The following is a 120,547-nucleotide window of genomic DNA, read 5'->3' as shown; positions in this document are numbered from 1 at the left end:
ATGTGTTTGTCTAAGAGAAGGGAAATGCTTTCTTCATCTTTCTGAAATAGATAATGGAGTGACCATTAGCTTTTCTGTCTGCTGAAAACAGCATTTTGTAACTATAGCTACTTCAGAAATTAGTCTTCCTTTTAAGAGGAAAATCATGCTGTTCTCTTCGTACTGACCATTCAACTCAATAAAATGCAAGTTTGGAATTGAAAATGTAGCATTGGCACTCAAGATTGACTAAATTTGAATAAAAGGTTCATCAGGTCAAAACATGGGATATGGAAGAGGGACTTAGAGAATTGTTAGAAGCCGCTGTCTATTTACAATATGATATTACTTGGACAACGATGAAAGTCAGGTGAAACGCAGTTTGTTATGAAAACTATACTCATCAAATTTTATGACTACCTTTAGATGAGACGCCTAATATTCTTTTCAAATTGTTAGTTTCCTTTCCATCTTATTCATAAAATTCCAGTAGACAACATGTCAGTGTCAAATATGTCACTTGAAACTCTGTATTGAATGAGCGCAGTTTAGAAACTAGCTCTTATTTACCAGTGATGTAGAATGGGCTCCTATTTTCAGTTTATTTTTAGAAAAATATTAAGGACAATTTCAGGCTGTTGCAAGGAAACCACCTGGAGAAGTTTTCCTCAAAAGTATTCAATTTTTTAGACACCTCCAGAGAAGACTGTAATATTTAAAGTTATATGCAGTGAAAATTGTCTCATTATTATTTAATTAAGGGTGATTTAGAGTAAAAGAGAGACTTTTCCTACAGAGGACTAAGCAACTCATGGAAGACATGAGAATTTAAAAATCTATTAGAAATAAGCAGCTCCTCATATGCAGCAAAAAATATCTACTAGTATCTGTGGGAAGAAACTGAGTAATTTAAACTATTCCAAAGCATTATGTAATGGTATAAAATATAGACAGCAATATTTATATTGATCCTGATGGATACTTGAAGGCAAATGAACGTTTGAAAGGTCAGTAATTTTACTTCTGCCAAATTAGACGCTAGTAATTTGCATAAGAAAGTCAGATATCAGTGTGAAATCCCCCAGTCACATGTAAATTTAATCACCCCATACCTCTAACACGGATCTTATGTCATTCGGCATGAAAAAAAAGTAGCAAAAGCGCATAATCCCATAAAGCACACTGAACTAGAAGACACACAAGAAGACACTACATGGCAAATATCTATTTTATGAGATTTATAAATACCATGAAAACATATTTTACTCTGACAGCAAATTTTCAGGTTCTGTTTGCCACTGATTACATGATTTTATGAATGAAGATAAACTCTCCTTTTCTAGTGCACTTCAGAAATACCTGTTGGGATTTATACAGACTGCAATCTAAGAGGAGGTTTTAAATTTGTTTTATTATTTAAACAAAAATTGACTCAACTAGTTTCCAAGTGAACTTTGATGTATGATTTTAACTTTAAAAAGAGAAGGACACCTTAGTGTATTTTTACAGAAATGATATTTTCAATTTCTGTCTTCTAAAAACATCACTTGGTATACATAACATGAGGCTTCCAGGCTCATTCAATCAAAGGCAGTCACGCCACTAAAATTAATGGCTATGGGATCAGAACTTAGTTAGGTTTTCCTAGAGTATTTAAAATTTAAAGAGAAGCTTAAGAGGCTTCCACAATTCTAATATAATAGTAATAAATAATAACCACTAAATGGATCTGTCCAACATGAAGAAGGAGATCCGGCAACAGTAACATAACTCAAACTAAGGTTAAAGGAGTATTTCTCATGAAATCAACTGACATCCTCTAAAGACACATGAAGAGCACAAAGTGACACAAAGCGACATCCTACTCCTCAGCAGCTCCTCAGGGTTTTATAAGCATTTCAGCAGAAATCCCTGGGGGTTTTCAGTCCTATTCATCTACAATTGAAGCACCATAAAGCTGCCCTGATCCACAATTTTTCCATTGCCGTAATCTCCTTCACTGTCCTTTTTTATGAAGGTGGGGAAAACAACTGATGCAAAACGATACACCAGCACCTATTGGAATTTGTGCTGCAAACTTCACTGTCCTTCAAGGAAACAGGACACATACAGTGACTATTGTGTGGACTTTCCTCAGTCCACAAACCCTAGGAAATTAAAGGATTCAACACATACAGCCTAGGGGTTAGCAGGATATGAAAGCTCCCCAGTAACGTTCTACTCCACTGCAAAATTACAGGCATGCTTCACTGCCTTTTGCACCCTAGGGCAGAGGAGAGAATGTAAAGTCCAAAACTACCTTTGCTCTCCTGTTGCTGTTATTGTAAAGACACACATGATATGGTCTGTAGATTTCTGGCCAGCATGAAGATCATATGTTGTCAGGCCTACAAAGAAAGAAAGATTTCTTTAGGTCGCCTTAAATGGAAAAGCAATTTTACTGTTGAAGTACGAGTCCATTAGGATGATAGTCTATAGGGCTACTTTCATACCCCTAGTTACAATATAGATCTGTTCAGCTGGTATTAAGGGTTCTATTTCATTTATCTCCCTTCTAATCTTGATCACATGATTACATTTTATGACACAGAAAACATACAAATGGGGTACTTCTACCCCATAACCATCCTAGCATCTCTATAAAGTGCTAACATTTTGATGCAGTTGTTTGCTTTGTTTTGCTATGAATTTATGGTTTTCAAACAGCCTACTTTCATTAGAAAGCATGTGCTTTACTTTTATGTTTGTAGGCTGACTCACTGTGTATTAAACCAAAACTGATTGTATCAATCAGATTATTTGAGCCAATGAGTTTGTAAGACATTATGGAGCAACAGCAGTATAGAAGGTTTTCTTATGTAACAACAAAAAAAAAAAAAAAAAAAAAAGAAATAATAAGCTGTTTTTAAAATCACATCTATTTAGAATCTTTTAGTTAGTTCAGACATACTTTTAGATGGAATAGTATTTGTATCACCTCAGGTACAACACGGAATAAAAATATCCTGTGTTTTGCCTGTAATTCTTTTTACCAACACAAACCACTCTTTTAAGTAACTATTTTAATCTAAAGGCTCTTCAGTCTGCCAAGTGAGGAAAAGGAATAGCACTTCATACTCGCCTTCTAGTAATCCTGATGGAATATAAATGTTGATTTATTAAAGTAAATGCCACTTACCAAATAGCCACAAATTACTAGATATCCCAGAGTGACTGCTACACTGGTTTAAATGCTTCAAAATGCTATTACAATTTTTTACAAACTAAATGTCATACTCACAAAACATAGTAACTTCTCACAAAGCACAGCACTTTTCACAAAGCATAGTAATTTAACTAGAGTAGCTCTCCTTTCTCACAAACGCAGTAAGGCATGCCGAAGTGTAACTAATTCTCACACAGTTTTATTAATTACATCAAAAGAATGTGATTTGACCTCATAACTGTGGTCATTTTAAGAAGAGAGAGACAACTGCTGTGAAAGTGCACATCTTACGCACTCCCAGCTTTTCTTGTTCCATTAAAGAGCTTCTGTGTCCCTCTTGGGACCCAAGTGGCAGCAGATACAAACAGCACAAACCAGCAGGAGTAAGCAAAGACCAGGTGCTCCAGCTTATTGCAGCTGTAGCGCATGTGGAGGGTGGGGGAAAGCCATTGCTTTTGCTCACCAGCTCTGAAATAACTATCTACCTGGAGATGCTCCATTTCTCTCTCGCAATGCATTGTTAAAAGCAGATCTTGTCAGATGTTATGCTCTCTCACAGTTAAACAACTAGGAAGGCTCTTTCTGGAATAGCCATGGCCTAAAGCACTTCCATGGTTAGACGCACAATCCAGAATATAGGACATTTAATCAAAGATGTTCACGGCAGAAGGAAATACATGAATGTAAATGTTTCCTAGCAAGCGGCTGAAGAGAATAAGAAGCCATACTTTAATCACGGTATCACTGTGCTAATACAACAATATAACAGGGGAAAACACACACCTTACACTCTATCAGTTGCAAAAAATACAGATTAATAGTGAGATAACTAAAGGTAGAGATAAATAATGATAGAATTAACATCATCCACTTTGACTGGACATTTCTGATAACACATTGTTCCCTGTCTGTACTGTCTTCTCTCTATCCTTCCTTTCCTTCTGTGCTTTCTGTGTGCCCTGCCTGCTTAGGCTGAAGCCCCTCAGGAAAGGGGCTTTCCACCTATCAGTGCCCACCCAGCTCCCGGGACAAAGGGATTCAGCTCTGGTTTGTCCTTGTGTATTACCAAAACAGATATATGCAAGGAATCTGTAAAAATGTGTACTTTACATACAACCACGATAGCTTCCTAATATTAGGCAAATCATGACATCACCATGTGCTATTGTTCAAATCAAATGTAATAGCTGGCATCCAAAGACATCTACTGGTACAACTGCCCACAAATATGTCCTTAAAGTCACTTCTTTCTTTAAGCTGCTTCTGACACGCGCCACAACAGTATTTTATGTAGTACCTGCTTGCACCCAAAGGGTACATTTTAATGAGCCTCATTACAGGGAGGGAGAAAGCAAACATCCAAATTCTGAATCTGGCTGATCACCTCCCTGCCTGTGCCACCAGCCCCAGCATTTGCCAGTGCATTAAGCAAAACTGCACGAGTATGAAATTGCAACGAGCCCAGAATCAAATGCTTACTAAAACTGCACTGCTGACCTTTTAAAATGGCAATACAGAATTGCTCTGACTAAAGAAACTGTAAGGGGACAATAAAATTGCATTAGAACTTTTTCAATCTATGCTCACAGTTAGCCGCATATCTCGTCTACTAAATAAACACCAAGTGAGATAATGTGATGCCAGTCAGCAGAGGTAGAACAACATAATACAGTAAAAGAAGACATAGGGATGTCGTTCAAGACATTTAAGAGTTTTGCCTTCTGAAATTCAGACTTTGAACAAAAATTGATGCACAATTATGCACTCAGTTCCTCTGGTCAAACACAATCATTTCATGTGAAAACCAAGCACTGCCAACATAAATGTCCAGCTGAAGTCACAGAGCCAGATTCTCAGAGGCGAGATATCTCCTTCAGTTAATAAAGTAGCGAGAGAAAAGACTAGAAAGCCACTAAATGTCCCTATTAAGAATGGCTGTGACATACAGGGTAGTGGTATTGGTATGGAGCTAATACAGCTGACACTGCAGTGTCTAACACAACATTACCTCAGTTCCCCACTGCTCTAAAAGTGGCCCGCTCAGAAACGAACAACATGTAACTGTTTTCCACTCCATTCTCCTAAATATTAGCAACCGCTGTGGTTCTTAGGAATTCAGCTCTAAAACAGCTATTTATGCAGGTAGGAGGTGTGGACACCTGGCTGGACCACGCAGATAGGGCAACCACGCTTGCAGAGCCATACAGATAACTGCAGACAGATCTCACGCAGCCCTCAGCACTGGAAAATCAAGATATTTCTTGTGTTATATTCTCATTTCCATGTGTGCATGTATGCCTGTAATAACCCACAAATCCCTCTGTTCAGATGAATTGTTAGTAACATGTTAAAGAGAAATATTCATTTGTGTCTGTAAAGTCCCAGTAATTTTGACCAAGTTTAGCACAGGTGCCAATTTAGGGCTGAATATAAACTAATGAGACATAAAAATGCCCCCTTGGTAATTCTTTTACAATGCAGCAGGGGGCCATTTCTTCTCTGCCAACTCCTCTTATTAAATGTCCATCAATGGGAAATTTGGAATATCTTTTATGAGTGTTTCTTTAGGAAAACGGCTGAAACCTCTGACTGCCTCACTTCAAAACTCTTGCTAATACCACGGTTCATATAACTTAGTTCTTCAAAATCATCTTTTCCAATTTGGGTTTCAGATTTTTTTTCCTGCACTTCCTGAAGCATGTTACACACTTGTTTTTAAAATCTTTAGGAATATCGAATAATTTGTTCTCCTGCTCAGTGCCTACTGAGTTTTTGGGGAACAGCAGGATTTCTTTAATGCTTCTTATTGAATTTCCCTACTTTCTCATTTAAGTGTAGAAAAGCAACTTCTATTCCGCACGCCTCTTAGCAGATTGTAGTAAAAGAGGAGAGAAGGGGGGGGGGGGAACACTAAAGCTCTGACAGATGGTACCCAGCGTTTGACTCATGCTGGGCTCAGCAGGACCTATAGTTTAGCAGGTTAGGACTGTCAAAAAGACTGTGCTTATCAAGTGAATAACAAAGTGTGGACTGCCACGCTGTTTCCTATAGAAAACTTGTATTTTACTTGTAATACTCAGCTATCTTGCTGGTGCTTCCGAAACTTTAGAGGAGCAGATGTATGCTTTTCTATTTAAGAAACAACTTGGAAGCTGACATCCCAGGAGCAGCCGGCAGCACAGTAGGCCTGACTCTAGGAAGTTGTGCCCCTGTGCTAGTGTCAGTGCCGCGGTTTGGGGACCTCAGAGGGGATTTGAGAGCAAGGAGAGAGAGAACTCTTCCTCTCCATTCGCCTTCTTTTGCAGTCAGTGAAAAATTAATCTCTTCGATTACTGCCCCAGTCAGAGGATTGCTTTAGCAATGTAACTGTGGTAAACGGTGAGCAAAGGCAGAAAGGTCTGGACATAAAGCAGCATTTACCAGGCTTTTCTTTTTAAGTAATTTCTAAGCTCACATCAGGCAGTATCTATATCAGTATAGAAGTATCTAAAGTGACTACAACTGTTAGTCAGCAGATCTGAAAGCTATACTGAAGTCTGGAGAATACAAATAAAAAGTTAACAGCTTGTACTCATGTTTACTGGTAAGTCTGGACTTTTAATTTTGGGGGTGGGGGAAGCTTGCTGGTAAACGTAGTGTTACTGTGGATATGTGGCAGGCACTGCTATTAATTACAGCGATAGCACTATAAATATTCTTAATGCTTTCTTCCCGAAAATAATGTCAATTCATTTGTTAAACAAGAACATTGTTTTAGTCATAAAGTAAACTGGTACCAAGAGTTAGCAGCTGCTGCTCAACAGTTATAATTAATGAGATATTAATTATACAGAAAAATACAATCATTTCATTGCCAACGCTCAAGCTTTTGTCATTGCCTTGTTTGCTTTCTATTCAGCTATGAAAAATGAAATGAATTAACTTTGGTGTTTATCAGAGTATTATTAATTCAATGTGGATTCATTACTATGCCTGTAATCAAAGTTGTTTTATAAAAGACTTAAAACTAGTTTGGTACTGAACAAGGAAGGAGAAGGAATCAGCCCTGGTTTACAGCGAAACAGAGTCACAGGCATGGAAAGCAGTGTGACCACACGAAGATTATTAATTTTGGTTACTTTGCTGCTAGATAACCCACAGCAGAATAAGTGTGCCATCAAAAGTCCTCATATTATAATTGCTTATTAATTAATATCACATTGATCATAAAGCTAAATCACAAGTAATGTGGTGCTTCTGAAAAATATAGTTCAGGGCTTTTTGTATGAGACAGTCCATGTTTCAGAATGTTTTTACCTGGTTTGTATATTGAAAAACTTGCTTTAAGTAAGGCAATGAGATGATTTCTTTTGCTCCTCTTTCAACCTTCATTGTAAAGCAAAAATTCTGGTCTCAAATGTGGCTAATGTATTTAAGTGTGGATTTATATAAGGCCCCCTGCCTCAAAAAATGGAAGGGGGAACAGGCTGGGTGTACAACCTGTTGCTTTTATTCCTACCTTATCTCACCTCAGTTCAGATTCCATTCTTCAATTCGAATGTCTGATAACATATTATGTAGAGATCACAACGGGAAAATTATTTTCCAAAAATTCAGTTTGTTTCAGTTGTCATGCAGCTCAGTCACGAGCCCAAGTGAAGGAAGTCATTAAGCAACACATTTCTGAAACATATGTAAAAACATCAGCCGTGTTCTCAGCCATCACTTCAGGGCACATATGATGCATCTATCCTTGCAGGAGCTGCAATTCCCATCCCCTTATTCAGCACAAACCCAAGGACCTACACAGCCATCTCAGGGAACAGGCAATTTTCCTCCTGTTATCTGGGCTCAATACAGCCAGGCGTTGAACTCCCCACTGCTCCCTACAAAATCTCCTCCAGGAGCTGACTGAAAATCACTTAGGCTGTGTCAAATTGCTTTGTGCTCTGCATAGCACAGGAGTCCTGGCCCAGGAGCTGTCTTCCTGCCTTCTCCCCATTCCAAAGCAGGTCCCAGAGAGGGACTTTGCCAGAGAGTTAGGGCTCAGGGCAGTGACACACTGTCCAGCCCAGTGGTTATCTACCAAATTTACCACTGAGTTTAATCCTGTGGATGTATATATGAGTTAGTGATGAGTGATTCTTGTTGCCATGAGGTGTTCACCAAAAAGACTGAGCCACCTACATACAAATCAGTGTTTGTGTCAAGGATGTGAAACAGAGAGAAGACAAGTAGAGACAGTTTCGTGGACAGATACAAGAGGGAACCTGAATTAAATCTACAAATAAAGCGGGAGTAGTATTGGGGGCTTTATCTACACACAAATGCCCAAATTTCCCTGAAAATATCCATCACAGGCTGAAAGATCAGTGTTTCAATAAAGAGCCACAAACACTATCAGTCTTAGAAAAAGCACAGACATATTTACACTTGCATTTCAGTAAATGAAGTACTGTTTTCAGCCAGGTATTTATATGCTGTATTCACTTTCTTCTGGTGACACGGTTCAGTCACCCATAGCCTCTAATTCTTCACTGCTATGTATCTGTTAAATCCTTGGGAAGTGCTCAGCTGCTAGCCACGGAAACTTTGTCCACACTCTCTCCACATGTGCCTGGGATACAGCTAAGGAACAGGGCCCAGGAGTATATAAACTACAAGATAGGTATGTGCTTTCTAAGGCAGAGAGCAGATGGGCTGGCCTACGAACACCTACTACTTCCAGACCTTTGAGAAAAACATATCTATAAAATGTGACATTAAATGAATTCCACAAATGAAGGTCTTGAATACTTTCACTGTTCTCCAGATACCAAAAATAAACCAAAAAAAATTAATTATTAACCATGTTCCTAGGGGCTTGAACCTGCCCACTGGGTTGATAGTTAATGTCATTAAACCCAGGACAGTTTCCTCTATGAGCTTGCGAAGCTTGATTCATACCTAGTTTAAAGAACACTCTACAAAATAGGTTGTCTGCTATTACGCAGGACCTTTTTCAAAAGAGACTTCACACTGCCAACGCCATACAATAATTCCAGAACGTCTCAAAAAAAGGAGTCAGATTTAATCCCCACTCGCTCTTTTCAAAGAGATGAACACAAGCCTTTTATTACAACCTTCACAGAATGTCAGTTATACATTACTTTTATTTATACCTTCATCAAAGTAAACATGCAAATAGCTTGTATAAATTTTATCAAACAGACAGGAGAGGGAGCTCTCTCTTCATCCCACTAGGTTATGAATGGATTTTGCTGAATTTATCAAAATCTAACCACATTTTTATTCTACATCACATTACTTCTTGTCATTCTTTTGTCCCGGGATTGTCTCCTCTTAACACACAAGACTATAACGTGAAATGTTCCTGTGTACCACAAAAAAAATTTTTTTGATTAATAACTACATTTTAAAGGCATTTTTGATTTTGCTGTAGGGAAAAATGAGGATGTAATTCCTATATACAAACTTCTGCTTCCCCACTTACTGATACACACGCAAATGCATGTTCTGCATGCATTTCTGGACTATAAGTACAGTTCTATCCTTTCCAACTTAAAATACCAAGCAGGTTATTTTTTCATTATCACCGTCCTTAATGTGTTGACAGATAATTTCATATTTATCTTGAGATCTATCAGAACAACCAATGAATTCTGGTAGATCCAAGTGCATTTTTAATATAAATCACCGAAATATCAAATTCAAAAGAAATACATACAGACAAACAAACCAGAGCTAAAACAAACTCAAGAAAAAAAAAAAAAGGCACAATAATCTTAATGTCTGCATATTCTCACTGTGTTTATTAGAAATCTCCTCCTATATGGTCTTAATTCACATCCCAAAACCAAAATTTTGACGGCAGAAATGCTTGCATTCGCATCTGGATATAATGCTAAAATCAAACTGTAAGTTACATCTGTCTCGTAAAGGCTATATAATAAGATTTACTTAATCCATTTGAAAGAAAAAAAATGTTTTTGTCCCCCAATTTGTTGCAACATCTGAAAGTTCATGAGGTTACGACCCCTCTTTAAGAAAGCATCTTCTACCACCTGCAAATACCCTAGGAAAGCAGTTTGAAACAATAAAACACGTGCTAGTTAACCGTTACCAGGGAAACAGTTATGCTTCAGCAATGGGAGGTTTCAGCCCCACAGTGGCTTTGTCTAAAGAAGACACGGCCCAGCTGTTACCAAATAACCATTGTTGTAGATCATCGGGAAATAACAGACAGCGCACAAGCAAAGCCCTATGGAAGTTCTTATTTTCCTCACTGCCAGAGGTACATCTGAGTAAAATGACAAAAGAACAAGCATTTTACCACATTAACCAATATATAATAATAGTAAAAATACCAAAACCTACATCAATAGTGACTTGTCATTAAATGCATACAAATCTATTCTCTTTCACATTTTTAGGATGATGCTTTTTCTAATGCAATAACCTTAAGTCACTAGGTAGCAAATACTAATGTTATTAATTAACTATAACATCAGAAAGTTTGAGAACCTGGAGATGGAGTTCTTCTTTGTGCTTACAAGTGAACCAGCATACAAAGCCAATCTTTTTTTCCTTACATCAATGGAATACAAAGGGATGCAGCAACAGATTGGTCTCCTGGCTCATTACAGTTTTTTTCAGAGGTGCACAATACTTAATTTCATTGTCCTGAAAGACAGCATCACAGTTTTCAGTCCAAATTTTCATTTCCCTTTAAAATGGAATTTGGCTGACCATACCCATTAGTTTGTAGAATAGACCAAATCATTTAACAGAGGTGTTTTGCAGGTTTTGTCAGTTGAGTTTTATCTGATTGCATGTTTTAAACAGGCAGAATCAAATTCTAGATCCCAGGCAGTCTGTGCAGAGCTGCCAATAACAGAAACAACGTTTCATTCTGGTATTTAGGAGAGATTTTCCCACTTATATATTTATTCATTCACTTACTCTACAAAAAATATTACTGACTATATTAAAAGTTGCTGTGCTGAAAGGAACCAGAGAGGAGGTACAAAGCATCTCCATTAATTGTGCAAAGCCTCCCCAGCAGCTGTCAGGAGGGGCGGCACACGTGCAGGGACAGAATGGATAGGACACGCTAACTAATAGGCTGAACGCAAAAAATAAACACACAGAAGTCACAGTGAAACTGAGATGTTCCATAACCTCAATTGCTTTCTACAAAATACAAGCTGATTTCTCTGATACTGAAGGGTGTGGTGTGGGGAAAACGTGGCTCTGAGCATTCATTTCCACTTTCCTAGTGCTTCACTAGCATTATAAAAAAATATGAGAATGTAATGTTCTCTCAAAGAACCTTTTCAACCTCTCCTGATAATCTGCTTAGCAAGGACACAAGCTGTTTTTCATTTGTTTATACTGTAAAAGCAGTCACTGTGAATCACATCTGATGGAGACATTTTCACATGGACTTTTCAAGAATTTGGTACAAAACAGCCTTTCACTTGTAAAAGACAAAGGGAAATAAATAGTGGTCTTTAGTCGCCTTCTAAAGCACATTAAAGACTTTTTCATAGCAAGACACCAAAGATCTGTTCCTCACCCTTCAAATTCTTTGGATCACTTAGCATTGGCAAAAACAAATCCCTTAAAATAAAAGCTCTGCACCAGAACTGAGTAAATTAATCTGAGGGGTTTATAGCTTCCTTTCCTGCTTACAAAAAGAGTATTAAAGTAGGCTATAGTAGGTGGTTTTTTATTCTTTTTTTTATTTCTTGTGCTTAATGTTTGGAATTAACATAAGTGTTAGAAACTATGCACTCCACGATTAATCTCCCCTCATTTGTTTGTGCTTTTTCATTTTTTAAAAACCCGCACAGTACAAGTCTATTCATAATCTGTACCTCAAACAATGCCCAATTTAAATGTAAAAATGCACTACAAGATGTAACAAGCGAGCGAGTCATAAATGAGGCAAGAATTACATCGACTGAAGGGGAGAGAAGAGTAGTACCAAAGGACCTCCATGTGGCTGCAGCAATCACAAGGGCAGTGATGATGACAGGAGGAAACTAAAAATTTCCTCTCCTTTCTTTCCCAACACAAGCAACTAGCAAAAAAAAAAAAAAAAAAAAAAAGACAGAGAGAAAGGGTTACAGAAAAGAAATCACTGCCACTTGATTAGAAATAGAATGTATGTTGAGAAGGAAAGAGGGAAATTACAGTTCCTCTTGTAGGCACCAAAAAAAATATAGTAGAGTCAGGAGCGAGAAGTACTCGTTTACAGAAATTTAGAAGAAAGGTGGTCTTCTCAGTTTCAGCCAAATCAAGTGCCAGGTGGTTGTGAGATATTTGAAATGCAACCTTTGGAAAACAGGGATCCACGCAGACTGTGAACATAGAGTATGTCAGAACCAAACAATATTTTAATTATTATCAATACAGTTATCGACCCTTCTTGAAAACTTCCAAGGAGTTACATCTGGTCTTTCAGCAACAGAACTTCCTCAACATCTTATTTGAAATTTGGCTAAAAATATTACATGGACTAGCAGAGAGAAAATATTTCTCTCTCTTCTTCAACCTGGAAAAAGTCGCAGACTGGGAAATCTCTGCAGGCAAATGTGATGTCTTTATAGCAATCTCACAATTACCTGTAGAGATTCTACAATCTGGCATCTTCATACACAGTAATTATAAGTTATACAGTTCTTCATCTTCTGCACCTCTGCTGAGTTGAGCTGAATTCAATCCAAATTGCCTAAATAGCAAGTAGCTGACTGTAAGATTTTCTTCTTAATAATTTTCATGAGCCAAAAGTTGAAACTAAAAGCATAAATACTACATAAATTAACCCACTGGACACTGGAAAACTACTGTTAACATCATATCCTAAAGGGATTAAGTTGTTATATTTCAGCTATAAGGCTTAATATTGCATTAATAGGCTACACATACTGTTAACTGAACCTGAATCACTGTTGGGTTTTCATGGGTGGTTCATGCAGTGCTGGATGAGTTCAGAATTTTTAAAATCATGAGGCATTGAAGAACTATTTGGTTGATGAATGTTCTAAAATCAAGCTTTGGACACAGCAGCAGCAAGAATAAGTCATTTTGAAAGAAATCTCTTTTTCAGATAAGAGAATATCTAGCGATGCAGGCCTTTATGAATGGAAAAAGTAACTTTTTTTCTCACTTAAAATGTTCCTAGAATTATCTGGTATTTGGGAATTTTTAGCTCATGTTAATTGAATGACATTCAACAGATTCATCGTTGGATAAATATTTATTAGGGCTCAGAAAGGCAGCAATTCTCAAGAGGAGATGAACAGAAGTTCTTGAAACATCAAATCGTTGATTCTGCTCAGAAATGCATTCCTGAAAGCTTATTTGTGCACAGAAATAATCCTATGCCATACTTACATATGACTTTATCGTCGTCACCATTCTCAGAAACTATATTCCATGAACTACACAGAAATAGAATAGCATGGGCATGCAGTTTTAACAGGACAATACAGATGATGTAAATGAAACCCATGAGAAGCTGACTGCACACATACCCTCTCTGTGCTTAATGTAACATTGGACTGAATGGGCCCAGTTCACCTCTCAGTGACTGCAGCAGAATTTGTGCCTGCAAACTCCAGAAGATAGACCTCTGGAAAATTAATTCCACCTGAACAAGACATATATAAAGTGGATAGAAGAACAACTTGGCCAGAAAGGACATCAGTGATGGTGCTGAGCTGTTCATGTAAGAAGACAGGGGCAAGCAGGATGACAATTTTTATCTGGGTTGCAAGTCAGATAAAGATTATGATCTTCTCAGTTAATGCTGTGCTAGAGGAGTCTTATACCATACTAGTCACTTTGAAGACACATCATATCCACTTGCAGTCCTGCTGAGAAGTGAAATATCAACCTGGACTGTAAAGATGTCACTTATGTTTCACCTCAGCTACCGTGGACATTAGCAGAAGCCAAACTGCCTTTCTCTGGTCTTGCTGCTTTGCTACTAGCTCCAGGGGAAGGAAGCAGCAGAGAACATATTGGTGTTTTCAAGTGCAGGGGTGCTATTACAGGAGAAAGGCACATACAGCAAATATTGTCTCAGTAAGAAGACAGGCATGAGCAATGACATCTAGGGAGGGAATGGTTCAAGCTCTCATTGCAAAACTCCACAAAATCCAGCAGCTGTGCTCCACCCCTTACTGAAAAGGATCAGTTCAATGGTTTTTAATTCCAAAGTGATTTCCTCTTTTCATTACTCCATTTTCCTTCTCTTCTGTTCTATCTGTTTACAAGAGAGAGATACTTAGTCTGCCCAAACGTAGCTTTGCTACGTTTCTTTCCAGTTCCCAGCACTTCCCAGCAAACCAGTATCCTTCCACTAGAGTGGTTTACCTTTATTCTAGAATTGAATTTGCATAAAGACTGAAGTAAAGGTGTGAGTTTAATCTATTCTTCTCAAACAAGTGTTAATTGACAAATGATGAGGGCAAGCATGTGCAACTACCAAGATTATGGCTGATAATTGTGCATGCAGACATAACTGGCACGTCAGCATCTGCAAATAAAAATTGTGGTGATAGCCTAGAATAAATTAAAACAATGGCAAAGCCCCATTTGTTTCAATTTCATTATTGTTTCAACACAAGCCTTAAATATTAGTTCTGGGACTGGAGGAGGAATTGCAATTGGAACCAACACATTTTCCTCAATCAGATCTTTATAAATTATCCTTACTTTTTATTAAAGCCAACTTGTTCTTCTTTACTGTGTCTTCATGTAGTCTTTTAATAAGCCATAAATTTGCTGTGCAATAAAAACATCAGTTACCTTTATGATTTTTAAAAAAATAACCTGACTATTCCACTCTAATATTTTAAATCCATCTTCAGTTATTCAGGCAGCCCAAGCCCTGCAGATGTATCAATATGGTGCCGTACCTTTCAAAAAAATGATGTTGATGAACAATATACAACCTGCCCATCCATTTAGATTCATAAAGAAATGCACTACAGAGAAGCTATGCTGGCAAATCAAGCCCTGAGAAAGAAATCTAAGCTTCATTTCAAGAACTGACTCAAATTGATACTAGAATCACTCTAGGCTAATCTGAAATTTTACTCCCTTTATTATTTTTTACATGATTTTTTTGGTCACTCTTCTGATTAAGAGGCTCTTTTGGTTCATCTTGTACATTTTAAGTTGCTGACATCATTCTAAATACTTCTTATTTTGTCATGCTGCCAGAATTACCTATGTTCTCAGTCCTTTGTCTTCCGAATGTTGCCATTGTACTAACTAAAATATCAAGCATGAAAAACAAAAGCAAATTTTTCTGCAAGTTTCAAGATCTTATCATAAAACTGGAGTGATCATGCCAATACCAATAATGTGCACTTAATATTTTCTCAATAAAATCTGGGCCCCAGTGAAATCAATACAAGTTTTTGCATTATTCTGTGAAGGATTCCTCCAGAAACCTTTCGTCCTTACTCTAATGACCTATTTCCATTTATTAGCAAATATTTTTAAACAAGACATAAAAATTTGTCACCCAGCACTAAAGCTAGGGAGCTTTAGATGGCTTTGAACCCATCATATTGGAATAGTGGAAAATTAAACAGCACATGCTAAAAACATCCCTTTTTACAAAAAGAAAGAAAGAATATTCTTAAACACTTGTCACCAGTGAGAATAACATGCAAACTGGCAACATAACTCTTCTGCAGCTGCACCAAGTTAACACTGCGATGGTTGCCACAAACTACTACAGATCACTTTTCCTGTAGAGCTCCCCAGGTTTCAAATACTGACCTAAGACTACCTATTATTTATTGATTTTTTTTAAAAAAATATCAGATTCTTCACTTATAGAACCATGTAGAACTGGAGCACCACGTACTATTTATCCAACTCTGAATGTAAGCAAAACCTATATTATGTCTCAACTTTCCATTGCAAAGTTCATTTCACTACAAATTAGAAAAAGAAAAATATTGAGGCTTGATTGTTTGATCTTTGAGCTCAAAGTTCTAAACTCTCTTTTAATCGCTCTTATACTCATCTCATAATCTTTTTAAATCCATATAAAAAAAACAAAGGAAAAAGAAAAAAGCTATGTCAAAACATCATCAATATTGAAGGGTCAAGCAATGAAAAGGTACAAAACACAGGAATTAAGGTTGTCTGTGTGCAATTACTCTGTCCCTTTTGTGCCTTTGCAGTGTGAGATAGATTTTAAATTGTAGAATTACATATGTTAAAGCAAGATTAACATTCATTTACCATAAGTTTCTATGCACCATAAAGAAGTGAAAGGTAGTCCAAACCTTTCAGAAACTTGGAATGCATTCTCACTTACAGAGAAGCAAGGAAGCAGAAAATGGAAAATGGATGTTTACCCTTGGAAAGACATCTAACCTATGCAGGTACCTTCTGTATGTTATATTAACATATAACTATTTACACTATGTTGTAGCAATGCTTGCCTGAATTCCGATCTAGAAATGGTCTCCTTCTGCTCCTTTGGAGCCTTTCCTTCCACAGAAGTTCTACAAACATACGTTTGGATGCCTAAATGGTTTAAATGAAAAAAATAGCAATCTAACAGCCATCTTCCACCCACCACTGTTCAACTATGGTTTCAGTGCCACGTCAAAACTGCATTAGTATGATAGCTAGCACTGCATACAGGGATAGCGGCAAGGAAAAGGTGTAGGTGAAAAATGACAAAGCAAGAAGAGGAGTTACAAGAATTTACCCCACATAGTTTTAACATTTTCGTCACCAATGGAAAACAGTTCAAGTACCACAAAAGAAAGACAAAGAAATCTCAGTTTTTCAGTAGTGTTGAGTAGCCTGCCATACAAGAATCAACAGAAAAGATATGCCTTCTGGTTCCTGTGCCTTCTCCTTTGGCTACAAGTTTTCCTCCACTTTCACAGATACAGAACAGATGAGAAAGTCTGGTCATGTCCATATTCGTCTCGAGCTTTGTTTGGGACTTTCTGTATCACCTGATGCCTTCTTTTGTCCAGCAAATACTGTTGAACTGGCTGAGCAAACACAATCAGACCACCTGCCAAGGCTGCCTCTGGTTTGTTCCGGTAGAAAGCTGTTTTTTTCGGAGGATTTTCTGAGTCGCTCCCCTGCCAGTATACTCCAAGGCTGCCCTAGGCACAGGATTTCTCCCAGAGAAAAATCAACAGCTTTACATCAGCGACTGCACTGGCTGCATTCTGTGGACCTCTCGGTTTTAGTATGCAAGCTGAGGGAAGCAGCAGAACCTTGTAAAAAAATATCTGATCCAAATACACACCCTATTACTTGTTGGCGGGCTCACCCAGTGTAAAGATTTCACCAAGAATTGTCTGCAGCCCTGCAATCTGCCCCTTTGTCAGCTGGAGGCTTCCTGCCTCTCAGTCACACTGCAGAGGAGCAGCTCCAGAGAACTCCATGGAGCAGACATGGTGTGAGCACTGTTGCTGTTTCACCTGGTCTGCAGCCCTTCTACTGCAGAGTGCAGTGCAGCCGTCAGCAACACACCAGGGCTTGGGTGATGCTACTTTTCTTTAAGATACCATGAGCACAATATTGCCCATACAACCTGTGAGGGAAAATGCAGTTCCCTCTCCTTGCTACAGTATTCTGCTGTTGCAGCAAATTATGATGAAAGCTAAAGTGAATTATCTTGCTTACTGTCTTTCGTGCCTAGTCAGCTCTAGGAAACAAGCTTGTATTTTACTTCACCCTTCAGAAAACAGCTTTTCTTCAGAACAATCTCTCAATATCTACTTTTCTTCTTATAATTTCATCAAATGTCCCCAGTACATCCAACTTTTTATTCTTGTCTGTTCTTGTGTGCAGTTCTGGCACCTTATTTCTAAACATATGAGATTTACTGACAGAACTTTGTAATGACCAAATACAAAAGCAGGATTTGGTTACAGTTCCCTGCTCAGATGTGCTACCCTTGCTTGAAAGCACTGATCAGCAAAGTTACAGGAGCATAAAAGGAGGTAAGTGTAAGGAGCTGAAGAAACACGCACATCATTTTTAGATGCTTTACATAATTGTTTTTTGTTCAGCAAAAAAAACCAGAAAGTTCCCTTGAATTTATATTTTATTGTATTCCCTTGTTATACAAGAGAAGCCAAATAAGTAGAGGCTGAACCAGAAAGAACAAGTCTGTTTTATCAGTCTACATGCAGATTTGGGCATGCCAAAGACCACGGAATAAACTAGGTCTCAGTTCACCAAACGGAGTTGCTTAACAATGCTCCTCTTAGAGAAGATGCAGAGAGACCCTAAATGTTTTAATGACAGATCTTCACGGTACCAGGTGTTGTCTGTGGAATTATGCCATTTTTTTTCTGTGTAGGACATTCAGGGAAGAAACTTAGCTGACATGAATCCACTTGCAGGCCTAACCTGGATGGCTGTGAATTGGCTTAATCTCAGCTGGCAACTGTGAGCAGTTAAAAACTCTCTCACAGTGGTATCTGGGATTATGCTAAACACAGCAATTTCTTTGCTCTAATGGATTAGTAGACCTGCATGGCACCTAAATTACAGAAGCAAGAGATACAGTTGCACTACACAAAATCCAAACACACTGTGCCCACAAGATTAATGTCACGGTTTATCCAAACTATTAAGTACACTGAACTCCAGGCCTTGCTTTGGTAATTCCTACCCTTCCCAGCTTTCCTGTTGCAGCATCCTGCAATAGCAGAATAATCTCTGTGTTAACTGGACATCATACCTCACTTCAACCCCACTGAAACTGTTACTTGTAAAAATGCTTTCTGAAAGCATTGTTCTAGCACTGAACAGTAGAGCAGGTGAGGGCTTTTTTGTGTTTAATTGTTCACATCTGAGTTATTTAAGATAAAGTTATTTAACATAAAGTTCATCCCTGTCTCGTCACAAGCTCAAAGATGAGTGTTCCACCATAATCACCAGCTACACTGAATTTTCCATTACCCAAAATGATTGCAATCAATTTTTCCCATGCTTATGACCTTGATAATGTCCCAAATCAAACCAGTCAGGATTCTTGCCACTTTTTTAAAGCTGAAGTTCACATGCTGAAGAGGAATAAATTATTACCTACCATTTCAAGAAACATAGCTGTAATGTCCATATTTATGGTACTAAGCATTAATGCAATGTTTGGTAAGTAAGGTGTACAATCTACCTTTATGTAGTTCTCATTTAGTTTTTATTTACCCTTAAAATGTAAGTTAAACTAAAAATACCATCATAAATTAGTACATTAAAACAATATCTTCCATCTCTAATTCAACCACATTAATTTAAGAAATTATCACAGTTTCATGATAGAGCCATCACTGACTCTGGTTGGATATCAAAAATCATTAGAGCTAGGTAGCTACCAAGTAATCAAACACAAAAACTGAATACATGCTGAAGCATATATCCAGTATTGTGGAAAGCAAAAACCCACCTTGCCACTCAAATGCCTTCACAGGTAATTTTCCTAAGCTGTCAGCCAAATATGCCGGTTCCTTAGCCATAATTATAATATTATTGTTCACATCTGCAGTGCTGTAATTTCATTACTTACAGCCCAATCCAAAGATGGCAAAATCTATGCAAGATTCCCATTAACATTTGATAGCTTTAGATGAGCCTACAGATACCCAGCAGAAAGGAATATTATACATAGCTGAAGCACATAAAATAGGTACATTTATTTCACCACAATTATGTGGCTGAAAGCTCCAGATGGTAAATCCTTAGAGATATCTTCCTAAGTTTTATTTACATGTGAGATTCCAGGGACCATCTGTAGTCTGCCAGAAACTACTCATGTCACATTAAAGATCAAAGGAACCTGATAAAAGATGGCTCACACTGATGTATAGAAGTTGGTGCTCAGCAAAAAAAAAAAAAAAAAAAGGTATGACAAGTCACTTTTAGTCCTGCAAAATTTAAGAAAATCATTCTGAGAGAGAGTGCATTATCTGAAATAGCCCTGGTGAAATGATGCTATTTCTACCTCATAAACAGCTAACAAATGTGTCTCTGATATTTATATGGTCTTAGCTATCACTCTCATTAGTCATCAGATGTCACCTGACATGTTTTGTTTTCCCCCAGAAAATGTTCTTTATATTCCCCTATTTACTTCAGCATTTTTCTTCCACGCTCAAAGTTCAAGTTAATGGAAATATCTAGATCACTGTGGAACAGAGATTGCAGAATATTTTAATTGACAGATCTAGTAGACTGCATGACATTTGTGACACTGAAGCAATAACAAAATGAGTTACCAGCTTATATATGGCTTGCAAAGAATGTTGTAGAAAGATCAACATGTTTCTCAGTCATATACCTGCACCTAGAGCCGCTGAGAGACACTCTTAACAGCTGACATGAACAGATTGTAATGTAAAGATTCATTTCAGGTTCATTTTGCTGAGTCTTACAAATAATGTATTTGGAGGTATTAGAAAAAAAATACAAAACATTCACTAGCTAAACATAGGCTTTGGTCAAATGTTTGAATACTGTTCAATCAGGCCTAATTTTCAGCCTTGAAACTCAAGAGACATTGATTTTCATTTAAAAAAAAAACAATTAAATACATCTTATAAATAATCTATGGTGTGACTAAGTGTGAAACCCACTCTGAGCTGGGCAGAGTAGGAAGACTTTGCAGATTAGAGACACAGGGACAATGCTGATATATCAGCCTCTGGTGAGGACCTAGTGTGGCATAATACAGGGAGCTTTAATATGAATATCTTCATCAGTGCATAGTGGCTGAAACAGTGCTTTGCCCAGGCCATGCACAGCTTTCCTCCTCCAGCTCACCTCAGTAACACAAGTGAGCACTGAACCTCAGTTTGCTGGTTAGACATAGTCAGGGCAGCTCTGTGGAAGATTAATTATTTAATTAATTATATTACTTTTTCTGGATTCTTTTTAGGGCTATACCAGAACTACAAAACCTATCTCAAAAATCAACTGCATTCTTTCAAACAGAAGTGGTTGAAAGAATAAATCTTAATGTTTGAGGTCTGTGATGACCATATTCTGCTTATGTTGTGTGTATTACTTACTCTCAGCACAGGAAGATCTACCGCAAATGGACAGAGATACCTGGTACGTGCTTATCCAGTGGAAATAGAGAGGTTAGATACCAAGACACAGGTCTGAAACTAAATTATTCCTTTCAAATGTAGTCTTTTTCTAGATCCAGAAAATGTGTGAGAAATAGGATTGTAACATTAGGTCTGTAGTTCTTATTGCCCAAAAGCTGCATACAGAAAGACCATACACACAAGGTCATAGTTTCTTATTTGCAAAGTCACCCTGCTGTGAGCCTACATAATTTCCCACAGTTTTGAGAAGCAGACATTTGCTGACTAATCAGTGTTAAACTAGTCAACAAACAAACAACAGTTTTTAGTAAAGCAAAACCTGTACAAGAGGTACAAGAGTTCTCTAGCAGTGCTACCTTCAGTGACTCTTGGTAATATTTATTCTTAGTAATTATTAGATTAAAAAAAAAGGTATAAACTGCCTAAAAAAAACAGAGCAGTGCAATTAAGCAATTTTCTTTTCCTCCTAATACACTGGCCTTGTTAAGCCTCAACATTTGAAGTTTAATTTTTTTTTGGAAAGGACATTAAATGTGGACACTGCAATTGAAAAAATTAGGACGTAACCCAAACCACTGCAGAGTTTTTGATGTCGCAGATACTGCATCAGGAACTGATTGGATAATAATGAGTCACCATCAGTTCCTAATGCATTGCCTTCAGCATCTAAACAAGCATCTATGAGTCTCTAACATGAATAGCTGCAAAATTGTAATGTTTATATATTTGCTAACTGTCCACCCATCAAACTTGACAGCTCTCTCATAACAAAAGGCAGTATTACCTTAGAGGGAAATCTAAAGGTACTAGTGCTGTTCAGTGGGACACCTCACTCCCTCCCAGATTAGAGCAGTGGAATTAGAACCTGATTGGCTTGAAGGAAAAGAGAACTGTTCTTGTCTGAGGTGGTTACCTCAACAATGTATTTCTCTTCATAGAGGGTTTGCAAGACATACCTAAAACACAGAGATGGTGATAATGACAATGATCACTTATATTGTATCACATTTCAATGTACTGCAAAATTACTTACAGTCTGTCTTGTATCATTACAATATATACACATAAAATAGGCATACTGGTTTATATGTATGTATGTATCTATGAGACCAAGGAGAGAGAGGATCTTTTCTTTGCTGATGAAATAGAAGCCACACAGAACTGGAACACAGTGAAGGACAGCATATAGTCTTAATGCACAAGAACTCACGCAGGAACTGGATGAAGCCTATCAAATTTTAATAGCATGTGACATCTGGGTAAGTAGAACGCCACTTATAAAATATTAATTTGATGGATCTTTGCATCTCTCTGGGTTCTTGCATTTCCAGAAGTTATTTCAGCCTTGATTTAGACCTCACCAGAGGAACATAGCCCTTACCAGCACAATTTCTATTGATAGCATGATTTCTCAGAAGAGCATTGGCTCAGAGCAAAGCATCTGGACTCTCCAGGACATCTGTGGATATGCTGGAGGTCTCACATCTCTATTCCAATCATATCTCACCCCAAAGAACTTGTGATCATCAATCTACAGCTGAAAACTGAAGCAGGAAGATGTATAGCAGGATATCAAAAGTAGCAGTGAACTTCCTTGTATTAATTACACACAAAGATAGCCTAGCAAATCTTACCTGCACTCTGACAGAAAGAACATCACCTCCTCCACAGCTCTTTGAGAGCAAAGTGGATGGCTAAGAATGTAATTATGATATAACAGAGTCAACTGACACGGTTTTACTCATTATTCTTATTCAGACCTGAAGCTTAAGACCTTAAAATACAACCTCCTGGCTGTCTCCTCATGAGTTCTACCCATTTCTTCTACAAAGAGATTAGTCTGGCCACAAACTTTGAATAAGAACAGAAATCTGGAACTAATCTTCATCCCACAAATTGTAGGCATTTCTTTCAAAGGTGTGTTTCATTATGTTACATTGTTAGGAAGCAAAATGCATATTCAAATCCTAAATCCAGAATCCATGTCCACAGACATGAGAAGTGCTGACACAGGCCCACAGGTTAAATCCTCACAGTGAACCATTCCACAGAGAAGGAAATTTGCATAGCACAAAAGCAGTCTAAAGGCACCACCGTACATGCAGAGACATGGAGCACCTTCTAAAAGGCAGGAAACATGGCTTGTGGCAAGAGTAATTTTAGAAGTAAGACAAGAAGCCTGAGTAAGCAGATGTTGTCTGCAAGGTCAGAAAGGTAAGTGCCGGTTTCACAACGCTGCAGTTTATGTAGTGACACAGAACTTATTCCAGACCCTCTGGGGAATCAGCACCACCTGTGTTGATTTCTCTGTTGATCAGATTAAACCATGACCTACAATCTCCTCCCTTCAAGCCAATCCCAGACTCCTGCACATGGAGATCCATGTTGTCTCCATCTGGCACTAAGGTTCTGAGGGAACAGTCCAAAGGAAATCAAAGTCATTTCTTAGCCCTTTTTTTTTTTCCTTCCTGGGAAAAGAATTTAAGCCTCCCACCATTTAGAAACGCTGGCTTTTCACTTACTTTTTCCCTATTTGCTATCTTTTTCAGAACACTTGCATTCAACGGGAAATACACCAAACAATTTTATCTATTACTTCATTTATTTTGACCTTTTCTAGTGCCAGAAATGTATTCAGCACGTTGTGTACGAGTGAATAACATAGTTCCACAGGCCAAACATACACAAAATGTGAGGAATAATGGCTGCAGAAAGGAGCTAGCAATAAAAAAATTAAATAATTAATAATAAGAGTTAATAGTTATATATGTATGAAGTATTTTACATGAGGGAGGAGAGGAAGAGAGAGAAGGAGAGGGAGAAGGAAAAGTGAGAAAAGAAGGAAAAGGGGGCCCATTCAGTACATTCATCGATTTCACGAGCTCACACCTGTTTCTGCAGGAGATACACTAAGCTGGCCAGCTGGCAATGTGTGGACAAGGGAGCAGAAGTGATCCTACATCACACAAACACGCAGAATTTCATGGCAGATGCTGGTCTAGGTGCGGTGGCAAGTTTAGCCAGTTTCCTTCATGACCATACACCAAAGAGCAAAGATTTATTTGAAAAGTTTAAAAGGATTGAGCTTTCTGCAATTCGCACTGCCTGGTGCCAGTCACGCTCTGATCTCAGAGCATACTGTTACAATCCTCTCTTCTCAAAGCCCAAGACTCTCATTTAGACAGAGGCTGTGCCAGCCCTAACCAGTAAGAGTACATCCCTCTCAGAAATCATTACAGCTGTAAAGCACACAGGTAGTCTTCTTAGTTTTACAGGAGCCATCTTACTTTTCTTTGGTCAGTCTTTAAAAAAAGCTTTTTTTTTTAAAACAAGCCTTAATTTTAAGTTTTGCTAAATGCCAATGCACTTGATGAACTTAACAACTTTGTGGTCATATACCTACAGAGGAGGGAATGAGGGAGAGAGAGAAAGAGAGAACAAGCTTTTACAACAACAGCTGCAAAAATTCTTACTCCTTTTAGGTTTCATTTTAATTTACTAGACATCAATGTGACCATATCCCTTGACGGTTGTTCTGAGGTGCTCTGAAACCCAGTGCTTTTTGGTCTCTTTGATGTACCAAGTTTCCTGTGCAGTGCAACGCACAGTTACCTCTACTCTGGACTTCCCAGTACAGGGGCTGTGGGAATGGCAGATCTGGGCCTTTGCTTTGGACCAATTAATCACCAAGGAATCAGCACAGTATTATAGGTATCATCAGATCCCTATCAGCCTAAACAGAAATGCTTTGAGAGAGTAAATGGGTGGCAGGACCAAAGGGAGCTTATGTCATTGAATTCACACTGTAATCTACTTGTAGATTGTTTAGGCCTCCCATCTCTCATCCTCTTCTTCTCTTCCTGTTTCTAGGAAAGAAACTAGCCTCCACCCTGCTAATGATTCCTTAGGGGAAGCAGCGTCAAGAGGCAACACTTGCTGCAGCAGAGAAAAGCCACGGCTGCTGCTGCTGTCGTGGCGCACAGCATCAGACTAAGAGCATCTGCAGCCTACCGACATCAACTCATCTAAGTGGGTGAGGAAGAAAGCCTTCCCCCATGGGACCTCAGCTGGTTCAGGGAGGGAGGGGAACAGTTTTCAGTGAAAACAATCCACTGAGCTTCCCAGAACCCCAATAATGTCTGCATTCTCCAGAGAGGATTTGCAGAACGACAGGAACAAACACAAACAGAAAGATGCATAGCTGGAAATATCATTTGAACATGATGTTTCACAGTGAAAACCAAGGGCAGAGGGTTCATAAAGCTCTTGCTTCGCATACCCACCAGCAGGCAGCAATGGGTTCCTCTTGCTTTGCTTATTCATAACTTTTTTGCCTCCCTTCTCCCTGGTGCACACTTACAGCCAGCTTCTCAGCTCCCTCATCAAAGCCACTGTAAACAGGTAAAGAGGTCAACAGGGACAATTTACTCTTTCTCCACTGTTTTTTCTCTCCCCTTTCACACTTCTATCCCAGTTCAGCTACTGCCTAATCAGCCTGCAGTGACAGCCACAAAAATGTGGCATTAACTATACTTCTCCTCACTTACCTTTTTCTCACTGCCAGGAGAGTACCCAGTAATTCTCGCCCAGGGAAACCTTTTTCATCTCAGAAAGAAAGCAACGTTTCCATTACTTGCTCTTGTTTCCTGATCCAGCCTTTGCCAGAGGACAGTGTGCAAATGCGATGTTCCACCAGGTTTGTCAACCATGGAGCACCACATTCATTTATGACAGGCATGATCTGGGAGAAAAATGAAGAGGGAAGAAGGAGGAAGCATTTGATAAGCTAGTAATTAAATACTAACATGTTCAATCTCTCACTCCGCTCTCACTGCTTTTGAAGACAATAAAATCCACAGTGGTATTTCTTAGGAATCTCTATACACACAAAAAAATAACTGAGGCAGGCATTCCCTACAATAAAAATTATAATAAATGTGTCAGACCAAATCCATCTGATTCATCTGGCAGTAACAAAAACAAGGTGCAAGAACAAGGTAGTACTTTCCCAAATGCTCTTCCAGACTCCAAGAATTTGTGACTCATGCACTCCCTGAAACATACGTTCCCGTGCATTTAGTACCCCTAACAAATTTATTTTTCATGAACCTGTCTTGTATCCCTTCGAACCCACCTTATCTGCAGCATCCATACTACCTAAGGCAAGGAGTTTCACAGTTTAACTACACATAGTAATGAAGAAACACTTCTTTTTGTAACTCTGCTCAGTAGAGCTTCCTTCAAACTTTACCTTGTGTGAAAACCTGCTACCTGAGTATACATATGGGAAACAGCATTTGTTTGTAAAAAAATGTGTGCAAATTTGACCACACTATTCCACAATTCCTGCTGGAAAAGGGAGAAAGAACTATGGGGAAAAAAAAGAAAACATGGGGGCAAAAAAAAGCCTAAGCAATGAGGAAAGAAAAGAAGGTGACTGTCTGTGGTAAAACAGGTCATTGTATCAATAAAAGAGAATCTGTAATCCCTACTTGAAGGACACAAAGAAGTCTTCTAGAGGAGTTTACACATCTTTTGAATATCTGCCCAAGAATCTTAGCAAGTAGAAAGATGTTTTAAATGACAGGCCCCCCTCTCTCCTGACTGCATACTTGGAGAATTTTAGATGATTATTTGTTCCATCAGGCTCATTAAATAAGTTACACCCAATAAATGTGCTCCAGAGATACCCATTTCAGACAGTAGGGCATAAGTAACTAGCACGGAGGTCTATGGTCTCTCCAGTTTTGATTAATCCCCTTCCCACTTGGACCATCTCTCAGAACAGACAGAGAAGGCGCACAAAGCTGTCCACCCTTCTAGATGACTCCACAGTCCTGATGGAGCAACAGCTTGGGGCACACACTGCAGTTAGCCACCCACACACATAGGTTAATGCACTTTTTGATGATTCATAAGCCCAGATCTAACAGCAGAATCAAGCCTTTTGTTCATTATTTTGGAATGAAACATCAACTAACATTTTTTACAGATGACTGTCAAGGCAAAATCCTGGACTGAGGAGTCCTGCTTATCTAAAACAATTTTCAGCTACGCCCTTTAAGGCAAAGCCATGTCTATTAAAAGAAATAAAGAAAATCCCAAAATCATAATCCTGGAACATACAGCTGTTTAGTGTAATCCATGCAGTCCATTATGTCTAGATTTTGCAGGGCTCCTCTGCATGATAAATGCTATTACTGTGCTACATAATCCCTACTCACTGTGGACTAGTTAAGGATGGATTTGTATAGTCTTAACTGCAAATTCTTCTGCTTTTGGGTGTTCTTGCTGAGTCTTTAATAAGATAGCTTTGAAGTTAAATTACTCTCTTAACAGTTGCAACCATTGCATTTGAGACACATACAAGATGAGTAATAAGCTTGTAAAGCAGGAATTAACTTTAATCAACAGGAAAATTTTATCCATCGATAGCTTTGACAGAATTAACTTCAGTATCATGCAAATCAAGTCTAACTTTCAAGTTACTGGAGATCTTGCTCCTTCCAGCTAATTCTAATCACTAATTATTAAAAACAGGAAGAGTGGCGGGGAGAGGGGTGTTGGAGTGTTAAGGGAAAGAGGGTCAAGAAGAATCACAACGGGCAGTTAATTTTACTGCTAATATTAATAATCAATAAAACATGTGCAGCGCAGCCACCCAAAAGATGACTGCCCACATTTTGAAGGAAGAGTTACATCAGAAGATGGCCACAGACGAATATATTGGCACGCAGCTCAACTAATGTAATGCACAGAGCTCAAATGAAGGAGACTATGGACACTGAAAAACTGCTCTGACATAAAGATATATTGCCACATTCCCTTTTGTAGGCAAAGGGGAAAGATTAACAACCTATGTGTCAGCTAACAGAGGACAGATCTTTATGAGGGAAGCATTTCCAGAATATTTTAGATGATCGATCATTTTCTTTGACCTCCCCACAATACTGTGATACCCTCAGAGCTACACTGCTCATATTTGCAAAAAGAACACAAAGGAAGACACTAAAAATGCAGATCCAATTAGCAATCTCCTCTTTTATCTTTATTGTTGTTTTCCTGATGACATAGACACAATTTTAGATAATAATGTACACAGAAAAATGTGTGGATGTGGATGTAAGAAACTGCAACAGCCTGTTTGCACAGTTGGCAATGTGAAGTGTAAACACATCGTGGCATACACTTCACACAGCCAATAAATACAAAACTGTACATTTAGATTCCAGTTCCGCAAACGCGTTTTCTCAGGCACCCACCTATGTTCAGAAAGCATCACTTGCACAGTAAGTACATATTAGTAAACAGCATTTTTTTTCTCTACAGCATTTAGTAAGATAGAAGAAATAAATTTTTATAACATAGGAAATGATTTTTTCTTGGGCACAGCCAGTGCTGACAGATAGAGACCTATCACAGCATTTTTTTTTAAGAAGCAGGTTCAGGAATGTTATTCTATGACGCAAAAGGGATGGTCACTGGCTTAAAAGCCTTGGCCTCTAGAAGTCTTTTTTCAGATATAAATAATAACCCATTTTGATCAATTTTTCTTACTCGGTCTATAACCTTCTTTTCCTGACATTTCCAATCTATTCTGGCAGCCATATTATTTCTACATATTTAACATGTCTCACTGGTTCACATCCATTTATATTATATATGAACACTTACACAAATAAAAAAATAAAAAGCATTACAGTTGCAAAGTCCAGACTCCAAATGTTATGAAGTGGCATAACATTCAACTTGCACATTTTTACACACCCACAAAAAATTTGTTTCTACCTCTTAATAGTGTCTACAGACTATGAAGGGAAAAGTCATCAAGACTACATAGGATCTTTTGATCCAGACTCATTGTAATACAATGTACGCTACCCATAAGAAAAGTTCAGCATCTTCATATTTCATTTGCTAGAGAATCTTCAAATGTCATATATGACAAGAAATCTGGAGTGTTACTTCTTTAGAAGTACTACAATTGATATGGTACTTTTAATTCTGTGAAACAAACCACTAGGGTAAGACACATTTTTACACAATTTATTCTAACTTTATAAAATTAAAAATCTGCCATCTGAACACAGCATGTATGGTCTCTCACCAGAGGAAAACTTCTTGACAAAAGCTAGAAACTTTTGTTATCTAAATCTTTCTGTAGAAAACTCACAGAATTAATATTCTCATTAATTGATAACTTGATTTTCATATTTCTAATCTTTCACATCAAGACATTACAGAGAGGTTTCCAAGCTTGCCAGTTGAGATGCAGAATTTATTATCTCCATGAATCATTAATTTTAGGCCCCTATAAAAGTACAAGGTCATTTAATAATGCGAATGATTATAGCCCATCCCTGAAGTCTGAGCACCGTGAAAGTAGCATCACCTCTGCTATATCAACAGGGACAGTCTCAAAAATATTCTGCCCAGAGGCTACCAGGTTTACAAGCTCTGCTGAGAAACCATCAGCACTGCAAGTTCTCCATGTCCTGTTTATGCACTGAGCTGGCTGAGACCGCAACCACCAAAAACTCCAGCTGTTTGTGCCAAAGTTCTTTATGTAGATGCACAATTGGAACTTGTAAATTATATGTAAAAATAGCTAAGGCTCATGAAACTCCAAAATATTAGTAGTTTGACCAGTGTGGCCAGCAGGGTAGTAATTTCTGTGAATCCAGTATCTGGGGTTCTTGGAATTTACCAGCCCTGCTGGCAAAGCAGTCACATCTTGTAACTTTCATTGGGGCAGGAATGAGGTTCAAGGAACTTACAAGCTCCCCAGGGCAGCTGGAAGAAGTTGCAAATTCAGTTAGACAGATACCTAGTGTTCGTGGAAATTTGCCAAGCCTTTTCAGAAAAACAAATCACAGCTCATGACGTTCATAGTTTTGTCACTGTTGGAACTAACAGTAAGGTCCACTGCAGAGGTTATGCTCCCCACTGAATGCCTTAACAAGAATGTGTCTTTGCTGGGAATCTAAGTTATATTCCTGGCTGTGTATCTACAGGACAATATGAACTGCCCTAGAGATACAACGGCTGCAGCTTCTACTATATGCCTGAAGGATACCGTAAATGTTGTTCTCATGCAAATTAACCTCCACAGTCTATATCAAGTATCTCACACAAAATAAAACAGGCACCAGAGGAGCCAGCAACTACTTCAAGTTCCAGCCACGGTGCAGTTCCGGAAGGATTAATGAAAGGTGAAGGTGAAGATGTTCCTAAGCACAAAGTAGTAGTTTGCTTCTCTGAAGACTGCTATTCGGAGATAGCCCAAACTATCTTCCTGACTGTCATCAATGAGAAGCACTGAACTGCAAAACCACAGGGGGAACATTGATCCTTTGAGAGGCAAGTGGGTAAGAGTGATGGGACAAATGAGAAAAGCAAGGAAAACAACACCTACTCCTGGATCTGCTGCATTGTGAGATGGGGAACAAAATATCTCACATGAAGGGACAGATGTAACAAGATATTATCAAACTATTACTTCACTGTTGCTTCAAATAAAGCACACACACTAGCTTCAGATATTATGTGCTTTGGCCTAACCTTGTGCCTGCAGAAGTCTGAGAAGTTTAAAAGACTCAGGCTGCTATTATAAGAACATTATATGTGTATCAGTGCGGTGTGTATGAATTCATGGATATTCTACTATCTGAGCATTGCCACAGAGTCTAACTAGTTATCCCTGGAAGTTTCCATCTCCTGTCTGCCTCCAAGTGTCTATGAAATCACTAAGCAGCTTCTGTGGAGCATCGGCATCTCTCCACATCAAAAATCAGTGTTAGATACTACAATTCAGGAGGGGAGAGGCCACTGAAATCAGTCAACATCAGCCCTCCTAGGAAAAGAAGATTCTGCCTCATTTACAGCACCTCAGAAGGCCAGGATTTTCTGGAGAGATGTCTTGGGACTCTGTGGCCTCCAACACTGCCCTCTGACTTCCCAGTTATGCAGCTACATCAGGCTCACATCAAAAGGAAATCCTTCTAGTAAATCCCAGAGATAACCTGGAGAACCACTATCTTTAGTAATTCTGGTTCACACTGTGTGGGAAGGGGAAGCCCCATTCAGATGCCTATTCTTTCAGCTTACTCCAAACCTGCTTTGTGCAGTTTAGCACAGAGAAGCCTCTACAGAACCCACAGAGACAGATATAAAGCAGACACTACCAGAAACACCTTTACACAGCTGCATGCATTTTCCCTCTATGTCTCCATGTGTGCATGTGTTTTTCAGCACATGTAGATGTGTGTCCACAGGTTGGCCCTTACTTCCTGGACTTCTGCACCCAGAGAAATTGATTTTTGCCTTCTAAGAAGCATTGCATTCATCAAGTGGAAAACAAAAGAGGCTGTAGGAAACATGAATAGGAGGGAGATGTACCCAATAAGCCTGGATAAAGGAAAACCTGATTCACCACCACTCTTTAGACTCTGCTTATAACACTGACTTCCCTGAGCAGAAGTCTTCCCTCTCATTTTAATCTTTTTAAGCATCTGCACAGGCAGTAAACATTGATTAAAACTGTTTGCAATCAATATTATCTTTACTTTTCCTTTTATCTACACTGATATTAGTACGCACAAAGAAACTTCTCAACAAGAGCCTTCTCTTCTGTGCCCTATTCTTCCATCATGCACATATCCACTGCCATCTCAAAAAAAATACACTCGAGTAACGCAGCCACTCCTAAACTCCCTTGTGCTCTACTCTCTGTGAATCCGAAACAGTCTGTTAGTCCCAGAATATGAACCTTAAGACAAACCGCTGCATTTAGGATTCCTAGTCTTTCCAACTTTCAGATTTTTTTCCTGAATTCATCTTATCCAACTTTCTGCTGAACCAAACTGAAACCACAATTTGCACAGAACATGAAAATACAGCAGCAGCTTCAGAAAATACCATACCGGGACAGAAAAGTTGAATCCTCACTAAACAGTCTAGCTCTTCTTAACATCACATGGAAAAACACTTCTGTAGTCATTACAGAAACTCACAAGATTTCCAAATAACTGTTACATAGAGAGTTAGTTAAGTGCTTGACAAAGCAACAAATGAAGCCTCACAAAGGACATGCTTGTAACTAACAGCTTGCTACATCACTTACATAACTTACTGATTCTTTTCTTTTTCATGCAATTTTAAAGAAGTAAATTGACTTAAGGGAGGTAGTTATTACCACAGTTTAAACAAGTAAAATTAGTTTAATTGCATATATTATAATATGCTGGCACTCTCCATAAAGACATTATCTTCCTTTTTAAGGTGAGTCTGTTCAGAGGATTCATAATTTTGGGTCATTTAATCCATGAAAATTCCTTTCTTCATGAACCAGAGCAGAAGACTATGCAAACTAGAAGCGGATTAATGCAGCATTCAGGAAAGAGATCTTTCATCCAGCAGAGAATAATCTTAGACAAACACATCAATTTCAACTACTCCAGACTAGGGCAAGTTCAGCTATGAAACTACATCCCAGTTTCACAGATGACTTCTCTTACCAAGATGAGCTGAAGCAAATGTCCAAATCCAAACTTTTGGACTACACTGAAAATTTTTGGAACAAGCTCTGGAGATAAAGTCTGTGGGCATAAAGTCCTCTGTACATTGTATGGCATGAGAACTGTGAAAGTCCACCTCCCTAGAGGGCACTATGCTCTATGTCTAATATTTCATCTCCACCACAGCTGGCCTGACATCTGAACTGTAAATACAGAATCCCTTCAAAAATAATTGCACATTTTTGTTTGCCTTCCAATAAATATTGTTCTTTTTAATCACCCTGAGCACCGGAGACAAACGCACCTCATGTTGCCACTTTGCCACTAGAGGGCAGCTCTATATTTCTAGATCTTTTTCATATCTCAAAGAGGAATTATTTCATTGCATTCCTAAACAATGCATCCACAATGCATAACTTGAGCCTAAGAATCCTACAAAATCTTTCTTTGCTTTAAAGCAAAATACAGTGGTTACCATCTAATTCACTGCTTTATCATGCATTTATCTTTGAGAGGTATGCAGAATCCCTGTAAACAAACTGCAGAAGGAACTATGCTAAATTGACTTTCTAATGAAGAGCACCATTGAGGGAACATCTCTATTTTGCCAGGGTGCTGTTTGTTTCCATGGTGCATTCCTGATCTCATAGGCTTAGGGTATTTTCTGCTGCTTCTAAGTCCATCTGCTTTAAACAGTAACAATAATAATTTATCGAAAACCATGTTTTTAAAGGTCAGCATTCTTTTAATGTGCATGTTGACGTAAAACCACAAATCTATGTTAAGCAATTTTCACCAGAAAAGAACTGGCTGGTTCAACTTTCTTCGTTGTTTTCCTTTTTTTTTCTCCCTGCTATCAAGTACCCTATCATCTGCATAAATCTCCACCAAAGTTAGACCATGCCATCAAAGCAACATTTGCATTTAGATTTGCTTGTTTGTACGTTCTCCCTTTAAGGCTCACCATCAGGCAATAAATATTTGCTGTCTTGATCACAGGAGCTGTGCTACACACAGAGCATGGTCCCACTTACCCCATCCTCAGCAGCCTTCCTTACACAAGCTTTGGGGGATGGCAGTCTCCACAGTAACTTCATATGCAGCCTGAAGTCAAGTCCAACTCAATGGGGCTCTAGCCATAGATCTGCTTGGACATAAACCTAAAGCATCCTTCAAATAAGCCATCTCATCATTTTTTTTAAATGACTAAACAGACAGTGCATCATGTTACCACATCTCTTGTTCTCTTTAACTGAGAAGTTCTCCTAATTTTTGCCCTTTATTTCCCAGAAAACTCAGCCAGGAGCTGCAAGGATTACTGAGGCCTCAAAGCCAGCCGTTAGTATTATACCACCATAATCAACAGACTCGTGGACTGAATTTCCGGCCTCCTCTGGTAACTAGTTCCTCTTTGGACCCCATACACAACACACCTCACACAGCCACATGGCACTTGGTGCAAAGGAAAAGGGACATTTTTCTGGGACTACTGTATTAAATTACTATGAGAATACTCCACTAATAATAATATTAATATGTTGCACAAGTTACTTTTCCCATTAGAAGCCCTACAAATCAAGCCCTACAATAGAATACTTCTACTGGATACCTTCCAACTAGGAATGGAAAATCACACTGATACAAAAGTTTATTTTAAAAGACACCAGAGGGGTCACTTCCAGATTAGGCCAGGCTGAACTCTCTTCACATTTTGTGAAACTCTTCAGGAGATTTGTTGGGGCATTCCACAGTTCTCTGGGAAAAAAAAAAAAAAAAGAATCAAACATACTGTACAGAGCTTGAACACTTCTGTTTAGAAAATACCAACCTACAATAACAAATCTTTTTGCTATTCACAAGAGAATCATTGAGTATTGCAAAACTTGACAATTACTGATTCATGACAGATTTACGAAAAACATCAGCTTAAGTAATCAGGTCAGGGCACTGCTGTTGACCACAGTGTTGGCAAAAGAAACAATTTCTTTCCTCATATCTTTCATCAAAGTTTAACATTTCACAGTATTTAGTTTGTAGCACTTCATTGGTCCAGACCAGTAAACAACTGATAGCTTGTGAACTAGAAGTTAAATTGTGAGCAAACATGTCTAGTATGATCTCATAATTCACTTACACCGTTCATGTATTTAATTTGCTAATAAAATTACTGAGGATCCCTAATAGTTGTAAAATAATCTATTATTGATGTTAATAAATTCACAAGATGATGAATCCCTTAGACAGCCTCTCAGAAAAGGTATGCTATATCACATATTGTCAACTGGGAACAGAGATTTAATTCAGATCTCAAGGCAGAGAAAAAAACAAACCTACTTTTTTTTGTGAAGGAAATGTTATGTTTGATCTGCATTTCCTCCTGGAAAATGAAGGGGGGAAAGTCAAGATTTTTTTTTTTTCTCTAATAAAGATTACTGCGGATAAATCCACTCCACCTTCTTCCATGCCTCCGTATTCTTTGTCTGACACTGGGGAATCATTCTGAAAAGGCAGCAGTGCAGTGAAAGAAGACCTTCTGACTCCAAAGGGGGCATTGTAATAGCTCCTGTTTACCTTCCTACAGTGCACACTTAAAAAAAAAAAAAATCCTTCCTAAAACTGAGAAAATGTTAATCCATTCCAAGCAATTATTTGTTCTGCTGTAGAGAAGGTATTATCCCAACCTGTTCACCCACCTATGCTAAATGTGACTTACACAACAAAGTGTGTTTTAGCCAACTTTCAAACATCGCAGCTTGCTACACTTCAGGCCTACATCACGTTTCCTGCATTACAGAAGGCTTCCACTATATAATGACAGCTATGTTGGACATAAAACCTGAAGTTAATTGGATAAAGTGTGTCAAGAATTTGGAGTCATTCCACCTGAAGTACCTTGTGCCTTGTGCCACAGCCATAAGCTGAGATTTTCTATATATAAACAGGTTTGTTCTAAAAGGCATGTTACGTGACTGCTAACTTTGAATTGTTATTAGCTCTACAGGAATGTTGTAAAACCACTCAACCCCCTACCTGGAGAGAAACAAAATTATCTACCCTCTCATAAAATTTTCTGCCAATTAAAGAAGAAAGGAAAATCTTTGGTGGAAGGCAGCAAGCTACAGGAAGAAGAGCTGGTAAGACTGTTTCACAGCCTTCTCCTTATAAGTGTCATTAGAAAGTTTTCATCCATTCACAGGAATATTTCATATATTTTTTAAAAAAAAATCTCATTTTCATATAGTTCTACTCATTAAATTTAGGTGGTGTCATCACAAAACCACCATTAAAACAGACAGAATTAACTCTTATCTTTGCAGACTTTCTATGTGAACAGACTATATTAGGGACAAAGAACTCCCTTCGTTATAAGATGTGTCTTTGTAGATGAGATGGGGACACGGTGCCAAAGCAGTCTTGAGTACTTGGATGATGACAGTCAAGAGTTCAGAGTTCATTGCCTTCTACTTTGAACTCCCTACATGCAAGTTAATACACACACACACTCACACATACCAGTTACATTCTATTTCCATGCAGGGGGAGTGCTGATTCTGAATTAATACTAAGTTCAGTAATTATTACAGTTTCCTGAAAACAATCTTAAGCAATGACTCCACTGAATGACATCTCAGTCCAGAAGTCACTTTTTTTTTCTCTTTTTGCTTTTGTCTAATCTTCTTTTAAATCAACATAATAAAGGGAAGTGAAGAACAGCATTAGAAAAATGAGGAAAGGTCTTTCTTAATAATTGCAGTGCCACAGTCCTAAGGCCAAAGTAATCATCTCCATCATTTTCATGCAGCAGAAATTTATCAGCAACTACAAAAGCTGTCCCCAAGGCCATTGTGCAGTTACTCACAAAAATGTAACAGGGTCCTAACCTATTGCAGTCAGACCACACAAGTTTCAACGCATCTCCAGTGCAAGGGAGAGAAAGAACCTGACCCTTGTTCCTAAAGCAACAAATGCCAAGCAAGCTATTTTACAGTCACTCAATCAAATAATCTACTTGAACAGGCTTAATTCATTCATTTTCAAGATTACAAGAGTCTTAGTGCCCACCACTTACTCAGAGATAACAGTCAGAAGCTCCAGCAACATTTAGAGATTTGCAGATTAAACGCCTTCCTGCAAGATTTAGACATTCGAGGTACTTAATAACTGAGACAGATAATTAATAACTCAGCTACAATTTGCTGACAAAATGTTAAACCAAGAGCTTTGCTTTGATTTCAGAAAAGCACAGGAAAGCTTAGCCAATTATGCTTTTTCTGCTCTAATGTTTTCTTGCAAAGTTTGAATTTACATGATAAAAGTCTGTTCTCTCTTGGAGATATACATCTGAGAAATGACTGATGAACACGAGCATAAATGACAAAGGCCTAAAATTCTGACACATTCTCATTATTGCTTCTAGAAGTGAAAAATTTCTGCAACCACAGTTCATAGTTTAAGGTGCTGTCAAACATTATAGTGAGAAAGGCAAGATTTTTCCAATAGGAAGGGAGCTGAAAAGCAAAAGAAAAAAATTCTATGTAAAAAGAGATAAAATATAATAAAGAAGAAGTCTGGAGATAAATATCGAGTAGGATCCAGGTAAATACATTCAGCTTCTTTTTACTGATGTAAGTGATTTTTCCACATGCTTCCTCCTCTTTTTGCTACTGTTTTATAAATGCACAGAAAGACACAAGGACAGATCAGCGCTCCAACTCTTAACACTGCACAAAGTGTCCAGTGCTTCTCTTAAATCATGCACCTATCCTTTATCTTATGGACACTGTGTTCACATTCAGCAAACCACTTTAACCAGCTTCAAGAAGCCTCCTGCAGGAAACAGGAGTACAGCGTACAGAACACTCCCTGGCTAACACAGGAAATGGCAGAAATGTCAGAACAAATCCACACGCGGGAACCTCTTTGAGTGTGTTCCATGCAGTCACCTGACAGTCCTGGGAGCTACCAGCCTGCCTCAGAGCCAGGGGGCAATACTCTGGGCCTCATTCTGCAGCCTCCAAAGAGGGACACTTTAATATCTTAATCTCTAGAACTGTATTTATGACCTGCAGCTGTGGTGCCAAAGAGGCCCACAGCCCGGTACACACTGCAGCTATTGTTGGCTAAACAGCTCTGAGGTTTCTTGAGTGACATTAGCAAGTTAACCGAATTACACTGGGCTGCTCTGGATGGGAGTGGAGAGAGTATTTGTTTGTCTTTGTATCAACGAGTTTATTTTGAGCCTTTATCACTTTTGGTGTTAGCAGTCTTCTGAATTAGAATAGCCCTTAAAGCACAGTAAGGTGTGAATGAGTAGGAAATAATTTCTCAGGACTTTGGGCTTCCAGAGAATGAGAACTTGAACTGATTAATAAAAAAGGAATTTCTGTGCTAGACGTAATTTTAAATTAGTATATACTGTAAATTATGCGCTAGTTTATTACACAGACAAATTGTTTGGTATTGTTCTGCAGCCACTTAAAAGGGATACCTCAATGATTTAGCAGTGGTGTTCCCTCTGTCTCACCCCCAGAACTGAGTTCTTCCCTGATGTGGTTAAACTCCAGCACAGCATATTTTGGGAGCATGCAGGGATATGGACTATTTTGTGCCAGCTTTTAGTTGTATCATCTTCCAGCCTTTTCCAGAATTTGTATGCCTTTCAACCGCATGTATCTGCAAAGAGAGGCAAGAGGATAACCCCTTTAATCCCACAAAAAGGAAAATCCCCACTGCTATTTTTCCTCTGTTTCCTGTATGACAGCATACAGACTAGCACTAAGTAAGTTTAATATTCTAGGGATTTAAAAAGCCCTGGCATACATTCTTTAGTATTAACATGCATATATTCACCAGAAAAGTTGTGTCTCCATACAATAATTAACAGGTTAAATGGGCAGGTTGTTTGCCAAGTTCACCCCCACACCATATAAATAAAAAATGCTGCTACTTTTCCAGTATTAATAACTTTCTCTCTAAAGGGAAAGAAAAGCAAACTCAGAGACTTAGGAAGATGCTTATGAAACCAAATTATCATTTAACCTATCTACTGCTCCTGATGTTTACGAATTCTGAAAAGCAGAACAGTCATTAGCAAGAGCTCTGCCCCTCAAATCTATTCTTCTAAGGTCCTCTTCCGCTGCAGCACTTCTAAGATGTCTCATTTTTGTTATGCTGAAAGATGACACTATCACACTCCTCGGTACAAGAGGTTCTTCAGAAAGCATTAGGTTAAGGGTTTCAAATATGGATGCCAGTATTGAAGGTGTTTAGCAATTTCTGAAAATCAGGACTAGTCTATGTCCTCTTGACTGAGCACCAAAAAGTTGAATTATTCAAAATAATTCGAAAAAATCTGGAGCTATACACAATATTGGAACACTGAAAAAAAATAAAAATTGGGCATACTAACAGCTTGAATAGCCTGCTGAAGTTGACCTGCTAATTTGAAATCCATGCTAGTCATACACACATATTCTATTCCAACCAGCTCACATTTACCTTTCTCAGAAATGAAAAAGACTATAGGACAAAAAAGAGACATCTGCTGCTCAGAGGAATAGGAAATGGATTTCCTGCAGGGAGGGAAGATAAAGAGAAGACACACAAGTTTTTACTCATCCACACTTGTTTTTCTCTCTGAAACAGGGACGTAGAAGTCGATGAAGTTCTGCCTGATTCTACTTTCAGTTGAGTCAATGGCAAGTTGCCCACCGCAGGCCCTGTCATTGCTGCCTGAAGTCAGACTCACAGATAAGCATCCAAATTCCACGGACTTTGAAAGGGATTTTGGTATCTAAGACAATTAACTGTCTTTGGAAATCCTAGACACATAAGAGAATGCATTCACCAAGCTTCCCTGTGCAAGCATCAAATACTTCTTCATTTCACAGAGAGAGAGTGTACCAAGAAACAGCTTAAATTATTTGCACAAAGCTTCACAAGAAGCCAAAACTAGAGAAGAAAACTGTCTCTAACATATTCTGGATAATACTGTATTTGAATTCTGGCATTTCTATTTTGCCTCTTAGCCAAAGCAAGGAACTGCACTGACACAGTTTAATCAGAAGAAAAGAGTATATTCCAGTTAGCATTTTCAATGCCAGGTAGGCTGTCTGTTCCTCAGATGGGTTATGGGTCTATGAAAAGGTTTTAGACAATTCTCATTTTAATCAAACTGGTTGAAATCTAGTGCATTATCAGACTTAAACTCCCGTAGGCAGCAGCACTGGTTTTCCAGAAAATGGGAAGAAGGAATCACAACACCAGTTTTACAAAAGCCACTATCTACAGTTCTGCACATTTCCTAGTCTTCTGTTTCTCTTATCTGGCATGACAAAAAGGAAAATAGAAGAGAAAGGAAATCACTGGTAGAGAGACCAATGGAAAAGAGCTGCTACACAGAAGAAAATAGTTGAAATAGTTAGAAATACCCATACAGGCAAAAGATAAGAAAACTGATCAAATTCCATATAAAACAGCTTAGGAAAACAAAATCTTCACAGCAGTAGTGGTGCAATTAGGGTTAAGGCCCAAATCTGTTATACTTGAAATTCTTACCACATTAAATAGTCATTATCTGTACAGTTAACCCATAAAACCAGACATTCTGGGATTATGAGTAAACATTTGTTAAGTTAGACTTCAAAGCTATGCCCTTGAAAATTCTGAGAAAGCACCTATAAACCTCATTCTCTCATTTTTCAAAGGGAAGCCCAAAATTAGCAGCACATCTAAGCATGACCATTGGGAGTGGTGAACAGTCATGAAAAACACCAGTTATGTAAGACACAAAAAATGATGAACCACACATGGAAAGTAAAATGGACCCATCCTTCCCCCACACTATCACATCCCCATTACATGTTTGTTTTCAGCTGTGTCAGAAAAATACCAACACTTCTGAAGCTCTTCAATTTTCTAATTTATTATGGCTGTACAACTGCACCAATGAAAAAGACGGGCAGCCTCTGGGGAGACATCTTTCTCAATCGCTCACTCTCTCGAACTGACGTTCTCTTTCACTGTCCAAGGACTCTGATGAGAATACATCTACCACATCCCCTGGCCATCCAAATTTCCACCAGAGTTTACAGAAACACACAAAATGTAAGATCGTATCCCTAGGAATTGTAGAAGAAAATCAAATTGCATGCTTGATAAATCACATGCAAACCACATGCTTGATCTTTAGTAAAAGTTAAAATAGAAAATGGCAACAACGTTATACTTTAATATCCTCATTGCATTATTAGATATTTAGAAATTTAGTCTAAGCCAAAGGCCTCAGTACAACGAAACTCATACAAGAACACTCTTATAGGAGATAATTTTAGCAAAATAAAGGCTGAATTCTAGGCTACCAGATTTTCTAACTATCATTGGTTTTTTCTCACCAAATTGCAAGGGTGACAGGGCAGGAGTTTTCTCTAATTATGTGTTTGTGTCATCTGTCATGTACGTACTCTACTGTAATACAAAGAAGCAAACAATAATAGCAAACAGAAATAGTAATAGCAATAAATAAACATTTAACTTTAATGAGAGGCTTAAGAAGAAAGAGTGAATGTCTTCTCTGCCCTTTGCTACTGACACTGTGGTCCTCATTTTTTTTTTTATTTCAACATCTGTGATCAGAAACTGCTGTGGCACATTTTTACCTCTCATGTCAGCTTTCTATGAAAAGTGAGAGCAATTTGCTAACCCAGTTCTTCTTTCAAATTTGATTTACATTAAAGTAACACCTTGTACCACATGCAATATGCTCACAATACCTCCCTTGAAGATAAATAAACTTCTAAAATCTTACCTCAAACACAAGTTCAACATTTGTCATATTTAATCAGCAATAAAGTCAGACAACTAATTCTTCACAATTTATCCTTCACCAACACTATGTCATTTCCAAGTTGAAACGAGGAAAAAATTTTGACATTTGCAGGCAGTGTGGCAGAAAGGCAGCCTGTCATGTTATCAAAATAATTTACGTTCTAAAATTCCTGTGAGTCCAACATGAAAATAACATATCCCCCATTCCAACTCTTAGTTTAGACAACTCCAGTGTTACTTGATGTGACATGCTCAGAAAAAGAAATCATCTTAAATTGACACTGATAGTCCCCACAGCTGATGAATACAAGTTGCTTAAATTCGCTGTGTACTTGATTTTGTGTTCTAGTGAGTTAAGTTTGAAACAGGAAAGGGAGGTCAGATCTGGGAGTAGAATAGATTAAACTGCAATTTTGTTTTCCTCATTTTCAGGCTAGCCTCTAGTATCCATCTCAGCCTGCTCTAAATTATGTCCAGCTGTCTATTGCCCCCAGGGACAATTCTAGCAGCCAGAATTAGCTGGAGTGCAGTGACATTCTGACCACACACAGTCTGCCTTCAACCTACCTATCCTTGGGTTTTTGAGGACAATGGGGGGTGGCAACAAGTCCTGCCAGGAGGAAAATATGTGAACGGTTAAGTCATAAACACATTTGAGTTAAAAAAATGTATGACAACTGTGGTTTCTAAAGAAAGTAAAAAACTGAGATGTGACACAGAGTTCACTAAAGCAGTACGGAATAGAGTGTACCATTTTCAGAAGAAGCCAAAAGCAAATAATTAGGGGCCAATCTCACAGGGCTGCTTTGATAGGAAGCAGTGTCAGCAACAGTTGCAAGGAGCTGGCCTCAGCAATGCCATGTTGAACGGCCAGCAAGAAAGAATGGATGGTTTGACTACTTCTTACATGATGTCTTCAGACATTTCAGATATGTAAGTTGTTCTACTGCTGAGCAGCTCAGTTACATACCTCACACATGCCTCAAAATTTCCAAGGATCTGAATCCTGCCGTCCCACATTAGGCAAATTTCCAGTTGCCTCTGTGGGAAATATCTGAACTACAAAATCATGAACTGAGTCTACTACCTCCCTTTAAAGTACTGAGAACTATCTTTGGCAGAATATGGTATTTCAGCAAATCTATAGCACTATGATTGTCTGGCATTCATACATCCTCCAAAATGACGTTTCTGCCATTCTCTGCTTCGCTTTTTCTAGAGTGCAAACAACCAACTGCAGTTCTGTGATGCAGGCAAAGTTTCCCTAGGTGGTAGATAAAGACAAAATTTACTTCAGTTTTTACTTAATCCAGAATCTGACAAGTGAAATTCAGTTGTCTTTGCATGACATATGTGACAATGCCTTCAAAGCACACTAAGTGGTGTTGCCAGTAGAGATAAGTAATTGATGTTACTGTTTTGCATTCATTAGATTATTAGAATTGTCTGTAGTGCTCTCTGCAAGCATGAAACAGTAGAATTTCAAAACATATTAGGTGGCGCATAACAAGTATGAATACACTTTACACTAACAGGAGTCAATAACTTAGTGCCAATATAACACTTCAAAGTTCTATTTTTAAATTTAAAAAATGACATATGAGCTTTAAGGGAATATTTTTTGGAGTGGGAAAGTAGGTGTCAAAAGATAGCTTGTTAAATAGACGAGCATATGAAAGTACATGCCAAATGTCTTAATAATCTAGTCAGCCACAATTTGCTCCCTTTGACTGTTGTGGCATACTTTAATTACCATGTGTTTTGTGGGCTGAAAGTCCTACAGTTTTTGGAGTCCCACATACCTGTAAGAACAGAAACTGCAGTGAGAGAATAAAAATCCTTTATTTCCTCATAACTACCATTAAAAAAAAAAAAAAACCAAATAATATAATGTTACAACTAGAAGTATTCTGAAACTATCCAACTTGGTGCTTTCTAAAACGGGTAAGAAAAGAAGCAAATCTGTCTCAGAGACAAAATTCATATGCAATGTATGGCAATGCAAAAAAAGAAATTATATTTTACATAAGAGAAAACATAATTTAATGTTAAGAATTTAAGGGATTAGATAGGAAAGCTATTCTCTAGGCCAGCAATGCCAGAGCTCTGCAACCTAGTATGACTTTTTTTCAGATTTGAAGTTCTCCAGGCCCTTCATGGTCAACATTAAGAAGGTACAAATGTGTTTTTTCAAATTAAGGATCTAGCATCCAACTTAAATAGAGTATAGCTGCCCTAGTATGGCACAGTGCCCCCGGAAGCAAAGCTGGAGACCTAAATAAAGGTCCAGCTTATCCCCCTGTACAGAGTTCCCTGGTATGTTTTCCTCACGATAACTATGACGCTGAGAGAGCTTCTAAACCTCTGTAATGCATGCTCATATTCCCTTCAGTCCAGTAACTTTCCCACTGGGTAGGGAAGTAATGGTATTTTATATACAGAAGAAACTCCTTAAAATCAACTGAACTTACATAGTGTTTAAAGGAACAGGCACTCCCTAATGAAGGACTCCTTGACATTTTTATTTACCAAATTCAGAATGGACAGGAAAACACATCAGCCTTCCTATTTTAAATTTCAAATAGCTTGCCTAGCTAGATAAATACTCCATACTATTCCTGGCAAAGTCACAATACATATTAAATTAGAAAAAAATATGTATTTATACCCAGGCTTTCAAAAACATGCTCCAAGGAGCAAGCTGCGCATCCAGAGTGCATGAGCTCATCAAAAGCTCAGGTAGCAGATGGTGTATCTCATTCATCGTGGACTGAGGCAGACACCACATTTCAGTGGTTCTGGGAATACAGCCCTACGTGATACCATGGGGCAAACCATATCATATAACACACTACATACAGTAGGGTTACTACAGCCCCACTATGATCTATGTAAGGTATATTAGCAATTACAGCACCATCCCTCTCCTACCCATCACTGGCTCACAGAATCATTAAGGCTGGAAAAGACTTCTAAGATCATCAGGTCCAACTGTCAGCCCTACACTACCGTGCCTACTAAACCATGTCCCAAAGTGCCACACCTATGTGTTTTTTGCACACCTTCAGGGATGGCGACTCCATCACTTCCCTGGGCAGCCCATTCCAGTGCTTCACTACTCTTTCGGTAAAGACATTTTTCCTAATATTCAATCCACTTCGTTATCTGCCAGGCCTCAAAGCCTGCCTGGTGTGACCTGCAACAGACCCTGACCTGATGGCTGCCCCGTGCTTTCATGGACACACCAACTGAGACGTTGCTGGCTGCCCTCACTGGGGCACCCAACTACAGCCATGCCGGGCTTTTGCAGGGTTTGGCAGCCTTCCCCAGACAGCTCCCCTGGGCAGGGATGGTGGGAGGGACTCCCAGCTGTTCCCCGCAGCACACTTTTGGCCACAGCTCCCTCAGAATCATAGAATCATAAAATCACCAGGCTGGAAAAGACTTTCGAGATCAAGCCCAACCATACCTGTCCACTACTAAATCACACCCCTAAGAATTTCACCTACCCATCTTTTAAATACCTCCAGGGATAGGGATTCAACCACTTCCCTGGGCAGCTGTTCCAGTGCCTGAGAACCCTTTTGGTGAAAAATTTTTCCTAATGTCTAATCTGAATCTCCTCTGGTGCAACTTGAGGCCATTCCCTCTCGTCCTATCACCTACCACTTGGGAGAAGAAACCAGCACCCACCTCAGTACAATGTCCTTTCAGGAAGCTGTAGACAGTGATAAGCTCTCCCCTCTAGGCTAAACAACCCCAGTTCCCTCAGCCACTCCTCATAACATAGAATCATAGAATCACAGAATTGTTTGGGTTGGAAGAGACTTAAAGATTATCTAGTTCCAGCCTCCCTGCTATGGGCAGGGACATCCCACTTAACACTTGTTCTCCAGCCCCTTCACCAGCTTCATTGCTCTTCTCTGGACACACTCCAGGACCTCAATGTCCTTCTTAGAATCGTAGAGTCATAGAATCACCAGGTTGGAAAAGACCTCCTGGATTGAGTCCAACCATTCCCATCTGCCACTAAACCATGTTCCTGGGCACCTCATCCACCCATCTTTTAAACACCTCCAGGGAAGGTGACTCAACCCCCTCCCTGGGCAGCCTCTGCCAGTGCCCGATAACCCTTTCTGTGAAAAATTTTTTTCTGATATCCAGTCTGAACCTCCCCTGGCGCAGCTTGAGGCCATTCCCCCTTGTCCTGTCCTCTGTCACTTGGGAGAAGAGGCCACTTCCTCCTCTCTACAGCCTCCTTTCAGGCAGTTGCAAAGAACAATAAGGTCTCCCCTCAGACTCCTCAAGGCTAAACACCTCCAGCTCCCTCAACTGCTCCTTGTACGACTTGTTCTCCAGCCCCTTCACCAGCTTCGTTGCTCTTCTCTGGACACGCTCCAGAACCTCAACATCCTCCTTGGAGTGAGGGGCCCAGAACTGAACACAGTATTCGAGGTGTGGTCTCACCAGTGCCGAGTACAGAGGGAGAATAACCTCCCTGGACCTGCTGGTCACACCGTTTCCGATACAGGCCAAGATGCCATTGGCCTCCTTGGCCCCCTGGGCACACTGCTGGCTCATGTTCAGCTGGTTGTCGACCAACACCCCAGCTCCTTCTCCTCTGTGCAGCTTTCCCAACTCTTCCCAAGCCTGTAGCAGGGTTGCTGCATCCCAAGCGCAGGACCCAGCCCTTGGTTTTGCTGAGCCTCGCCCCGTCGGTCTCTGCCCGTGGCTCCCGGCTCTTCGGCTCCCTCGGCAGCGCCTCCCTGCCCTCAGGACGCCGCCTCCCTCCCTACCAGACCCGACACGGGGCTTCGCACCTGCCCCGCCTCGGGGCGCGCCCCGCCCCGCCGGGCGCCGCGGGGCCGCTAGGGGGCGTGCGGGGGCTCCGGCAGCGCCGCCGCCGCTCTCCAACTAAACGAGAGGGGGTGAAGGAGAGGGAGCGGAGAGACGGACAGACGCGCGGACAGACCCGCAGGTAGGAGCGGGCAGAGCGCGGGGCGGCTGCGGGCGCGCTGCCTCTCGTGAGCGGGCTCTGCCAGCCCAGCAGGTGCCCGGCGCTGCCTTCGCCCCCGGCTCTTTTTCCCCTCGCCTTTGCTTTGACCGAAAAATCGCTTTGCCACCCCAAACCGTGCCGGTGCGGGGCGGTCACACCGCCTGCCCCGCGCCGCTGCCAGCCCGGGGTGGGGAGGGGGGGCATTAAGCGCTATGTTCTTGTAAACTCCATCTCCTCCTCCTTCTTTTTTTCCACCCTCAGCTGGATAAAACACAACCGGGCTGGAAGCGCAGCCAAGCCTCTCTTCTTGCAGGAGCGAAGGGGCTCTTCACCCAGGTAGGGGCTGGCAGCCGGGCAGGACCCGCTCCAGAGGAGCCGCTGCCTCCTCCAGCCCTAAAATTATCCCCACTTTGTTTGTTTTCTCTTTCTTTTCAAGGTTCGCGATGTTGACAGCTATGTTCTTGGCTCCCCTCGTTCTTATTACAGTACATTCGCAGGAAACTGAGGAAACCATAACGTACACGGTAAGGTTTAATGGAGCTGGGGATAATTGCTGCTTTGCAGGGATTCTTTTCTAAATGACACTTAAGAAAAACCAAATTTTTTGCCAACGTATAGTATGCAATGCAAAGTTCTTTGAGTTCAAATGTTAACCATAAAATAGGCTGTTGGTGCACTGAAGCTGTGTTTTCAAGTTGAAATGGACAGGATTGAGCAAAATAGGCTACAACTGCCTGTTCTGAAAAGCGTTTCTATGTCCTGAGCTTGATGATCTGGACATAAATTATGAGGTTTTAATATTTTTAATCCATTCTCATAAAGACGGGGTCCCCGTGACCTTCATTTGAAATATATGGGATTTGACAGATAATTAGGTCAAACATTCTTATCTGCTTCCTTTTGGATATTTCAAGCTGTTTTTAACAAAATGTAAGTACTTAGAAGTTCAGTGCGCTTAATGAACCACCTTAGTCTTGGAGTGATCGCAGGACCGTTTGTTTCTGAGGTGGTTTTGAGCAGGCTTGATAAAATGGTACAAGAGTACTGGAAGTGGGAGCTGCTTGTAGCCAAGAAATAAGGCAAGAGGTTTAAAGGTCTTTTAGTAAGGCTTTTTGTTTTTTTATTCTGCTGGTGTTCCGTGTTTGGCTTGCATAATGCATGTCATGGAAGGAGTGGCAATTACATCGGCATGGGCTGGGGAAAAACCTGCATTTTTGCATCTGATTACAGTTGTAATTCCTGCAACTTGCTTCATCTGGGTGGACCTCTGAACATGTGTACAGACATCAGCGCAATGCCACACAAGCAGAAAATTCTGCACACATGCAAAAAGTCAGAGAACCCCAGCCAAAGACTGAGACTGTGTTGTATACCAGTAATCCCAGTGAAGTCAGTGGGATAGCTCAAGCAAGTAAATATTGCAGAGTTAGACCTTATCATAGAAAGCAGGGCTCAAAGAAGCCTCAAGTGAGCATCAGGAAGCCAGTCATTATAAACTTTTAACACTAGGCATTCAAAACACAGCTTTGAAGGTTGGGAGTACTTCTATTTAGAGGTTTCTATGATTTTTAAGTCTATATATAAAGGGAAACCAAAGATATAAGTACCTTTTGAAAATCCACATTAGCATATTGATCTCACCTTCGTCCTTTTCTGCATTTATTACATGTTCTTTTTAATAAAATTAAGTAGCATTTTCTGATAAGCCTATATAGTTCTGTTTATACCAATGGGAAATTTCTAGCATGCATATATGCTTGGGGTTTTATGCTTATTTTCAAAGAGGTCTTAGAAGTTAGGTGTTTCAATGATCATTAGACTTTAATCGTGTGAAACTAAATAAAATAACTTAGTTTTTGGAAATCTTATGCTTAGGCTGCTACTGTTTCTCATGTATATATTGTGTTCATTTGGGGCCAAATCCTTATCTACTGTAGAAGTCCCTTCAGTGGCAGTAATAGATGGACTTGGCTCCTTAGAGCTAAATAGACAGTACTTTTGTTGTGCATTAACAGGAACTGGGTGATTCAGTAAATGCATGAATTAGCTGTTTTCCTTTGAGTTCGGGTTTTCATAGCTACAGTGACTCTGATGTTGTCAACTCAGCATGTAGTCATTCCTTTAGAGATTGAGAATTGTAAAACAATTTGCTGTCCACTTACCCCTTTGGAAGGAAAAACCTCCAAAGTCACAATTTGCTGTTACATTTGGCAGATCACAAGTGTCACCTGCAAATGAAGAAAATGTTTTCAATCCTAATGTCGAGTCTATGTCCATTAGTAACAAGTTCCTCAAAATAATTTGAGGATGGTACATGGAACAAGTGGATCTTGGAGTTGGAAGGTCAAATTTGTCACTGCAACAAACGAGTTGCAACAAGATTTATCTTGCTTGACTGTGACTAATTACTTTAGCCCGCTTGCTTCTTTCTTTCTGTAGAGTCATTAAAGTAATATCCTAAGCGGCATAGCATGCCTATGCACCTATATAGTACAACTAAGTTGATTCACTGACGTTTTAAATATGTCTGCTGCAGTTGGTAGCATTGCGAGTCTTTGCTAATCAGGTTCTGTAACTGACACCCGTGATAAAAATTACTACCCTCCAGACAGTGTAATGGTTTTGGGCAGAGGAAATGAAGATGCCTGCCTAACTGCAGGGCCAAATGTTTAAAATCCTTCCTGAACTTATTAGCCTGCGTTGATATGAGTAGTTGCTGAGTACAGTCTTGTTTGAATTTTGCGAAGTCTTATTTATATAAGTAGCCCTGCTGTTATAAACTCTTAACTGTTTATTGATTGACTCAATATAAATTGTTCTTCCTAGTCTGTAGTTCCTGGAGTCATGTGATTAAAAAGCATGTGAATGAATTTCAAGCTGTCACGGGATCCTTTCCCATTGCTAGAGAACTAATGGGAGAGAGGATGAAGTACAGGGCCACAGAAGCCCATTAGTCCTTCTGGAAAACCGGCCCAAGGAATCAAAGATGTTCACCTGTTGACAGGCAGTGAACAAGAACAGAAGTCAGAAAAACTTGCTGCTTTTTCATAAGAAGAATTGATACTGCTCCCGCACAGCAGTGCTGTACCAAAAGCCATTTTTCTAGCTTACCAGAGATTGCTAACATTGCATTTCCCTTTGTGTCAAACTTTTAATTCATTCAAATGTGCTTGATCATTCCTTCAACATAAAGAATACCAAGCAGCCTAATTTTACTTTTTTTTTTTCTCTGTAGCAATGCACAGATGGGTATGAATGGGATCCTCTTAGGCAACGGTGCAAAGGTACAGTAAATAATTTTCAAAGACAGACTTGCCATTGGCATTCTTTTAAGTATTTCATTACACACCCCTGTTTTGGACAAGGAGGTGTGCTTGCACGTGTCATTGTGTTATTTGTATTAATGGCTGTTACAGACGTTTCAACTGTTAAAAGCATGACTTGTGTTGTTGCTAACCACAGATATTGATGAATGTGAAATAGTCCCAGATGCATGTAAAGGTGGGATGAAATGTGTTAACCACTATGGAGGATACCTCTGTCTACCTAGAACAGCACAAATTATTGTAAATGAGCAAGAAGAAGCAGCAGCTGAATCCACTAATGGTCGAAACAACGTCATTCGACGGACTCCGGCTGATCCTCAACGTGCCCCTCCAAACCCAACTCATCAAATTCAGTGTGCAGCTGGGTATGAGCAAAGTGATCACAATGTGTGCCAAGGTAAGCAAGCGGCTGTATGTTTTGCTTTCAATATAATTGGAATGTATGTGATAACAAGTCCAATTCCTGGAAAATGACAGCCTATGACTCTTGCATTTAATAGCATCTATTCTTATGCTGAAACTGGACCCATACACATTTCCTTAAGATATGTAAATAAAATACATGCATGTTGTGGTTGTTCAAGGCAATGGAACTTGCAGTTTGTTGCAGCCTTGCAGTCTGTTCCATCTATTTCCAGCTAACAAGTAGATTCAGTCCTGTTGTCTGTAGATCTGAAAAAAAACCCTTAGTGCAAGTAAGCAACTTTAGTCAAACATTTTGTATTGTATTAAGTATGCCTAGGAGAGGCAGTGCTTTGAAAAAAGCGAGACATAGAAAGTCATATTATGGACAATTTCTGAAGACTTGCAAATCTGTATGTATTTTTCAGTAAGAGAACACTGAGTGGAACAAAAAAACAACCACTGTATGAATTTTGCTTAGACCAGGTTGTAATGCAGAAGTATACAGTGGTTTTATTAAGTATGAAGAATATTTGTCAAAGCAGTAGGAACCAAACATCTGAACAGCTTGTGCTCTTCTGCTCTCTGTGGAAGTAGTTCTACGCAGACCCTGCCAGCTTACTTCCAGTCATAGCCTACAGTCTCTGAAACTATGGCAATGAAGAGCTTTCATCTAAGTGTACATATACCACACGCAGTGCCAAAATTCTCAGGGCATTAGCAGTCTTTATTGTATGCATTCAGGAACCAGACTCACAAGCACTACTGTAAACTAAGACTGTTTCATTTATTATTTTATATAAATAGTTTACTCTTATACTTGCTGAAGTAACAAATGTTTTGTCCACTGTTTTGTTTTTGTTTCGTACAAAATATATTCTACTTATTGTCCATAAACTTGGTTTTGTAGCACGTTAGTAGGATACCCATGCAAAAAGAGGCCAAAACTTGACCCCGTGGTTCATCTTTTCCACTTTGTGGCTCATGGCAGTATAATCATATAAAATAGTACTTGAGTGACTATAATCAGGGCAGGCTGTAATATACAGTGGTAGTTCCTTTCTTCCTAGTCTTCATGTATACAGAACATTATTTATCACTAGTAAGTAAATTCCCTGTCATTCTGAAGCACAGTAATCATCATGGAGGCTGGATAAGTTATTTTTGTAGGCAAAGCCTCAGAGTTGCATTTCTGGCTTATCTGCTAGTGTTCAACATTTCTGTCACTCTAATTCAAGAATGTCAAGTAAAGAACCTACCACAGAAGGTCAGTACCGTGATCCCCTTAACCCTGAGCATCCACTGAGGGTTATCAAGAGAAAATCAAGCCAAGGACAGCAAATGACTGTTTTTTTTTCCTTCAGTTTAACTTGGCAAAGTATTAGCAGAACCAGGAACCAAATACCAGACTCCCTTGTTTGATCCAGCACCCCTCCTTCAGGTGATGTTGCTTTACTGTAGCTAGCGCTCATCTTCACTGGTGAATTGCAGTGACCTGCTTCAACTTCAGCATGTAACATTTTTGTTCAGTTAAAAAATGCAAGTAATGCTAGAAAATTTTCAGATGTGAACATTACTTTTGCTACAATGGCTTTAGGTGTATAAATCGGGGATAGCATAGGAAAGTTTAACAGCGTGTAGTACCAATACCTTATATTCGAAATAAAGATTGAGAGTTAGGGTTAACTTAGAGCCTGACAGCTGGTTGAGATTTTTGTTTTGTCAAGGAGAAGATTGGTGGTGATACATTACTATTATTTAACTCCATGCTCTGGCTTCCCAAAACTTGCAACTAACTATTTAGATTCAATTTGCAAATCTTTGGTTAATTTATAACAACAACCAACTGTTGTTACAGTACTAGAACTTTTTAACTAGCAGACACACAAATTATGGTGAAATCTTAGGCTTGACTGGTTCAGAGTTTTGCTACTAATTTCCTCATGCCAAAATTTCAATCTAAATGCAGAAAGCATCAAAATATTAGTGTTTAAAAGCTGAAATGTATTGTACATTGAATGAGTTCCAGCTGGAAAAAGTTAGCGGACAGTGTGCTTGAAAGAAAGGATAAAAGACTTTTAGAGCATTTAAAGCATGCACTCAACTTCATGATCTTCATGCTTTTCATTGCTGAATATATCTTATAAAAGATAATCTTGATCAGCAATGGTCCCACTGTGTATTTATTTAATTATGGTTAAAAGACTCTGCTATGATAACTGCTTGAGGCTTCTAGGGAGTGTAACTTACACATATAGTCACACTTAAGCTTGTTTTATTGTTTAGTAAATCAAATATGAAGTCCAGCTCCTTCTAATTGTTTGCAGATGTATGACATTTTCCTTCCAGTCCAGCAGCACTAAGTATTTTATTACCCATGCGAAAGTGTGGAGACCTCTGTTTAAAACAATAACATGCTCAGAGGAGCTGTATTACTGACATAATACCAGAGTACCAGAGTACCAGAGGACCTTCTGTTTTAATACACATGTCCACTCCCTTTTTAAACACTGAGTAGTGAAGGATAATGAACCAAACACACTCATATTGGTTTCTGCTTGGAATAAACATGTATAAATGACACTAGCCCTGTTGGACTTAAGAGGTTTCAGTGATGCAGGGAGCTTCATCGTTAGGTAAAGCACGATGCAGCATGGCCAGATCCTGTTTCTATTGACAGGAATGAGAAACAATTTGAGAGGTGTACAATTCTCTGCACTACTTAATCTACCAAAATATGGCTGTTTGCCTGCGTGAAAGATACTTAATGCTACCTTCTCTTCTGACTTGAGGAGAACAAGTGACACACTACGATATTTCAGTGTTGAGAGTCTTCTGTCTGCAATGCGTGCTGTTATTTATTAGAGACCACACAGCACATGAATAGCACAGGTGGCAGGTTGATAGCAAAGGATGCTGCCTTGCAGAAGACAGCTCCATGAAAATGACTGTAGTTTCTGATGATATATATCATTTTTGTAACTACTAGTGATCAGAAACAGGTTCTTTTATAATTATGTTAATATTAGAAGTGCAGGTAGCAAAAATTCCTCTTAAGATACTGTAGGGGAGCAGTAAGTGCCTGGAACCCTAAAAATCGATGAAAAGATTGGGGGAGGTTATTGTGGAGGAAGATCTGTTGTGTAGAATGTGTACAGAGCACTGAGTTTTGTGCTTCACCTTAAACTCAAAATTTAAGATACAGTTAAAGTGGTTTATGACCTTATCTAATCCCCCCCTTTCCCAATCTCTGTATAGTCAGTTCACACTTCACTGACACTTCTAAATTTGCCTTTAACTCAAAGCACTGCTGAATTTGCCACTAAGGTAGATTCTGGTGTGTGGCACCTGCCAGCACTTTCAGGAGGCCACTTGGATGTTCTGAGCTGTCATTATGAGAGTATCAGTCAAACAGGGAAAAGCAAAATACAGGGTGGGAAATATTTTAAATTACTTAGTTAGCTAATATTCGTAGACACTTTTTTCCTGATAAAAAACAAACAGCTGCACTCTGTTGCCTGCGTACAACACTGAATTGTATTTCTTCTGTCTTGTTAGGCTTTCTCTGATTTGCGTCTGCTCCTATTGCAGTCAAAAGAAAATCACCCAATTAATTCAATTTTGTCAAATCTAGTCTGCAAGAAACTGCTAGCTTTTTCTAGAATGTTAATGACACTTGAGTGAAAGAAAAGACCAAGCAAAGCTACCAACTAAACTGTAAACTTCAGAAAGGGAAAGAACCTTTTTTTTCCTTGCCTTCCTATCACACTGGCAATACAAGCAATAAAGTAAGCAAACTATTCTGCTCCTCAGCTAGATTAGCTTCCTCTGTTTCTCCAGTCTCTTTATAACCTTTTGTGCTACTGTGACCATAAAATACAGGGGAGAGGCAGATTGTAATAGAAGATATCAATGCTTTCTTATATGGAAAAGAGAGACACTGCCTCGACCTGGTGGACTTCGGTTGCTTTTTTTCTTCTCTGGGTGGGGGAAGGAAAGGAATGAACTTGTTTTCTGTGCTGTCATTATTTTTCCCTTGTAAAATCATTTTAGAGGTGTCTTCATTGGTAGAGGTTAAGGACTTTTTTGTCAAGTTTTCCAGTACTTTTCAAAGTAACTTACCATATACAATCTAGGTTATTATCTCAAAAAGTTAACTTAGTGTAAATAAGTCAAATGAGACTAAATTTTGCATCTCTAGATTCCTCTTTTTTTATTTTATTTTTTTACTTTTTTTTATTTTTGAAGGAGGAAGGGACATAGGGGAGCAGTTCCTGATGGTTTGTTTTCCATACAGAAATCCATTTATATTTTATGTATATGTGATTATAACAGGAATGTGCAACTAGCATATAAAGGACATAAAATCTGGATAAGTGCAGGTGCACTTATACAGCCCTTTGCAGAACTGGTTTGGGTTGGAGAATCTGGGTGTGCCTCTGGCAGGGTGCTCTTCATTGACATTTTGGCTGGGGTGCAGACAGCACTTCTGAAATGCACCTCCTAATGAGCTCCACTTAACGGGCTTTGATTTGCCTCACTGAGCACTCTTGGAACATGCAAACCAGATCCTGTTCAGATGAAACTAAACCTGAAATGCACTAGAGGAGTGCTGCTAATATGCCGTAACCACTAACAAGCATGCAGGTTCCAGGACCAGACTAGGGAGAGACCAGCGACCCTCAGAAATGCAGGTACTGAACTCTGGAGCCTTTGCACCAACTCTGATCTGCTGCTGTGGGTCCACACTATTTGCTAGTATAGACATTACCTAACATACACCTGTAATAATTTCCTACGCTAGCCCCAGAAATGTTTTGGAGAGCCTTTTGTAAAATATTGCACCATCCCAAGTTTTCAGACTTGTATTTAAGTAGTACTTTAAAAAATGCTTTCAGGACCACTTTTAAAATAATCTGGGTTGTGACAAGTTTAGTTGCAGAGCTGTTCCTCTCAACAACCCAAGTCCTGTTTAGTTTGAGAATAGGGCAAGGAGAGTGGCTGTAGTAGGAAAAAAAAAAAAGGGTCTCGTTGTCTGTTTTAGGATGCCATTAGCTTATCAAAGTGCTTACTCAAGCACTGTTTATATGTACATATGTTTGCTGCAGTACTTCAGCAAGTGGAGAACACTCATTGCCAGCAGAAGGCACCCTAAGAGACTGACCTGGTTATGCATGCCATCTGAATGCTAATTACTTGCAAAAGCTGTAGGAATTTTGCAGGTCTAAGCGAATCCAAAGAAGGATACAAGCTGACATTTTCACAGCTCTTTGTGCTGAATGTTCATAGATGCCAATTAATTTCTTGTACATTTGGGTACATCATGCAGAGATCATCTTTCATCAGCCCATCCTGAACCAGTTGTTCAAGCTGTTAATCTGTGAAACTGCTGTGTTTTGCTGCAGAGAGCCCTTTCTGGAGCATCTCTTTAATAGCCTTGAGGGACCAGAGGGGAGGTTGCAAAAAAACCATCTTGTTTTGAGGGCCTGAGGGCCTGTTTTGGGGCATTTTCAAAATTTGGCCACTCTGAATCATCTTCCCATCTGTGCTATTTGCACAGCTGTGAGTGTCATGTCAAGACCTTGGATAGATATTCCCTGTTCTGTCTGACCATTTTACTGTGAACATCCATCACAAGTATAAATACTAGCAGCTGCTTCACTTCCCTTAGTGACTTACTGCTTTTCCATTATTCTGACCCCTGCAGGAATACACTCTGTACATTGCAGCTAAAGATTCATACCATATGCTAATCGCACTAAGTGGCCTAGATTCAGGCAGACTTCCGAAAGTTGTATTTACCTTAACTTCTTGAATTGTGATTATGTGGGCAAGCACTAGAAATCACGTTTAAGTAAACTTATTAGCAGTTCTCATGGCTTCTTACTCAAAAAAAATGGTATCGTACAGTAGTCATCTCGACTGTCATAGTAGCGGGTTTGATTTGTTGATTGTAAAGCCTGTTTGCTTAGTAGCTCTGAGGAGGCTAATGTTTTGACAGACAAAACACAGCAAATGTATTCAGAAGGCACATGGCCCGAAGAAAGTTTAAACCTCCAGACATCTGTCCTCCTTCAGAATTTCGCTAAGCTGGAGGTCCTTTTCGTAATGTAACCAGGAATAACACCAGATAGCAAAGGGGAAGAACATGCTTATATCTAATCCTGACTGGACATCCCAGCATACTTGGCACCTCATTAAAAGGCACAGAGTATTTATTTATCTCTTCAAGGAATTCCCTGTATCTGTTGCAAATGCTTGGACACAAGCATTCTAGAAGTCAGTAAACCCTACAAGGAATGATAGCTGTCATCTGTTGCATTCAGTAGCATCAGATAGCATAAAAGATGATTTGTGAGAGTACAGGCTGGCTTTTGTTCCCTGTTTCAATACCTGCTGTGAGTGAATTATGGTGTACAGCATTGCAGTGATACAGAAAGTTTCTATAGCAGTAACAGCAGTGTGAAATAATTTTATGGTGATACCATTGCCACTCTGTGAATAGATTCTTTCTTCCATACTTCCATGAAAGAATTATGGTGATGTTATCAATATGTTTGATTTGAGCAGGTCTGCAGTTATTTCATCCCAGACGCCTGCATTATAGTTTTTAGCCAACTGAGAAAAGGCTCTGTATGTTCCTCCTTTCTCTAGTTCTTTGCTCAGGGTAATTCTCTCTCAATCAACACTTTTTTTCTCAGTTTTCAAACCTCATTTCTGCTTCAAATTAATTAGTATATATTGGAAATATAGTGCTGGTTGACAGCCGACTGAACATGAGCCAGCAGTGTGCCCAGGTGGCCATGAAGGCCAATGGCATCTTGGCTTGTATCAGAAATGGGGTCACCAGCAGGTCCAGGGAGGTTATTCTCCCTCTGTACTTGGCACTGGTGAGACCGCACCTCGAATACTGTGTTCAGTTCTGGACCCCTCACCACAAGAAGGATGTTGAGGCTCTGGAGCGTGTCCAGAGAAGAGCAACGAAGCTGGTGAAGGGGCTGGAGAACAAGTCTTACGAGGAGCGGCTGAGAGAGCTGGGGTTGTTTAGCCTGGAGAAGAGGAGGCTGAGGGGAGACCTTATTACTCTCTACAACTACCTGAAAGGAGGTTGTGGAGAGGAGGGAGCTGGCCTCTTCTCCCAAGTGACAGGGGACAGGACAAGAGGGAATGGCCTGAATTTCCATCAGGGGAGGTTCAGGTTGGATATCAGAAAAAAATTCTTCACAGAAAGAGTCATTGGGCACTGGAACAGGCTGCCCAGGGAGGTGGTCGAGTCGCCTTCCCTGGAGGTGTTTAAGGAACGGGTGGATGAAGTGCTGAGGGACATGGTTTAGGGAGTGTTAGGAAAGGTTGGACTCGATGATCCAATGGGTCCTTTCCAACCTTGTGATTCTGTGAAATTCTCTTATCTGTGTTTTATTTTCATTTTTGAAGTTTGGGTTTCCAATTCGCCATTTCTAACCCCGGAACATTTCTAAAGGATATCAGCATTACAGATGCAGTTTTTAAAGGTCCAAGACATCTCTTGAGCACCCCCGATGGCAGGATACTAATTTAGTGAACTGGAAAACTAGTTCAAAAGCTGAAGTTTTAAATTGTTATTTTCCTTATTTTCTTCTCTTTCCAAGTGTTATTTTTTTTCATTTGTTTTTCATGCTGGAAAAGGAAGATGATAACTACTCTTTCTCTCTGCCTTTCTGTGTGTGCCAAAATAGTCCAACAGGGGGAACATAGCTTCCTGCAAACACAGAATTGGTTCGTTTGATTCTTCACTGTACCCCCTAGTGATGCCTATTTTCCCTTGTGTATCCTTTACTAAGAAAGAATACCTGCTGCACTATAGCCAAGCAAACCAGTCTCCACCATTACTTGAGTTAGTTCAGTATGTTCTTTAGGCTTGCTTTTTTGCCATTTTCCTATTGTCAAGCACAGCGAGAACATAGCACCATAGGAACCCATGCTAGTGACATGTTTTTTGTCTGGGGGAAGCCACAATAAGAGAGCAATATTCAAATTCACCTTACCAGGTTACATCTTGAACATTCTGTGTATTTTGTGGTGTAGTCACCTATTCTCGTACAGCACTTTGTCATGGCAACCCCTGCAGCTTGTCTATGTGTTAACTAAGTAAGAACTTTTTATTTTTGTTTGTGAGTTTCATATAAGTTGAGCTTGGCCATCTCCTTTCATTATGCTGAAAGAATATTTATTCTTGTTTTCTCTTTATGATGCTTTTTGAGCTATTTTTTTCTGGACTATCCTCATTTATGCATGTTTTGTAATAGTCCATACAAGATATAAGCATCCTTTCAGCTGAAGGGTTCTTATCAAAAGGAAGTTTGCCATCCTACCTGTCATAATGTTCCATTTCTTCTGTTGACAAGACTGAAGGATCTGAACTTGGCTAGGAAGATCTCTTCTCTCTGTATGTGACAAGAATATATGGAATAGATAATCAGCCATATAAAGTTCATGGACAAAAAACAGTTCACAAAGATTATATCTGTTTTCATCTTTAATTTGCTAAGTTTTTATCTCATAGCAGCCAGAAAGTAATAGTTTTGCCATAATTCAAAAACTTAACCTGAACAAACATGTTAAATACACAAGAATCCTCCTTGTTCCTTCTTTCATTTACATTTTAACTTTACTAAAAATATAACAGGGATCTGCAAATTACAGAGCTATAAGATATTTCAGCATACAGGTAGCTATTATAAAATACCTTTTATGCTTAGTCATATTCATGTTTTATTTGTTGATCTGAAATCATGCTAAAAGTTGGTTCTGTTGTAAGTATAGCGGAGAAATTTCTAATCGTTGTTATGTATAATTATACAGTAAAACCTGTAGCTTTGTGGCTGAAAAAAAGTTACTAAGAAAACATATGTTACACATGTTTTTGTAAGCTACAGTGCTAATAAAAAGTTCATGAGGCCCAGAAATGAATTAGACCTTTTCTGGCTTAATGTATCCCTTGGGTATTTTTAGAACTGATATGCTGCAGACTCTTATCTGTTCCTGAATACCGTAATACATAATTTTACCTCACTGAAAAATGTCCTGGAACTATTCCGCAGTTAGAAGGTGGGGATAAATGTTGTTTTGGAAGGGGTGGGTTTGTTTGTTTGTTTGTGTTTTTTCACGTGCTTTCGTATTTTCATTTCTTACTGTCAACACACTGTTTTTCAGGAGGTGGGAAAAATGGTACTTGTTTGGTCAAGGACAGTGGTGGTGATGACAGAAGCAAGTGAAATTCTTACAAAGGGTAGAAAGGGATTCCGTGAATGAAGGTGTATCTCCTGCAAGGAGATCACAGAATCACTAGGTTGGAAAAGACCTCCTGGATCATTGAGTCAAACCGTTCCTATCAACCACTAAACCATGCCCCCGAGTATCTCATCCACCCATCTTTTAAACACCTCCAGGGATGGGGACGCAACCACCTCCCTGGGCAGCCTCTGCCAGTGCCCAATGACCCCTTCCATGAAAAAATTTTTCTGATGTCCAGTCTGAACCTCCCCTAGCAGAGCTTGAGGCCACTCCCTCTCGTCCTGTCCCCTGTCACTTGGGAGAAAAGACCAGCTGCCTCCTCTCTACAACCTCCTTTCAGGTAGTTGTAGAGAGTAATAAGGTCTCCCCTCAGCTTCCTCTTCTCAAGGCTAAAGAGCCCCAGTTCCCTCAGCCGCTCCTCCTAAGACTTGTTCTCCAGCCCCTTCACCAGCTTTGTTGCTCTTCTCTAGACACAATCCAGAGCCTCAACAGCCTTCTTGGAGTGAGGGGCCCAGAACTGAACACTGTATTCAAGGTGTGGTCTCACCAGTGCCGAGTACAGAGGGAGAATAACCTCCCTGGACCTGCTGGCCATGCTGTTTCTGATACAAGCCAAAATGCCATTGGCCTTCTTGGCCCCCTGGGCACACTGCTGGCTCATGTTCAGTGGCTGTCAACCAACACCCCCAGGTCCTTCTCCGTGCAGCTTTCCAGCCACTCTTCTCCTGGTCTGTAGTGCTGCACAGGGTTGTTGTGCCTCAAGTGCAGGACCCAGCATTTGGCCTTGTTAAACCTCATGCCATTGGTCTTTTACTTATATCTTTAGATGTTTACTTTGGGAAGCTCTGAAGTTCTGTTTATTAGCTCCTATATGGAGAAAAAAAAATCCTGCCTTTGAACATATCTCAGCATTACTTTAAGCCTATTTAAGTAACTTCTGAAAAGGAGAAGACGTGGCTGAGCTTTCTTTTACAATCTGGATTTAATCTGAAATAAATTTCTAATCTAATGCATTACCCAGTATGATGTGATATAAGCAAATCTGACGTTGCACTTTGGCATCTTTAGTCCATGCCTAAACAGATGTTCCATGTAGCTCCCTGAGTACAAACAGAACTTGTTCAAGGATTATATGCATGTGCCTGCATGGGTGGGATTTCTGTTAACAGGTAACTGGTCTTAATCTCTCCTTCAAACATCAATAGATAGTGAAAGCAACACAGAATGCAGTGATTTTAAAGTTTCAAGCCTAAATGGCTCCGGGAATGGGTTTTGTTCATCAACACCAGTAGAATCTTCAGCATAAGTTTTCAAAGTAGTTGGTCACTGTCTGCCCATGAATCTTTTCTTTCAAAAAGATGGTCTTTATAAAGGAGAACTGGCCTGCTGGCCTCTGAGTAAATAATCATCTCATCTGTTTTGATACTATTGACACCTGAATTCCACTACAAGCTATAACTTGCACCAAAAGAAAAACTTTGATAAGTCAGGTTGTTGTGTAAAAATGGTGTTTATATGAAGATTCAGAAGTTTGCTTTTCAATGATTAAAATTCATGAGTTAAAGGAAATCGGGGGGAAAAAATTACATCTCAAAGCATGAAAAATGATGCCAGAAAGAGTAATACTGATAATCAATTACTACATATTCCTTAGCATTAACAATTTAAAAAGAAATCCTTTTCAATATTATAAGAGCTGCCTGTTCTAATAGAAGTAGTTAAAACTGGAAAATGTAAAGACTTTTGACAGGTAACAATTTTCTGTATGGTTTTAAAGAGATTGCCAGTAAGCTAACATTTAATAACAGACTTGCACAGAGGAAAGGAATAAAACATGGCAAAGTGAGCAGAGATTTAAGTGTGATTTTAACTGCCTTGACGTAGCTTATAAAAGTGTCTTGATCAGAAAGATGGAAAAAGCAATCTCTTCCGTGTCTGGAGAATTTTGAGTGTCTGGGCTGCGTTAGAAAAGAGCTGGAATTAAATACATGTTTAGAAGCAATTTGGAGAAGGTTCATCTAAGTAGGTAAAGGTAGCTTCATTTCAAGAAATAGACATCTTTGTCAAGTGTCTTAAAAGTAGTTACTGAGTTCTATGTCAATTTTGAAACCATTTGTCTTGCACCTGCGTCACCAGATCTTAGTTTTACTTTTATATTTTGTAGTATTTACAGCACTTCGTCAGTAGAGATGAACTTGTTCTCAAGGGACTTTCTTATCAGAGGTTTTCAGATATCTTGATAAAGGTGAACCAGACAAAACAATGTATTGCCTGTCGCACTTAAGGCTAGTTAAAAGCAGTAATATTTCAATAGACAGTGATTCAATTACTGCATAGTCAGATCAGAAATAAGCAATGCTTTGGAGCATCTGCTGATCTGCCCCTAGAGGCTGTGGAAGATATCTTACTTTATTCCTCCCAGAAGTTATGATTAAACTGGGAAAGTCTACAGAATCCAGAAGTCATTCCCATTTCCCAGGGGTAAAGAAAAAACACATATTATCTGAATTCACCTTGCTTGTATTTACTCTGCATCTAGCTCTTCCTTAATCTTATCTGGCTTACTTTGAAGGATCAAGACAGATTTTCTTTCCAGCTCACTGCTTGTATGTTACTTGAGTAGAAAAGAAGTTTAGGATGGTTGCAAGACCCTAATATATTGCCAACACTTCTAGGCCCAGTATTGTTTTACCTAGTGCAGAAAGCACTGTAAAATCAGATAAAAATGATAGGCCTGAGTCAACAACATTGTACTAGTTGAGCATGTCTTGGGCTGCTGGGTGTTGCAGAATCATAGAAGAGCTTCATTTGGAAAAGGCCTTTAAGATCATAGAGTCCAACTATCGTTCCAGCCCTGCTAAGTCCACCACTAGACCATGTCCCCAGGTGCAACATCTACTCATCTTTTAAACACCTCCAGGGAGAATGACTCAACCACTTACTTGGGTAGCCTATTCCAATGCCTGACAACCCTTTCAGTAAAGAAATTCCTTCTAATATCCAACCTAAATCTCCCCTGGCACATCTTGAGGCCATTTCTCCTTGTCCTGTCAGAAAAGACCAATCCCCAGCTTGCTACAACCTCCTTTTAGGTAGTTGTGGAAGGCAATAAGGTCTCCCCTCCCTTCTTTTCTCCAGACCAGACAACTCCAGCTCCCTTAACCACTCCTCGTAAGGCTTGTGTTCTAAACCCTCCACCAGCTTTGTTGCCCTTCTCTGGACACATTCCAGCATCCTGATGTTCTTTTTGTAGTGAAGGGCCCAAAAATGAACACAGTATTTGAGATGCAGCCTCACCAGCGCCAAGTACAGGGAAAGGATCACTTCCCTAGTCCTGCTGGCCACACTGTTCCTGATGCAGGCCATGATGCCCTTGGCCCTCTTGGCCACCTAGGTACACTGCTGGCTCATATTCAGCTGACTAACAATCAACAGGATGGCACTTGGCTTTGTTGAACTTCATGCAGTTGGCCTCAGCCCATTGATCCAGCCTGTCCAGGTCCCTCTGTAGAGCCTGTCTACCCTCAAGTAGATCAACGTTCCTACCCAATTTTGTATCACCTGAAAACTTACTGAGGGTGCACTCAGTTCTCTCATCCAAGTAATTGATAAAGATATTAAACAGAACTGGCCCCAGCATTGAGCCCTGGGGAATGCTGCTTGAGACTAGCTGCCAGCTGGATTTAAGTCCATTCACCACAACCCTTTGTGCCCAGCCAGCCAGCCAGCCAGTGTTTCACCCAGTGAAGCATATGGACTGGGTATGAAGGGTATCCAGTCCAAGCGATGAGCCACCAGTGTCTCTGGGAGAATGCTATGGGAGCAGTGTCAAAGGCCTTACTAAAGTCCAGGTAGACAATGTCCACGGCCTTTCCGTCGTCCACTAGCTGTGTCACCTGGTCATAGAAGGAGATCAGGTTAGTCAACCAAGACCTGCCCTTCCTGAACCCATGCTGACTGGGCCAGATCTCCTGGTTGTCCTGCATGTGCCACGAGATGGCATTCAAGATGATCTGCTCCATAACCTTCCCTGGCACCAAGGTGAGACTGACAGGTCTGTAGTTCCCTGGGTCTTCCTTCCAGCCTTTCTTGTAGATGAGTGTCACGTTCACAAGCCTCCAGTCAACTGGGACCTCCCTGGTTAGCCAGGACTACTGATAAATGATGGAAGTGGCTTGGCGAGCACTTCCGCCACCTCCCTCAGGGCCTTTGGGTGGATCTCATTTGGTCTCACACACTTGTGTATATCTACATTATGTGGCAGGTCACTACCCATCTCCTCATGGATTATAGGGGCTTCATTGTGCTTCCCATCCGTGTCTTCCCACTCAGGAGTCTGTGTACCCAGAATAACGTTTTTTTTACTACAGACTGAAGCAAAGAAAGTATTAAGTACCTCATCCTTTTCCGTATCCCTGGTCACTATGTTTCCCCTCACATCCAGTAAAGGATGGAGATTCTCCTGACTCTCAGAAGCAGCATAGCAATACAGCTCAAATGAGCCAGAGTTACAACCATCTTCCTGATATAGTTTGTCTACTGCAAAACTTGGGTGCAGGAGAAAACCAGCCATGTTTCTTATTGTAAACACTGGCCATTATTTAAATAATCAAGAAAATATATTCATAAGTTTTAATCTGTAATTACACATGTTAAAAGTTCTGATTTTGGGGAAGGGGCTGCATTTCTGTGTGTGTTCCAAGACAAAGTATTGCTCTATCAGAAACTGTGGCTCTTTATGCCTATAAAAGGGGAAAATCCCCATTTCTAGAAGATATTTTTACAAAAAGGTTGCTTCGTTATGTATTTGAATCAAAACATTGTCTCCATTATGATTACACTCAAATTGGAGTATTCACCGTTAAGAGAATCTCTTCCTTACTATGTATGCAGATTTATAAGGCTCCAGGCACCTTTGAAATAAATCGAAAGCACAGCCATGTAATAAAGCCAAAAACAGAAACTAGCCAAGGAGATCCACCCAGCAACACCCTCGAACACCCTCAGCCTCTTCCCCTAAGCACAGCTTTAGAGCACTAGTCTTGATCTTGTCTCCACTTTCTCCACCCAGATGAAAGCTTCCTGGGGGATTCCCCAGCTAGCAGAGAAGCCGGAGCTACACGAGTGGCTGTTCCTAATGCAGAAACTTGCTTGATTTTCTTACATTTCTAGCAGCTTTTAATAAGTGTGGCTGCTTGCAATACTGCTCATCCCATTTGAGGGGGAATATTGCAAAGTAGAAGCAGCTCGCAGGAGGAGACAACAACAGTTAGGGGATGAGGAGAGATATTAACAACTGAGAAAAGAGATAAGCATGACAAAACCATACAGAAGTTATGAAGGGGTTGGAGAAAGCAGAGTTGCAACTGCCATTTCCCACTTTAAGAAGCAACAATTCAAAACTTCATTTATGATGCTGAAAGGTGGTATAGTCAGAGGACTGCTGAAAAGGAAATGCTTCCTGAACTCGCTGCTATAGGATATGAGTGAGACCAACAATTCAAGAATATATATAAACAAAGGTCTGAACATTTTATTCAGTGAGCCCAGAAGTTAAAAAAAGAGCAACTTTGAAAGGGATAAACAAACCTAATTTATATGTTTAAGACCATCTGTAATTATTAAAGAATGTCAAGATAAGGATAATTGTTGGAATGTAGATGGGTGATATCTGTACCCCTCAGAGGTATCTCATGCTGCCCAATTTGAAAAATCACACCGTTTTACATTTTCCATCTTTCTGTGTTTGGTGACTACTACTTGTGGATTAAGTGTAAAGCCTGTTCCTCAAAGCTTTGATTAATCAGTCTGGTGGACATTGCATGTTCAGTATCTTAATTCCCTGCCATGTAAGCTGCAGAAGGTTGAAACTTTTCTTTAGAGAGCGCAAACCAGTATAGTTTTGTTAAAAATTAAAACTATTGGGAAATTCAGTCTCTGGAATTCTGACTGAGCGATGTATAAATAATCTGGTCTGATTGTTAGCTGTCAAGTGCAAATAAAACATTTCTGTATTGAAAAGGAATCAGGTATTAATATCAGAACATTTTCATCACAGGAATCACAGTTGGTTATTGTGGGGAAAGCATGCAATACTGAAATTAAGTGACATCATTTTGTACTGCCACAGCTTTCAGGGGCCTTGCTTAGGCTCCATTCTTCTGGACAACATATGTATGTAGAAGGAAATCTGTCTTGCTCTGAACAGCTTAGCAGCACATGCACTTGCATATCTTAACAAGAACACACTTCACACAACACGATTGCTGTGTTTAGCCTTGCATTTGGGACAAAAGCAGCAGCAGCTTATATCATTCTTTGCATTTGGTTTTGTGTTTTAGTATCTGTCATGTCCAACCTAGCCAAAAACTGGCCTCAGCAAATGCTGGCTCATAGATGCTGTGGGAGCCCCGGGGGCTCCATACACATGCCTCATCTGTGACCAAACAGGGGCTAAGGGGCCATTTCACAGCGTCTTGTCCTCAGGGTGGAGTCACACTCCTATGACAGCTATGATCAGTAGGCTGAAAGCAAAATATTAAAGAGACCAAAGGGACCAACTGGGATTTTCTCAGACTGAATGGCCACTCAGGGTGTTCAGCCAGAAAGAACGATCCTATGTGTCTAAAAATATAAAAAATAGCAAAAAGGTGACACAAAAATGGGGTTTTTTTCGATTTGGCTGTAACATTCCAAGCAGGATAGCCACGGGATCTGCCTGGATCTGCTTGAGACCGTCTTTGCAGAACACCGCAGAAGCTCATGCAACTTACCAGCTAACACGCACTCCAGCTTTATGGCATAAAGTTGCAGAACCGTCTCTGTCCCACACATCCAGATTCAAGAAAGCATTACTGTCCCACTGGGATGCAATTGGGATGGGCTGGGTAGACAACAGCCCTTAAAAACTGGAATGATAATATGCAGGTTTTTCCATCCCTATCATTTGTCCTTAATTTGAAAAATTAAATGCTTATGTCCCATCATTAACTATTCTTAGCACTAATTTCACAATTTGGCCCAGTGATGACCAAATGGCTTCCTTACAGGGTTTTGGGGTTTTTTTTCCCTCACATTTCACAGCTGTCCTGAATTGATTTAGCTTGATGCTTAGGTTGCATAAAAAAAATATTTTGTGACTCAGCCTCCATAAATGTTTTAATCTGAAACCTCACTTGACTCAATTACTGCCTGAAAAACAGTGTCTGTAAAAAGTCAGAAGAAAGAAAGGTAGTACAATTCTCCATTCTGGTTAGTAGCCTAGCGTATATGTACAGAATCATAGAGGGATTCAGGTGAGAAGGGACTGAGGGAGGTCTTTAGTCCAACATCCTGCTGAAAGCAGGGTCACCTCTGAGATCAGCCCAGGTTCATCAGACATGCAGGCCAGGGAGATTTATCTAGTCAGGTCTTGAAAACCACTATGGATGGAGAGCATGCAACCTTTCTGGGCAACCTGTTCCACTTCTTGGCTGTTTTAAAGGTTGAAAAGTGGTGGGTTTTTTTAATAGCCAGTCAGAACCACTCCATTCAATTCACCCTAGATTGGTAGACAAGAGAGGTGTGCTGAAGATGCAGCCTTCTCTTTTTTTTCCCCCCCTCCCTTTATGTTTCATTATACTTCCAGATGGTTTGCTTTGGTCCCTCAATTTTACTTATCAAACTGTTTAGAATTACTTATTATTTCATTTGGCTGTAGCACAGAGAGAGTGCTGGTCACCTGTGAATGTTTCCTTCTGAAAGGCACTGTATGCACAGATGCAGTGAAAAAGCTCACTTGAAAAAAGCTCACAGAAAAACTTCTGTCTTCATACTTTTAAAGGTTTGTCTTGCATTCCTTTTTTTTTCTTCAACAGCATTAAAAAATACACTCTTCTTGGGTTTTATCTACCACTAGATCTATTTCATACTGTACTTTTACTGAAATTTTTATAAAGTTGTGCTGTATTATTGTATTATTATGCATTAGGGGAAAAAAATGGTTTGTTTTTTTACAAAAGGTGAAGGTGAGGAAGAGCTTACCACTTAAGGAAAGGGAAAGTAACAAACTTCTGGGGGAGTCCCGAGTTTGAGTGAAAACAGGTTTGTGGGAAGCAGAATAGCTGGTGAGAAGCTTAATGTCATTCCCAGCTTCCCATGGCCCAACTCTTGCCACAAGTGAATCTGCAACTTTTTCTGTTTGAATTTGTAAAAAAAAAAAAAAAGGAATATTGATGTGTATACACAAACCAGGAAAAAAAGGTATTTTCACTGATCAGTGTGTATGCTACCTAAGAAGCAAAGTTCTGAATGAGTGGGAAGATTTATTCGTAGCTGGTGCCTACCAAACTTCTTAAAATACTGAAAGCATATCAAGACTGATTCTAATAAACAAAACCATTGTTTATACTTTGGAGTGTCCTATTAAGACACAGTTAGTTGTGTTCCAGCATTTAAAGCACATGCTTGGATCCCAACAATTTCACTGACATCTTTGCACATGCCTAAATTTACGCAATTACTTAATGCTGTCCTGAATAGGAATGCTGTCCTGAATTAGTCCTTCACCTTGTTGCTAGGAACTTTTACTTCAAAAACCCTCGCTAAAAGACTTGCCAGAGCAAGCCTGCAATACCAAGCACAGCCCAAGCCTATTCACTGGTGGGTAGGAAATGCTTGAAAGTATAGGAGGAAGTAGCCTTGATCTGAAGGAACAGTGTTTACTCAGCTTGTAGTTACATTGCTGGGACATAGTTTACACATAATTCTGCTGAGTATCCCAGCTCGTCTTGCATTTAGCAGTGCTGTTCCTTTTAGATACTCTTCACGTCATTTTTGTGTCTATTTAATTATTCTCTCTTCCTCTTTGCTTTACTTCAACTGGCAACAAATGCCAAAAACTGACTGAAAACAGCAGTTCACACTGTGATCCTGGATAAATTACTATACAATTAGCAACATTGCAGTGTGAGTTTCAAAATGTTAATGAAATAAAGCTGCTCCTTTAGGAAACTAGATACTTTACAGTTTATGATTTATGGTGACTCTAAATAGGATTCTGAACAGTTTACAGTGCCAGATGAAAAAATGTCATCACTTTTACTAACTAGATGCTTCATGCCACTTCTACTTTGCCTTGACTAAAATAACCATCTCCTCAGTATCCTCTGTGTAAAATCTTATCCTTTCTAGAAGTTGAATTGTTGTGAAGCAAAATTCAGTCTAGAAGCAAAATTGTTGTGATCTGGAAATCAGATACTTTTTCTTCATTAAGAGGAGCAGAATGATGCAGTGGACATGACTAGTTTGGGACAGAATGACACGTAGCTGTATGTTTACTGAGAGTTCTTTCCATAAACTTCTCAGATTCATTTTCTGGCTCAAGAAGTTTTGCTCTCTACTACTGGACATTTTGGGTGAGCACACGTACATGTAATAAGTATGAAGCCTTATGGGGTAAATAAAAATTACTGCACAAATAAGTAATAATAAATCAAGTCCAAGGGGTTTAGGTCAATGTGCAGAATTAACCTATTTACTGAACATTCTGTAGATAAGAGATCATTGTTCTTTGTTTTGAAAAGATTTCTGGTTTGAATATGAGTTCAGCCATTACTTATCTGTTATGCTTTGCTTCCTTTTTATTTTCCTTTCATTGAAAATGAGACCTAATTTCTTAAAAGTCATTTGGACTTGATCCTAAAACACACTGAACACTTCCCAGTCCTTTGGAAAATAATAGGATACAAGAACTTGCATGACTTAGTTTTTATTTCTCTGATGTGTTTTTGAAAGTTTGAAATGAGTTCAGAAGGTCCTATCTTATTATTTGAGGCACTGTATGTTTTTTCTTTCATATTGATCTTTTTGCCTGTCCATGAAATCCCTGAAGCACACTAACAGTCTTTTAGATCCTAAATAAGTTTAGGTACAGATGTATCTCCAGAGGATGTTCAACTAACTGCTAGAAACCAATCTTGTCATGTGCAGGATTTGCACATTAATTGGTAGCATCTAATTAATTGAAATCAGCCTTTAAGTAAATGGAGTTGGTTAGGTGTTATATACAAAACTTTTCAAGCTACTGGAGCTGACATGTTTATAGTCTTTCAAAAGACTTGCACTACCCTTCAGTAGTCCCTGTCTGGAAATCTTGTATTTCGCAAAAGGTTTAAGATATCTTTACAGGCCACAAATATCATTACCTACCAGGCTGGTTCTTGCTATCTTCCACTCTCTCCTTTCTCAGATTGTGGGTTGCCTGAAAGTGACCCTCTTTCAGGTCAGAGTTTGAGTATCAGCAGAACAGAAGAATCCTTATCCATGGCGAGGTAAGCTAGCAGCACAGAGAAATACAAGTACTATGTTAGACCTTTTAAGTTTACAGAATCAATTTCCAATTGATTAGCCTGGGAGAAGGCTTAATGTCACAAATAGGGGTCTGGGTTATTCAAGCTAACAAAAGTAGAATAAATAATAATAGGATTGCTAAAATTATCAAAAACCTTATTTTAAAACATTTCAGCTTCAGAATTTTAAGCAATTCTCCCCTTTATCCTACTAGTAAGGAATTAATGCACTTACAGATGTTTACTTTTCCTCCACTATAAATACTCACTAATACTTAGGTACTTATCTACTTCCTTTTAATTCTGTTCTTTGCTTTTGGCATTAATTACTTTGATATAATTAGTCTCCCTGGATTCATCTTCTGTCAGTTCATCTGTTGCCTCATTAGTTGTTGGAAGACAGCACTTTTGGGAAGAAGGAGCCACTAGTTGGATGTTTTTTGCCATCCAGTAAAAAGAAAAGAGCATGGCATGGACTTTCCCCCTGAAGTGCACAGCTGCAAAGCTGAACGGACAATCAGTCATATGGGAATTAAATCCATCTGGAAGGCATTTGAGGCAGCAAGACATCTATGAAAACCTTGAGTGTGACTGACAGCTTTTTCCAATAGCTTTGATGGAAGTCTAAATTGAGAAATCTCTTTTCCCATCTTGCAAGAAGTTATGAGCAAAATTTATTTTGACCAACCGATATTGGCCTGTGTGCAAGAGCATATGAGGCCCTTATGTTCCCCTGTAGGCTTGTGCTCATTAGTTAACCTCTGCAGTGGTCCTGGAAAGGCTAGATTAGATTTTAATCAAACATTTCTGACTGTCTTAGAGCTAGAGACAACCAGGCAATGCAACAGTTATGCTAAGCAATGTACTGATAGTATCCTGGGCATCGCTCAGAAATGCCAAGATGCAGACAGGCTACATACCCTTGGCAATTAGCTCATACACTCACTTTGCAAGAAAATCAAAATCTGGCACCACATGCTTTTTAAAGAGGGAATGGAATACACTGAAAACTGAGCAAAATGCTTCCTGAAAAAAAAGATCCATGATAAGGAAGGGCCTCAATTGTACCTTTTCAGGAAGGATAGCTATAGCTTCCTGCTCATCTTTCTCCAAGAGCCAGGAACCGAATGTCTCATGCCACAAAGTCTTAAATTTGTCCAGTGAATCCATCAGGGCCTATTCCTTCCCATCCCCATGTCAGCCACAAAGCTGATTCCTATTTATTCCTGCAGGTCTCTGGAGGCAAAAAGGCTGGTATGGAAGGGTGTCTGTACTAACAATTGTTCCTCAGCAGATCTCCTCCAACATTCATACATAGGCTCAGTGCTGCTGGTGCTTTTCAATGCCTGCCAGTGACCCAGAGCTGAAAGAGTTGCCTGATACTAAGCAATTCCTAGTATCAGTGTACCCCTTGAGGACTGAAATGGTTTATTTCTCTGTGTCCTTGGCTATACTGACTATTTAATGTAAAGATTTTCTGGGGAATACCCACACTTTATCACAACCACAAATAGTTTCAAAATTAACAGTTTCCTGTAATTTGCCTGTAAACTACTCTTTCAGGAATTTCATCAACTTGCACAGAGTAGAAGGAGTTATCAGAGGAACTTCTTGTCCTTTCATGGCCATCTTTCAAAAGCTGATTTTCTTAGCAAACTGTGTTTTGACAAAATGTGTTTCTCTCCTAGTGCTCACTTACCTGTGTTCTGCACAATTTAAGATCATCTTGAGACTTGCACAAGGCTGTATCTATTTTAGATTGTTTTTATTGGCAACTAATGTATACTATCATGCACTCACGTGAACAAAATTACAGAGCCCAGACAACTTTTGTACAGAGTTCCTTTGGGCACAGCTTCTGTGGGTTTCATTTGGCAGAAGTGATATCAAGCAGAAGTCTTTCCCTCAGTGTCTGATGTAAACTAAAATACACCTTATAAATAGAAAATACAGGCACTGAGAGCAGTGCCTTTGGGCAAACAGCCACCTTTGGGCTATGGGAAAAATTCAGTTAGATATGATTCATAAATATAATGAATAGGGTGCCATAAACTCACTTTGCTCTTCACAAACAAAGGCACATTCTGTGCCTTGAAAAATTAGAAGGGCAGAACGCAGAGGAATAGGAAAAAAAAGAAGTAGAAAGTAAAAGGGAAAGATTTAGGAGGGAGAAAGGAAAATGGGGGCCTGAGTTGTCAGAGTGGAAAGTATAATTTTGAAGACCATCAAACAATGCATGGATTAAAACAGGGGGCTTTGTTAGGCACTGAATCACTCAGCCTGTCACTTCTGAGGAGCTCCAGCTTTAATTTTGCAAAATTCGAAGTGCAGTACATTTCAAAAAGAAGTTAGTTTGTTCCTTTAAGCTCTAGTTTAGTTGAAGGCTCCTATTGATTACAGCTGGAGCTGGATCAAGCTTGAGCTGACTGTGTTCTCCTGGCAGACTCATTTGTAAATACCTTTCATCTCATCCAGCAGTGATAATGATGTGCTTAGATGATGTGGCAGCAATTATTTATCTGCTCTGTTAGGTTTTCTACTTTATGCTAGCCAAGTACCCTAAAGTCAGACCATAGAAAGGGATGCTTACATTTTCATTAGATCGTAACAATTTTTTCAGAAGGAATTGTAACAGCTCTGTTGCAGTGTAAGTCGTCGTTTCTTCACTCTCACTGACAACTTTAGAAGCAAAGGGCTTTCTTCCACCATATTTTGCAAGTTTAAACATGTTACGAATAACCTTGTTATCTGATAGCACACCCCAAAGGAAAATCCCTCAAAACTTCCATTTTCCCAGGTTTATGAGCATCCTGTCTACTAACCAAAGACAAAGCAGCAAACAGGAGCAGTGTAGGCCTTGGTTACTCTGAATAGATTTGCACACTTGCTTAATACCATGTAAATACTGGAAAATAAAGCATGGATCTTGTCAAACCTAAGAACTTAGCAAATATGGAGCATTAGAAACAGAACTAATAGCAAATAGAGCTGAAGTATCTACTGCCAAGTCAGTGAGAGATCCCACGTCCTGCCTGGCAATCACTCTAAATACATCCTTTCTCCCACTTCATGTGACCTTTTCAGGTCAGCAATGTTGTGTGTTAGTTTAATATTTTAAAACTGGAACTTTATTGGTATTTGGCCTACATTTTTCTATTTATTTTCTAAACAAATGATAGCCACTCCCTTCTCAAACTAACCTTTTAAGCTTCGCCAGAAGTCTGTGAAGATCACAAGGTTTAGGAAAAAAAAAAAAAAGAAAAAAAATCACATGCTCAGGCAAACAAAAGCAGGTTCCCGCATTTCACTATTCAACAGCCCTTCAAGCAGACTTCAGGAGTAGTCTAGTTACTCTAGGAAACACTGCTGAGATCTCGTTTTCAGTGAAAAGTGCCAGGATTATGGTAGCACAGCATCTATTCTGAGGCAAACCCATGTAACTTCCCAGCCAAAGACCAGGGGGAAAAAAAAAGAGAGAAAAGCTGTCCCAGTTGCTACTTCTACTTGATTACTTAAAGGCGGCTGGGAAGTCAGATCCTTAGCCTCAGAGCAAAGTTGATCACAATTTTAAGGCAAAGTAATTTTGGAAGCAAAACTAGCCCTCTCTTCCCAAGGAAACTTCTGGTTTTTAAAATGTTAGTTTTTATTTATTACTGGCTCATTGAAAGAACAAAGTATTTCTTTGGTGTCTTTTTTCTTCTTCGTTCCCGAACACAGAAAAAAAATGTGGCTAAACCCCAGAAAAATCTTAGTTCGGGGCCAAAAATAATAATAATTTTCAGTTTTAAGATTTTTTTTGTCAGGTTTTTGAAAGAACAACAAATACTTCCCAAGCACCACTCCAACTTACAATCTTCAGTAGACTGCACACGCTCAAGTTATTTCAGTCACCCTTCTCGTCCATCCCTGCTCTGCCCACAACCCACCATAATGTCCCTTGGGCCCCTGTCTTGTTCTCAGCATGTCCCAGGCACCTGCAACCACAGCAGGACACATTTTCCTGCACCGCACAGGATGCACTCAACCACCTCAGCGATTGCTGTTTAGGCATCCTTTTAACAACTCCAATTATAGTCTGGATCAGAAAACCAGCAGCAAAATAAACATTGGCAGGTACTTACCAGCCCTCTGGTCAAAAAGTGAGCATCAAAACACCTTGGTGATCTAACCAGATCACACTGCTAATAAACACTATTTCTGTAAATGAAAAGCAGCTACATTAGTAGGGCTGTTACGTGCGTGCCTTGCATTTTTCCCCATTCTTTTCTTTAGCCTCCACTTACTTAGTCACCTCTATTATGATACATCTTTTTAACTTTGATGTTCATTTTTCTTTCTTCATAAATATTCATACTGCCTTTTTTTTTTTTTTCCTTCTACCTTCAAAGAATAGATTTCTTTTTCTCTGGTGCCTCTCTTTTGATCATGCCTGGCTTCATCTCTTGCATCTTTTCTCTTTCAAATAAAGAATTTTTAAAACTTCATTTTAAGCTCTCTTCATGTTAAGAATTACACGGAAAATTGGATTTTCCACTTAAGTTAAAATGGAGAGCCAGCCAACATGAATTCTTAAGGCAAGAAAGTCAAACAAGAATTTACAAGATACTGTTCCTGATGGTTTTGTTAGCTCAGTACCATATAACACAGCTTGTATGTAGCATGGTCAGACTGATATTGCCACAGGAATCTTGACTTCTGCACATCCATTTCACTTAACTTTATTTGAACTGTGCAACCTGAACATTGTGTTTTTCTATCCCAGCTCTTCCAGTCCCCTCCCATCCCTAGAGTATATTTTGGACCAAATCAACTGATGTATCTTTTTTAAGTACTATTTCCATAATTTGCTTTTATTCTTCTATCATTCAAAAATTGTTGAAGGCATGAAAGTGAATTTCTTTTAACTATTTCATTTTTTTATTTCACAAGAAGGTAAAATATAGATCTGTGCCCACCAATTATACTTTGAAAATAAATAAGTTTTAGATACATTTCTCTAAAACAAGGCATTTGTGGGTATGTACAGCAGTACGCTAAAAGTATCACATAACCACGTAGGAAAAATTCATAACTAAATAATGCCTTCAAAGGCATTTCTGAAGTTGGAACAGCATCAGGAATCTGCTTATTTACGTAGGGAGCTGTGGAGATTGCAGCATGTTGGTACTGCCAACAGATAGGATGATTAGTGCTAAAAACAATATCATCATTTAGATAAGCCTTCTCTTTCTGATAGTTGCTATTGAACTCGATTTGACCTTAAATACTCTCAGCTTGGGAACTACAGTTATAATTCCTAAAAAAGCTCATTCAGCCTGCAAAGCCTGAAGGAGAATAGGATTTTATTGATAAAATTGGTCCCTATATCAAGTATTTTAAGTCCCTTGTTTTATGTCTTAAGTCCCTTACATCTTCAGGTTCTTTGTTTCTTAAGTTAGCAAAGTGTGCACTGATGAGTTACACATTCACTAACCACAACAGCAAAATCAGGCTTTGTATTTCAGTCTAGGGTTGGAGATCACATAGTTTATGCTCAGTGGATCGGTTTGCTTGCTATGTTAATTAGAATTTGTTCAGTTGATAACTGGATGCCTTTGTTGTCAGAAAGACATGCAGATGATGGTAGTGCCACACAGACAGACCAGGTTTTCACCAGACTGCATCCCCCATTGCACTACCTTTGCCAGCAACTCCCACAGGGAGATGCCTCCCTCACCATAAGGAGACATTGTGGTTTCTCACAAGAGGAATGGTTTGATTAGGAACAACTGAAACAGTTGAAGACATGCCAATACACGGGAAAAGCAAGGTTTTTTTGCAGGAACCATTTTTTGTGTTTTTGCAGAATAAAAGTTGATTTTTAAAGTGTGCTCTGAAACACGCTTCTTGGGTAGAATTTTGCCTTTTCCGTTGCAGAGACTCATCAGCTGCCAGTGTAAGTGCTGTGAAAAGGCTTGCAAAGATTCAATGAGGGACTCTTCAACTTCCTAATTAAAAACCACAATAAGCTTTTCAGGTCTTTATTTCCCTAATATAACAGGTTGTAGCAGTAATAGTTTGTTCAGTCAAGCCTAGCTAAAGGAAAATGCTTAGGACGTTTCCAAGGAGAGAAATAAACAAAATGGAAATGAATAGGGAACTTGGAACTTTTAAGTGTATGTAATTAAGAAAAAATACATCCTTCAGATAATTCTGGAAACTATTAGGAGATATTCATAATTCATAACCAGTTGTTTGGTTTTCTTTCAAGCAAGGGGGCAGCTTTACATCAAACACTGACTAGCTTTTCCATTAACTTAAATAAACAAACCAGTATGCTTCAAGTTAAGTGAACATCTTTTTCTTTTTTTTTTTTTCCCCTTCATTTTTAATAACTGGGTGAATTAGAAATAAGAACAAGACATTTACTTTCAAATAGGAAATTAGTTTGCATGCTATTTCTTCATGTTAAAAATACTTTGGAACACTCACAAAAACAATGTTAAGCTGAATTTATGGAAACGTTCCATATCAGTTTTGAAGATGATATGCCAGATGTCGGGGAGAACTCTTTCATCTGCAATAATGGAATAGTTTAATCCACCCTTGTTGTTTTTGAGCATAGTCCAAGTGTATTGGTCATCATGGGTGGGTGATCCTCACTTAGGCAGGCATGAACCAAAAAGCACAAGTTGTTAGACCTCTAGTATAAAGTCACAAGAAAGCAACAGCAGGAAATACTCTACTGAAAGTAAAAATAAGCTATTGAAATGTAAATCAAAAAGTTTACCATTATGACAACTCACATTTTGAAGCACTCTGAGACTTGCGGATCTATTGCACTGAATTGTTGGACTATAACTTGAAAGCAAGTGTGGCTGCATTTATGGCCACAGAAATATTATAGCAGAAATAAAGCCAAATTGTAAATGAATATAAATCAATCAAAAACATGTTATCTTTTTGATGAGCAGGAGGACTAATAGTTAACGCTGTGGTCTTCTGTTGGGGAAAAAAATACTCTTCCCTTTGAGAAACTTTAAACACAAAGACATATTAGCATCCCTGTTCCTGTTGAAGTAACATTGAATCAAAAATACTATTGTTAAATGTCTTTTGCAAAAAGTTCTTGTGGCCTTGTATCAGACTAACATTGCTGCTGTATTCGCCATGCCGCTTTTCTTTGTAATAATCATTTTAATTACTGTATTACTTGAACAGTGTTTTATGTGTCACATTCATTTAATTCACCATGGTTGTGATTTGCTAACAAAGTTTACCTTCTCAACAGAGCACATTCCTACGAGCTGTGTTGAACTATGGCTTGTACGGGTGGAGGCCTGGAAAAATACAGAGCACAACATAGAAAAAGCTTTTTTTAACTTGCTGTAACATTTCCAGCATGGACAGCTACTGTGCAGAAGGCATAGGAGCAGAATATGTGTTTGGGCATTGATTTGGGTTAAGCATCCTTACCTGAGTGTAACAATTGTAAATATAATCTTATGTTAAGATACAGGATAGAGAAAGTAGGTTCAGTATAGCATCTCCTTCTTCAAAGTCAATAGCAATCTCAGAATTAAGAGCCATTTACCTTTAACCATATCATTTACAGACTGTATGGCATACACTAGAGAGGAAGGTAGCATCACAGATGGAAGCAAAGTAGAGGAGAAAGGAAATAAAGAATCAATTCAAAGTTTAATTCATTTTTTTTCCTTTTCAGCTCCCTGCTACTCCCAAACATGTGGGAGGTGTTCTAGTGCTGAAAGCTATGGCTCACTCCTTTATTTAGCTGTTCTATGTGATAAGTCAATTCACTTTGGCTATACCAAAGACAATACATAATTGTGACAAAGTACTGCAGTCCAGTCTTGATTGTTACAGATTGATCCTTTGTTAACTCTGTTCAGTAAATAGAGAAAGGATGCTTTTCCTGTACCTTCATATTCATGAAGTCACTGTGGTTGGGTAACTTTCCCAAATTCATGGTAGTTGCTAACATATTTGCAGTCCAAATACAGAAATCATGCAAGGAACTACAAGTTTCCCTACATTTGACTTTTTTTGGTACATTTTCTACATTAATACTTTGTATTACTTCTGTTTTGTTGAGCCATGATGTGCAGGAGCGCCAAAAGACAAATCTACGAGGAACTTTCTTTGCTGTACTCCCATATTTGAGAGAGAAAATGTTTCAGCACACCAAAAGAAGTCGTGGCATTTTTCATGAAAATCTCATTAATTTAAACATTCTACCTCACATATTTGCTTAAGTGTAGGTCTTGGCTCTTACATATATTTTTCCTGTGCAAACAAGTATTTGTGCAGGTTACCTTCGCTCAACTGTGAAAACTTGTTACCAGGGCAATCAGTCCAATGTACTTAACATGAAAGGGCCAAAGGAAAATTTAAAAGGGAAAAAGAAAAAACAGCAATAAAGAGGGAGTTTATGGGCTGCTACAGAGCTGCACAGAATTATAGACACTACCTCATGACACTACTGGATAGTGACTGCACTGTTAGAGTGCAGGTCTGTATATTAACAGGTTTTGCCACTCCAGAAGTGAGAAATCTCTCCAAATATTTAGTGTTTTGGTACCTACTGACCTGATGTTATGTAACAGATTTTCTGCTGGTATTTACCACCGCAAAATGCAGCCGCTCAACACCAATGAGTTAAAAGTTGTCTGGGCATCCAGCCCAGATGAATAACATCCCAAATGTTGAAGGAAGTAGCAAGGGAAATAGAAAAGCCTTTGACAGAAATTGTTGATAGCTTGCTAAGGCTGGGGAGGGAACCAGGGAATTTGGAGATTGCTAATGTTGTTCCTATGTGTAAGAAAGGATCAGGGAGGATCCAGGAAACGACATAGCAGTGAGCTTGGCTTCAGTTGCAAGAACAATATAAGAAATATAAATAAGGGACAGAATACTTAATTTGGTAAAATAAAGTAAGCCCATACTCATGGAAGAACTGTAGTGGTCTAATTTCTTCAAGTATTTTCATTCTGTTGGTTGTTTCTGAAGAGTAGTAATAAAACATGCCTTGCAGACAGAAGGAGAGCTAAGGAAGTGGACAGAAAGCAAAAGCTTTTATGAAATTCTAAAGTTAAGTGAATTCTCTGAGATACCTGCAGTACTGTCCGGATGACTGTATCTCAGTGAGTCTGAGATCAGACTCACTGGTGCCATTGCTTACGTGGGAGGCAGTGTTTTCAGTGCAGATGAATCTACTAGAAAAATAGACCAAGTCATTTTCTGGTATAACTCATACTGAGAACTCAAAAAATTTAAACTGATTAACTAAAATATTTATCGTTTACATTCAAAACAAATGGAGAGCAGCTTCGCTGGAGGCAATGACAAGTGCAACACTGACATCAGTGGAACCATTCCAGGTTCCAGATTTGTATAAACCATTCAGAAGCTGGTCCATTGGTGCTTCTCAGTGGGGGTAGAAATAAGAATTTTAATCCCTTCAGGTCATTTTAAGAGCCTTCATTTTGATCAGGTGGAATATTCTGATTACAAGACTGCTACAGATGAGAATAGAGAAAGCAACCAACAAACATTTTGTGACATCTGAACATTTTGTTCAAACATGTTTGAACAGATGAACATATACCCAAAGAAAGAGTGCATGAGGGTGCTATAGAAAACTGCAGTATGTCGAGAACCAGCAAGCAGCAGGAAGCTGAGCACTTCAGTCTAAGGATTAAGACATACTTGAGTTGGTTAAGAATACAATTCTTCAGCTCTGAGCATAACATACAGGTATGAGCTAGAGAAGAAAAGGTTTAAGATGAAGGATAGATGGGGATTGCATTTTTTTTCTATGAAAGTTTGAAGGACTGGTGAAATACATCTTGTGAATTTATGTACTTCTCATAATGATATGAAGAAAATTACAGAGATTAAGCTGTTGCATAAGTGAGCAAGGAGCATGAGTCAGGGGGTTTGGGAAAAATGAGTCACAGCGTGAAGGGAACAGAGCCAGGTTTGTAGCTCAGAAAGAGAGACTAGGAAAGAATTTTGTGGATGTAGATAAGAGCCTAACAGAATGGACTGTAGTAGAGAAATAAAAAAACTAACTAGCTCTAAAACAGGGAACGATATACTAGATTTAGAGAAAGCTATAGCTAAAAAGCAGGTTAGGCAAAATTTTTATACACAACTAGTGGTTGAAATATAGAGCAGGCTGCCAAAGTCAGCAATGGAAGGACATAATTGTGTAAATCACTTCAAGAGGGAGCGCGGGTACATTTTTGGAAAATGAGGGAATCACTGGGTATAGCTATTAGTGAGGCTTGTGGAATTATAACTATGAAATGCAAGTTGATTTATATTTTTAAGGACTACAAGAGCAAACTCTGCTGCCCTCCATGGTGCTCACATTACTTCTGTAGCACTCTGCAAACCTCAAACAGTACCCTGTGCAAATCAGAGAATTATCTTGATTTGCAGATAGTTATCAGTATCAAAGTCTTCTAAAATCAACTTTTTGGAATAGCCCTGAGAATTGCTGCAAAAGGTGGTATTTATATTAGGATAAGTCATGGGATCTGGTGGCCATATTTACCATAGTATGGTTGAGGACTTCCATAAACATTTCTGAAAGCGCCGTGTGACTTACATGTAATTTAATGGAAAGACCAGTGTCCTTAATTGTAATGTTCCTCCCTCCCTTCTCTATTGACTCTGACTCTTTACATCAATTTAAGGTTTTTATGGAGCAGTAATCATTGCAACTTGATAGAGGACCATACCACCCAACCCTTTTTGGGAATGGTAAGGTTCTACCAAGCACAAACCTGCAGGAAAACAAAATATAAGATTCGTGTAACTAAACACTGTGTTGTGATGCTTAATGAACCTAAATTCAGACTGTTCAGAGAACCTGAATCCTGTGTTTCACAGTCCCACAAGTACTTGACTTTGAAACAGTCACATTCTTTTAATGTAGTATTCTAGATGTAACACCTATAAACAACGTGTAAATTACTCAATCCAAACGCATTATAAGTTTTGTTTAATCTTTATACCTATTTGAAGTACAATTAAACCGCATAATAATTTTATTTTTGAGAGGACTGTTGAAAGACTACATAATTATCTGAGTTCAATTATTACCATAATCAAGGCACTGAAGCTAACCCAGCTCCATTTTCAAGTAAGATCTATCTGCAAAAGGATTGTTAGGGACACTCCAGGCTGTCAAAGGAAATTTTCCAACTACACAGGCTGTAACTGTCCAGAGAATAACTGTCCAAGGATAAGAATCTGAGCAGCATCTTGGATTGGACTCAGAGATAGAGTGAGTTTAAGAATTAACCTATATTTCACAGGTTGCATGTGTCGATAATCAAATACCATTCATGTTGTTTAACAATTCAATACAAATGTACATCTCTTGTATATCTGTAGTGAACAGTACAATCTTTTAAAACGTTGGCTGAGATTAGAAAATATAAAGGAAAAAGAAAAGGTAATTTTAAAAGATAATTTTCACTACTGGTTACCAGTGTAACTTTAGTTGCCTACCTGGGTGAATGAATGTTTGTGTTTAAAATCTAGAAATGAAATTTAAACCTTGCTTAAGGTAGATGCTTCAGCCATGGTATCAGTTGCTGAAACACTTATAGAAAACTTCATAATGTTGACACTAAATTTGGAAAAGAGGGTGCAGAGGAAAGATGCTCAAGAATGAGCTTGTAAAAGCCCATGATTTTCTTTAGAGATCTGTTTCTTATACTGCACTCATCACTGTGGTATCTTGAGTGCTTTCCAGTAGTGCATTAAGCAACATGACAAACATCTGTCACATGTTTGTTCTCTCACCCTCTCCCCAGAGAGACAAGTGTGTGCAGGGGAGTGTCTTGTTTTAATTTTTTTAATTATTATAAATACACATGCACATAACACACATTATTAAACATTTGTGTGAGAGAGTAAAGGTCAGGCAAATTCGTCTTGCGCTTAGGATTAAAGCTGGTGAGCTCTCTGATGTTCCTTTAGGAGTTTCTATCACACCTTTACCCCAGCTTGCTATGCCTTCACACATGCCAAATCAAACTGGTCATGGATGTCTGCAATAGGCAGAAACCAAACGTGTGGATTCCCAATACCCTCATTTACAGTTCACACTTAAGTCCAGGGATTTGGTCAAGAAAGATCAAGCGGAATGAGATGGTAGGGTTTAAGGAGAAACACGTGGTTTGTATAACCACTGTCTCATCCCAGTATTACTGCATTTGATACAGACTAAAAGCAGGAATTGATGCAACTTCCAGATGATGCAGCTGTCACAGAATCAGAGGGTACTGTACAAATTCTGATGAGCAAGCTAGGAATCTAATGGATTGGAAAAGTCTGATTTAAAATGGAAAAACAGAATGGAGACCTGGGAGTTCCTGATTTGCATACAGAGGGGAAATAGCTGCAAAAACAATCTGGAAACTTCAGATCAGTCAGACTTAAACAATTGCACGTAAACAGTCTACCCATTCAGGAACCATGAATACATAAGTAGGAATCTCAGATCAGTATTGGCACCACCAGTGCAAGTTTATGCTATTTCATATGGGGAGAGAAGCATGTGCATGTTTATTGGTAGATAACTACCTCTGCCATCTCACAGAAAAATGGAACTGGCCTGCCTCATCCTAAGGAGACCCCCACCTTCAATTTTGCTTCCTTCCTATGACTTCTGCTCCTCTATTGCTCCAATAACTCTCAGGACAGTTAGAAAAAAAGACTTCTTCTAATGGAGGATGACTCAGGTCACTTTGAGTGCCAAGAAGCTGAAGACTTCTCTTTGGGCCTTACTCACCAAAGGCATAGATGCAGAGATCTGTGCAACAACATCACATTACAAAAGCTACCAGTGCTTCCTTCTGTACTCCACAAGGGCTGGACTGCTTCTGGTACCACACCAATACAATTCACATTTGGCACCACTTTCAGCACTGAAATCTCCCACTCACTTCCTCACTTGTGTCATCACAACAGTAGACGTATCCGTAATTATTGCAGTACTAGAGATTTCAGAACTGATTGTTGCAGCACTGAAACCCTTCTAGCTGCCTGTTGTTCTTCTTCCACAATATATTGAGGCACTTGAACATGAACTTCAGACCATCAACCTTCCTCCTAACATTACTAATTTCTTTGCACAGATGTGAGCAGAACTCCTCCAAGAATGACAGCCAACTGTCTTCCCCAGTGAAGGCTAGAGGCTGCTGTCCTGTTCACCTTCACTTCCCACCTTCAGTTCAGTAAAGTCTGCAAAAAGAAAAGGGCCGAAGTTTTCAATGAATTTCCATTGATACTTAATTCCATGTGCCTGTTTCTCTAGTTTACATAGGTACTCACATCTCACCAAAAGCCATCCAGAAAAACCAGCCAAAATAGCAAAAAGTACCATGATGATGTGGAGTAACCACTGATAAAGCTCTTCTGAAGTCCGCTAAGAATACACCACATATGAATATGTAATTTCATGGCATGTAGACAACCGGATGTAGTCACAGCTAGTGTGCAACCCAGTCCAGGATCCTACCCTGAGTAAGAAGCTTAGGAGACCTCTAAAGGTGTCCTTGAAACAAGTCTCAAGAAAAGGTTGCTTTTATAAACACAGATCTTTTCAGCCATAATATCGAATCCTCCAAGAGTTTCCAAACAAGGAGGCAGCTAGCAGTCAAACAGTACTTTCCGAGTAATTGTTTTTCTTACTGTTGGAAAAATCAAAGACCTTGAGTGCATAAGTCAATCTAGTTTGCTTCATTTTAGCTGGTGTAGCTTATTATTCCATAGAAATTAAGCTAAACAGAAATCAAGCCATGGATGTAAGTGACAACATGAAGACTTATAATGCATTTTAACTAACCCATCTTAAAAGGTAACTCACGTTAAGTTTACTCATATATGAAGTTCCTAGAGTTCAGAGAAACTTGTTGTTCCAGTACACTCTGCAACAAAAAGGATTTGAGCTGTATGAGTATTATATCCCTTTTAGTTTCAACATTTGTAATAAAAGGAGCAGTACATGCAAAGCCCAGTGAAGTCTCTGCAAAGACTTGCACTGAACTCCACCATACTTTGGCTCAAGCATTTAATGATGTGTCGAGTTGGTATGAGGCAGCCAGCAATAGTCCCTGAAAGTCTTTACACCTGAGAATGTGCTTTTCAGCTGTCAGTACAGAACAATGCAGTCAGCAAGTCCTGCATCAACACAGCAGCTTTAGGAGTGATATTATGCAGAAATGCAAAGAGCAGGCTGACATAAATGGACTTTATTTTTCCTGTCAGATAAAGAGAAGATATATGTAAAATATTTGGACATTTGGGGAAAGGACAAACATTGAGAATTAGTTCAAACTGTTGATGGTTTATTTTTTATTGAATCTTGCGGTCAAAATTGTTTTCATTTGCTATGAGAAAGAATCCATCATTTTTTCCAATGCACCACCCAGAATCTGCCACTGGTGATGTTCTAACGTCCCCAGTGCCTATACAAATAGAGAGGTCAGCTGAGATTTGTAAACTAGAGATCATAAGTTTTAAGGAATTTGTTTATTCAGCCCAGAGTCTCCAAATTGTGTACAATGCCAAAATTAAAAAGTCCTTTCACTGTACTGTATCAGGTTACAATAAAAAGCTCTCCAGCATTTCAGATGTTCAGATGAGAAAACGAATTGTAATTCCATTTTAAGCAACCCATTTGTCAGCACATGTAGTTTAATTATAATTAAGTACCTCCAGCAGTTATGAATAGGCAAAATCAAATGTTACTTTTATACTTGTATAAGCCTGCATTTAGTGTGAACTAAAAGCTGCCTGAATTACACTGAAAAGTATTGGTCTAGTATTTGCATTTATAGCTGTGCTGTTCAAATACACACATATGTAAACTGTTTCCAAAGACTTTAACAGATTGACTGAATTAGGGGAATTTTCATGGGAATGACAAGAGGCAGATCTCTTCCTGATGAAAAGGCCACCACATACCAAGTTCCAAGTCCCTGTCCAAAGTACAGAGCACGGGAACCATGCAAAAGAGATTACCAGAGTCTTTTTAGTATTAGCAAAACATATTTCTAACTCATCTCATTCTTGAGAAAGGGCTGAACTACATTTGCTGAAGTTTTCTGGAGTAATTCAGCATGCAACAAACATCCAGCACGGGGAGGGGGTGTGGAAACCAAATTATTAAAATATGATAAAAATATGATAAACTTGCAAGAAGTTTACAGAATGTTTTATAGCAATAAGTACAAAATACTAATGGCATTTGACAAATAAAAGTATCTGTTTAAAATAACCATATCTGAAAATATTTGCAAATGCAGAATATAAGAATTAAAAGCTATTAGAAATCTGGTAACATTTTGTGTCTTGCAAATGGAATAAGTGTTGAGATGACATCTTTGGAGTATATTGAACTTTGCCACCTTCACTTATAGGTAGCTTGAAAATGCGTAAAACATTTCAATGGGCTGAATTGTAAATAAGCTTCATGACTAATACTGCATTTGTTTTCTTTTATAAAGATATAGATGAATGTGCAACTGGAACCCATAATTGTAGAGCTGACCAAGTATGTGTCAATTTAAGAGGGTCCTTTAGCTGCCAGTGTCCTCCGGGCTATCAGAAACGAGGGGACCAATGCGTTGGTAAGTTGGTTTAGCTCTAGACTAAATTATTTTCTTTCATTATCTACAGATGCAAACTTTATATTGATTATAAAGTATAGAGGTGTGTGTACTGCAAAACAGCTGTATAACATTGAAATGCAATGGAATAATCACTTTATCACAATAATTAATTACTAAAACATGGGACTAGAAACTATTTTAAATATGATCAACACTTGGAGTTGAACTTTACAAGTTTAATTGTCCTAATAGTTACCATTGTGTTTATTGTTTATATTGGGGTGTTGCCTAATGTCCCGGATACAGTCATAAGTGTACTATAGCGGCAAACTAAAGCGTTTCTTTCCACTGACCTCAGCAAGACTTGACTCCAGATCCGTAGGACAAAGCACTACCTTCACACAAACCTAATCCCTGTTCTGCACAGCCCCCTTGCACAGTCTGTTTCAGTACTCAGTTTTATGACCATAAATGAAAGAGATGGAAACTCTGAATGCAGGTATATGCAACTTATAAACCACTATGCTTTATTCTTTGTGCCAAAATAAACTATCGGCACCCTTGGGACCTATACAAGTATAGCATTAAATTAAATCCAAGTGCAGTGTAAACACTGCATCTTTCCTATTCCATCGTCATTTGGGGACATCATGCAAAAGTGCCAATTGCTCTGTTCCTACAGTCCTCCTTCAGCCTTTATTTAACACCTCTTTAACCATGATTTCAATGGATTAATTGCTTTTATAGGCACTCCAACCTTAAGCTTTAGGTTTGACAGACATCATAAAACCAGCTATGAAATAAGAGAATCAAATATATATATCATGAGGTGATATAAAGGGGTGGTCTTGAATAAGACACCAGTCTGGTTTTATGCGGAAAGAAAAGTGTTGGGTTTGTGGGGGATTTTTTCTCCGCAGCAGAACAGGAAGAACAGAATTTCAGGTTTACCTGTTTTTCCTTTGTTGGGGATACCTTTTTTTAAAGTTTAAGAACTTTTTTATTTTTAAACTCCTTAAAAAAGACTTCCCCTCCATGGCAGGAGGAATGGAACTGGAGGATCTTTAAGGTCTCTTCCAACTCAAACCATTCTATGATTCCACAAAAAAGCCTTTCAAAGGCCGTAGGTAGTCACTGCCTAACATGAGCAGCAGGAAGGAAAGCGGGTACATTTCAGTACACATCTAAACTAACTTACATTTCTGAGCATAGCTCTTTCTTTAGGGTTCTGAGACAAAGGCTATAGAAATCAGCCCAAATTCTTATCTCTTTCCCAAAAGATGGGGGTGAGACCCTGAACTGACAAACTGACATAAACACACATGTACATGATTTTTCTCAGTTCTCTGTGCATGATTAGGATGAGTAGTTTGGAATGTAGGTAGAGGAATAGTTTTGACAGGTCATTGATTTTTCTTTTTTTAATATCTGTGTTTTATCTAGATTTTTGAGAGCAGGTGAAGTATATTACAGCTATGCAATAGCACTTGCAGTGTCAAGAGCTGTGGTACTACCTGAAAATCTCATAGGATGCATATTACAGCACTCAAAAGAAAAGCAGCATAATGATACACCCCGATATCTACATATGAATACTTTTATGCATCTAAATCTATACATGAAGATGTCTAGAAAGTGAAAATTCCCTTCTCCTATTTAGGTCAAAACCAAGAAAAACACCTGTGTTACATATTACACACTGACCTAAATTATAAGTACATCTCTACACTTAGTACTGTCAGCATTTCAGAATAAAGCCTTTCTTTGGGGATTTTATAACAGCTTAGCCAGAAAATGTTCTTGGGGCCAGATCTTGATAGAGGTTCTCCATATGGGAGGAAATGTTTCTTAAATTTGAAAGAAATTTTTCCAGATTATTTTGGCTTCCAGATAGAGGGAAAAAAGGACTCATTTCAAACAATTGATTGATTTTAATCTAAATTCACTCTTCATTTCTGTCATTTTTAAGTTGTTTTTTTTTAGTTTGTTTGTTCACATACTGCAAAATTAGTCTTTTCTGAAACACAGAACTGCAGATAGAATGAATTGTTTTCCAGCATTACTTGAAAGAGAGGATTTGGCCGAATTGATTAGATAATGCTTAGCCCTTAGATCTGCATGTAGCCAACGTGCCTAATCCCACAAGGAAAACTGCCACTGAAGTAGAGTAAGATCCTGGAAGCATCTGTGTGCATAAATGTAGTGCCTAAGCAACAAAGCATTGCTCATATGCCTCTATTGTATAATCAGATTTTTAAACAGCAGTTTGTAAGAGCTTAGTCCTATAAAAGTGAAGGATGGAAGAGATCTGAAGTGTCTCCTAATTTATTCCATTTCTATGTCTGAATTTCCCTCTGCCACAGGAGTTATAGCCACAATTGCTACTGTATGGATAGTCAGTAATTTTCCAATGTAAGCCTTTTCCTTCAGAACCATCTGAAATACTCCACTGCTAGCTTTAGCCCCAAACAGTGACTGTAAATTTGGCAAAAAAAGGGTTAAGTTCTGAAGATTATTTTTTCACTTGATATTAAAACAAACACTTTCCTCATTATAAAAAAAAGTCTTGGCCTCTTTTTAAACACATCTATGGTGGAAACAGCTGGAGGTAGGAAACTCAAGATCTGGCATGGATATGGGAAGTGCCTTTCTTTGTTCCAGTGAAAACTGGTCTTATTTGTCTCAGCATTGAGCCTTTGAAATCTCACATTGTGTACATGTACAGAACATGGATTTCTTCACCAAGCTCAAGCAGGCCACAACTAAGGACGGCTGCTGCACATACATGCACGATCAGCACTGTGGCATAATACAAAAGTGTTTTCCAGACAATAAAAGAGGCAGTATCTCTTCCAGAATGCAAGGAATCCTTTTAAAATGCAGAGAGATAAAAGAATGAGCTGTTGCTTATTTTGTAGGGCTCACAGGTGAAAACCCTGCTCCAATGCACACTAGGAATGCTGCAACTTGGAAAGGCACCCTGCTCCACCTCAAAACCAGGGCTAATCTGCAAGTAGAGTCTGTGGAAAGTTAATACTGCTCGAGATAGCACCACCTTCAGCCAGTCTGATCACCTTCCTTGGCACCACTGAGTGCAGCCACAAGGTGCTAGTGCTGCTGTATGGAAAGGTATGCAGGACAGGCAGGGAGGGGAGCAGGAGTGATGGCAGCTCCTTGCAGGAGAGCAAGCCAGTTTCTGGGGGAACCCTGCGGAAGCACAACCACTTGTTTCCTTTTCATGCCCATTAGCCTTCTAGCTTTGTTGTTCCCCTGTACTTGCACAGAAAATTTGGACTCTTCCTAAAGCACCTGAAAAAAACTCAGTACATGCTAAGTGATATGTGTACAAATTTTTTGGAAAAGCAAGATCTACAAGCCACGTTTGCTGTGTTGGTCAGCATTACATCTGATCATGAGAAGTCTTGCTTGTAAGGCAGAACAAAACATTCTGGGTTTTACCTATAGAAAATAAACAAGACTAAGCAGTACTGTGAATCTAAGTAAAAATGAAGCTGGAGCGTGTATTGATCTCAGTGCTGGAAGAATCAGTATAAAACAGATTTTTACAAAAGTTAGAGTAAAATAGTATTCCCATTGATACCCACAGAAGCAGTACCTATTTCACATAAGCTTTTTTCCTGCTTTTAATCAAGTGCAATTAACTTTGCAGTTTCTTTGGATACAAAACAGCAACAGTGAACTGCCATGATTTCATTTGAACTAATTTCTCTTTTTGATAACTCAGACATTGATGAATGCACCCTGCCCCCGTATTGCCATCATCGATGTGTGAACACTCCTGGTTCCTATTATTGCCAGTGCAACGCCGGTTTCCAGTTAGCATCCAACAACCACACCTGTGTAGGTAAGAACTACTCTGTGTAGTACTTACACATGAGCTCACTCAGTATAGAGACAAATATTGACACATGACTTGCCACAGTTGAAATTTAAGTATCTTCATCCCAACTTAAAGGAAATAAATACCAACCAGTAAGACATACCAGTTGCTGTATTGAGAGGCTCTCCTGCAAGTGATCCGAAAAGTATGAAAGGGCTACAGAAAAAGTCTGAGCCTTGTTGAAAACCTCTTATTTTGTTGGCATAGTAGGTTTCTGAGGAGCATCTAGTTTGGCAACTAGGATGACCCTGGAGGTTTATATACATTATTTAATCTTAGATTTATTTATCCTTTCAGTTCTGGTGGATTGCTTTGCATTATCATTGGCTTTCATTATATTATTCCCAGCTTGTACAACACAAAGGCTGGAACTGGAAAACAAAGGAAACAGTGCTGTACCTCTGCAGTTAAACATGATTATCCTCAGCAAGTGATAAATTTAGTGATGAAAGAAAATATCTATGAATGTCACATTTGGCTATATAGAAGATAATGTTAAAAATGAAAGCAAGGGTCACTAAAGAAGAGTGACCCTTTAGAAGTGATTCTCCCTTTAGAAGTGATTCTCCCTTTAGAAGTAAAAAACGCTAAGGGAAGCCTTGCAGTAATACTTTAAGACTTCTGTTAAGTTTAAAATCATAAATTCTGATCTAGAAGAATTAGACAGACTAATAATAAAAATGTAACTGTGCTGAAGTGCAGAGAGAATGGCCATTGAAAAGGTAAGATTGATGATGGAGGTGGTCAGAATTTCATTATGGCTATAATTATATTTATACTTATGTGTAATATATTTAATATATACATATTTTTAGGTATATAAGTCAATATGGGTTTTCCAGCTTCTACCATTATTTCCAAGCATTGCCGTGGATAATCAAGTACCCTGGCACACTGCATAGCACTCTGACTTGCTGGCCTCCCAGCCCAACAAGACATTTTCCCACCAGGAAAGGCACAGTAAATCTTAAGAAGAAAATTTGTAACTGCATGATTGCTGCATCAAGACAGACTGTCACATCTGCAACAGTCATCTGGCAGAAGTGATACTTGACAGCTGTACAGATTACATTTGTGTTACAACTTTTGCATATATTGAAAGTGGGTCAATATTTCTTGGAAGGAAAACAAACAAAATTATGGCTTTGGCTAGCTTATTTATTCCTTCTGGTAGTGCTGTCATGTACATTAACTGAAAGGGAGAATAATAAACTTGGTAATCAGGTTTCCCCTAGTACCATTCATTTTCAGGACTAAGAGGCTCATCGTATAGAATATTAACACCCTCCTCATTGCTTTGCTTTTTGTGAATGTCTAATATTCGTCATTTCTGTCAGGTTTTATTTGCATCTGTAAATGACTGAGTGTTAGTGACGTTTATAAACATTTGTAAAAGCCAGGAACTCCAGATTTTTTTCAAATGCATCTCTACTAATGTTTATATTTGATAGACACAAATATGAATGGAAAACATGAAGGGGAGGAATACAAGGGAAAATAGACTAAAACCCACAGAGTGAATGGCAGAGGAGCAGCAGTTAGTCAACAGCCTGTGAAAAATGAATGTTATAGATTCCAGAAGTGATTACAGTTATATAAACTTACCATTAAAAATTGCTTCTCATACCATAGTGTTCTCACATATGTTCTTATGAGGGGCACATTATGGAAAAAATCTAGCACAGAAACATACCTTCCCCCAATATGGTCTAGGCCTTAGAGCGTTGCAAAACTCCACTGGCCTCAAAGGCTCATGTTATAATTGTAATGGAATTTAAAAGAATGAATTTTAAGAGTAATAAATAGCTCATATAAATCTTAAGCACTGCATGCTGAGAGGTCTTATCAGTATGTGTTCCTTATATCAATTATTTATAGAGACTTGGCATTTCATACCTGAAAAAAAGACGCTGGAATGTGGAGTTTAACAGCCACACTAAACATTTTTGGAAGAATTCATCACATATTAGAATAACTCTCATTCCTGGAAAAACGTTCTTTTTCTACATGGAATGTAAGGCACAGGTCTGACATTGTTCCAATGGCTGCAAGTTTATATTGATACAGTCAACTGAACTTCTGTCAATAGACCCAGACTAAGGACTAATCGACTTAATCAGCCTAATTACCAGCTACACAAGATAAAGATCTGTAACTTTTCCTTTCAGACATAAACGAATGTGATGCGAATAACCCATGTGCACAACAGTGTTACAATATACTGGGTTCTTTCATTTGTCAGTGTAATCCAGGATTCGAGTTAAGCAGTGACAGAATCAACTGTGAAGGTAAGCAGGTTTTTTTGTCTAGGAAGAGCAATTTATTTTTTTTAGTTATTTTCCCGTAAGTCTTTCTGTGAACTAAGGGATAAAATTGAAGTAAAGCCACACTACAGGTTCAGTTTGTAGCCAAAACTCTCAAGACGTTCATTTTTTATGTTGCAAATGTGGTTGCTAATTGACACCTTAGTAGCTGCATTCAGGTGCATGTAGATATGGATATCTCTTTAATAGTATGTGCAAAACAGGACAGATATTACTACATTTCAGATTGCAGCTGGGAAGATTAAGGCTTCTGAGTACTTATTTCACAAACTCACTCGATTTGTGTGTGGTCTAATGCTGATGACCATTAAATGAATCAGAAAGGAATGCAAACCAAAAACAAGCACAATTTTTTGTGTTGTTAGGCTCCTCTGAAAAATAAAACCTCAAATTTTTTATTTTAAGGAAGCCACAATTGTGATTTTGAGGTGCTTTCAAGACTGTGTATGCAAACAGCATGTCTCCTGATGATTATACAATCAACATTTTATTTCCTCTGCCAGAGCCTCCGCAGGGGTCCTCTAATCTCCTTTTGGACACATGATGATCTCACGCTTAAGGCCCATATCCTTTCTACCAGTTATTGAGCCAAAGAAGTCTTTTTGGTTTACCACTGCCCTCCTGAACAAGCCAGCAGAGCTATTACAGATGCTCCCTCTCCAAAATTCTTAAGCTAATCCTACTCACAAGTGAAGAGAACAGGGAGCAACAAGTATGCAGCCTCCAAGGACATCCCTGACATAAAATCAAGAAGCAGATCAAACTTCAGAAGCTATAGGAGGAAGCTACACTGTTTCCCAGCCATTCCTTAGTTCTGATAGGCTTAATTTCAATTCCGGTTAATAGCATATACTTACGCTGCACTTCTCTAGCAAAGAATTGATGGTTACACAAAGACAAAACAAGCAAAACAGGATATTATACAGTGAATATTACACAGAGACAAAGGAGGAGGCCTTCTCCTCTTTCCCAAAGAGCTGCTCCATCAGGGTAGGGCACAAAAACAAAGGCAATATTTTTGCCTTACTAACTAATCTCACATCTGTGGTTTTTGTGAAAGTAATCACATTTTGGAATACTCGAAGTATAAATTTTTCTAGGAGTTATTTTCCCAAACCTTTTCTGAAATTTAGATTTTTCTTCTTCAAATCAAAAATTCTCATTTTGGAAGATTAGTGCTGAAACACAAGTACAACTTGCCTTTCCATTTGCAGCTGTGAGCTGTTGAACAGTATATTTCAGTTTTTTCATAACGTTCTTTAGACAGAATTCTTTCTTTTTTTCCTTTTAGCACCAGCATTTAGTTATTATATTTAGTTTTGTAACAAGGTAGATGTTAAAAAACAACTTTAAGCTCTTCTTCTCTCTGCAGACACTGATGAATGCAGAACCTCAAGTTATATGTGTCAATATCAGTGTGTCAATGAACCAGGAAAATTTTCATGTGTCTGCCCTGAAGGATACCAGGTAGTTGGAGGCAGAACATGTCAGGGTGAGTATCCTCATCTTATTAACACCACCATTTTGTGCGAGACTGAGAACACCTGCTATCTGAATGTTTATATCTCATGACAGGATTACCATTATGTTAAAAAAGATGTGTTGATAAAGCATTTGATGATTAATTTCATGTCTTAAATTAATTCATATTTGAATCCTTTGGCTCAAACTCTAAGTCCTTCAGATTCCTAGGATAAAATTTCTGCAGCCCTCAGGTGAGACTTGCCTTCGTTGTCTAGGTAGCAAGTCTAAGGTTCAGAGATCAATATCTCAAAAAAAAATGCCATTTTTTACAGACACTAAATATGCTTAATATAATGTTTTATTTGATAGAGGTTCCTAAATCCAGCAACAGTAGAAATGAGCAATGTATTTCTTATGATAACAGAAAAAATGCAAGACCTGAGCACCTTAGATAATTTGTGATTAGAAGATAAATATTCTGGTCAGATGCCATCAAATGCCAGAGTTTTAAAGTTTGTGATTTTCTTCACTTATGCTAAATGCCTCTGCATCTTACTACACAATACTGCAGAACAATATATTAAGTGCAAAATCCATTGTTTATGTAATCCAGGACCCAATTTAACAGTCATTATTTTTAGAAATAAATAGATGTGCTAATTATAGACAGAAGAGATGAAGAAATAACTAATTATTAATAGTATTTTTTATAAAATTCAGATTAATTCCTTTTCCTTCTTAAGAACAGCAGCTGATCCTGAACATTGTGGGGTAGTTCGTTTGACCATCAAAAAATGTTTGTGCCTCCCAAGAGATTATATTTGAATAAAAACTTTCTGTGACTGTATTAATATCAGGAGACCATACAGGCAGACAGTAGCAGGGTTCTGGGACTGGCAGGATAGTAGAGTGTTAATACAGCTTAGTTCTGACAGTCCCCACCTCCAGTCAAGCGTATTTTCCCAGGTGAAAAAGAAAGCTTTGCTTGCACAATAAACAAGTTTTCGTTATTCCTTTCAAAGCTTATTTAGGTAAAATATAGCCATTAACTAAGCATTTTAGTGAGACCATGAAACTCAGGCAATTAAAAATGAGAACCTGCAAAAAGCAGAAAATCACAGTTCTTCCTCTATTCCTTTTTCCTGTGTCTACAAGATATCTTCTGCTATAAGGTCACTCTTTGCTAATTAGAAACTTCACAGTGTTTCTGCAGTTGCATTATGTACGATTAATGTGTATCTTTAGCAAACTAAAAAAAGAAATTCAGACTTTATTAACATTCAATAAAAAAATTTATTCCATTTCTGCGTAGAGAAATCCGTTACCGCCAGGCACTGGAAAAGCAGGTAAAGAACACAGAAACCTGTTGAGTTTCAACAGAAAAGCAGGAGGCTTTGTTGTTTTGAAGACATTGTGTTTGTTTTTGTAGCAAACACATTTCCATCTGCTTTGACATAGTCCCTTTTCCTTCCTCCTAGATATAAATGAGTGTGAGACTACTAATGAATGCAGAGAGGATGAAATTTGCTGGAATTACCATGGAGGGTTTCGTTGTTACCCAAGAAATCCTTGTCAAGAGCCCTATGTCCTTACATCGGAGAAGTAAGAGAAAAAACAGGGATTTTTAGAATCTTCCTCAAAGGGCAACGTGATCAACAAAGCGAGTACCATTTGATTGCGAGTATCACAGTTTTATCTACTTCTGTTTTTCAGCCGCTGTGTCTGCCCTGTATCGAATGCCATTTGCCGAGAGCTGCCTTACTCTGTAGTGTACAAATACATGAGCATCCGTTCAGACAGAACAGTGCCTTCTGATATCTTCCAGATTCAGGCAACCACTATTTACCCCAATACTATTAACACATTCCGGATCAAGTCTGGAAACGAAAATGGAGAATTTTATCTGAGAGTGAGTATTGGTGGGAGTCACACCCTGAGTGGGATACAAAATCATTGGTGTTACCAAGGTGTTGTAGTGTCTTGCCATTTTGACAAACACATCAAATGTTCCCATAAAAGTATCGCTGCATCCCTAAGCTTATCAGATTTTTAATACTTTCTTGTTAAATGTGCTTGGTTTCCAGGTTTAGAAGCCTTGTACTTTTCTACCTGAAAACTCTAAACTAAGAATCAAACTGTTTCTTTTAAATGAATACAAGACTAGTAGGGGTCATGAATATTTGCCAGTCCTGGGACTCCCATGTCAGAGTCACATGAGATACCTCTATGTTTTTCATTCTCTTTACCAATACCCCATAGATATGTATTTAGAAGATTATAGAAAGATTCCTTGTGCGATTATGTTTGTTAATTATCTCATTTTCACAAAAAAAAAAATAGAGAAATCATTAATAACCTGGGATGGGGAACTGGTTTCTATAGTGCAGAGTCCAGGCCAACTCTCAAAAAAGGGGTTTATGTTGAGATGTACTTAAACCTTTGTTTTTCCACAGTGCTGCAACTATTTCAGAAAACCACAAAAGTTCAAGTGACTTACAATAGCAGCATTTCCTGTTGGTATCATGCATTCAAGTAGATACACATGAATGAAAGAGCCTATAACATCTGCTCTTAAGATTTTTTTTGGAAGAAATTTGATTTTCTTGGATGCTTGTAATATTTACAAATTCCTGGGAAATCCTTTTTGCTTCATATGTCATTTTACACTCAGTAAAACAGAATCAACACAAAAAAAAATTAAAACAGAAATTTATTAATTGGAAGGTTTTCAGTTTTGTTTATTTTTCTTCAAATGTGAAGATTAGGGGGTTTGTATAGTACACCCAAGTGTACTAACTTATGGTATCGCCTGTTTACTCCATGTTGCCCAAGATGGGAACGAGGAACTACTCATCCATGTCTGTCTTGTTCTGGTATAACCTACAATCTAGTGCTTTTCTCTGGATTTATTACACATCAAAAATCCATACCTATCTTCAAAATACAAACTGTTATTTGCTTAAAAGAACAAGATCACATCTGGTTTACTTTGGGATAGACTTAGGCTTCAGAGTGATTTTCTTGAGACTAATCCCAATCTTCTGTTGCCACCCAACAAGAAATTGCAGGCCTTAAATGAGGAAGCGTGTTTGTCCCTGCCAAGGGACAAAGGCTTATTTAGGAAGCTATTGCTATTGTTTCAGTAAAACTCTGAGCTGAGTCTCAGATACAGGAGATGGATTGAATTTATCTGTATGCCCTACTCACTTGACATGATGAGAAAATAATTGTTGTAGGTGAAGGGAGAAATGGAGTTTACCTTTTTATTATCATCTCTAAATTACAAAGCTGTTTAGCAAACTAGCAGCATGCGACAGACAAGGCCTGGCAATGTTCCCCAGTAGCATGACCCCAGGCTGGGAGAAGAGCTTTAGAGTGGTACAAGGAGATGGCAATAGGCACACCAGTTGCAAAAATCCACAGTGTTTACGAGGGGAGCACAACTTCTGGAGTATGAGCCATAAGATAGAGTTTCCCTCCACTGAACAAGCTATATCACTGTTAAAGACATTAGGTCTCTTGTTGTACTTGCTCTCCATATATTTTAAAAGCTGATAGATGGGGATAAAAACAAAGACCATCCTGGGATAGATTACCACTTTTCACATCCTTTAGGAGAGTCAGGATAACCAGGAACAGATTTTGCAGTACAGTTTATTCCTCTGAGCCTCAGTCAGGTAAAGTTCTCCCTGCAGCAAAGCCAGGTGCGTGATTAGTCACGGCCATTTAAAAATGTTAGAAGAATACTAGCATTGTGTATCTGTGTGCTGAGACAGAGCATTTTTACAGTGTAGTAACGCACAAGTGCTCTCTTGACAGAACAAGGGAATTGTTTTAGATTTGACTGAATTAAACTTTTTTTTTGTTGTTCTTTCAGCAAACCAGCACTGTAAGCGCAATGCTTGTATTGGTGAAATCACTAACGGGACCAAGAGAACACATTGTGGATCTGGAGATGCTAACAGTCAACAGTTTGAACTATCGTACAAGCTCCGTGTTGAGATTAACAATAATAGTGGGACCTTATGCATTTTAGTGGTTTTCAGTAACCCTTCACTGGCACTTAAAGCAGCCAAAGAATATTATCTTAAAGAAAGCACTTGCTATTTTATTTATAGATTTTGCTCCTTTTTTTTAAGATTTGTTTAGTAAGTTGATATCTTTAATCCACACATTACACCTGTAATTCAAAATTAGTAGATGTGTTCCATAGTATAACATGGGCATTGTCACTTTCTGTATAAAGATTAAAATCTTTTTTTATTACCTTTCTTGGACTAGATACATACTACACTTTTGTATGAGAACTGTATGTTCATACTATCCTGTTAAACTTCACACACCCTTCCTAGCCAAATAGGTCATGCAATTAAAAGGAGATCTTCTGTGTTGTTTTTATTTTAAATTTTAATGCAGCTACACTGACAATCTCAAAAAGAAAAAAAATATATAGTATGAATGATACACAGTAAAGGTTATCTGATAAGCTAAAGTATATTTCTTTTTAACTACTTTGTAACAAAAGATAACAGTCAATAAAAATCTATTTCTGTAGACATTTATGTGCTGTCAGTTGGTTTTTCTAATCTGGGTTGGAGGTAAAGTCACATTGTGACAAATGTTTTGCCTTGGGTTTTTATATGCAGATCATGTTAACTATACTATGGAATAACATTCTGCTCTCTCCAAGAAAAACAGACCATAGGAAGAAAATTTCTTCACCAATGAAAGAAACTCCAAATGGAAAAATTAGTAACCGAGCTGGGCACGTGTCAATGCTTTCTCCTGAGAACACTGTTGGTAGTTACTAGTTAGAGGGATACAACATTTTCAGACAGAACTTAACATGCTGTGTTTCCAGAAATATTATGTTGCATACTGACTACATTTGCTTATTAAATTGTATCATATTTTCAGGCACTCAGTCCTATTCCTGCTCTTCTAACTCAGATACGTCATGTACAGTATTCATAAAATTTATTTCTATTTCAAGAACTAATCACATTTTTTGTGATATGTAAAATCTTATTTCTTGTTTAAAATGTAGTCATTAATGCTTTGATGTACAAAATTTTTAATAAAGATCTCTTACCATAGTGCACTTACTCTTTTTGAGATAGTTTATTAGCCACGTTAGAGGGCCGAATCATCAGCTACTGTGGAAGTCAAAGCCCCACTGAGTTCTGCAGAGACAGAATGACCCAAATCTCAGTCTACTCAGTATTACCTCTTGGAAAACTAAAAATGTGATTCCTTTGTAGAAGGACAAACATATCACCTACTGAGTTTTAGGTTTACAGACAGAAAAAAAAAAAAAGGAAAAATCTACCAACATACACACGTTGCAAGTTAGTTGCTCATTTACAGGAAGGAGCCTCTTTACTTAAAATTCATTTTCTGTAGAAAATATTTGTGAATAGCACACACATTATACACAAAAAAATCCTTGTGGTGCAGACATACAGATCCATACTGAGGGGTCAGTCGCTCTCAGTAACTGCTTTCAGGGAATGTGCCCAAAGAGACGCAATGAGCATGGCTGGAGAACTTGGTATCCAGAAATCCTCCATGGCAAGACAGCAAAAATTCACTCCGGAATATAATTTAGAACAGGCAACAACTGCTCTGGCTTGGGGTGAGACATCCCCCATGCTCAAATTGCAGAGCAGGACCTCATTATCCAATGATCATTCCTTCCGGCTGTCGTTTGTGGCTTTAAGCAAACACTTCATCTGCCAAAAGGCTCAGAGTACATGGTTGTGGCATAGGCCAAAAAATAATGCTGGCGCTGGGTTGTGTTTTCTTTGCCTGGGGCCCCTGAGCTGTGGAGTGAGATCCCAGGTAGCCTTCATCCCTCTCTGCAGAGAGGAGTTCAGCAATACAAACCTAGTTGCTTTGAAGACGGATTTAAGTGACGTTTTCCATGGTGAAAACCCTCTAACATACAGTCTGGCTTGTAGGAAGCTCTTTCCTCTCTCCAGAGGGATTCCTTCCCATTCATCATCACTACAAATCCTCCTGGTTTGAAAGGCAATTCCTCACCCCACACAAGTACAGAGCAAAATGCCTCTGACCTCCTCCTCCCTGCAATTCTTGTGGCAAGCAGCACACACGCCTCCATACTTCATTTGTCAACTACATTTCTCTCTACGTATCTGTCTTCACAAACAAGCTGTGCTGGACACCAAGCATCCCCCTCTACCCACAGCATCAGTTCTGTTCTTTTACACCAACTTTTAGCTGCCCAAATTGTGCAATTCGGCATTGCCTATTCCAAGAAATGATCGGTTTTGTTGTTTCTAGGTTTAAAATTAGCAGTTTTCTCACATCTGGCAGAGCTGCTCTCATAGGTGTCTGCAGGATGCTGAAGTGGATTTACATCCTTCAGTTGTGGGAATTCCAGGACACCAGGCTGGACCCTGCAGTGAATTAAGCAACCAGAAATCATCCTCAACATCCCCAAGCTGCCAGGTTCTGCTCCAAGAATTTACTCTACCTTCACACTCTGCCAATATGTACACCTGTTTCATCATTAACGCCTCTAGATCTCCACTTTAAGTCTCTGCTTATCTGACAATGATCCAAAATTGATCATTATATGCATAGAAAAGATAATATTTATATACTTACCAAGTGGCATGAGCAGCAGAGGCAGCTACAGCTCATACACGTACCCAAGCCATATTGACCCTACTCATTCCTCCACATCTCACCATGATCATACACTTCACTTAACCTATTTTATTTTCACAGAATCACAGAATCATAGGATCGTAGAATCATAGGATCATAGAATCATAGAAGTATAGAATGGTTTGGGTTGGAAAGGACCTTAAATGTCATCCAGTTCCAGACCCATCCAACCTGGTCTTAAATACCTCCAGGGATGGGGCATCCACAACTTGTCTGGGCAACCTGTGCTGGTGCCTCATCACCCTCATAGGAAAAAATTTCTTCGTAATATCTAATCTAAATCTCCCCTCCTTCAGCTTAAAACCGTTCCCCCTTGTCCTATCCCTGCTCTCTCTGATACAGAGCCCCTACTCAGCTTTCCCATAGATCCCCTTTAAGTACTGGCACAAACTGTCCTGCCAACCACCATGCTCCCTGTCTGTTTGCAATATTCACGTCTGTATGAGACCACTTATATCGGACACTAACCAAGTCAGAAGTCACACAGCTAAGGAGGGCAGATCCAGACACTTGCCATTATATTGCTATGGGTTGGTTGAGCCCTAAATGCAATCACTGGGCGTGGGCACCACTCTCCACACACAACATCATCGCAGTGCTTTTATGGAAGTGGGGAGCTGAAATAACAGCAGCCCCTCCAAACCAAAACACGAGCAGGCGAGCAGAGCAAGCCAGGGACTAGAACGGGGCTGTGCAGGAATTGGAAGAAGGTGGTTGATTATTGTTTTGGATAGGGGTGCGGTACATGACTGAGTGCAAGAGTCTGAAAAGCATATAATGAAAATGAGAAGATGGTTCAGAGCCCGAACAAGAAAAGATTTGTATGCCACACTCTGCTGGAAAACCTGTGTGTTGTTAGGAGGGAAACCCACAGGTTCATCAGATTCTACAGGAAAATGGGATTTTGTTCCTAGCAAAGGATAGAGAGGTCCAACAACCACTGAACAAGAGTTTGAACAGCTACTTGGGTTAAAAGCGACGCTGAAATCCCAAGAAATTATAGAAGACCAAAGTGCTTGCTCAGCCCTTGCTATATCCTACCGGCATGATCACTATCAATAATACACCCCAGGAAAGATTCTCATATAAATATCTGTCACTGTTGGAGAAGATTCTTAATCAGGATCACATGCAAAGTTTAATATCTTCTCAGAAATAGAAAACAGAGAGAAAAGAGTTTAAAAAATAGAACTTTGAGTAAACAGAACTTAAGGAAATAGAAATGCAAGTTCATTCACTTCTCCAGGACCACCTGAACACAGTGCAGTGGGATTATTTTGTTTGGAAGGCTCACAAATGCAAGTTTATTGTTGAATCTTGTTTCCATGACTGCAAAGAGTTGCTTATATTTTGAATGATCATCCATGTTTCTAACTTTATAACTCTCCTATTAAAATATAGAACAGCTGCTGCCCCAGTCAGCTGTTAGGCATATGGAGCCCACCAGGGACAAAGCCCACTGTTAACACAGAGAATTATCTTTAACGCCCTCACATTTCTAAACCTCACCATCATCTCAGCAAAATGGCACATTTCCACACTTCCCAGCTGGGGGAACACCTGCGTAATGCAAAACTGAACTGTGCTGCATCTGGTACAAAACCCAGTTTTATTTCATCTGGCCAGCAGAAAAAGTTATCAGCTTCAGTGAACAGAAACAGGGCAAAAAGTTAACTGTGTTTTATATCTGGGGAAAAGCAGATGTCTGCTTAAGATGTTTATACTGCAAACATTACTGTATATATTAGGAGGAAAGAGAGCTGTTTAATAAAATGGGGTTGGCTTATAATTGCCAAAGCAAATTTGAAGGACAGTACAACAGCTTTTGTCACTTCTCACATGGGAAAAAATATAGTTCATTTTTATATTGATATAGATTATGTTCATTGAACATGTAATTTTTTTTAAGTAAGTGATCTTAAAGTTAACTCTCTTTAAAGTTTCACATTTATTGTGTATATTTGCTGAGAAGAAAAAGTTGCAAACACTGTGTCTCAACAATACAACAAAGTAGTATTAAAGGTTTCCCCTGTTCTGGTCTCTGGTATCTCAGAAAACACCTTGATAGTGGGTTAGCGTCTTCACCATACAGCCATGCCTCCTGCAGATCACAGTACTGGACTTAGGTGAGTTCCAGGTTTTGTTTGTAAATGTGGTCACACTGTCCATCACATGCTGTTTCTGCTCTCACTTGAGAGAGAAATTATTTCGCTTTCTAATCTAGAATGCCAATAGTCTCAGAAGGGATACCAGGGCTCTGCATCTCTGTTCCCTTTCAGAAATACACCTGAATAATTAATATTTTTTTTGTAATTTTAAAATAATATTTTTGTAATTTCTAGATAACCATGCAGAACATACATATTCAAACAGAACAGATATTCCCACTAACATGCTTCAGACCACACCTCTGAAAGTGAAAGGTACAGTTCTCAGCTAAACACTTCAGTCACTCCTGCCTTGCAAACACACGTTCTGGAGGACTTTATTGCCTGGTTTTAATGAGGCATTCATTTCCCCCCACCTCCCCAGAGAAATCCCCTAAAGCCTCTCCAGTTCCAGTCTACAAAAACTCCCAAGACAAAGGCATGCACCATCCCCATCTATACACCCAAACATGCATAAAGAAAGGCTTTCAAATTTAGCAGCTTGCCAGTTGGGTTGACAAAAGTAACATATTTATACTTTTTAACTCAAACAGTCATGAAAGTTACACAAATATCAAGGTCTGAATCCTACCAATGTCACTCCAGAACAAAACATCTGAGCCTGTGACCACCTCCTCTTGAGGGTCACATTTTCTTCTTGCACTTGGAATGCTTCTGGAGTATCTATGTGGAATATATAGGAATGTTTCCTATACAGAATATATACAACAAACACCCAAGTGGGAAGTCAAAAGACTGAAGTTCTTGCAGGCGACATGGAAACTAGGAAAACAAACAGATTTTGGAATCTCGGAATAAGGGCTGCAGAGGGGAAGCCAACATACCAAAACAGCAGGGTAAAAGGCATTATTAAAATCAATAAGTCATCCTCTGAGAAGCTGAGGTTGCATACGAATGAGGAAAATAGAAATGTTCCTGAGATCTGGAAGGTCACACGTTAAAACAAGCAAGGCAGGCCAAAGGAGCAACTTGCAAATGCCTCAACTCACAAATCAAATCTCTTCCAAGCACGGCAGAGTTGGAGCCTCCCAGGAGGCTGCTGCAGCCACAGTGACCCACACATTAGGGGGACAAGCAAAAAAGATAACACCATGGCGTAAAAACAAAGCGAAGATTTCTATCATGTTCCTGGAGGGGGAATTGCAATACCACCATGCCACGGCTGTTCTTGCAGGCAACATATCAAAGGACCTGCCTGGAATTAAGTGGATAGAAGAGGGAGAAATTTTGCTAATGATATCCAGTTATTCAGGTAAAGATGAGCATCTCCTGGGAAACAGAACCTTTACAGTGCTGGGGAAAGCCTCTGAATATTGAGCAAAAAAAAGGCCAAATGAAATCGAAGGGGATAAATGTAAGCTTTATTTGACAACCACCTCTCAGAAGAACAGTGCCAAAGTTATGACAGACCATTCCAAGGAAACCATAGCTCCAGAAAGTAAATCTGGCACTAGAAGTAATTGTGGACAGAACAGGGAACAATGCTGAACTTTTACACAGCTGTGTAACTCCACATCTTAAACGTATCGTGCAGTCTGGGTCCTGTCCATCCAACCCCTTCTTTCAGCAGGATGTTGGGAATGTTAAACCTCAGATCAGTCTGAAGAATAAATGCACAAATTCATAGAAAAGTCTCCGAAGATCCACTAAGTACACAGCACCTGAGGGCACAAGGGAGGCTCTACCATCAGCACGGTCTGTTACAATACCAAATGCCCAATAACTGAAAATTACATCAAAACCAAAAAGGGAGGTAGCATGCACAAAGCATTTTGATGCTACATCCACCATTTGTTCTCATGTTTTTGTGTAGTTGCTGTAGGTCAGGCCATGGTGAACTGTTGGCACGGGGTTTGGTGACCAACAATCACATCCAGTTCGGTGGCCACAAAAGCATTAAAGTAAACTCCTTGAGAAGCAATTCTCAGCTTCAAGGGAGAGAAATTTAACCTCTGCCCAGTTTAAAGTCACTGCCTGGGGGAAGGTAGCAGGAACCAGATCACTGCAAATAGTGACATTTCTAGAAAAGCTATTTCTGAACACATTTATTAGATATTAATTGATCCCTTAAGTGATTCAAATCCTGAGGCTGAAGTTTGCATTTGCTGCTTTATCTTTCCATAATGAACCAGATTTTGGGCAATTTTGCAACCCAGGGTTAGTCTAAAGACTACTCCTCAATATTTACTAAAGCTGTTTCTTTCACAATAAGTTTAAAAATTGCCAAAGGTAGGCAGTGGAAAACATGAAACAACATGCTAAGCACTCACTACAAGGCCAGTGATTTTGTACTAAAATCACAAGGATCAAAATAGTAACATGAAACTTTAATGGAGTTGGAAGATTTTTCCCTTTGCTATGGTATGCTGAAGAGCGAAGGTCTAAACTATACAGTGAACATCTCCGATAAAGCACTAAAATTTCATGGGTCATCAAGCAGTTGTTTCTTCTAATACACCACAAAAGGCCACAGTTTCTTCCATTTTTTACAAACACAGAGCAGATCAAGCTGACGTATGCTTATGTCTTACTGCAAGCCAGACTCATGCATCGTTTTCTCCACTAATACTGGGAAACATTAGACTGAAAGCACAGTGAAACCTTTGCAAGTACATCACATTTTGAAAGCCCACTCCAACTCTAGGCAAATTTGCTACAGTTTGGCTTCCCACTTTTATCAGGAAGCTACTCCTTCTTCTAAATCCTTTTTTCCCGTGTCACACAGTGGAGGCATCGCTGGCTGTTATAACTTTCATCACTCTGGGTTGAAAGCTGCCCAGTTTCATCACAAGTAAATGTTTTTCAGGAACATGTTTCCTTGCTCAGTTCAAGAATTTTTCCCCCATTTCTGGAGTTGGCACAAATTAAGAGTCCATTGTTGTGAAGTGTAAGTGGCATTGTTGTGAAGCTTCAACTTGTGCATTGTACAAGGGCTGTTTGTACACAAATGTAAGAAAAGCTAGAGACACACCATGTTCACATCACGGCAAAAATGAAAACAAAGCTCTCCTGAAATATGATGCGCATATACATCACAGACATATGATACATACATGCAGTGGTGATAGGTAAAGAAAAGAAGATCCAGCCAGTACCGACATCCCACTCAAGTCCACCTGCCCACAAGGAACCAAGATAATTAAAACTTACGTCTAAGCTGGCAGCTTGTTCACAGAGCCTTCTATCATACAGTTAGAGGTTAAGTGCTTGTATCCAGGCCAAAATCCCTAAAACAGGCTGTTTTCAAATGTTAAGTCCAGTAGCTCAGCATGTCTTTCTCTTCCCTGTACTGTGGGAGATGGCATAAGCTCTAACCAGTTTCGGAAAAAACAAAACCACATCTGTGTAATTTCCAGATGCTGGCTTTAAATATCTATTACTGAGTTTCCAGGATATTCAGCCTGAGCAGCAAGTGTTCAAGGCACATTTCAGAATCATAGAATCACTAGGTTGGAAGGGACCCACTGGGTCATCGAGTCCAACCATTCCTAACACTCCCTAAACCATGCCCTTCAGCACCTTGTCCATCCGTCCCTTAAACACCTCCAGGGAAGGTGACTCAACCACCTCCCTGGGCAGCCTATTCCAGTGCCCAATGACCCTTTCCGTGAAAAATTTTTTCCTGATGTCAAGTCTGAACCTCCCCTGGTGGAGCTTGAGGCCATTCCCCCTTGTCCTGTCCCCTGTCACTTGGGAGAAAAGGGCAGCTCCCTCCTCTCCACAACCTCCTTTCAGGAAGTTGTAAAGAGAAATAAGGTCTCCCCTCAGCCTCCTCTTCTCCAGGCTAAACAACCCCAGCTCTCCCAGCCACTACTCATAAGACTTGTTCTCCAGCCCCCTCCCCAGCTTCGTTGCTCTTCTCTGGACACGATCCAGAGCCTCAACATCCTTCTTGTGCTGAGGGACCCGTGGGTAGAGGAACCTCTGCCCACTCTCACCCATCTGTAACTTGCCTTTTCAACGGGCTTTGGGCAGCATCCCAACTCATCCTCCACCACAGTCTTTTCTTATCAGAATTCAACCTTTCCACTGCTGTGACATTGCTGCAGGGATATTTTCCACCACTGGACAACAGACTATTTCTTTACCTGAATTCGCACACACTCAAGCAACTTGGGATCAAGGCTTTTCCTCCAATTGCTCTTGACCACTATCAACCAAGCTGAAAACACTGTGCTTCCAAGAGGAAAAACACAATCTAGGTGTTCAGAAAGAACAGCCTGGCTCTGAAAATTACACAGCGCTTTCAAGAAGTGTAGGATATTTGGCAATGGTGGGGTGCATTGTCATACCACAGGCTCAAAAGTCCACCTGATCAGCTATGCAACCCAGGATATTTCAACAGCTGTCCTCAGCAGATACTTCCTAATGTCGCCTAGAGTATCAAAAAGGATGTAAAATATTTGTAGTAATTCCCTGAACAAACCCAAGAGGCTTCCTCAAAGCAGAGTCCTCAGCTCTGTTGACTTGTGTTTTTAAAAGGTAATATAAATTCCACTTACACTGGTTTGTTTTGATGTTGAAAATTGGTCTCCATAGACATGGTTGAAATCATGCCCTGAAGCACTGAGGCTGGAGCCAACAACCACAGAGCCCTTCGCCAGCGCAGAGCTGAGGAGGTTTTAAAGGTGTAAATGCCATCCCGCCTACTGCAGCGGGACTTGGAGAACACAGAGGAGACCAATCGGGGACAGGGTGGCCCATCATAAAGGGAAAAGCCACAGTGGTGGGCCTGCGGGCTTTCCCCCATGTCACCCCCAACCAAAAGCCCCATTCCACTGCTCACACATTTCATTCATCAGATAAAGACAAGGGGATAAAAACCCCAGAGAGCCTAAAAAAATCATGAGTTTTAAGTTTTAAAACCTCATCGCTCTGCAGAAGCTCCCTCGAAGGCTGACACTCAGCTAGGACTGTGGTGCTCTTTGCCAAGAAGAAACAGCAATAAAAAGAAATAAGGGTGAGACAAACAGAGGGAATATAAGGAGAAATGACAAGTAGAGTTTTTTATATGGAAATTTATATCGAGGGTAACATTCCTGACTAACACAAGCACTTTAATACTTCCGGATGCAAGCCTCAAGCCAAAATCCAGTGAGGTCTGATGTTACGATAGTGTTTAAGTTCAGGGATACTGAACGTTTTGCAAGAGCTACAGGTTTTCTCAGCGCCAAAAGCCATCCAGAAGAACAAAAAAGCTTTTAATTCTCCCCCAAATAACCCCTCCACAATGTCCCAGCATGAAGTGATCACGAAGCAGAAATGAGTCCCGAGGCACCAAACCGCCCAAGTTGATTTGAACATTGAGATGCGCAGACCGCTGTCAAGCCTACCCACCCCAACGCAGTCACAGAAAAAAGAGAGACAAAAAGCAGAGGATGACTTATATATGAGAAAGCATTATTTTCACTAAACTGTTTTCTTTCCCTTCTAGGTCTAACACTGCCTGTCTCCACCACCCTTCAGGCGGTGCTGCAGCACTCCCTACCACTGCAAAGTTCAGGCAGAAAGCAGCCATCAAGGATTTCCCTGAAAGGCCAACTCAATTTCAAATAAAGCACAAGATTGCTCTGCTAAGGACAATATCAGGCTGAGATCAAACCTGGAGACATGTTCCCCAGGTCAGCAACACAGCAAGCATGAGCTCACACAAGCGATAAACTGTTCAGAACAACTTGTCCCAGAGACACTGCTGCTCCTCCACTGCTGCCAAGGCCCATTTCTGCTTGGTTTATGCACTATGCCAATTCCTCCTGTATAAGATTAAGCTGCCTTGAGGCAATTTCAACTTACACATCTGATATTTTGAGCATTTTCTATGCTCTGCAGCTCAGGAGCCGGCACAGCCCATGTACTGCCACTTCCTCTTTTCACCTCGTGTCACCTTTGTAAATGTGTTGGTTCCCATTTAAGTGCCACACACCTTTTCTGGGACTTTCAAACATCGAAGAGATAATTCAAGGAAATAATATTCCACTGAAGAGCAGAACCAAGCCATCAGCACCATACAGCTTGACTTTGCAGGGGCATCAACCTGATAGCAAAGAATTTTGAACCTGTTTGCTTAGAGATGTCCATCACATCACAGAATTGTTCCCCCTTTTGAGGCTGTTCCTAGTTTATTAGATCCCATTACTTTATTACAAGTATCATATCCTAGAAATAAACAAATGAGCTTTTAAGCCTAGAAGCTTATTTTCAAGACCATCCCAGGCAGCCCAAAGCTAAGGCAGATATCAAATGAAAAAAAATCTATAATCTAAGAAGTCTCCAAATTCCTTATTTGTTTACTTATCTGACTACACATGAATAATTTCAGTCTAGCACAGGCCTGTTCGGGTGCCAGATCTTGTTTGCAAGTCTGCTTTGTGAAAGGCAAATGTACAGTTGGACTTGGATGCTATGCAAGTATCAGCCAGCTATTAGCATTAATTGCTAAACAAGTTTTCAAAAAATTAGATTAAACATAAAGTTCAATGTCTGTGGTTTTTACTGGTTACTGCTGTTAGGAAAATAGTTACTAACATACAATTGATTGGTCTCAAATTATAAATACAATTAAAATGCAACATTTACCTAGCCAGAAGAGTAACTATTTTATGCGGATGAGTTTTTCTGCATGAAATCCAATTTCTGTACGTTGTTGCCTGCACCAACAAGATGGACAGATCTAAAGGGACACTTCTGTGCATAGTAACCATGATCATTGAAATTCAGCTCACAAAACAACAAAAATTTTGCAGGTGCATCTCCAAATACTTTGGTTAAATCATTCGGATGAAATGCTATTGTATAACAAAGTAAGTTATGAACAAGACTATGGAAAAGCAGAGGAGGAAAGAAACTTCCTGAGGGTTTGGCATTGTTCTTATTAGTGATGGCTGAATTCATTTTGCCTCATTTCCAATGTAGTCAGATATTCAAATAAAACTTGAACACCATCTGTTTGCCATGGTACAGAGACAACAAAGATTGGAGACCAGAAATCATGAAGATGGCAACAATTATACACAGATTTTGCCTATACAGTCAGCCTGTATCAGACCAAATCTGGGATCTGCTAGAAAGGCTGTTGTCTACCCTTAACATGGAAAAAAGTTTCCTTTAAATGCAAAACCATTTATAACTGAATCAGCATTGGATCAGTGGAAAGTATATATTTACAAGGAAAAAAAATTCACAAGAAAATTTTGCAACTGTAATCAATCCCTCCGTGAAAGGAGTCCTTCCTCAGCTCTCTGGACCAGCGAGGCAGGAAGCACTGGCTTTATAACAACTGCTGAGGAATAATTTGCAAAAATTTTGCATGTCAACCTGCAATGTAATTATACAGGTATTAATTTATTCATTAACAGCTCCAGTGTCTTTATCATGAAATGAAAGGAGAGAGTTGTTCCTCGCATTTGTGAAGCTCTCAAATTAAGACACCTGCTGAAGATTTTTTTAGCAGGTTGGCAAATACAAGAACATTAAAACTCTGTATTCAGGAACTCCACTTAAGTAAATCAACTGAATAAAACGTCCAATAAAAGCAAAAAGCTCTAAACCAAACTTTATTGTGATAACAGAATTTAATGACATTACATGACAAAGCTCATCACAAAAAATCACAACTGAAACTTTCCTCCACACTATTATTTAGAGCAAGTTTCATTCCACCTAAATCATGCAATAGGGATAAGATGTAGGCTTTCATTAGGACAGGAAAATCTGTGGAGAATAGGAGGGCTGAGGAAGTGTATCTGTAATTAACTCAATTTGGAGGAACAGTTATGGTGCAAGTGTGTGCACTGATACCTCATGTTCCTTCTCTCACAAACATTTGTGCTACTAATTTTGTAATCAAGATTTGCACGTTTCTGAAGGAGAATAAATCTGAGCAAGTCTTTGCTCTGTCGTTTGCTCAGCATTGAGACTGCATTCTATCCCAGCCAAAACCAGCACAGTCAGGTATACAGGGTGCTCCACTCCATCTTTCTGCCATCAGCAACACAAGTCAGGGGACACACAGGTGGGGTCCCACCAGCCTCTGGGCCTCCTCAGGCATTTTGGTATTGCTGCATGTGCTCTGCCAGGCTACAGGGGTCAGGCTGGGAGGTGCCATCGCCGGCTGCCTGGTCACAGAAGAGAAAGCCCCTCCAGGAAGCATTAAGTAATACCCACCAGTAAAACGAAGGTGCTGAAAGGGGACCCCAGGCTGTCACAAATGCACCCTTAGCAATGTTTTACCACAATCCTAAAATGCCTATTCCCTCCTACATGTAAGCAAGGCACAGGAGCCACTAGCACTCGGGGCCAGCCTTGGCCAGGGATCCCACTGTGAAGGCCAACAATCCCCAAACCTTGCAGAGTCAGACAAGAAATTCAGTTTTATTCCAGCTCAGCCACTCAGGGCGTGAGGCTCACAACCTCACAGAGGGTTTAAATCCTTCCCAGGGTCAAAAAATCAGCCCTGGCCTCAAAATTTTGTGGCATGGTGAGTCAAATTCCTTTTCAGAGCACAAAGCAGACTAGAGGATTATTTTTGCATCATTTTTTCTGCACAGCCTCCTTAGAAGCTGTGTGTTTGCTGGGGCCCATCAACAACTTGCACTGTACCCTGTTATATGTAGGAATTGTTGTGCAAGTACAGCTGACTGCATGCCAGTGCCAGGCAGGCATCACAGCCTCAGCACAGTCTGCAGAAGGTAAAACTGCTCAAAAAAAGGAATACAACTCATGGAACTAAGGTTTTAGAAAATGCTGGTTCATAGTGCATTTGGGAAACATTTTGCAGTGGTATAATTAAAGCCTACAGCACAACGTATACCCACAGAGGCAAGATTACAGAGGCAACCTGGATTATTTACATTTGGACACTTGGCCACAAAACCCAAAGCTGTTGGTGTCATTCCTGCAGGGAAGTACATGAGTGTATGTATGATGCAAGTGGGTAACAGTAACAGCCAGGCTATAAACTGCACAACCCAGAGATGGGTCTACATGGCATGAGCTTTTGATAAAGCAGGATAAAGTTTTTATTAGCATACTTTTACAACCACTCCTCTCAAAAGTAGAAGTATCAGACCAAAACAGATTCAGAAAGAAAATAGAAGAGATCCCCAGATGACTGTTTGTTTGTTAAGCACAGGAAAGGCCGAATTACATCTGTTTGAGGATTTTTGCAAGCAGAAACTACCCAACTAACTGTTTGGAATTTGAAAAAAATAGGCATAATCCTAAAGGAAAAAAAATAACTGAGAGAAGATTCAGTAAACAAAAGTACACAGCTAAATGATACACTGGATATTGCTGCCCTGAGTTGGTGTGTTTACATGACTGTTCACTTACAATCATTTTAATATCTGGAAAACAGCAGTAACAACTAAAAATCATTCAATGCTAGTAGTTTTTTTAGAACTGGGGTGTAACCTCCAAAGTGAAAGGTACAGGAATAGTCTTCCACCCTGGGAACAAAACAGTGAGAGTTTTTCTTTAAGACCAGTCCAGTGATGATGATTTAAGAATCAGAGTGCACCATATGGAGAAACTCCTGGTTTTCCTTCAGATGCTCTTTTCACCCACTATACGAACAGTTATAAATAACTTTAAAAGGTTAAATTCAAGGGTTTGGGATGCTCTTAGGACAGGGCAATGTCTGAGAAAAGCTCAAGGCCAAACATGCCGTACAAAGTTAAATGAGCTAAATCAAAGCTTGAAGATGAATCACTGAATTGTTATCAGCTGTGGAGCAAATGCCTGCCACCATGAGCCGATGTATTCCCCCCTCCTCTATTGCTTTGGCTTCTGCAGCTGCTGTTACCTTATTAAAAATTTTGTGTTCTACACATTTCAGGTACCAAAAACACAGTTGACTCCACATAGTTCTAAATAGTAAACACCCTCGTAACATATATTTACCTATATAACTATTGACATATAACACTATTCTCTTACTACTTTTACTAACAATGCTGGCATTTTTCAAGCTAGTTGCAACTTGTGTAAGTAACTGTATGAATTATATACCACATACCTAATTCCTTTACTAACCTTTCTCTCAACAATACAGCAATGTGCAAGTATAACTACAGTAAGTGTTGATGGGATTTATAACTGGGTCCTGACTATAAATCATATTTTTATCAGCCTTAAACATTTTATTGCATTTTTCATCCTTCATTTTACAGGAATATGCGCTATCTCCTCTGATCAGGACCTATATCAAGATGTAGCTCTTATTACTTGCCCCAAAAGATAACACAGATTTTTTTTTCTCCTAAGCAAAAAAATCCCTAAAAATTAATGCAAACATTTAGAGACTCCGAGGAGCCATTTTGAAGAAATAGGTTTATTTTTAGTCTATCATTTGTGTTTGTGATAAAATCAGAAAGCTCCATACAAAGAGATTAATCCAGCCTTGCCAAAATCAAAGACATTTGTCACAGCAAGAGGATGGAGCACTGGAAACATGAAAGACATGGTATGGGTTGACAAACTGCTCAACTCTTAGTTCGTAATTTAAGCAGACCTCCCTTATAAGGTTAGTGGGTGAGAACAGCAACCAAAACCCAGATTAATTACCACATCCACACAGTTCAAGTCTTATTTATAGTTTTACCTTGAAACTAAAGAGCAAAATGCAAGCCACCAAGCCAAAGAGGGAAAGAGAACAGATACAGTCCGTAGGACTAGGAGCATAAAGGCTGCAGCTTTATTTCAGCACACTCGCAGCACTGCTACAAGTTCAGATTTTGTCAATATCCAATTTCTGACACAGTTTCAAAGACTTTTTTCTTGAGTTTCATAGAGAGAAAAAATTTAAAGGATTCAATGGCTGAGATGTTTTAATCACTGGCAAGTTGTGGGCAAGCAATCACCTCCTGTTCCCTCTTCGGCCCACCCCACCCCCAGTTTTTACAGTTTCTAAGACTACCAGGGCCTTTCTACATGGCAACATCAGCAACTCCGACGCTTCTAGAGGTTTGCTTTTGGTTAGAGAGGCCCTGTTAATGACTGTCTTGTCTTTTTAATCTCTTACTTGAAAATGCTTTTTGAAATTAAACCACCAAGTTAAAATGAAGCATGTCCAACATGAAAGCCCAAGTAATCATTAAATAACTATTTCAAAATGTCACATCCACAGCTCATGACTTAGCTTTTCAATAAAGGACATAAAAAGTTCCCAATTTACCTTCTTGATCATCTTCATGCCATCACTTCACGCAACAAAGATCAATCACGCTTCACCTCTGAATCACTCTTTACCCCATGCTCCATTCATCAATCCTTATTGCCGCCTTCCTCCATCTCATCATCTTGTTTAATTATCAACTCTCTTACTCATCCATTTGGTGTATTAATCCTCAACACAGAACCTTTCACCCCTATCTTGCACCAAAACAGGCACAGCCCGACAAGGCACTGCAGGACGGGCAGACCCTGAAGCCATAGCCACACTTCCAAGGAGAGCAGTGGCTAAAGGGATTTTAATCAGGCAAATACACCCTCACACGACAGCAAGAGACAGCTCATGTTTCTCGCTAACAGAAATAGGAAAGTAGTAAAGGAAATACATTGTGCCCTAAAGATAAAATTCCTTTAAAATCTATCAAGGACTTAAGGCAACAGTGAGTGTGGTCTTGCTAGCTTAATACCAATAACAGGTTTTGGGGTTTTTTAAATTCTTAAAAAATATATTACTATTCTTTTACATGCATTTTCTTTGCATTACACGTTGGATCAGGTAGCTACTTGTCCATGAAACAAGGGTCTTCGTTTTGTTTTAAAAACAACCTCCCCAAAAGAATGTCCTGTCTCAGTCTGCCACTGCCATTTGCTAAGTTTTCAGACCTGGGCAAGTAATTCAGGGCCTAAAGTCATTTCAGAGCCATTTATATTCCTAGCACAACCATTCAAAATTAGCCCTTTGGCTCTCCACAGCCAAAGGTCTGCATGGCCTCACAGTTTGGTACAGAGAGGAGCCCCAAGCAGTGCTCAGCCCTCAAAAGTCTTTTTAACTTGGGTATCCAAAAAATGAATTGACAGTAAACAAACACACATCTGGAAGCTTTGTGCATTACACATGATGTTCACTTACATTTCTTTTTAAACTAACTGAAGATACAGGTCACAAAAGTAATTTGTAGTGTTAGAAGTGGTGCTAATTCAGTTTTAATAACATGTATCTAAAAATTATCCAGCACAGGCAGAATGCTTTTGCATTTATTTTTGTTAAACTCTGCTGTGTTAAAAATACAACATTCAATGCTCAGAGTTCACATAAATGCCTGAAAAGGCTTAAAATCACACCTCTAGGTCCTCCTTTTTAACCCATGGATTTACTGGCTCTTCAGGCATTCTTTGCTCCTTTTGCACACACACAAAGGGGAGAACATTCTCTATTGTAAATTTTGTGAAATTTACCACTTATGTAGATTTTCCCCCTCACATCAAATAAAAGGAATTATTTTCTATGCCTCTCATTCATCCCTGCAAGTTAAAAATTGCCCACATTTCATTTGATCATACTGAAGAGGCAAGCTGGGAATTTATTTCAAGGATCAGAGAGCTATGAAGTAATATGAAATGAAAAGAAAAGTGTTTTCTATTATTCCATAAATATTCTTTCTACCTTCTGAAGTTTCCAAGCAAGCCGTGGAGGAGTTGTGTGGGCAGAAGCTGCACTCTGCGGGCATCGCCGTAAAACAGCTGGAACCCAGCTTGGACTGCAACAGGAAAAGCATCTCCCTTGGTCAGCTAACCAGTGCCACCGTATGGCAGAAGATTAAACAGAGAAAGACGCATGAAATAACTAATTTTAGGGTCTTCCTCTGTCCAGGGAGCTAGCTGCAAAATGGGGGAAAGGAATTCTCAATTTCTTTGCTATGGAAATGACAGGGAGGAATCCTCTGGAGACTAAAACGTAATGTTTCATACCTCTGGAGGAAAAAAAATTGTTATCTGGAGAGCTGTTTAAAAACAGTAACTCTCGCTATAGTTGCTCAAACCTCTGGTTTTCTAGAGAGGTCAAAGATGAATAAGTGACAGGTCTAAAGGGAAGAGCAACTTTGTTGTCAGAAGAGGCAACTTTTAAAGCCTTTTACTGACTTCTACAAGGCCTCCTATCAGCCAGGATTTGGGATAAGAAGAGTAGGGGACTTACAAACATCAACAATGACACTGCCTGAAACCCACAGAGCCACAGTTGTGCTGCTTTGGTAAATGCTGTCTATTCCTGCTTGCAGGGATTTCTTAAGTAAGAGACTCCTTTCTTCAATATTGTTTCTCTAATCTCACTTGCTGCTGCCTCAGCTTAAGGGGACCAGGCTCCCATGCTCACACACAGTGGTATTCACTAGCTGTTACAAATTTCTACATTTACAAATTTCCCCCCACTTTATGATATTCCTCCTTTTTCTAACCCAAGTGCCCTCATTTATGACAACACAACAAATGAGGAACAAGCATTTCAAGCCCACCTGAAATTCCTTCCCTCCGTCCAGCCCCATGAGCATCCCCTAGCTCCTCGGCTCAAGCCTCAGCCCCAGCCCAATACCCACGTCCAAAGCATATTTACCGTCTTAAAAAAAGGAATTTACTTCAAAGACACTATATGAATGCTTAAAAGGAATACTGCAGATTCTCAAACACTACATCAAACAGGCTTGTGTATGTACTCAGTAAGTAAATACAGATGTGGCAGTTACATTTTACCCACCACTTTAAGCACAGATAGTTTTCTACATTCACATCTCTACTGTATATCTAGGTTTTGCTATTCAGCTGCAGCAATCACCTTCTTCAAATTCCTCTTCAGTTGTACTCAGAATGGCCATCTCCAGACTTATCCTGCTCATGCAGAGGCGATCCACCTTCCTCCACACTAAGACACAGGCTGCAGTGGAACAGAGGAGCGGTCCCCCAGGCAGCACTAAGCATTAGAGGTCTGTAACATGAAACAGAACACTGCCTGTCCCAAACACTGATTGGAAATATTTCTGTTTCCAGGGCAGCTGGGGCAAGAGAAAGCAGCTCAACAGAAAGTAGCATAAAACATGATGGTGACTCCTTTGAGAGGGCAGACTTCATTACAGGGGATACTTTTCCTTTAAGCAGGGGATGGAAACATGCATTAACATAAATTTGCAGCACGTGCAGATAACTATTTTCGAAGAACCTGGACGTAAAGCATCAGACTAAATGAATTGAGATTACTTCAATTGCCAAAGAACCCAAATGGGCAACTCCTAGAAACCATTACAGCTCTGTTTCACTAATTGGCCAAGGACATTAAAGTTTCTGGAAAGACAAATTACAAATGAGGTCTTCATTTCCAAGTGACACAGTGGGGTTTCTACCAGCATATATAACAATTCCTATTAGTAGCAGACAGGTACTCCCTGTCATCCTGCAGAACTACTCTTGTGAGTTCACATTAACATGCTTCAGTCAACGTCTGTGCACAGCTACAAGGTCTCTGCATCTGAATACACAATTTTTTGCTACACACCCTCAGTTTTAAAGACTGCTACCTATCTCGTGCACCTGCTGAGCCCATTTTTAACCTGCCAGAAAATTGCAAAAATAAAAAAAAGCAAACATGGTTATCCAGGTTTTTTTTTTTTCCCACATAAAGCACATCTCAAAGCTGTCTGGCTGAAGACATAGCACGTTCAATACACCAGCAGGATGCTTGGCTTGGCTGCAAACAGGTTGCTGAACATAAGACTGTTTTATTCTCAACTTAATACAATAGATAGGACAAAGGAGAGCCCAGGTAAGCACTCCACTTGTTCAAGTGAGGAGCCTGTTTTTTCTTTGTTGTTTTTTTTCTGGTTTGTTTTTCTAAGCACAATTGGAAAACATAGCAATTGTTTTCTTGAATTCTCACTAATTTCAGATTTCACAGTAGTAAAAATCATCAGTCAAATGTCTTGGAAGCTTATCACTCAAAAGAAAAATACGTAGGTATTCCACTGTGGGCATGATAGACTGCATGCAAACATATATGCTATATATATATTCACACAGTTTGATTATTGCCATATCCAAATAGCTTTCCTGGAGGAAAAAAAAGAAAGAAAAATTTCTTCTGACAATCATTCTCTGCCCTGCTTGCACTTTATAGGGTTTTCAGGCCTCAATAAGAAATAAAAAAAATATGCCCAGCTTCTTCAGAAATCACAACAGTGGTTTTAGGAAAAGAGAATTTGCAACTGTTTCTTATGGGTTCAAACACTCACTTAAGAGACTTGGTTGGAGACATTTCCAACTTACTCAGCAGGCCAGCTGCACTTGAGAGGATCACAGGATTTAATTTAGTTAGTTATATCCCCCACTTGAATCCATCCTCTGTTCCCATAAACAAGGCACACACAATGTTGCTGCATCGCGCACCTTTCTGCTCAGAAAGCAGAACAGTACGTAGCCCATAAGTAACCAGAAAACAAAGAAAGCAGAACTGGTGCTGCCCTAAAATAGGATAAGAAACAGGTTTCCCACCAAGATAATGCAAACCAGGAACCAGATGGGTGTGGCTGGGCAGTTTGTGTAATGCAATCCGCCTATCTTCTTACTCTTGCTCTGAAATCCCTCACTCAAATAAAAGATTATATACACTTGCCACAGAAGGTTTGATTAATAAGTTCATCCAAATGAGTTTCCTGCAAAAAAATGAGGAAATTTACTCAAGTAATCATTACAGCTAATGCAAGCTAAGGAAATATAGCATCATCTGAAAGCTGTTATGAGAGATGTAGCGGGGAATTGAAGTAGCACAAACCATTACAAGAACAGTGGGATAAGACAAAGCAAAAGAGAAAAGAAGTTGCTTTAAAATTGCTATTTCAATGTGTATTCCTAAGTCTTCTTTAGAAAGTTAAGATGGGAGATTTATGTCCTGCTAAAACAAGTTTACCAGTTCAAAAAAGTTACTTGCTCAGCTGTAGCATATGAACAGGCTCCAAGGGCTATTTAATGCTGGTCCCAGTCACATTCTCTAACTGTTTTCCATAACTTGTCAATTAGCAGATTGTGATGCCCTACCTGGGGATGGTGGTATGGTTGGAGCACCACTGGAAAACTTTACTGGAGTAGTAACAGGCACAATTTCTTACCAGCGTTGTCTTTATCTGCAATAATGGCAAAAAGGAGAAAATAAATTATTATTGGGGTAGTTTTTTTGTCCTAAGGTAAGTGCTATCTTTGGCGTTCTCTATGAGTTGCTTTGATATAGCCAGGTTTGTGCAATGGGTCTGCCTTTAAAAAAAAATCAAAAAACAAAAAACAAACAAATAAATAATAAATACATTTAAATTCATGCCAAAACCATTTAAGGAGCTCAATTTAATCTTGAAGTATAAAATGGCATTTAAACCTAAGCCCAGGAGAAAAAGCAGTATCATAAGAAGCCACATAGCGGAAGAGTGTATGCAAAATGGTAGCTGCCTCTTGCCACAGAAGTTGGTTGTATATTTATTATATAAATATTATATAATTAATTATATATATAATTATATATATATTTATATATATATAATTATATATATATTATATATATAATTATATATATAATTAAATATATAATATAATATAATATAATATAATATAATCACTTAAAACATGCATGTAACATTTCTTTACACATATGTGGGCTTTCTTTCTTTTCTATTCAGAAAATTCAGAATGCTATTCAGAATGCTTTTCTTTCTGCCAGGAGGACAGTGCTTTTGGAAATGAGATATTAATTTAGCTGCAAGATGAGGAGCAGGTTATGGCTAGAATTAGGTGATCAACTACAGATGTACCCTGGCCAAAATAAATAAGTGGCTTAAGATTAAATGGATCACAACTAATTCCCCCACGCAACTTGGCAAACTTTAATGTAGATGAGTTTTCTGCTGCCATCCCACAAGTTGCAATAGTATGCCCAGTGAGCTGGAGAGGATGAGGCAGAGACACACAGGCCAAAAAGGAATTGCTTAAGCTGCTGCTGAAAGAAATGCCTGCATTTAATAACTGCCAGGGGATAAATAAACTCATACAGCATAAGAAGATGGAGCAATTTCATTACAGATATTAAGTTTGCATTTCAACATGGCAAAGGCTGCTAGAAAAGGCTCAAAAATTACTTCTGCTCTTCTGTAAGCTTGACTAATGATCCAAGGCTTTACAAAACTGTTGGAATAGAGTAGATGCATTTACTCAATGCTTTCCGTAGATGCTTATACGTATACATCCAAGCTGTGTGGGTGTTTCAAAAAGGAGAAAGCACCTGATGAATTCAGTGTTTTTCTTAACACTGCTCCTCCGAGTAAACATCTCCCAGGAGAAACTCATAGGCTTAGTATGACTTGGAAGACTCTGACGTGCTTATAGTAAAGCTTTCTGAAGAAGCAATGTACAATTCCTAGGAAATTTAGCTTTTGTACATTATTATGGAAGTTAAATTTTAAAATGCAGCAAATAATACTTCTTTTTTATAAAATGGGATCTAAGAGTAGAGATTTAAGACAGGACTTGTAAAATTCTTGGCAGGCTCAAGATTTTTATGCTAAATAGCTGCAGGTATCTACATTGGTCTCAACTTTGTTGTTGTTTGCACTGTTTTGTTGTTGTTTAATTTCCAACTGATTCTTCTTACTTTCAAATGGAATAAATTTGCCAGGTAAGCACAATGCCATATCCAGTGGAAAGAGAACACTTATTGTGGGTGCCCTTTTGAACAGGCCAAGAAGTGGGGTAAACGGTGGCAGTTGCAGCTGCTGAGACTGAAATGTAGGAAGAGAGTCTGGTGGTGTTCAGGGGAACTGTTTTGTGGGAACATGCTTTACATTGTAGCGTGATGGGAACAACTCCCCACAAAGAAAGATTTTGACCTCCAGGCTCCTTCTCTGACAGGTTTGCTGTGATGATCACCTGGCTAACCCAACCTCAAGGTTATCAGAAGAGAAAAGCCTGATTTGGTGATCTCCAGTTCCTCGGTGGAAAAAGATTTTGGGAGGGGTTTTTGCCCTAGGCATTGTTCCACGGAGTATGCATACAAATTTTAATTGGTGTTTTCAGCATTCCCTTGAGACTTCAGATGGACACGTTCACAACAAAATAGCAAAGAGAAATCTGTCTCCACATGTGCTGTCACCAGAGCTGAGATTAGCCCTTATTTATTGTTGCTGAACATCTGTGGGTAGGGCGTTCACAGCAGAGGTCCCTTGGCTATGGAGCTTGTTGTTTCTATGGATGAGAGAGTCTACACGTGCTGGTCTTCAGAGCATGCTGCACAAACCATCCACTTGCCACACTCAGTCTTGTGTGCCCAGACAATAATGGGCAATATAGTCAGTAATATGTGAGATCTGCAGGTGAGACCTGAATGAGAGTATTTGTGGAGGTTCATTTCAGAAAGTGATTCCATCAGCGTGGTGTCCTCT

The 120,547-nt window shown here is 39.2% G+C and overlaps 1 protein-coding gene and 1 long non-coding RNA gene across 2 annotated transcripts; both read left to right on the top strand.

Moving 5' to 3' along the window:
* The first annotated feature begins 21,963 nt into the window (after nt 1-21,963).
* On the top strand, nt 21,964-41,361 carry LOC128851841 (uncharacterized). The gene is made up of 4 exons (XR_008449348.1): nt 21,964-25,318; nt 34,092-34,197; nt 35,795-35,935; nt 39,447-41,361. It is a non-coding gene; the product is annotated as an uncharacterized LOC128851841 (long non-coding RNA).
* Nucleotides 41,362-46,521: 5,160 nt separating this feature from the next.
* EFEMP1 (EGF containing fibulin extracellular matrix protein 1) lies at nt 46,522-98,353 on the top strand. Its single transcript, XM_054063765.1, has 12 exons — nt 46,522-46,605; nt 46,885-46,959; nt 47,060-47,147; nt 49,859-49,907; nt 50,086-50,346; nt 85,483-85,605; nt 89,333-89,452; nt 91,657-91,776; nt 93,185-93,304; nt 94,755-94,878; nt 94,990-95,185; nt 97,154-98,353. The coding sequence occupies exons 3-12, from the start codon at nt 47,067-47,069 to the stop codon at nt 97,310-97,312; spliced, it is 1,353 nt and encodes a 450-aa protein (XP_053919740.1). The 5' UTR covers nt 46,522-46,605; nt 46,885-46,959; nt 47,060-47,066; the 3' UTR covers nt 97,313-98,353.
* The last annotated feature ends 22,194 nt before the right edge of the window (nt 98,354-120,547 follow it).

This window comes from Cuculus canorus, chromosome 3, assembly GCF_017976375.1.
Source record: "Cuculus canorus isolate bCucCan1 chromosome 3, bCucCan1.pri, whole genome shotgun sequence".
Taxonomy (NCBI): Eukaryota; Metazoa; Chordata; class Aves; order Cuculiformes; family Cuculidae; genus Cuculus; species Cuculus canorus.
This window is presented reverse-complemented; position numbering and strand designations above follow the sequence as displayed.

Excerpts from the sequence above, each read along its gene's own strand:
- EFEMP1 (XM_054063765.1), top strand. The coding sequence starts at position 47,067 with ATGTTGACAGCTATGTTCTTGGCTCCCCTCGTTCTTATTACAGTACAT. Across the intron at positions 47,148-49,858 it reads AGGAAACCATAACGTACACG|CAATGCACAGATGGGTATGA; the intron begins GTAAGGTTTAAT and ends TTTTCTCTGTAG. Across the intron at positions 49,908-50,085 it reads TCTTAGGCAACGGTGCAAAG|ATATTGATGAATGTGAAATA; the intron begins GTACAGTAAATA and ends TGCTAACCACAG.